Raw genomic sequence first — 143,476 nt, forward strand, 5'->3', positions numbered from 1 at the left:
TATAACCACAAAAAGTTATGGGCAAAAGAGTACAAAATACGCAATTTGGTCAAAAATTTAATAACTCTGAAACGAAAGGAATGGAACTTGAATAACAAAAGGACATGCAAGAAGAACTTACATAACAAAAAGAGATGGAATGAGAACTTACCTTTCTTTTGATGGAGAAAAACCTTCATTTGAATCTAAAAATTCCACCTTGAAGCTTCAAGTCAAAGATGAAAGAAGATGAAAATGGAGAAGAATAAGACCAAAAAAATGAAGAAGAAGAAGTTTTCAAGAGAAGGGAAATGAGAGAGAAACAAATAAGAGGAGAATGGAGAAAGAGAGGGACATATGTCCCCTCCAAGTGATTCTTTTGCCCTTTACTTGTACACAAGCTCAATTATTCTCCTGCCATTTTTGAACATTTATCATTTTTTTCTATTTTCTTTATCAAACCTATTTATACAATTTTTCATTTACCCTTATCTTTTTCACACCCAACATAAAGACCTTAAGCATTTTTTTGATATTTCATAATTAATTACATTTTCATTTAAATATATCTTATCATTTAGTAAATGGGTTCAAAGCCAACCCACTAATCCAATTCATTTAATTAGGACCAACTCACCTTAGGCCTAAAGAGTTTATTTTCCAACTTGGCGTAACACTTAATACCCAACCCATTTCATTTGAAATGTACAATCCACATATGGTTTAGGTCCAATCTATTTAAAATGAGTTTTATTTAACTCTAAGTATCCAATGCCTTAGGTTTTTTACATTAGCCCAAACCTATTCCATTAACTCAACCCATTAATTAAATTTTTAACTTTTAAATTTCTTTATAAACCAATATAAATCAAAATAATTAAAATTTTTAATAATGACGTAGATCCAATAACGGGTCATTACACAATAGGCTTTAGGCTTTGACTAATCTTTGAGCACTCCAAAAGCATTTTATAATCTTCAATTTTGTAGTATTCATTTATAGTTCATACACTAAAGTATTTTTCTTTTTGTAATTTTAATATTCAAACAACGTTTTCTAAATTTTGAAAGCCATTAAAAAAGTGTTTAGTGTGACAAAAACAAAACGTAGTTAGTTCGCTGCACACGTTTGAAAGCTTAAAATATTACAAAGTTGTGGGTTTGATTTTATATTTGTGTGGAAGTGTGTATTAACTATCTATTTGAATGGTCATGCTCTAAATTTCAACCCGCCACTAACTTGTTTGTTCATATAAGATAAAAGCAAATATACTATGAGTTTATAATAGGGGTGGTAATTTGTGTTGGCGGGTGGTAATCGTGTCGTGTCGAGACACACGTACAACACGTATTAAGTTAACCTGAACACAACTCATTTAATAATCGTGTCAAATTCTTTAAACCCGAACACGACACGTTTATTAAACGTGTAATACGACATGACCCGTTTAACCCGTTTAACTAAACGTGTTATGTCGTGTCACCTGTTAACCTGTTTAATTTAAACGGGTCGTATTGTGTCACCTGTTAAACGTGTTATTTAGTTTTAAACGTGTTATTTCGTGTATTATTCTGTTAACGTGTTCAGATCAACTCACTAATCATTTTAATTAAACGTGTCATTTCGTATATAATTGTGTTAATTTGTTCGGGTCAACCCGTTAACACGCTTAATTAATCGTGTCATTTCATGTTTAAACGGATTGGCCCGCCTAAAACACGAAAATAATCGTGTCATAAACGGGTTGATCCGAACTCAATTAATCCCAATTTTAACCCGCTTAACTCCGTGTCGTATAGTATCGTATAATCGGATCATGTCCAAAATTGCTGGCCCTAGTTTATAAAGACGCTAGGATGTTTTGGATCGGAAATTGATTGTACAGTGGGAACTCCTTGATTTTTCATATTAAAAAAATAATAATTTGTGAATTATAATTTCTAGATATTTTGCTAATAATTGGGGTTTTCATTTTCCCATTAATTTTGTGAATTTATATTAGAATTGTCAATTTTTTTTGAAATTATTTATTTAAAATTTATTTCAAGACATAGTTCTTTATGCATAAAGTTTTAATAAAAATAGGGAAAATATAATGAAAAATATTTTTTAATTTAAATTTTTTGATAAATTCAATAAATATCATTTGATATTCTAAAACTATTTTTAGATAATTGATTTGAAAATAAGATTAAATTTAAAAATACTAAAAAAATATTTTGACAAGTCTATAAATCAATATAATATGAAAAAATGGCTACTTCCATCCATTAATGACACTTCCTCACAAATTATTAATTACTTTTTAAAGTATTTATAATATTTTAAAAATAGTTACATTTTAGTCAAAGAGTTAAAAAATTACCTCAACATCTTTTAATTGACAAAAACCATAAAATCAAACATGGGAAGTGCAATCAACACAAAAAGAAATTGAATATGTTAAATTTTAGAAATTTGATATTACAAGTGGTGAATTCAATGATCTGTTTCGGGCTCATAACTTGGCCAAATATCATGAATAATATGGCTAAATTGAAGATCAGGATATCTATTTAATTCTGAAACAACAAGCAGATTGCAAATTGAATAGTGAATCGAACAATTTCTTCAATGGTCAATTTGTATTCCTTTCTTGAGAAAAGTGCTACAACTTTTCTTTGGCTCGCCCTTATATCTAAAGGGACATACTAACTTCGTTCGCTCTCATTTAGTAGCGATTTTTGTGGAGAATTTAGACCAATAGAACGTTATGCTACTTTAATTTTTTCTCTTATCCTTTGATATTTTATGATTTTCGCTCTTGCGCTATCTTTTACCGCTCATGTAATTGATTTCGATAGATGAGATAAATTATAAGTGAAGGCTTTGTCTTATTGTGCAGAGTAAGAAATTGAACCCTATAACTTATTAATGCGAATTTAAATTTATCGTGATTCAACCACTTAATATGTATTCTAAGACTATACTTTGACATCTTATTCCATTGAAATTAGGGCGAGAGTCCTTCTATCAACTCATCCCCATAGACTATGTGCGACCATATCGAATGAAGGTTGCTTGGCCTTAAAGCTTTCTCTTAAAAATTATACCTTATTTAAGAGGAGTAGCTTGATCGAACAAGACAGAGGATCTCTGCAACTCCAAGGAAATCTTAAGAAAAAATACTGTTAGTTTATTTAAAAAACATTGTTAATTTTATAAATATAAAAATTAAGCATCAAAACTGACTATCGCAATACTATTAAAAATTATGATATTGCTTTGTATTGATTATATTTGTATTTTATAGATTGTATTTGTATTTTAATGCTCCGTTGGTCATACTTCTGGATTATATACTTTTTTTTTTTATAAAATATTGGATTGTATTATGTTTCACTAGTTGTTCTCTTATATTATTAATTAAATAAAATACAAATATAAAAATCGTAAAATTGACAATTATGTAATGGGCTGAGGAGGGAGATGTCGAGCCCAAGCCCATTTGTTACTGTTAATGGGTATTTTCGTAGTTTGCCAGAATATCAAGGGTTTTTTACGGCCCACCAAAAACCCTAAAGGTCCCTATAAATAGTCCTCTCCCCCTCCTAATTCCGTTCCTGTCTAGGCGTTCATCTTTGAAAGAAGTCGCAGGATTAGGGTTTCTGCACGCCGGAGAGCTATCAGGCTTGGAATCGCAACAATGGCACCGGTGGAGTCCGTCCAGTGTTTCGGCCGCAAGAAGACGGCTGTGGCCGTCACCTACTGTAAACGCGGCCAGGGCTTGATCAAGATCAACGGCTGCCCAATCGAACTGGTGGAGCCAGAGATTCTCCGCTACAAGGCTTGCGAGCCGATCCTCCTGCTCGGCCGCCACCGCTTCAATGGCGTCGACATGCGCATCCGCGTTAAGGGCGGTGGCCACACGTCCCAGATCTACGCTATCCGGCAGAGCATCGCCAAAGCTCTCGTCGCCTTCTACCAGAAGTACGTGGACGAGCAGTCGAAGAAGGAGATCAAGGACATCCTTGTCAGATATGATCGCACCCTGCTTGTTGCTGATCCCAGGCGCTGCGAGCCCAAGAAGTTCGGTGGTCGCGGTGCTCGTGCCAGGTTCCAGAAGTCCTACCGTTAAGAAGTATCTATATCTTTACTTCGCTTTGATTTACCTATTTCTGTAAGACGTTTCTGCAGATGTTTTTGAAAGTAAGTTTGTTTCCGGATAATAGTTCAAGTTGCATTTCAGGTTTTTGGAACTTGGATGTAGGATTTTAAACTGACTATGAAGTTTTGAGATACTTCGATTGAGTTTATGTGTTGATAGAGCATTGTTATGATTGTTGTTGTTGGGCAGGGTTTTCTTCAAGTATGTGTTTTATATTGAAGTGCGTTGTTGCCTGGTTGCTTACAGGAATCGTATGCTGTTCTTTATTCTTATTTTATGGCGTACTTGGAAAGCCTCTTTCTGATTGTTCAGTAGTTTTTGTGATTGGATTTTATCTTCATTATTATCTTGCAGTGCTTTGATATTTAAGTGTGTTTGACTGTTCAATGGTTGTTGCCTGGTCGTGATTCTTGTTAGCTGTAATTCCGTTCTTTATTATGTTCGCATTTTGTCTTAATGCTGCAAAGGCACGAGAACATTGTATTTTTGTTCCTTGTGGGTAGTTAGTTGGGTGGTTAGTTGTGATTAGATATAGTCTTTATGTACGACTGGAAATGCTCTAGTTTGTTAACACTTGTTGTTCCGCAAGTGCTGTATACGGACAGGATTACATGACTTGACAGGTTGGTTGTTATTTTGCTTTGTTGGCTGGGAGCACCGATTTTCATGAGTTAAGTAGCTTGCCAGGATTATTATTATTAGATTAACGTTTTTGTTTTTAATTTCAGTATTTGTTTGTTGGTGTAGCTGTTTCTAAGTCCCCATGACAAGTTATTTTCTCAGGAGGCAGCAATATATTATCATATCTTTAGGTTACGCCTGGTTTGTTTATGGTTCTGGGATGAGGTCCGATCCGATGGCTGTTGTGTTCAGTTGTAAAGTTCCTTTCAGTGTTTTGAGGTGTGTGAAAAAAAGGTGGATATGCTTTGTATGTCTAATAGGGGTACTAAGGTAGGATTTCAAAATAAATGTCACTGATTATATTAATTTGGTGTTGGGAGATTGTGTGTTGAATTGTATAAGTTAAGTAACAGATTTTGAGATCTTTGGCTTTCCAATGTGCTGCAGATGATCAGTTATTGTTTGGTTAATATTGTAAGTTGTAGTTTTCTAGTGATTGGAATACAAACTACGATAATGGGTTTTAGCCTCCATGGTTCTGCATGGATATGGCATGCATACATCATGGCCTTTTTTTTCTTGTCTTGCTGTCATCAGTGGTGGAGGGTGAAGATAACCCGCCTACAGCCGTCCATCCATCTGTTATTTTAATCATTTAAAGAGACGTTGGTTGTTTGCCACTTCATATTTTAGTTAACTCTCTGGAGGAATTCTTCTGGATGCCATTGACCCTCTATATGAGTGTTTAATGTGTTAACGGTCACTTAGAAAATGGGTTTTTTCCTCTAGCTATTCTAGCAGGTGAATATATTTGAGGTGAATTCTTAACAATATGTCATCATGTAGTTTTTGCCAGCCTTTTGATTTCTATCGTTTAAAGAGAGCCTTTGGATCCTTACCTCATAATATTGGGGTCAACTGTGGTGGATCTTGGCTTTGAATACCGTTAGCCCTCCAGTTGTTTTTAAGTTTGTTCTTGTGTTCCATGTTTTCAACATGTTGATCTGCACTTACTATTTATTTTAATTTTTTGTTGGTAGGAGAGGGATTACTTATTGTCATACATGCTCTTAATATTTCAGAACAGAGGGGTGTAATACATTAATTTATCTTGCTCTCTGCAAAGTTTCTGTGATCGATGATAAGTAGTGCTTTCACAATTTAACAAATTTATTTAGTTAAATGCGTGAACCTTTGTTTTGTAAGTTGGCATATAGAATGAATGCATTTTCCATGCCAATAAAGTCCACGGAATTGTGATAAAAAGTTGGGTTTTTTAGGATGATTGTTTATAGCAACAATAGGCACTTTATTTGCTTGAAATCTTGGATTGCCAAATATGTCAGGCTCGGATTTTTTAGTTTTGTTGTTACATTGTAACATTTTGATAAATTTTTCCTTCTTGTTAGGGATATTTTAGTTTTGATAATTGATCTCTTTGTCTGATCTCATCTCTCTGTTCTATTCTCCATTCTCCGTAATGGTCTTATCTCTCTGTTCACTGACTGCCTTCTTTAAACTCACCGGCATCTATCTGCCGCGGGCGAGCTGTGAAGAAAAAGAAAAGTTAAAACACAACAATGTAAATGGTCTTATATAAAAAATGGGGGCACACTGTTCATGAGTGGATTGAGAATCAACAGTGCCAGTGACTGGTGTATTCTATCTAGTTAGTGATTTTCTACTTCTAGTTCTAGTTCACACTCTAGAAGGGACATTGCTACAGTAATTCGTGGGTTTGGGGTGAGTCATAGTTTTTGATTGGTCTGAATAAATTAAAATATTATTTTTAAATGTTGAAATTTATTAAACTCCAATTAACAAAAAGAAAAAGAAGTTACTAAAGCCTAATATAAGGCTCGAGAATCCAGTGAATTTCTAAACCTTCTCTCTATAAGTTCATTCATTCTGATGAATGATTCCCGTTTATGAATTCGACTGCAGTCTAATTTTAATAGGAAGCCTCAACATCCCAGGTTAAAGTAAGCATGCTTTAGGGTTTCCATCTCGACGTGAATGATTTCTTTGTAGTAGTGTACGTACGTGTCTTCTGGATATTGTCAACTGTAGAGTTTCAGCAGATAGAGGCTTAGGTTTGTCAATGGATCAGAAGAAGCCTAATTCGTAGGGATATTCAAGTTTTGGTCAGGATTAAACGAACTGGTCTGGTTTAAGACCAAATAAATTGTCTAAAAAAATTCTAAACATTGATTTTTGGTCCAGTTTCCATTTTGGACTAAAGACTAAATAAAATCATTACGGATGTATTTGTATGTATATACACACATGTTGTATGCTGTATTGTTGTATATGGCATGTTGTGGTGTATGTACATGAAGATCTAATAGCACGATGTCCAGTCCAAGCCAATCCGGTCTCCCCTTTATTTGATTCGATTTTTAGTTTGAATTTACATTTAATTTCGTTTCCAGTATAGTTTTGGCCTAGAGATGGGGGATTGAACACGCCTACAGCACAGGTCTTGGCTCGGTGTAGGTGCTCTTAAGGATTAGTCCATTTTAGTTTAGACTTGAACCAGATCTATATTTGGTTTAGATTTGTTAAATCTAAATTTTAAATGGATCGAATCTGGATAGGTGGATTTTGGTTAGACTTCCATTTTCTTCTACAGGTCCAAATTTCCAGACTTTAACATCTCCATAGAGATGGGAAATGGGGCTGGCTGGCCTATCTCATAGCCCGGCTCGCCTAGCAAAATGAGGGCCGTGTTGGGCCAGCAATATGTTGCACGTGGCCCGGCCTGGCCCACCAAAATAGCCCGTGGGCCGACCCATCAATTGGCTCGGCCCGGCCCACCAAAAAATAAAAAAAATATTTAAAAAATTATATTTATATTTATATTTAATAATTATAAACATAATAATTAAAAATTATGTTTCTTGTAAGCATAATTTTATTGTAAACATAATTTTATTGTAATTTTTGTAAACATAATATTTATTATGTTTGTAAACATAATTTTAGTATAATTTTTGTAAACACATAATGTTTATTGTAAATATCATAATTTTACAAACATCAAAATTATAAGTAAACATTAATAAATATATTTTAAAAAATATTAATTACATTTGGAAAAAAATAAAAATTATATATTTAAAAAATTATATATAAAAAAATTAAAAATAAATGACTCACGGGTCGGCCCAAATAGCTAGGCCCATGGGCTGGCCCTGCCCAGCAGGCCCACGGGTCGGCCCATGGCCTGGCCCCCTTTGACTCATTTATTAAAGGTCACAAGGCCGTGCCGGGCTTAAATTTCTATTTTCTTGGTAGCTCATCTCTTTCGTGGGCCAAATTTGACTCGACCCACCAAATTGGTGGGCCAAGCGAGATGCGGGCCGGGCTGGGTTGACCTGCCCATTTCCCATCAGCATCAGTCACCTCTCAAGTCTCATCTCTATATCGATTTCTCTCACCTCCACCTGACTTTTATACATATCTAATTGTCGATCATCAATTGTAAGGTTCCTCTTATCTCCTCACTTTGTCTCATAGTACCTTTTAGCATCAGCAATTATTAAGATGATGGCTAAGTAAGGCTCCTTTTCTCTCACACATTTATGAAACCTCATGAATGGAAGTCATCTCTAACTCACATTTTTATCTCACTTCTTATTATATTATAAATAAATTATTCTTTATTTTTAACTTACCTCAAAATTTGTGCGTGCTCTAATCCACTATCTCTATTCTTCTCTTTATTTCACTTCTTATTTTATTTATTTATTTTTATAAATTTTAATTTTATTAATTTTACTTTATTTATAATTTTAATACATACACAAAATTAATAATTAAATATACAAATTAATAACTAAATATACCAAATAATCAAATATATATATATATACACAAAATCAATAATTAAATGCACAAATAAATAAATACACAAATTGATCAATTCCACATAAATCCCTAAAAAATTCCCCAAACAATCAAACAAATCGATTTGACTTGCACATATATAATATACACATCGATCTGGTCCTCGTTTAGTTTGGAGAAGACGACTTATTTCTCGTCGTTGACACTAGATTTGACTGTCGTTTTACTCGTCATTACTGCTAATTGATGCCACCGGTAGTTGCTGCTATTGTTGCTCTTCCTCGTCGTTTTCATCTCTGTTGCTCATCACTGTCGTCGCCGATAGTCAGTGCTGCTCCTGCTCATCACCGATGTCTTCTTCAAATTTTAGGGACAACAACAAAGAGCCGTTGGAGAAATAGAATTTGAGGAGCAAATTTTCACTCCTCAACTGTGAGAAGCTATTTGAAGCTCCATAAAAATTTAGGGAGGAAATCGCTAGATAGGAAGGCCCGTGGAGATGGTTTCCAACGATTTTCTTGTCAAATTTTGGCTTAGGGAGAATTTAGCCCCGCATTGGAGATGGCCTAAGAGTTTAGATCTAAAATCTTATTGATCGATGACAATGGTTTTAGTTTGAATACTAAAGATTGATTGTTAGGGTTCAAATAAAACTTCAGTCAAGACAATCGAGCGCACCAGTTGACATGGCCATCACTAGCTACTGTTAGTAATTTTATTTTTATTTTTATTTTTTTGTTTCTTATTTTGTGAAAGTATTTTCTATTATTATTTTTTTCAAAAATTTATCTCTCTTAATCTTCTTATTTTAAAATTGAGAAAGGTAAAACAATAATACCGTTGAGGTGATGGTTTAGCGATTGAAAATGTATTTGGTGAGGGAGATGTCACATTTTACAAGCCTTCTAACTTGGTATGCCCAATGGTTGGCCTGCATAGGATAAAATGGGTTTACAACCCAAGAAGATGGGCCAAGTAATGGAGATGGGTTGAAAATTAAAGCAGACCAATTGGCCAAGGCAAAAAGGGCTTGGGCATGATCAATTCAAGGTCATTCGATTCTTTAATAGTCACTCTATCACATGAAGGCCATTCTATTCTTTAATGGTCACCCGGTCACATGAAGGTCACTCGATCACACAAAGGGCACACTAGAAAGCCCCATGAAGGCAAGGCACAAGAATTAAAAAGATATAAGCAAGGCAGCAGGCGCATGTGGTTGTGCGGTTGATTAAGAGACACTATCGGTCAAGTTGTCGGGCATGCAACCCCCTTCCTTGCGCTCGCGCGATCGAGAGTTTAGCTTGCGCGCAAGTGACTCTTCCATTCGCACGTATTGAGTGACCCACGCTCATGTCACTCTAGGACTCTCTTGCCACTTCCAAACTATCTTGTCACCCTACATGTTATGTCACTTGGACTCATACCCAACTCGTTGGGTCACTTGGTTCAGAAGACTCAAGACCCAACTCGTTGGGTCACTCACATATCATTCACACTATAAATTTATTGTTGTAATTGACCAATAATAATTTGTGCCATTTATGGCAAGAAATCAAAAGGCTAAGGCAAACTCAATCACAATGGCCTAAACAAAAAACAACCAAAGGACCCTCTTTTGTGATGTTGAGACTCACTTACCTAGGTGGAGAGACCAACTCTCGTACTCATGGAGCTTATTCACCTAGGCGAGAGGCCTCCATCGCACGCAAGCTGCTCACTCACCTAGGTGAGAGACCCTTTCTTGCACCCAAGGCACTTACTAGCGTGAGACTCATCTACCCTCGCGAGACTCTCTATGCATATATGGGACTCATCTACCCTCGCAAGACTCTCTGCACGTATCTGGGACTTATCTACCTTCTTGAGATTCTCAACATCAAACGAGGACTCATCTTCAAGTCTCACTCCTACATGTCTCGTGAGAGAATCTCTTTCATATCCCACAAGAGACCTATCCTTCACCCTGGCTCATCTGAGTAAATTGCGCTCATGGTCCCTCAAGCGGAGTATGAAGCCCTGTAGTAACAACACATTGAAGGGATGCAAGCACTACGATAAATGGTTGGGAGGATGTAAAATATGGTCCCTCACAGTGTATGGCCATCAATCTTGAGGAAGTTTATGCCTGAAACAACTCCACCGCAAGGGGAACTAGAAAGTGTGCCGGAAGATAGTTCTCACCAGGAAGCCATCCCATGGACTCACTTGAGGTCTCCCCCTTGAAAGACGCATTCTTAGGATTCCCTTCCTTACCAAGTTTGAAACCAAGGAAGAGATGAGGATCGACGAAGATTGAGAAATGATCAACGAAGCCTCTGAAAAGGAAAACACCCCAACATTGTGGCAAGTACGAGGAAATATGATGAAATTGATAACCTCTCAGCGTTCGACACCCATGAAACTATCAACATAAGGAGAATGATTGAAGGTGTGATGGAATAGAAAAGACTATTATCTATCTCAAAAGGTTGGACTTGAAGAAGAATCCCATTTGCCTCCACCATAATGGATAGATCCCTGCCAAGGAAATTTAAAATGATGTAGCTATCTTTGCACACGAGCAAGGGCGACCTTCATGATCACAAAGCTACGAGTCCCTGATATTGCTTCATGGATGGGATGATGCAATCATGTGTCGGGCTTTTCCTCTAATCTTGATAAATCATGCCCGCACTTGGTACAATGGTCTTACTGAAGGATCCATATCCTCTTTCGACCAATTGAGGGCATAATTCATCAAGATCTTCATTGTTAACAACCATAGAAAGAAGGATTGTACATATCTTCTCAGTATTTGATAAGGTAGCAAAGAAATCCTCAAATAATATGTTGATCGTTTTAGAAATGCAAAATTGAAGGTACAAGATCTCCAAATTGGTGTGGCAACTGTTGCGATGCTTCAAAGGATGACATTGGCACCATTACAAGAATCCATAACCTTGGATTAGCCTACGACTTTGGTAGATTTGTTTGCTTGAGCCAACAAGTACATGTTAGAGGCTAAAGTCATGCGAATAATAAGAGGAAATGCAAACAGGGACAAGAAGAGAAAAAGAAAAGACTCTAATGAGGAGACAAGCCAGACGAAAGAAAAGGCCAAAAGGCATGACAATACTCCCCAACTCCGATTCGTAGATTATACCCTATTCATAGATTCACGCTATAATATTTTGACAACTAGTGAAGGTTCGAGCCTAATTAAATTCCTTAAGAAAACTAACAAGTCTATGGGGAGGAAAAGGGATCTCTTATGCTAATTTCACTGAACTCGTGGCCATTGTTGAGAAATTTATATTTTGATTTATAAAAAATAATTTGTGAAAATATATTTTTAATAAATTTGGTTTATTAATGATTTTAAAAAAAATTATAATTCTCTTAAGAATGATAATTTCATACTCATATCTTTTTAAAATAGTTGAGTATATTTTTGTATTAGTCGAGTATGCTATAAAACTTGTGAGAAAAATTTTATGAAAATCGACCAAGTATATAAAAAGTTTTTGATTTTATCAATCGAATATATGAATTGGTCCAATTGACTAGCATAAATTCTTATTTGAGTATGTTATGCAAAAACTCTGTTATCTTAAAGCTAAATCGAGTATGATGCTTTTGAAATCGAATAAGGATCTTTCATCACTCAAGTGAGCTTTTTTGAATAATCAAGTATCTCTGAAACTATATAATCTGATCATTTTTTTACTTAAGTAAATCTTATTTTTCAATCAACTAACGTATTTTATAAATCGAATGAATATGTGTTAGTTGAGTGAAGATAGATTTGTTTTTGGCTAAGCCAAAGTTGGTACTCAAGTTCTATATTAGTCGAGTAAAAGTCTTGTAATCGAGTGTATAATGTAAAGTCTCTATGGGTTCTATGTTAGTTGAGTGATGACTTGGTTATACTCGAGTAAGCTTGTCACAAATTGATTACTTGAAAAGTTTAATCGGGTAAGTGTTATAATAGTTGAATGAGTTTATATATTAGTTGAGTAAGTAATTATTGTCTGACTTTGAAAAATATACTCGTTGGACGTATTAAATGCTTGTCAATTTTAACTTTTCAGTTTATTTAATGCATTTCAAACAACATAGGCGTCCTTGCATGAATGAATATATGTTGTTTAATGTTTATAGAGACAAAAAGTGATAGTTGTGAGACAATTGAAATATTTTAATTATATTATGTCATGTCAGCTAACATTCAATGCAAGAAATCTATAAATAGGAGATGAAGCTATCTGAAGAAGGTCAAAAGAACTACACACGAATACAAAACAAACTTCTAGAGCTTAAAGCAATCTTCTTTCAAATATTTCACATACTATCTAGAGTTTACACATACTATCTTTCTTGAGATTTTCTAAGAAAGTGTTATTACATTCATAACCTATAACTTTCTTTTGTTCAAGAGAATACTTGTAATTTTTGTTTTATTTTTTTCTTTTGAGAAATTCTTTCACAAATACTGTGCCTGATCCTGTGAAAAGGTAGTGGTTGTGGCTAAAGCTATTTATGAAAAAGCCAAATTGCAAAGGTTATGCTTGATTTTGTGAAAAAGTAGTGGTTGTGGTTGAACCTATTTGTAAAAATCTGACTATAAATGTTTGTAGTTGAGCTTGTAAAAACTACAAGGTAATAGAATACGCTTTAAGTGTATTTGCAAAATCTTTGGTTGTGAACCAAGGTAGTGGACTAAGGATTTGAGGCTGAATCACTTTACATCCTGTGTTCTGCACTTGTTATTTCTTTTATAACATTTTATTTCAATTATTTTTATTTAAGCTCATATTTTACAAAAATGGTGAAAAAATTTAATTCACTCCTCCATAAGCTTACTTTTGTATCAACCATATTACTGATAAATGCCAAGACTTGATAAATCAAATAGAGGTTATGATCAGTGTAATACCCTAGTTTTTTAAATTAAAAAATAATGTAATACCTGAGATTGTTAAGTTCTAATACTTGAGGAAATATGTCATTTTGAGGAATTGTAGAAGTCTTGAGACAAATGTTCAGTTTCTAAATCAGGGGCAAAATCGTAAATACTGAAGTTTGGATAAAAGTGTAATTTACCAAAAATTTTGGGGTGCTAGCGTAATTCATCCATTTTTTGAGAACCAAAAAGTGTAATTAAAAATGGCTCGAGACCAAGTTGTAAGGGTCTAAGTGCAGTTACGTGAAAAGTTCAGGCCAAAGCGTCATTTCTTGAAATTTTAAAATATCTTTTCAAATTATCTTGGATTTTAAACTCAAATCAAATCGAGCTTTGGATCGTTTTGAAGTCCAAGTCTAAGTTTTACTCTAAGTCTTCTCCAAATCTTCTCTAAGTCTTTGCTTAAAGTCCAAGTCTTCTCAAAGTCTACTCCAAGTCTTTTGCTTAGTCTCCAAAAGTCTCCAAATTTTATCCTGAAGGACACATGGCTATCAACCATTGACCACTTGGAAGATAAGATAAGGTCACATGATGGCTTATAATGACCCCCTGGGGTGGCATCACATGATTGGCCAAGAAAAGTTTACTTAGCCCCTAAGTTTGGTAAAGTCTCCAAGACTTATCCTCAAGAATATGTGGCAAGCATTCACTGGCCACTTGAAGATAGGATTTGAAGACTCATGATGACCTCGCAAGGTGGCGACATGTGATTGGCCCAGGAAATCTATAAATAAAGTCATGGGTTTGTTTACAAATCATTCCAAACATTTCTAAAGAAAATATCTGCCAAATTGAGGAAAGCAAATGGAAGGGTCTTGTTCTTGAAAAAGAGGGGAGAGTTCTTCCAAAAGAAAAAAGAAAAGTCCGCTAAGAATGAGGGAGAAAAGGCCCTATCGAAAAGTTTGGGCTATCACCATAGATTGTGCCAAACGACGGCAAAACCACGAGAAAATCATTCCCGCTCGTCGTAAATAGTGCTTCTTAGGGTAAACCTTCAAGGTGAGTGGTTTATGCATGCTTTTTGATTTCTATTGATCACTCTTGAATTTCATTTGTGGATGGTTTGTTGCTTACGTCTTTGTCTCATTTGTTTCGAGCATATTCTTTCTATTTTGTTGTATCGAGTTTGAACACGATGAATTTCGTGCGTGAAAAATGGCTTGCATATCATATTCCTTCTGCTTTGTCACACAACATCATATAGTTGATGGCTTACATATCATATTGCCTTGCTTTGAGCATATTCTGCCTATATATATATATATATGCATCTCTATGTTGTATTTTGTGGTTAGTTGGTGGACTAGAATTTGAACATGATGATTAGCAGTTTGTTGGTGGAACATCACTATGATCGGGGGGGGGGGGGGATCCCGTGCCCAGAGGTGGGGCGTGAGGGGTTGGACCACGATCACGTGCCTAGAGGTGGGGCTTAGTCTAAAGGTGAGGTTGAGATGTTCTACACAAGTGCTAGCAGGGATGATGGTGACTCAGAGAGGTTTTAAATTGACATGATTTTCAGATATTTGTACTTATTTCTGCATATTTCCTGGTTTAATTGCTTAATGCTCTTGCATGCATGGTTTTCTTTCTTGTACCACTCACTTAGATGTAACAATCTAACTCGGGTGTTTCATACTCCTGGGATATTCAACGTCCCAAGTATATTAGACGTGCCAGGTGATCCAGGTTTCAGTTCGAGCAATGGTAAAGAAGTGGTGCTTGACTAGCTTTGGGTCTTGCAACTAGCTCTGGATTTTATTCCATTATGTACCCTTGTAGTTCAAATTATGTATTTTAAATAGCAGTTAGGATACTCAAGATTGTAAGAGGTGTGTGTGAGTGTCCTACAGTTGTTGTACCTATAGTGACGTATTAGGTTTTTTTTCTAGAGTATTGAAGGTCATATACAGGCTTGTGAAGGAAATCTAGTGGAAACTCTTTTTATTAAGTTTTAGTTAAGTTTGTAGGTTCGATCCAACGCTTCTGTAAATTAAGGGTTTCCAATAACGCCCGAGGTTATTATTAGCATATAACGAATATTTTATTACTTCGTTGTGTATCTGAAAAGTGGGGTGTTACAATTAGAGAAGGGGAACTAGTAGAATTTGTGGACACAAAAGCCTGAAGGGAAGAACAGACTAACTACCCTTGAGGTTAAGGGCATAATTCAAGTTGAGAAGAGTAGTAAAAGAACAAAAGCTTCCTCAAAGAAGCGTGTTATGTCGCTCAAGGCCTAAAATTCACAAAAGAATTATCAAAACTAGGCCCTAATGTATGCTTTAGGGAAGTATCATAAGCAAGTTTAAATGTCTTAACATTTATGTATTTCACTCTATAATGCATGAATAAAATAATTTTTATCTTATTGTAGTTTCCTTTTGTGTATTTTGTTTTCCAAGACAATGAATGGAGTAAAATTGGGAAAAAACTCCAACAAACAAACAAAGTCTAGTATCAAAGAGTGGAACACCTGAGAGCGATCTAGAGTTCATTATTTAACACCTACTATTAAAGAGTAGAATATGCAAGAATGATCTAGGGGTTATTAATCAAAAACCTAGTATCAAAGTGTGGAATGCGCAAGAACAATTTAGGGCTCATTATCTAAAAACCTAAGTGCTAAAATGTGAGAACGTTCTAAAAATTGAAGCGTGAAAGTGCGAGAACAGTTCATGAAAAAAAACAAGCGCAAGAATCACTATAATGATAAAGGAAAAACCTAGCATCAGGGGTGCAGAATTCATGAGATCGGATTATGAACAGAAAATGCTAAAGCACAAAAATGATCTAGGATAACCTATAATCAAAAGCGATAGATGCGCACGAACAATCAAGTATAACCTAAAGTGAAAAAACTCAAAATGCATGAGATTGGATTAAAACTGAAAATACAAAAACGCGAGTGCATCGTCAATAAAGAACTTGAGAACGAGCATAATGCATGTCCCACGTTCATAAAGGACTGGGGAGTAGGCGCGACACCCCATTTCAAGTGAAAATAAAGTGTAAGTGGTAAAAGCTTTGAGCAATTTACGATTCAAAAGCTAAATTATAAAATTTTATATTTTTTTGTGAGCTATTAACATCTTATATAAAGAAACGAACACAAACCTAGAATTAGAAGTGCATGAGGCATGGAACGACATGGGAAATTGAAATGTAAAAACGCAAAATGATCTAAGGAAAGCCCTGCATTTGAAGTGAGAAAATACACAAACAAGACTCGGGGACTATCGTCTAAGATAAAAAGAAGTCAGGAGGATCGATGAATGGAAGAAAACAAAAACTCTTTGAAAGTGCAAAGTTCAAGAACCTATTGACAGAGTGAGGTCATCCCAAGTCACTGAGGAGCAAAACTCGTCTCAAGAAGGGAAGGACGCAAGAAGAAATTAGGGAGAACATTATCTTGCGACATCTGACACAAAAAACCCTAGAGCTTATTCGACTGGGTAAGAAATTCCACAAACAAGATTATCTCTCGGAAAGCAATTAAGGTCAATCGATAAGGATCCACAACACTTAAATTCACTAGTCGCCTCAAGGTTTCCTTAGTCACTTGGGCACAAGAGGAATAGAAAGTCCCTATGATAGAAAAAAACTAAAGTTAAGGAAAAGTCATCAAGAAAAAACCTCCAAGGGAAGGTAGATAAAACCTAGAAAAAAATAGTGGGGGAGTAATTGTTATACCCAATAGTTGGTCTGAATGCTATAAAATGGGTTTACAACCCAAGAAGATGGGTTGAAAATTAAAACAGACCAAGTGGTCGAGGCAAAAAGGGCTTGGACATGACCGATTAAAGGTCACTTGATTCTTTAATAGTCAACCAGCCATATAAAGGTCATTCGATCACACAAAAGGCACACCAGAAAGCCCCATGGAGGCAAGGCACAAGAATTAAGAAGATGCAAGTAGGGTAGCAAGCAAGCAAGGCAATAGGTGCGTGTTGCATGTGCTCGTCGTGGGAGTGATCAAGAGACTCTCGATCACATGGCCATGCATGTGCGATCCCCTTTTGACACGTACGCACGATCGATAGGCCCCTCTTATGTGCTGGTAATCGAGCGATTCTTTCCCCTGTGCGAGGGAAACTGAGTGACTCTTTCTCTCGCGCGCACCAAGTGACCCCTAGGGCACCAAGAGACCCATGTTTGTGATACTGCCATGTAACCTAGTGAGGTGAAAGGCCATGGTTGAATTGATCAAAGATTCCTTTGAGATGTTAGTAGCAAATGGTGGGTCACATGCCACTTGTCAACTATAAATAGGAGGGTCGCTTCTTTATTCAATGTACGCTTACCACAACAGTCAAAACTCTTTTTTTACTCTCAACTTATTTAGAGACTAGTTTAAGCATCAGAGAGTTCGCGGGTAACCTTACTATCACCCCTGACTTGCTTTTTTCTTAATATATCTCTAGTCACTCTAAGACTCTCTCATCGCTTTAAAACTCTTTCTCCACTTCCAAACTCTCTCGTCCCCCAATTTGTCGGGTCAGTCATACTCACACTCAACTTGTTAGGTCATTTTGTTCAAAAGACTCATACCCTACTTGTTAGGTCACTCAGTTCAAAAGACTCAGACCCAACTCATTAGATCACCTGCATCTCACTTGTATTATAAATTTATTGTTATAGCTAAGCAACAATATAATCCATAATGTTAGCTCTCGTTATGACTCATTCAGTCCTCATTATTATTTATCAAGTTTAATGAGCTAATGATACCTATTAGAGATACGATAGCATTGGGTTTTTCTAGATGTTTTATGGTTGTGTATTTCTTGTGAATTAAAAATGATTGCCATCTACAATGCTTAACTCAAAGGGGTGTGATGTGGTTAGGATAGAGCCACACTCAAGCACGAGTTCTTTAATCTTTAGTATTGCTATTTAACAAAGCAAAAAATATAAATAAATAAAAACAAAATGTTTCTAATATATTAGGAATGACAGAGGTTTCATGAGTTGTGCTGTCACTTTCCCTTTACCATGAGTAAGCAATGTTAATTTGTCAGTGTAATTTATGCAAATAGAAACCAAAGGGCCAAAACGTTTTTTTTTTTCTTTTTTGGGTTTTGTTTCTCCACTTTTTCTATTTATAAATTTTTTATTTTAATTTTAATTTTAAAAACACATCAAATGTTAGAATTGTAGAAAATTTATTTATAACCTAAAAATTGAGAACAAAAGCTGAAAAACGAGTTCTAGAAATTATATTTAATGAATATTTTAAGCCCTCTTTAGTTTTCATCTTAAATTTTGCAACTAAATATATCTTTAACATATTTATTTTAAAAAAAATTAGAATAATAATAAATATTCTCTAGGAAAATACTACACGAATCAAGAGTTCAACAACTTGGTGGACAATTCTCTAGTAAAATTACAAATTTGTTTTTACTTCCCCCCCCCCCAAAAAATTTGTTACTTTACTTCTTCTTCCTCATACTCTCTTTCCCCACCATTGTTCGCCGCCGTGGTTGTTTTCACCGCCGCAACCGCTTCTACCGTCTTTCACCATGGACGCAGCCACCTCCGCCGCTGTTCACCTCCCTCCGATGCAGCCTCAGTCGCCATGTGGTTGTGAAAAGCACAATGAGGAAGCCCATATTATCCTTGCAAAAGCACCCACATGGCTAATTCACTAGTTTAATGAAAACTCAGGATCTACGCCTTTAAATTTATACCTAATGTTTGGTTTTCACTTTGATTCAACCTGTGCAGTTTGATCTGTCACATTGCTGCACAAACAATCTAAATTCCTCGAATTTCAGATGAGTTTTAAGATGGGTTCTTAGGGACAAACTTGCTTTGGCCGATGTGTTGCTTTATGGTGATAAGATCCTTCACATCTTCTCATGTCAACAAAATCTGGGAGATGGGCATGGTCATGAATTACTCATAAAAAGCGTAGTGTTGAACGGGCGCCAACACATGCATTTATAGCCATAAATTGAAACAATGGCTATTAACTTTCACAACAAATTTTGGGCGAATAGAGATGATGTGTAATAGCTGATGTTTCATTTGGTTTATGGCAAGGCTCACTCCAGTTCATCTGATCTTTAAGTCACACAGTTGTGCTGAGAAAGATGCAGATGTTCTGTTCATGCCATAAATATATATACATACATATAAATATATACTTAAATATATATTATAGGCACGACAAGTTCAGATATGTAGAGCAAAAGGGCCCAAACTTGAGAGATAAGGTATTGCTATAGTGTCAGAGGGAACAAACCAGGTGTCCCATTATTACTGTCAACACAGAAAGGGAGTTATTTCATGGTTCAATCCCACCAGAAAGCATAATACCAAAGGGACAGAAGAAGTAGAAAACTTAAGAAAATTTCATCTTCCATTGATTTGGATGGGGATTTATATACAAGTTACAGTGTGGTCAATCAAACTTGAAAACAAACTCTTCTCTCAATCGCCGATCAGCTTGTTGTGCTTACCAGGGTGGGTTCAACTTTCGGTAGTAGTATATACAGCTTACTAAATATACACTTGAAAGCAAAACGAGTTTTTTAGGCGTCAGTTTCAGAAAATCTTTCATCGATTCGGTCTTGAACTGCTTTGATAGCGGCAACTCTGGCTGCAGTGGCAGCTTTGTTTGAAGCCATGATTGCCTTGTTTATTTGTTTATCTACTTGTCGGAGGCAAACAGCGACGGAGATGACTGCGTCCATGGCAAAAGACAATGGATGTGGCTGCGACGGCGACTATAATGGCGGTGAGAACAGTCACGGCGGCAAACAATGGTGGAGGAAAAGAGAGAGAGAGAGAGAGAGAGAGAGAAAGAGAGTGTGAGAGTATGAGAAAGAATAAGAGGAAATTTGGTGGGGGGGGGGGGGGGGGAAGAAAAAAGTAAGGACAAACTTATAATTTTACCAAGAGAATTGTTCACCAAGTTGTTGAACTTTCAATTCGTGTAGCATTTTCCATATTCTCTGTCAAATGGACTTGCTTCGTGGTTCTTCCATGCTTAGATAGGCGACAACACAAGGGCAGGACAATAAGATGATGTTGAAAGGAGGGACCCAAACTATTGAATAACGCCAACGTCAAATGGTACCCAAACTTCTCTCAAACACTCATCCTTCCCATTACTTGCTTATTTGGTGCACATAACCTACTTAGTCACGGCGGACCTAAATTTAATTAGGTTTGATTATTAAGATTCCTTTTTATATTTGATATTTTATTAAAGATCCAGGCACGGGTGAGTGAGTCCTTCCGGAACCCAGCAATTTTCACCAGTCACGGCGGAGAATCGGAGCTCTTCGAAAGAGCGAAGCCTTTGGTTTCCCTGTTTTTGATCTTCTTAATGGCACCGCCGGAAGCGGAGAAGGACGAGCCGCTGACGCCGGCCAGCCGGCTGTTCGTGATGCCGGAAATGAACCAAATTATCAACTGCATCATCGGCTTCAAACGCCCCATCGACGTCGCTGCGGTCACGTCGATTATCGAAAACTCCGCCATGGTCAAGCTCCCGAGGTTCTCCAGCCTCATGGTTAGAGACCGCCACGGCCGCGAGTACTGGCGGAAGACCCAATTGGATATCGCTCGCCACATCATCGTCCTCGAGGACCCTATCGGAGACATTGAGGCCGGCGAAGAGGCCGCCAACGACTACGTTGCCGATCTGTCCGTCTCGTCGGAGCTCAGCACGGACAAGCCTCTCTGGGAGATTCACTTCTTGAGGGCTCATAATTGCGCCGTTTTCAGAGCCCATCACGCTCTGGGAGACGGTATATCGCTGATGTCGATGTTCTTGGCGTGCTTCCGGACGGCGGAAGATCCCGAGCGCCGGCAGACGCTGGCTTCTTCGACGGCCAGGAGGGAGAATTGGAGGGCGATTTTGTGGAAGATTATGAAAGCGGCGATCCTGACGGTGGTCTTCGCCGTGGAATTCATGCTGAGGGCTTTGTGGGTGAGGGACCGGAGCACCGCCCTCAGCGGCGGCGCGGGGGTGGAGCTCTGGCCGAGGAAGCTCGCCACGGCGAAGTTTCGGCTGGACGATATGAAATCGGTGAAAAGGGCCGTGGCTGGCGCCGTAAGTTCCTAGTTAAATCCATGTCAATTACCATTCTAACCTTTGATGTCACCACCCACGTGACATTCTCTTGTTCACATTATTTTTTATTTTATCTCTAATTTAGTGTTTAATAATTTACCTACATAAAATTTAATATAAAACTTTGAAGATTTTTTAGAGTTCAATTACCATTCTGACCTTCGCCGTCTACACTATTTGCGTAGACGATCAACGACGTGCTCTTCGGCGTGATTTCTGCCGGGCTGTCGAGATATCTGGACATCCGATCACCGGAAGGTAACATTAATCTCGACCCTCGCCATCATTTTCATCCAAACAAATCAAACATTAGCATCTTCAATTGGATTTCGACTCAATTGCCTGGCCTCAGCTCCGCCGGAAGGGCTTCGGATCACCGGCACAGCCATGGTTAACCTGAGGAAGCATCCTGGAATGCAGGTAAATCCATTTCTTGTTGCGATGTTGTTGCGATGCTGCTGGGATTGAATTTCAAATGATTGTCGGTTCCGATCAGGATCTCTCCGATTTGATGAAACGCGATTCCGGCGTGCGGTGGGGAAACAAATTCGGTATGATTCTTTTGCCGGTTTATTATCACAAAGGCGGCGACGATCCTATGCAGTATGTGAAGAGAGCTAAGGCGATGATTGACCAGAAGAAACTCTCTTTGGAGGCTCACTTTTCATACAGAATTGGGTATTTTGTCATGTCCTTCTTTGGGCCAAAGGTTCAGTTCAAAACTCCATATTAGATTACAGTTCTCCTGTTCTATCTTTGCCACAACTCACAAGCTTTATTATTATTACCTTTGTTTTTGTGCCATTGCTCTTCTGCTAAAATGGGTACTGTTATTGTGTGATAGCTTGCATGGTGGCTTAATTACAGGGTGGTCTGCAACACAACCTTCACGATCTCAAATGTGATTGGGCCACAAGAGGAGATCGTAGTTGCTGGAAATCCTGTAACTTACATGAGGGTTAACACCACTAGCCTACCCCATGTACTCTCTTCTCTCAATTCTTTCTTGCTTTTGCTTCTCCAATCATTTTGCTTAGTTACAGGGATGAGTCTTGATGATAGAAGTTTGGGTACAGGCAATCACAATGCATATGGTGAGCTATGCAGGCAGAGCTGACATGCAAATCCTGGTGGCCAAAGATATCATTGACTCACGAGTCCTGGCCAAGTGCTTTGAAGATGCTTTGCTTGAAATGAGACGAGCTGCCGAGGGTGCAACCTGAAGGCAGGCAGGTGGGGGGAAAGTCTATATCATTCATCATCTTGTAGATTTGATTGTTTACCTTTACTCTGTAATTAGAAAATATCATGTACTGTAGAAATATTAATTGTTTACATCATCCTACAACTACACTACTCACGATTGATTAATCTAGAAGTTTGTGTTTGAATATGCCTCTTACATATGGGTCATGGAACGAACTGTTAGAAAACTACCAACAAGAGATGAAAACTCACAGCAATATTAACAGATACAAGGAATATCCAACCAGCTTGTATACCCCAGCAACAGTATATGTCTACATATCCCAGCAACACAGAAACCGTATGTGTGACTCGAGACAGCAAAGAACGAGTACACTATCACTGATATGACAGCAGAACAGTAAGAAATGAGGTTAAAACTCAAACCCGAACTTGCTGGAGAAGCTGATCCGGGAAACAGCAAAAAACGACAGCGGTCAAAGCACGCCAGGAGGCGTTGTCCTGAAGGCAGATGCGCCCTGTACTGGTTATAACAGGCTATGACGACTGCTTCACAGGATACAACGACCAACCCGGCGTCGGCAACCACGAAGACGGGGCTCTGGCAGAACTCTGAGGAAACGACTCTCCACGACCAAAATAGAGAACAAGAGAAGCACCAGACGAGATGAGATTCGATGATCAGACTCCAAGGGCATTCGACCTTATATAGGGCTTCGGAGGTGCTCCAATCGACGCCGGCATTAAACATCAGTGTAAATGCCCGACGTTTGGAGCAAGCGAATAGTCGGAAGAATTTATGGCCGCGCGTAGGAAACCAGACAGTCGTTGGGAAGAAGACAACCAATAAATAAAAAGAAAATAATTTTGATTTTCTTTATGTAAATATATATATATATACACGTATAACTTGACCCGCTCGACCGGACGGACGACGGTGGCGGCGTGCGCGAGGGCCAAGCCTGGTTTTGCATAATGGACTCTATCTCACTATTAATTTCCTTCTAATACGGAGCATCAAAAGATGCCATAGGCTCACCAAAGGTTTGAGGCTCATCTTCTGCCATGTATGTTAGGAAATCTAGTCCAAAGGAAGTAGCTTTCTTAACTCTTTTGCTTATTCTAGGTTCAACCTCGATCTCCTGACTAACTTGACCCTCAGAAGAGCTCACCTCATACTTCCTCTTGGATCTACCGTCACTGTGTCTCTTTTCCGTAAAAGGAAATATGTTCTCAAAGAACTCAACTTCTATAGATTCCATTATGGTGTTATTGTTAATATTAGAAATTTTTTATTTTATTACCAGGAACCTAAAGGCCGCACTATGCAGAGCATAGCCAATAAAGACACAATCTATCATCTTTGGTCTAAGTTTGGTCATTTTCGGTAAAGGAACTTGCACCTTAGCCAAACAACCCCACACTTTTAGGATTTTGTACAAGGGTTGCTTCCCATTCCACACTTCATAAGGAGACTTATTAGTTTTTTTATGTGGAATTCTATTCAACAAAAGGTTCACTGTAAGCAAAGCCTCCCCCCACAAGTTGTGAGGTAAACCTAAACTGTTGAGCATGTAATTAACCATGTCCTTCAATATTTGATTTTTCCTTTCGGATACACCGTTTTGCTGTGGTGTATAAGGTGTCGTGGTTTGATGGATTATGCAATTAATCTCACAGAACTCAGAGAGAGACAATAATTCATACTCACCACATTTATCCGATCTCAACACTTTTACCTTCTTCCTAAGTTGATTTTTAATTTTTGCCTTATATGTCTTGAAGACATCTAAGGTCTCATCTTTACTGTGTAATAGATACACATAGCAATATTTGCTACAATTATCAATGAATGTGACAAAGTATTTTTTCCTACCTCTAGTAGGAGTACTTTTCATGTCACATAAATCACTGTGAATTAAATCAAGTAACTCATTGTTTCTTTCCACAGATGGAAACGACTTCTTTGTAAACTTTGACTCGACACAAACTTCACATTTATGCCCTTTGTCAATACTGAAATTAGGCAACAGCCCTAAATTTACCATTTTCTAGAGCAAACGATAATTGACGTGTCGTAACTGAGAGTGCCACACATCACATAACTCAACAGTATAAGCGGAAACCTTATTCTTATTATCATTATTTTTGGGAACCTGAGCTAGTACATTAAGATTAAACATGCCACCAAGTAAATAGCCCCATCCCACGTACATACCCCCTTAGTTAAAGTGAACTTGTCTGACTCAAATACAAGTTTGAACTCATTCTTATTCACAGGGTTCCAGACACCAAGTTCTTTCAGATTTTCGGCACATGGCACACGTCATTGAGAGTGAATATCTTTCCAGATGTCCACTTCAGCAGGATTTTGCCTTTTCAAACCACAGGAGATGTAGAAGCATTCCCCATAGACAGTTTTTCGGAGCTGTTAGCCTTCTCATAGTGGTGAACAGAGCCCTGTCACCGCATATGTGTTTCGTAGCTCCAATGTCTATCCACCAGCCCTTGGCATTCGACACCATGCAAACATCTGTGATAACTATAATTAGGTCGACATTCTCTTCCATCATGTTGGTCTAACTGTTCTTGCGCTGGTTGTTGCCAGAGTTTTGTCTCTTCTTGTGACGGCAGTCAATGGCTTGATGACCCGTCTTTCCACACACCCAGCATGCTTGAGATAGTTCTTGAAGTCTTTTCACGAAGGTGGTAACTTCTCAATCACAACGACAACCTAGAATAGCTCGTTAATGACCAATCTTTCACTCAGCAAGTCACTAAAAAGTACTTGCAGTTTTTTCAATTGGCTAACCACGTCTTGGTATCGACTATCTTATAGTTGAGGAACTTCCCGACCAAGAACTTCTTGGTACTCGCGTCTTCTAGCTTATACTTCTTGTCCAATGCCTCTCAGAGCTGCTTGGATGTTGGGTAAGCCGTGCAGTAGACATTGTAGAGTGAATCTGCCAGCCCGCTCAGTATATAGTTCCGACAGAGGAAATCCGAGTGTTGCCATGCCTCTTTAGTGGCCTGTGTTTCCACCGTCACGTCTTCTTCAAGAGTGATTGGACAATCCTCCTTGAGGATATGGGCCAGATTTAGGGTGGTCAGATAGAAGACCATCTTCTGCTACCACCTCTTAAAACCCTCAACATTGAACTGTTGCGGCTTTTTCACGTGAAGAGTTGCTTTGACAGCTACTAATCCGACAATGACAGTGGAGACGAAGGTCGAAACAATGGCCTGATTATTGGCCGAGGCAGTAATAATATTGTTGGTGTTGTCGGCAACCATATCTAATTTCAAAGAATACTTTTTGTTTTGTTTTACCCCTTGTTTTTTTCCTCTTTAATCTGCCTTCAGATTGTTAGAAAACTACCAACAAGAGATGAAAACTCACAACAATATTAACAGATACAAGAAATATCCAACCAGCTTGTATACCCTAATAACAGTATATGTCTACATATCCTAGCAACACAGAAATCGTATGTGTGACTCGAGACGGCAAAGAACGAGTACACTATCACTGATATGACAGCATAACAGTAAGAAATAAGGTTAGAACTCAAACTCGAACTCGCTGGAGAAGCTAATCCGGGAAAACAGTAAGAAATGACTGCGATCGAAGCACGCCAAGAGGCGTTGTCCTGAAGGTAGATGCGCCCTGTACTAGTTACAACAGGCTATGGCGACTACTTCACAGGATACGGCGATCAGCCCAGAGTCAGCAACCACGAAGACAGGCTCTGGTAGAACTCTGAGGAAACGACTTTCTACGACCAAAACAAATAACAAGAAAAGCACCAGACGAGATAAGATTCGATGATTAGACTCCAAGGGAAATCAACCTCATATAGGGCTTCAGAGGTACTCCAATTGACACCGGCATTAAACATCGGTGTAAATGCCCAACGTTTTGAGCAACCGAACAGCCGGAAGAATTTATGGCCGCACATAGAAAACCAGACAGTCGCTGGGAAGAAGACAACCAATAAATAAAAAGAAAATAATTTTGATTTTCTTTATGTAAATATATATATATATACGTATGACTCGACCTACCGGACGAACGGCAACGACGCGAGCAAGGGTCAAAGGGTTCACTCGCTCACAAAATTTGGGTGCCCCTTAGAACTCAAACCCAAATAAGATGGAAGAGTATATATACCCACTTCTACCTCTTTACCCTACCAATGTGGGACACCAAGTCACACTTACACTCAGACACTAGAGCACTCAACACGAATAAGACAAGAGTTGGAATGTGTCTTTTAACACTCTCAGAGACTACTACTTATGTCGTTTGCTAAGCCCAACTGAACTATGAAAAGCAATGATTAAACTAACAAGCAACAACACATGAAGGATAAACCCAGCTCCAAGACCCAACAAAAGGATCCGACCCAAATGTAAAGCCCATTTGGGTCTCTAAAAAAAAAAAAAGAAGAAGAAAAAAGTTACAAAAACCCTTAGTACTACCTAGCCAGCCCCGAATCTCTGTAGCGGCATTAAGACAAGGGTAGTGTGAAAAATACAAGGGTGATAAATACAATTTAGTCAAACTTTTAAGGGTTAGTGTGAAAAATTTACCCTAATGCATAATTTTAGTGATGATTCATTTCCTATGATGATGCTTGATTAAATGCAAAATCATTTATCTTATAAAAGCATGGTAGGTATATAAATGGCAATAAGATTTAAGGCTTGTCATTCTCATTCATCTCCACCAAATCCAAACTCTCATATTCATCCAAGGGCTCCTCGAGTTCAAGGTCCCTACAAGGCACTGTTCCACCTCATCCTCTTCAAACAACTCATCTAAGATTTAAACGACGAAGAGGCCATCAACGGCTACGTCGCCGTTTGGAATGGACCGGCCGCTCTCCTCTTGAGAGCTCATAGGTGCGCTGTTTGGCGAGTCTATCACTCTTTAGGGGACGGAGCCTCCTCGTGTCAATGTTGGCGGAAACTGGTGACGGCTGTCGGTGTGGCTGGCAGTCAATTTATGGTGGAGGTCCCGCTGAGAGCCACCCGAGCGAGCGAGGGACTCGAGGACCGTTGAAACAAATACGATCAACTTTTTGGGATATCAATGTATTATTGCATATCACGTCACAGGCATCACTTAATGCATCTCTAATCCCCCTCTCAATCTCACCCTCTATAATATTATAAATAAATTATTTTTTATTTTTAATTTATCTAAAAAATTACGCCTGTTCCAACTCACATTCTCTATTTTACTCTCTATTTCACTTCCTATCTCATTTATTTATTTTTATAAACTTTAATTTTATTTATTTTACTTTATTTATAATTTTAATACATACACAAAACCAATAATTAAATATACAAATTAATAACTAAATATACAAAATAATCAAATACACACATAAATAAAATTAATAATTAATTAAACATATAAAATAATCAAATATACACATATAAAATTAATAATTAAATACACAAATAAATAAATATACAAAAAAATTTCCCAAACAATTCCACAAAAATTCTCCAAACAATTTCTAGTCCTCGTTCAAATATACACATACACAAATCGATCTGGTTCTCGTTTAGCTCGAAGAAAATGATATGTTCCTCGTCACTGACACTAGATTTGGTCATCGTTCTACTCATTGTCATTGTTGGTCGTCGTTGATAGTCGCCACCGCTAGTAGCCACTACTGCTCCTTGTCGCCGGAGTCTTCTTCAAATTTCGGAGCTGCAAGAGAGAGTCGTTGGAGAAATAGAATTGAGAAGCAAATTTTCACTCCTCAACTGTAGGGAGTCATTTGAAGCTCCATAAAAATTTGGGGAGAAAATCACTTGATATGGAAACTCGTTGGAGATGGTTTCCAGTGATTTCTTCCTCAAATTTTATCTTAGCGAGGATTTGGCCCCCGCGTTGGAGATGGCTTTAGGTTTATTAGTGTTGTATTATAGTGAAAAGTTTATTAAAAAAATAAAAAAAAAGTTTTAAGAGCCTAAAATAATTTTTTAGGTTAAAAGGTAAAAATTTTCTCATAATCGGGGAGTCCCGCACAACGCTCAAACTAGATAATTTTGACATTCAATTTTTTTTTAAATATTCCAACAAAATGATAGACAATAATCCATAAAGAATTCTAATTCTAAAATGATTTCAAAATATTGAAATAAATATCATCTATAAAAATCTTAATATTAACAAGTTTTAAAATGTCAAATATAGACGTCAGCTATAAGAATCCTAATTCTGAACTAATTACGATTATTCCATGTCTCTCTATAAATAAGGAGATAATCATTACAAAAAATGTATGTTTTTAATACTAGTTTCAATATGGCCTCTATTATTTACAGTGTTTAATTTAAGTATCAGAGTATTTGCGTGGGGAGGTCTGATTGTTTTCTTTCTTGTTGCCTCAAGTGGCTTGATAACAACATTTTCAGTCAAATAAATTTTTTATTGTATTTCGACAATAACAATTAGTAATCATTCTAAATCAAAAACTAACTATACAAAATTATGTATTTTAACTTAGCCATCCAATAATGTTGCGCTATTTATCTATTTTCTATTCTTAACACTCAACTAATATACATCTACACAAATTTTTGTGTGTATATTTTGAGATTTTTCTTAGCAAACAATTGATATTTTTATAAATAAAACATATATCCAAACATAAACTTAATAGAAAACTTAAAATTAGTTTGAACTATAGCTGAAGGTGTACTTTGGACTGATCAAAATAATGTCGTTTTAACCCCTAGTTTGCAGAAGACGGAAGAGAAAGGAGAAAAGGGAAGAGGAGAAGAGAAGAAAGCAAGAGGAGGGGAAGTGCAAGTCTAGGCAAATCGGGGATCAAAATAACGCCATTTTGATCTAAACAACACTATTTTGATCCGTCTGACTGAAATCCAAATTGATTTCAAGTTTTTTGTAAACTTAATAGATATAGTCGCTTTCATCATAATTGTTGTCTTACATATTAATTAGAAAACTTTAGTTATTTGACTAAAATATATGTCAATACCTAGGGCTCGAACGAGAAATTAAAAGAATTTGAAGGAGAATTAGACATAAATGGAGACAAAACAACTAGAATAGAGGAAGCACGGAGGAGGGAGAACAAAGAATTGAGAACGAAATTAGAGACAAAGATTCAATTATCGTTCCATAATATATAATTCTCTAGATTACGGCTTATCTATAGAATTTCTAGGTTAAGGTTTAGACCAACAAAATAACAAGTACGCAAATAAAAATATACAGATAATCTATTATTACTAATATGCGGTTTTAGTGACAATATGTTAATCCAAAAGATAAAAAGACAAGAAGCCGCCTCCATTGAATTCATAACTACATCACTTCGTTTTCACTGTTTACTATTCACGATGTTAGCATAATTAGGGAGGCAACATGTTAAGCATATTCACACCATTTATAGCATGTCAAAGAATTCCCGTAAATCATCATAGTTAATATGAGAAAACAGCTAGAATTACATGTGAGGTTAATTTCATTTTCATTTCTTATTATTATTTATTTTCGTATTAGTTTTTGTGTTTTTATTTTCGCTCGATAAATAAGATTATACAAGTGAAATTCACCAGACCCAAATTTGAGATTTTAAACTCACAAACACTACTTGCGAGCCATTCAACTCTAACGGTGTGATTTGAACATCTTTCTTTTCTTTTTTTTTTATTAGATGCTTTCAAAGTTGAAGAAGGACATGGGAGATAGTCCTCACGGGCGTAGCATGGTTGGTTCTCAGGTAATAAATTACACCCAAAGATACAGATTCGAGTCATGACAGTCGCGGTGTGAGAATTTCACCATCTTATGGGGGTGGCTCCTTGTGGGTAACATGCACTGTGTCTGTTACCTGGTGTGTTGTCGTGTACCGTGATTAATCCCTCTTACATACATGAGGTAGTGTGTGGGAGACCCTTAAAAGTGAATGATTTCACCTTTTGCACCCGAGCGTATGAGAGATGGAAACAGAGAAGATGGAGAATAAAATATAATGTTTATTGGACCTGTTGTGAAGGTGAGTGTCACTATTTTATGGGCAGTCCCATTTGAGTGACGGATGATCAATTTGTTTGGAGCATTGAGAGTTGAGAGAGTTTAGGGTCTATTCTATTCATTCAAAAATTGTATCTTGTGAGGCTTTATAATTTTGTTTAGGATTTATAATTTTGTGTGATTGTGTACCTAAGTATGTAATTATTTTTTTTTTTGAAAATGTTATTTTAACAAAACTAAGAAAAAAATGCTTATAACAAAGGAATTTGCAATATATTCAAACCGAGTGAATAATGGAGTGTACAAATTTCATGTTCAATTTCTAAGTCTTCTTTATCTATTTTTTTTTTTTTTTTATGTTCTCTTACACAAGCAAATATCTCATTTTGGTGTGACGGTTTGTCAATAAAATGATTTTCAAAATACCTTTTATGACCTCTAACCTATAATAAACTTTGAAAAAAACTTTACGTTTTCACTAAGACTAATCTTCATCTAAACTTTGCGTAAAAGCATAATAAAATCGAAAAATTAATCACCAAACACTAACCACCCAATGAGTCTTTATTAAAAGGGTAAATATTAAAAAAAAAACTCAAAACACGAATTTGTAAATTTATTCAAATGTTTTAATTTTGACAATTATATTTCAATTGAGTGTAATTTTATTTAATACCTGAAATCAATTTGATAGGCGTGTGTTATTGCTGACGTAGCAAGCCACCTCTAATAAAAAAAAATATAAGAGTGGAACTCACATATACATATAAGTAAAATTCACATGTATAATTTTATTTTTATTTTTTTTTATGTGTACATGTAACTCTCACTTATATTTTTTTTATAACATATGACGAGTCACATCAACAATAACCTATGAAGCATGAAAACAGCTCGGAAGCATCGTTTCGGCGTTTTCGAACCGTTTCCCGTTTCGAAAACGCGAAGACAGCCCGAAACGGCCTTCAGAACGTTTCTGTAAATTGCGAAACGTTCTGGGGGACGATTTCGCAATTTACAGAAAATGTGGGAAAACGCGTTTCCAGCGACCACAGGTCACTCACCTACAACGAGGAAGACAATGGTCACCGAGAGGTGAGGCAAGATATGGAGTGTGCAGTGACGATCGAGGCGAGAGATGGTGTATGGCGGTGGGCGGCGACGAGGGTGAGAGGCGAGAGACGGTGGCAGAAATGTTTCGATTGTGAGAGAGGCGAGATCGAACGCGATGGTGAGGGCAAGAGACTCGTTGATGGCAAGAGAGGCAAACGATGGTAGCAGAGACTCTTCGACTGTGAGAGAGGCGAGACGAAGGCGAGGGTGAGGGCAAAAGACTCGTCGATGGCGAGAGAGGCAGCAATAATGGCAAAAATCGACTGTGAGAGAAGCGAGATCGACGGCGAGGACGAGGGCAACAGACGCGTTGACGGCAAGAGAGGCGGCGAGTGGGCGACGGTGGCAAACAAAGGAAGCGGCGGCAGTCAATCATTGACAGTAAGCAGCGTGAGTCTCTCTCAGGGCAAAGAAAAGCAAATCTAGGATTTGCAAAATTATAACTTAATATTATTTATAGTATATAAATTATATATTAATTTTACATACACCCTTATATTTTTTAAATTACAGTTTATCTCGCGTTTCCGTTTCCGCGTTTCTCGTTTCCGTGCAACATAGGCAATAACACATATCTCTTAATTTAATTTCCGTTGTTAGATAAAATTACACCTAATTAAACCAATTGAGATAAAATTAAAATGCTTAGATAAATTTATAAATTCACGAAAAGATTTAATTTTTTTTTTTACTATATGCCCTTATTTAAAAATACTTACCGCTCTAGTTTATCACATTACAGGACTCTCTCCTAGAATATACATAATAGATGATTTGGTTGCTAAAACAAATAGACAAAACAATATCAATTCTGACAAATCCTGCTGCCAACATAAAGGTGAATAACCCTAACCTACCCCATGATGTATGAATTGCTTTCTTTTAAACTCAACCAATCTTTGTCTCTATTTTTTAATAGAATTTTTACACAGAAAGATATTGATTTGTCACATAAAGTAGACCCTCTTTCAGAAGTTGAAGCAGTTTGGGAAGCCTTAGATTGAATTACAGAGACTGCTTTTAAGTAAGCCATGGCAAAAGTCATAAAAAACAAAAAAAACATATTTCCTCTTCTTGCTTGCTCATAGACAACACAAAACATGTTCACAAGCAGAGTACCTATGTACAGCAGCAGCACCGGGCACAGCCATCCATATTCATAGCAGAACTTGCAAAAGCATACAACTTTCTGTTTATTCAAGCTAAAGGCAGGGTGACCAAAAGGCAAGAACTGAGATAATTGAAAACCGGGTTCCCTCCAATGCAGCCGGTTTTCAATTTTCTATCTGCATATGCTTAGGTGGTGAGAAATCGAGATGCCTTCTTGCTGCTCCCTCTCTTCCTTCTTGATAGTAGCTTCCTCAGCAAACCAAACCCTTTTCCTCGTTTCTTGCTTGCTACAATTGCCAGAGACCCGAATGCTGCTGCATGAGTGTCGCGTTCCAAACCGAGGTATGCTTCTGGACGTGTAATGAGGACACTAGGCGCAAACAAAGGATTTTGATTGCCAGAGAGATGAATTGGTGGTGTCTTTGCTTTGACGGTGCTGATAATTTCTTTTGTGTTTGGGGACTCCTGGTCCTCTGCTTCAGCATCATCCTCGGCTAGCATCCGGTCACGCAGAGAAGACCGCTGGCTCAACTTCTTCTTCTTGTTGGTGGTGCTTGTGGTAGTAATGACCTTGTCAAATACAGATGTTTCCCTCGGACAAGCCAGTGCGTTCAACTGTTTCCCCAGATTTAGAATTGTTTCTTGGCACTCAGCCAGTTTTGCAGAAGCAGCTGTGATCTCCCAGCCCTGCATGTTACAACGCCAACTTCATTAAATGTGGAAGTAGTTTGCTTCTTCATTAAGTTTTTAGGTTGTTAATTACAAGATATCTGATCCATTGGAAGAAAAAATCAGAGTTAGGTAGCCCTAGCTTGATTTATCTGTCCGCATATCACAGCATCAACGATATACATAGATTTTAGGTTGCCAATCATTTGTATCTATGACCACATATTTCACCAAGAAACATATTTAATATTGTAGCAACTTTTCATTGTTTGCTATGGCGTTTTGTTGTTAATGAGATCAAGACTTCTGTCATTGATGTTTCCAGCTAGCTTTTCTTAAAAGCATTTTCACTCTTCTAAATCTCTTAAAACAGGGTTAAGGAATTTTTGTGCCCAAAGACATTTGGTACTACAGAAACCTCAGAAGTTAAGTAGGTGTCTTTTAGTCTTACCATGCTCACACGCTAGGGTTATTAATGTTAATGGGCGTTACTAAGAGACAAAGAGAGCAATTCAGCTCCTATTGAATGTCTAAACATATTACATATCACATGTACCTTCTATCATGAGAATGTCAAAAATAAAATTCAATATACTAGTATGACATATTTCATGCCCCCATAATCCTCATAGATAACATTCAGGAGCCTAAAGTAGGGAGGATTTGGATTGCAAATTGCACAATTCTTTCTCTATTCCTTCTTTCTTTTTCTCTTCTTTTTTTCTTTTAAGGAGAAGCTAACTGCTAAAAAACAGATAATTTAATTTTATAGACAAGTGTTGGCGCTTTTTTTTTTTCCCTTTTTTGTCATTAGAAGAGGATCTTACACTTTGGAGAAGCTTCCCCTCCTGGTCTGTGCTGTCTCTTGGAACTTCCCTGTTGGCAACACTGTATGAATTATATATTCAGGATCAGGCATATTTTTCTTATTACCCTACTGTGATTCCCTTGGGAAATAAGAGATCGAGAAAATAGCAGGTACCTTTCAAGCTGGAGTTGAAGCTCAAGGCATGTACCTTCTAATTCTTCACAACAACGATTTTTATCTTCTAGTTCTACTTCAAGAGAGGATAACTTTTGAAGAACCTCATTCAGTTTAACTTTAGTAACAGATAGTTGGGTATCAAGATCTTCATTGATAAGTTTCTGATTTTCAATCTGATCCTCAGTAAGTCCTTTGGATTCTTTCAATGTGTTTAGTTCTTTCTGAAAGTATCCAATATTTTGTTCAGCTTCCTGGAGTTCACTCATTGCAGCCTCGTTCTTGTCATTGGAAGACTTTAGCCTCACCTCTAACTCTATTTTTGAAGATTCCATACTCTTCAACTCATCTTTTAGTCCCCTGATTTCTTCTTGCAAAGCAGACTGGATCTTCTCCATTGCAAATGCAACATTTTGGCCATTTGAAGAAGTAAGCAAACATGTCAACTGCTCTTCAGACAAGTGGCTATCTTCAACCCTCGTACTAGAAACATCTTGAGAGATAACGCAGTTGTCTACAATCCAATCTAATGCAGATGCCAATTCAGCAGCAAAGTTCTCAAAATTAGCCTTGCCATCCAACAGATCATCACAAACATGGATAAATTGTTGTAGAACGCTGCTTAGTTCAGAACTTTTGCACTGGAAAATGCAAATCATGTAGTCTGATGGTTTTGTCAATAGCTTGCACTGTAAGGTGACCCCATCTCTTTCTGAAACATTATCAGGAATATAACCAATATTTGAGCATGCAGGATCAATTCTTCTGATAACCTCAATGGTCTTATGAATTGACCTACTCAGACTAGATTGACCATGCTGGTTGCTTTCTTCTGCTGAGGAGTCAGTATAAGGAGTTCTACATAATGGACCAACCCTTGGAGATGTATTTGGAGATTTCCAGGTGATGTAGCCACTAATAGGGACAGGGTCAGATGCCTTACAGTCCTTTGAGCCCTGTTCCTTGTCACCTTCAGTAGCACAAGAATGTTTCATATGAGTCAAAGCTATTCTAACATCCTCAAGAAGATCCTCAAAACTTCTTTTTGATATTCGGTTTTGATCTAAGATCAATTTCAGGACATTTTCAAGCCAATTATAGCTTTTTCTAGTTGAATCACAATTTGTGTGAATTTCAGAGTCAATGTCATTGTACTGTTGCACCACTGCCACTAGTTCTTTTCCTCTTGCATCTAAATGATATCCACTTGACTCCTCTGAGTAAATTGCTAACGCATTACTACCATCTGAAGAAGCACAAGAAGCTGCTGTTGGGGTATGAATACTAGCTGTTGCTAATTTTTCCATCTCAACAAAGTCATCCATTAAGCTCATGTCTGAAACTCCAAAAGGTTTTAGTTTGTTGGGTGTCTTGGGTTTTTGATTTCTGAAATAATCCAGTTCTGAAATTAAAGCACAAGCCCACGATTCAGAATGAGTAATTTCATCATTGCTGGTGCCAAAACTTGGAGTTGGAGAGAGCTCTTTTGACATAGGACTGCACATAGCCAATTCCATAGACTTTTGACCTTTTGCGAGTTCTCCACACTGAGTTTCAACCATTGATAATTTAGAACTGGTTTGGGTGCACACTAATTGCGAAGAATGGAGCTCAACATCTTTCTTTGCCAAAATTGCTTTCAGAGTCTTGTTTTCTTCTTCTATATCACACAACCGCTCAATCAAGAAATTGATCTTCTTATTGGGAATTTCAGAAGTTTGTAGAGTGTGATCGCTCACAACCAAACTTCCCGTTACAGGATTCAACTTTCTCCTCCTAATCTCAGAGTGATTCCTTCCCAGGATTTCGACCTCACTCTTCATCTTTGCCAGAGCAGCAGGACCTGGTAATCGCTTCCGCACTAAAACTCGTAATCTCTGACATTCTGCTTCCAGCTTTGCAATCTTCTTAACACCCTCCAGGTGTTGCTTGTATGCCACATCAGCAGATTGACGATTAAATTCAATCTCCTCATTTCGAATCTGAAACTCCTTTTCAAGCATGCGAAACTCATACTTTAGAAAAGCATTTTCTTTTTCTACAGAGTCTAGTCTGGACATAAGGGTGTTGAATTCTGCTTCTGTCTGAGACTTGTCTTTGCTGAGATCTTCAATCAGTTTCTCTTTCATTAGGAGAGCCTTACTCAGACGAGTGCTCTCAGCAGTCAAGTTAGCAAGCCTTCTACTCTTCTCAGTTAACTTTTCCTCTAGTTTTTTCTGTGCCTTCTCAAATTCTCTGGAGGTCTTCATAACAGCATCATGTACCCTTTGTTCTTGATTTTCTCTAACAGCATTCAGTTGCTGCATGGATTCTTTCAATGCAGCATTTAGCTCAGTTAATCTTTCATTTGAAGCCATTTTCTCCTGTGATACTTTCCCAAGTTGTTGTTTTAAAGAAACTACTTCTGCCTCTGCCTTCTCCCAGCCTAAAAGGGAATATCAACAGATAAGATCATTGAAAAACTAAAACCAATTGAGTATAATTGTTGAGAGTACAAATAATAATGCAAAAGATAAAGTTAACTCTCGATCTACAAGCTTAACCTTTTAGATGAGATAGTGTTAAATTGTTAACATGGTATCAAAGCAAGCAAAAGAATTGAGTTCAAACCTCACTGCTAACTCAAATTTAAATAGTTGCATGTGTTCGGACCAATCATGCAGTGAATTTTGGCCACGTGTGAGGGGAAGTGTTTAAGAGTAAAATAATATAAAAGATAAAATTAACCTTCTACCTACAAGCTTAAGCTTTTAGATAAGATGGTGCTTAACAATAATAAAGTTCAAATACATTGTTAGAAATATGATATGCAATATATCAGAACCATGATATGAAACCATTGTTCATGGAGAGAAAGATATCAGCAAATTCACCTGCAGTGGTTTCTTCTACCATTTTTGCATGTCTAGCTAGAAGTTCATCTTTGGTTTCACTCTCACGGAGAACTGATTCTAACTTCTCATTTAGATTTGCCAATCTCTCCAAATAGACCTCCTTCTCAGATGGAGTCATCTGTAGTTCATACATAAAACTATTCAATTGTGGTGGATCCACAAAACAAAATATTGGCAATGTCACAACTCAGATCTATGCCTTGGTACATAATGAAAGCTTGAAGAATTTTTTATATGTATCAAAACCTACACAGAGCAGGAGAACTTCCTTATGCATCTAATATGCTATGAAGATCCAACAGAGAAGAAATTCCTTTACCTCTTCTTCATTTCCTTTTGAAGCAATGTCCTGTGCATTCTTTGCAACAATTGTCTTCTCTGATGATCTCTTCCTCCAAAGCCATGCCTTGTGGTCCATGGTTCCTCTCTATTCTCTGGAAAATTATCAACATCTTAACTTCTTTAGGACAAGCTCAATGAAAATAATCTAATACACACACACACACATGAATATAGCATTTCAAAAAGAAGAATCATTCTGCACTAATCCAGCTTCAGCAGAAAACTTGGTAAAGATGATCCACATAACATACTTCACTTAATACCTGCTTTAAGAAGACAGTTAACTAAGATGCTCTCCATGATAATGGAATTTATAAATAGTTGAACTTCTCCAACTGAAGCAATATCTATGTTCTTATCTGTTGGATAAGTGCAGGTGTTTCATCGAGGTTTTCTGCCATGGTAATGCAACTTTTTGATATTTTGGTCAATTAATTGTTGTCATTGAACCTTATGGACCTAACAGTCATGTGAGAAGGAGAATGGCAAATTTAATATAGGTTATCCTAATCAAGGCTTGTGTAATTGACATCCTTGAAATTATGCATGTGTCTAGCTCAAAGATTGAGTTCAATCTAATGAGATCTTACATCTTAATCCATGTGCACATCCACTCTGGAGGGCTTTAGAGTGGGTGCGCGTAAATTACCAAAAACAATTTCTTTCTACTTCAAAGGAAAAAAAAAACTAGTAAGTTGTTGAAGTTGTTGCTTATCTAACTATGAAATACATCAGTCTATGAATAGTGCAAGGAGTTTGGCAAAGTATATTTTCTCCAGAAAATAGAGATTAACAGAGTAAAACACTGTTAAGAAAGTCAAGTAACATCTGGGAAGTGTAGTCCCCCCCTCATTTATCAATGACAAATGAACTACTAAGGACCTTTGCATTCTAGTGAAATGCAACATCAACTACACCATCCTACTGTGATTTCCCTTGGGCTACGCTTGTTACTATGATTTGTGAGGGCCAAAAATAGAAAAACATAAAATGAATGTTCCTATATACATAAAACAACACATATACATAATTTATATCATTTTCTTTTCATTTCCTTTTCATCTAATAATCCTTCTTTTTTTTTTTCAAATATAGCCTTAGTACAATTGGTGTGCATGGAAGATGGGCCAAACAGAGGATTGGGTTCTTTTTCTGGTCCAGTATGTTGATTTGTGATTCAAAATCAATTGATAAATGGTCATTTGGATTTCATTTCAATTGCATGTGGGTTTCATGTTGCATTTGGGTTATTAATATGTAAATTGGCTGGTTAAATGTGGGCTGTTGATCATCATCTAAAACCCTCCATCTACGGGCTGCCATCAAAAGCCCCTTTGTATATAAGCCTTCTATGGCATTCCAATCAGCACTTTTCACAAACGAACAGAAGGAGAACAAACACACACAAACAGAAGAAAACACGCAAGAGAGAGCGAGAAGCTGTAGCGGAATGAAGGGAGATCAGAACCCTAATCCAACAATCAGGTATTGATCTTTCACTGTTTTCATGTATTGAGTGTGAGAGATGTATAGAAGATTGTCGTGAGAGTGTTGTAATCGCTTGGTTGATTAAACATTGTATTCATTGTTTCTTCTTGCTTCGGTTGTTGGTTCTGATTTCACTGTAATCACTGTAAATCTCTGTAAATCCATTGTTTATTATTAGTGGATTTACTAGGATGAAGCCCTACCGTGAGTAGGATCGTTTTGATCCGAACATGTAACGTTGTGTTCATTGTTTTTGTGTGCGTTGTGTGTTTGTATTTTCGTTCAGTCAATTCTGTTCGGATATTCTTGGATCTTGGTATTGCCGTGGTTTGGTTGTGTGTTTTATTTCACAGATATTAACACAGTACGCATTGAAATTTGGGGATGACCAGTTCAACTAAAAGTTAAAAAGGTAAATTGAACATTTGCATTCCATCCAATTTCTATACTCAATATGAAGTGCAAGATGAAGAAGTTGAGAATATCTCCACACCATAAAACAAAATAAATAAATAAAACTAATCTGACCTACTCTATGACAGTAACATGCCAACTTGAGCCACCATGATTGTCTTAAAAATATACGTAGATTTACTTCTATATATAGAAGAGAACTATCAATAAATCAAGAAAGAATGCAAAAGAAGTCAGTGGTTCTACAATAAGTACAAACAACAAGCTACACTTTTTCCAGATTACAAGCGTTATAGTGGAAGCTCAGTTACTCTTCTGCTAATGCTGTATCGCAATATCAGCTTCCACATAAACACATAAAAGAAAAAGAACCCTTAATTTAGACAATGGAGAGAAATTAGCAGGGAAAGAAAAATACAGTTCAAAGGCATCAGAGTTACTAAGTAAAAGAAGCAGCTAACTAGACTAATTTGTTTCATATAATGAACTTCAAATTGCAGGCAAAAAACTGAACAGTATATCACCAACTCCACTTTACCAACCTAATCTCGCCGATTGTGACAGAAAGATTAACTAGTTGGATTGAAACTAGCATATGTTGTTTACATGCCCTGCATGCCAAAATTGCCAAAAGCGCCATAGGAAACTCCGTCAAAGAGGAAAAGACTAATTGGACGATATGAATGCGAGATACCATGAACATTAAGCAAGAATATGTGAAATAGAAGGTGGCTAATAAGCAGAAGCTGCTACAGAGCTCACTCGCCTGGTTTAGCGCAGATGAAGTGAAGCTGCCCTAACAGTGTTCACGCCATTCTCGCTCTGCTTCTCTGGACTGGAATTCGCCTCCAACTTCGCTTCTCAAGCCTTAAAGAGCGTGAAAGAAGGGAAGAAATTACCGCAGAAGCCAGAAGCCAGAAGCAAGAAGCAAGAAGAAACCTCATCACCGCTGGCAATGAAGATGAGTCCACCGACAAAAACCTACTGTACAGTTGAAATCAAAGCGAAGAAAGATCAAAGATGAAAGTCATAAAGTGGACACAGAATTGATGATAATGAAGAGAGAGAGAGAGAGAGAGAGAGAGAGAGGAGACATATTGACAGTGGGACGCTGCCATATGATGAGGCGGATGGTACGGTGGAAACTGTGTCACTCGCGGAGCAGGTTCGTGTTCATCGCGTGCCGGAATCGAGTCGAGAGCATGAAAATGATTTAACTTCCACTTTGGATTTTTTCTTTTCCTTTGGACCCTTGCCGTTAAAAGAATCATCCTGTCTTCACCTTAGTCTGAAAACAACACTAATTTTCCTGGAAAGCTTTTTCCGGGAAAGAATCCGATGGCAACGCTAAACTGCCCTCCCGTTTCTTTTCTTTTCTCTTTTTTTTCTTTTCCTTTCTTTCCGGGAAAAGTGGGCCGAGAAAATTTGAAAGCAATGGAACCACAATGCCAGCGAGTTGTCAAAGAGGGCCCCGATGATTTAATGCGCTATAACCGTGATTCCATGTTAAATCAGGTTAAAGCTCCTTTGATTTATATTAATTAATATAAATAATAAAATATTAATGTAAAATATCAAATTTACTTATCTAAACAATATATAAAGAAATTAAAATACTATTTTATATTAATTTTAAGTATAAAATTATTGTTAATAATTATTTTAATAGTATTTAATTTAATGGTCGTATGTATGATTCCACCGCCAAAATAGCGCGTGCAAATTCACTCACCTACATGAACTGCAGACATGGGCCCGGGATCCATTTGGGCCCGTAATGAGTCTGGTTCTCAAGCCCAGCCCAACAGCTAATAAAACTAAAATTAAAATCAAAATTCGTTCTCTTTTTATTTCAAAAATTAAGGCTCTAGTTTGTAAAATATTTTAAGTTATATTTTATTTCTAGGTATATTAATTTTTTTAAATGAAATTTCAAAAGGGGCAATATTAAATAATTTTAATATTTCTATGTAATAATTTTAAATATTATTATAACTTAAATGTTATAATCTTATTTTTTAACTTTTTTTTTACTTCTTTAATAATTTGACCTATCTTCAATGTGGTAATTAATTATTAGGAGAAATATATAAAGTTGAATAATCAATTTTGAAAATTTGATTGTTATTATTTATATAATTAATTGATTATTTAAATTATCTTTATTTTACATACAATTTAATTAATTTAAATTTATTTTTTATAATTTTAAATGTCATAATTTTATTTTTCAACTTAATTGATTATTGTCATTTATTTAATTCTCCTTTTTTCCATTGGTCTACTCCGAAGATGTGCTATATGTTGGACTTGGAGAAATTAAATACAAATTAAATTTGTGTTTTGAAAATTATGTTAAGTAAGATTCAAATTGTGTGGCAAAGCGTGGGAAAAAAAGAGAAACTTAATGGTGACATGTGATTTGATAAATTAAGAGAAATTGAAGAATTTGAAGAAAAAAAAATTAATAGAATAAAACAAATATCTCTCTCTCTTCTTCCTCTTCATTCCCGTTCAACACTTTCATTTCCTCTCTTCTCCTTTCTCAATTATTCTTCTTAAATTTTCTCTTCTTCTTTACTTTTATTTAGTAAATTTTAACCGTATTTTTTTATCCAGTTTGGTCTTTTGGTGTAACATAGCACCACTATTCTATGAAGTGAGTGATATGAATACAACTAGAAAAAATTAGGCATTGAGGGTTCGTATGGCACGCACATATGAGACAAATACATGTGAAAATTAAAAAAAAAAAATGTCTACCATTGAATGCATATTTTAGAATAAAGAGGTTGGTTATCTTTTATTTATTTTTTTTCCTGTTATCGTGTAATTTTTGTATTTTTTTACGCATTGCTTATTGTATTACATGTTAATTTAGGTTTATTTTCTATATGGTTTCGAGATAGAGTTATGTACTTTTTATTATTTGTCTACCCTTGAATGTATATAAGGAAATCTTTCAAAATTTATAATCATTTTGTTGTATTCTCATGATTGTAACACGATTATTTTGTTTATTTTTTACTTATTTATTGTGATTTTCATTTATTGTAATTACTAAATTATACAACTTTCGCTTTAACGATTTATTTATTTTTTTACGATATCCATGCATCACATGGGTAATCCACTAGTTATTTTAATAGTATTTAATTTAATGGTCGTATGTATGATTCCACCGCCAAAATAGCGCGTGCAAATTCACTCACCTACATGAACTGCAGACATGGGCCCGGGATCCATTTGGGCCCGTAATGAGTCTGGTTCTCAAGCCCAGCCCAACAGCTAATAAAACTAAAATTAAAATCAAAATTCGTTCTCTTTTTATTTCAAAAATTAAGGCTCTAGTTTGTAAAATATTTTAAGTTATATTTTATTTCTAGGTATATTTATTTTTTAAAATGAAATTTCAAAAGGGGCAATATTAAATAATTTTAATATTTCTATGTAATAATTTACTAATTTTACTATTCTATTAATTGCTTTTTAAATTTCTATATAATTATGAATTGATTGTCAAAAGTTAGGTCTAAATGCAGTCATCTTCCATGGTAACAAAAGTTTTAAGTAAGAATCGCTTACAACGTTGCAGCGTAAGCTTGAGTTGGAAGTGAGTGTGTGTGTATGAATTTCCTTCCTTGCTAAGTCTTTCCAAATCTTTCCTTCTTTACTAAATCTTGCTAAGTCATTCCAAATCTTTCATTAATCTCCAAGTTTTCCTTATTGTTAAGTTGGTGGGGTGCGTATATATAGAGGTGTTGATGGTTTTCCTTATATACGAAGTTTTAAGTTTTTCCTCCCCCAACTTGCTTCTTCTCCTCGAGTTTTACGTCACTAAGAGCAAGTCCACGTCCTGAATTCTACTAACTCTAGTTATTCGTGGCTATTATTCACCGAATATGTCATTTCATCCTGTTGAGACAACCATCAAAATCTACTTGTCGCTTGTGCATGGAGCTAACTATCTTCAAGATAGCGTAAAGCACGACTTGACCTGCTTATGTTCCTGTCTTCTCCACGTTTCAGTCGTGAGCGTTGCTGTTCAACCGTCTTTTTCGCTTTACTGTTTTGGTTTGGTAACATCTATTATTATTCATTTTCTGTTATAACTGTGTTAATCTGTAGTGAGTTAGTTGAAACTGACATTTTGTATCGGGTGGGTTATTTTTGTATAATCTTTTATGTATACACTTTGTATCTCTAACAATTAGATGCATAAATAATTCTTAATTATATATATATAACAGGTACAATTTATAAAACAAGAAACTCAGGTGAGGCAGAGCAAAGCAAGAAACAAGGGGCTCGATCTGCACATCGGGAGACAAGTGATCAGTGCGAAGTGAGTCGTCCGAGGGAATGGCACTCTCCCGGGGAATATCTTTCTGCCTGGTTCTCCCAGGAGAGCTTTTTCATTTAAACTGTAACATTATAGAAAAATGTCTTTGAAACGTCTTTTTGGTGTGTTGGTGGGTTGAATGTTTTGGCTTATCGTTCTTCTCTTGAGTGTCTTGTTATGTCATTTGGGCCGTTGATATATGGTTTTGTTTCCTGTTGCTGTTCTTATGTCATGCAATTATAAAATTGGATTTCGGAAAATTGTTTTGATTGGCTATTATCTTTTGTCTTTGGGTATTTTTGTTTAATAGTTATTCGTGATTATCGGTAGGCTTAATACATACGATACATCTTCAATAATTAAAAAATGACTTATTAGTATGAAAAAATTAAATCTATTCACGTTTTTACAATTTTATCTAAAAGTTTCAATTTTAATAATAAAGTTTCAATTTAATCAATTGATTATAATTTTATCTAAAATTCGAATCCGATTCAAGAGGCGTCCACAATCTGCTGACATGGCATGCCACCTAATATTTTAAAACATTTTTAATGGACCTCACATGTACACATGTAAAAAATAAAAAATAAAATAATGTTAAATATATATATTTAACATTTATATATATAAATGCACAAAGAGAATGAAGCAAGCGGGCGGAGAATGGTGACGAAGAAGGATGACGATGACAATGGCAAACATCGACGATGACAACCAATCTGAAAGTTAGAAACAACGATCAATCTGGGCTTTCTCTTGCTCACAACGACGACAACCAATTTAAAAGTTGGACCAACTACTAATTTGGATTTCCTCTCGCTCAAGGCCACCTCATAGAAAACGACCGACAATCTTCTGCTTTTCTTGACAAGTGACGTCCTCTGTCGACTGCCTTGCCCTCGCCATCGATTGCTTAAGCCAGCCCCATCGACTTCAATGATCGGCCATCAAGTTTTCAAATTCTAATTTTTTCTAGATCGGCATCTATTAGGCCTGAGCATAAAATCGATTTAATCGTTTCAATTGGTTATTCATTGTGGGTGATTCAGATTTGATTAGTAATTTACAAATACTTCGAGTAGTGGGTTCAATTCAGGTACTTGGGCAAAAATACTCACAAACCAAACTGACTTGTGCTACCCAATACCTTCAGCTCCAAGTCCATGTTCTGTCCATTCATTCATTTCTTCTTTCTTCTTCTTACGCAGCACATCCAATAGCCCGAGCCGAGAGACTACCTCACTCAGGTCGCCCCCCCACTTGTCGTCAACTTTACCTCGACGCCATCAGAACTGAACGAATTCGTCGTCGGCTTCTTCCCCACCCAATACCCAACCCCTTACCCGTCGTCGAAACATCGACCCTAGCCCTAGGTCACCGGCTAACCCTCATTAGGTATGTGAGGAACAGAACGCTGGCGAAAATGCCTTCCTTGGTAGAGTTCCAGCTGCAGTGCAACCAGAAGCCGCCGATCAAGTTGTGGCACAACACCTTCATCTGGTCGCACCACCACCCCTTTCTCTCCCCACACATCTCGGATTCTCGAAGCATCGGCCTCTCCCGCGCCACCTAGCCACCTAGAAGAACCTGACGCAGCTGCCGGCGATTTCGGTGATGATTTTATCCATCTGAGCTTTGGAAACAGAGAGGAAGCTTCCCTGTGAAATGTAAAGAACAAAGGCTCTAGGCTGAGAGTTAAGCCACTGCACATTGCCACGGCTAATTTCGCTCTCTGTAAGGCTAAAGTAAGGAATCACCTGGCCGATGGGGTGAATGGGGAGGAGGATTGCTTCCTTAAGAACATAAATGGTGTGGGATTCGATCTTGTAGGTGGAAACAAAAAGGAGAAACTGCGTCTTTCGCACCCGTGACGTAGCTTCCATAGCTATATGGAAAACCTTTCGTCCGTCGTCGTGGAAGAATGTTGGAAGATTTGCTAAGCGGGTTAGCGGAAGTCTAGGTATGTAATCGACCACCTCTTTTCCTCGCTCTGTAACATGTTGAAACCAAATTGATGCACAAACAAGCAAGAACATTAAATTAACGAAATCAATATTCTATACAGAATTTATATACATAAATAAATATTTGTCACTACATTTGGATCATTTTTGAAATACAGCTTTTATTTCTACTGGGTTTGATGGTTAATTTGCTCATACCATGACAGATTATTAATTTCTGGAGTTTTAAGTCCACTTGGAAGGTATAAGCTTGGCTTCTATAATTTTGCTCCTTAAGTGTTCGATAAAATGCTTACGACAATCCGGTCCTAGAATACTGTGAAGCTGCAAGCTCTTGACATTAAAATGCCTATATAAAGACTGCTTCATCAAATAAAGAATTAGAGTTTCAACAGCCCATTTTTTTTGCATATCACGTGTTCGATAGAATTCCTCTTTAAGCAATTTTATCCTTTGCCCTTTGTTATTGTCCCACTAAATCGAATAGTTTATTTAGAGATCATGCCATGTTAAAAATTCTAGACAACCTAACAATGTTAATCCTTGTGTACTTTCTTCTCTTTTTTTGTGGGAATTGTGTTTGATTCAATTCTGAGAACAGAGTAAACAAGAAGTTTTCTGATATTTCCATCCTCTCCTCTTAACATTATGGAAACTAAATGTTTTCAGTGTTTGACATCAATAACCCAAAACAAGTTAGGAGAAAAAAAAGCAATAATTGATCAACTGAATGGGGAAAACAAGAAGGCATCTGTGGGCATTGAACAAACTATTTTCGGTTCGATTCGGTTAGTTCAAAGTTTAAATCGGTTAATTCGGTTTGGTTATTTCGGTATTGCATCAAGTCGGTTCGGTTATATCCATAAGGCCGATTCAGTTCGGTTATAACTGAATGCACACCCCTAGCATCCATCACCACCTCCAGCTTTTAGGTCAGTCGTCGCCTCCAGCCCAACATCGTCGTTGTCCTCGTCTTCCGTCATTGTTGTCCCCATCCTCTGCTTGCCTTCTTTTGTAAATATATCTATAACACACGCACGTGTATATATATAACATATATTTAACATTATTTTATTTTTTATTTTTTTTACATGTGTGCATGTAGGGCCCACTCAAAATGTTTTAAAATGTCAAGTGGCATGCCACATTAGCGGGTCTTGGACGCCTCTAGAATCAGATTCGAGTCATGAATAAAATTGCAACAAATTGATTAAATCGGGACCATATTGTCAAAATTAAAACTTTTGTATAAAATCACAAAAACGCGAAAAGATTTGGATTTTTCGTGCTAATAGCCTTTAAAAAATATAGCGTTTAATTCTTGATGTGCAAAACGTCAAAATTCAGTATCTCAATTATTTTAAATTCTTATCGTAACAGAACGTCAGCACATGTATGAACGCGCCCGTTTCCGTAAATAATACGCCGCGTGAATAATTGATCGACATTATTTGAATAGGTTGACTAATTTGTTGTGCTCACTCAACATTTAAAAATATGACGTTTAGTTTATAATATACAAAATGTTAAAATTTTGTATCTCAACTATTAAAAATTATTATTTTAAATTCTTACCCTAAGACACAAAATATGATATAAACAAGAGAGTGAGAGAGCAATGGAATCAAGTTCAATAAAGAGAAATGATGGAGATTAGTTCTATTATATCTTGTGATTGAAAATAAAAGAATGTAGCGTTTTTTGAGTTAGTGATTAGAAATTTAGATGTTTGCATTTAGAGGTTTTTTTTTTTAAGCTATGGATAATTTGATTTTTTTCTCATTAAGGTAAATTTTAATCTGATATGGTAAATTTTAATCTAATATGTCTCGCTGACGTAACTTTTTTATAACATGACACTTTCTCTTTTCTACATGTATGTTCTATATGATGTAGATAACAATTTTGTATAGTCTTAATTAAGATAAGAACTTAAAGTAATAATTTTTAATAATTCAGATACAGAATCTTGATGTTTTTGTACATTAAGAATCAAATATTATTTTTTTTTAAGTGTTGAGAGAGCATGACAAACTAGTCAACTTATTTAATTACTACCAACTTGTGTTCACATAATATGTCACTTGAGAGATATCATATTAAACTTAATAAACTTAGAAGTGCAACAACAGAGATGATACAGTAGAGGTGCAACACAAAAACCTATTTTAATAAACTTAATGAACGTTTCATCTCAAAGAAGAACGCAATGTGTATCTTCTAGAGTTTGAGAGCTCAGAAGAACAAGAACAAGATAAGATGGGATCTGAAGAACAAGATGTGGTCCAAGTGAAAGATAAAGAGTTATACAGGGAAGATATTTTTTTGTCACCCTTTTCCCATTAAAAAATACTATAGTCAAATGATTTATGTTGTTATTTGGATCCAACAAAGAATTTAATTGATTGAAAACATCATCATCAAATTGCCTGAATCTGCAAAAATAAGAAAATAATCAGAGAGCGCATGGAGGTTTCTGCGCAAACACTCTGATACTTAAATCAAACACTGAAGATAATGAAAACTGTATTGAAATCAGTATTAGAGACATTGTACATTTTCAGAGACGAGTGTCTTCTTATTTATAGAGGAATATGAAATAATCTATATTAATTTAGGATTAGGGTTATTATAGATAACGCCTATCTCAATTATCCCTAGTCTGATGGAGACTAGGATTATTATGGATAGCGTCTATCTCTTATGGATGATGTTTATTCAAATATTCTGAAATCATTTTAGAATTAGAATTCTTTATAAATGATTATCTATCATTTTCTTAGAATATTTGGAGAGATTTTCAAATGTTGAAATTATCTAGATTACGCGTTTGCATGAGACCCCCTCTATGGAAAATTTATGCCTTTTAGTCGAAAATATCGTTTTGGGCTATTAGGCTTTCAATAGTTTTTGCTTATGACACAACAATTCTTTACTTCTTAGTGATCAGGAAATACAGAACTTTAGGCCATGTTCACTTTGTTATTTTCAACCCATTTTTAGTTTTTCAAAACAGTGAAAAGGTGTTTACTTTTATATTTTCAGAAATCATTTTCGAAAACAAAGAAAAATTTTATAAGAAAAATTCAAAACAACAAAAAGTCATTGTGGCTGTTTTCATTACAAACACACTCAAAATTTTCAAAATGCGTAAAACACTATAGACAAAAAGAATGTGTTTTCAACAATCTCAAAACAGACACTCCAAGCATAAAACTAAAAATGAATTTAAAACTCAAAATCGAAACATAAAAAGAACAAGTCCTACACTTTGGGAGATTGAAACCATTATAAAAAAAAAAATGTGGAAAGAGCTTAGAAGAATTCAGTGGCATGCAATTACTTGAATTCAAGTCTCGATGGGTAGTAGACTGATTAGTGAGAAGTTGAGCTATGATAAGGATGCTTTCAAAATTAAATAATGGCCAAAAGTGTATATATGGAGCAATTTTACAATATATGGAACATAAAACAAAATTATTTTTTGTTTGTGGAAATGGATGTGCATGAAAAAATTTCTTATAGAGGACAGTGGTGGTAAAATGAATTAAGGTCGGAAGGCAAAATTGTGCTAATAGTAGCTAGTTCTGGAATTGTAGTTATATTATTAGATGGAGGCCGAACAACACATTCGAGGTTTCACATACCTTTGAATGTATCAAAGGACGATACATGTGGGATTAAACAGAACACACATGCGGTAGAGTAGATTAAGCATACAAGTTTAATAATTTGGGATGAAGTGTCAATTGCTAATTAATAGGTATTGTTTTGAAGTAGCTGATAGATCTTTGAGAGACATATTGAAAAGTGTCATGCTTGGTGCTATTCATAAACCTTTTGGGGGGATGATCATGACTATGGTTCTTGGAGGTGATTTTAGATAGGTATTGTCAGTTATTTCAAGAAGAGGCAGATGTGAAACAATTGCAACTTCAATTAAAAGCTCTGTTTTATGGGAGCATTTTAAAATTGTTAAGCAAATCGTGAACATAAGGCTGAAAAATGAAGGTTTAACACAAGTTGAGAAACTTTGAATAGAAGAATTTGCAAACTGGATTTTGGACGTGAGTGAGGGAAGAGGATGTGGCAATGAGGGAGAGTCGTGGGTAAAGATTCCTTTTGATTTGGTTTTGACAGATAACGATAATCCTTTTTGGGCTATTGTGAAGGGTACTTTTCTATATTTGTTTAATAATTTTCACAATTCTTAGTATCTTTAAAGTAGATCAGCCTAACAAATGAGAGATTTGAACAGATCAATGATTATGTCATATCATATATTTAGGGCTAGGAGTGGATATGTCTTTAGCGGATTTAGTGTCAAAAGTAGATTGCCAAGTATAAGATGGGGAGCTCTTATATCCCAAAGAGGTTTCAAATAGTCTCAAATTTCCTGGATTGGCAAATCATGTTCTACATTTCATAAAATTAATTATAATAAGGGTTAAAATATTTTTTATTTTTATAATTTAATTCGAACGTTTCAATTTTGGTAATAGTGTTCTGATTTGATCAATTTGGTGCTATTTTGTCTAAGACCCAAATTCAATTAAAGAGGTGTGTGCCTTTGCTAACGTTGTACACCACCTGATATTTCAAAATATTTGAGTAGACTTCACATATGCACGTGTAAAAAAATAAAAAAATAATATGTTATAGTATATATATATATAGAGAGAGAGAGAGAGAGAGAAGGAAAGACAAGGATGGATAGCGACAAATGAGGGCTAGAGGCAGAGGCCAATCTGGAAGGAGGAGAAGGAAGCCTAGCAATTGTCATCTTTGCCTGATTGCATGATAGTCAGCCTTTCTTGTTTCTGATATGGACTTCCTCCTGTTCATGGTCACCTCAAGGAAATTGATTGACAACCCTTTGCTTTTGTTAGCCAATGACATCCTTTATTGGCCACCTCGCCCTCGTCGTCTATCACTTAAGTTGACCTCATCAACGTCAACAATTGGCTATCAAGCTTCTAGATCAGCTTCCATCGTCGCCTCTAGTATCCAGATCGACCACTGCCTCCAACCCTCCTTCGTCATCGTCGCCGTCTATCCCTGCCCTTTATTCTCTCTCTCTCTCTTTATATATATATATATATATAACATATCATTTTATTTTTTTAATTTTTTTTTACATATGTACATGTGGGGCCCACTCAAATGTTTTAAAATGTTAGGTGGCGTGCCACATCAACAAAGACACACGCCTCTTCAGTTGGATTCGGGTATTAGATAAAATTACACTCAATTAATTAAATCGGGACATTATTGTCAAAATTAAAATGTTTTGATTAGATTCCAAGAACGCGAAAAGATTCGACTTTTTATTGCTATTAGCCTTTATAATAATGTTGTTGTGAAATATATATCAGAGTGCAAAACTTCCCAATGTACGAGATTAGTTGTGTTGAGCCAACTTACTCATATTAATTAAATTTTGATGATTAACAAAAATATTTTTATAATATAAATGTATTTCTTTTTCATATAAAAAAAATTATTTTGAATTAAAAGTGGGTACAAAAAGTAAATTTATTTTGAATTAAAGGTGAATTGTCTTTAAACATGTTTCCTTCTTTTGATCATTTATGTCTCAAAAGTTTATATTTGAATTTTCATTTATGGATAAATGTTTTTATTACTTATACAAAAGGTATATTTATTTTGAATTAAAGGATAATTACTTTTAGACATGTTTTCTCTTTCTCATACAAAAAGTAAATTTATTTTGAATTAAAGAGAATTGGTTTTAGACATATTTTCTCTTACTCGTGCAAAAAGTAAATTTATTATGAATTAAAGGAAATTGATTTTAGACATGTTTTATTGTTTTAATCATTTATGTCTCAAAAGTTTATATTTGAATTTTCAAATCTCGATTAATCATACAAAAAGTAAATTTATTTTGAATTAAATGTGAGACATGTTTTCTTATTGTTTGAGAAAATCTAAACATTTTTTGAATTTCAAACTTCATATTAACCCTTTCTTTAGTGGCTAAAATATTTATAACCAAACTCATTTTTTGAGTATCCATTGCACATATTGCATATCCAAAACTCCAAAAGCTCTCAAGCTAATTTCTAAGCATTCCAAGGCTCTCAAAGATTCATTGTTCATCCACTGAAGAGCCACAAGGCAAAAGGAGAAAAGTTCTTTAAGTCTTCTATGACAAATTCGAATTTTTTCATTTAAGGTTATAAATTTATTTATTTATTTAAATATTATTGTCTTGTATAATTTGTTCTTAATTGCTTATTTGTGTCCAAATGTGGACAAATTATTTGTAAATATTTAAATTATTATTGAAAATTGTATAGGTTTTCTAGATCCGTTAAAATCTAGGTGAATCTAGTTTCCAAGGTAAACTTGGGAGAAAACCTTGGTATAATAGTTGCCTAAAACCCATTGTAATCTATGTGTGTATCTAGTTTTCAAGGTGAGCTAGTGTGAAAACTTGATAATTTTGATTTAGTGGAACCCTAATGGTGGTTAGACTTTGGGAGAGTGGACTAGGTGTATGTGAAGACACCGAACCACTATAAATTGTCTTGTGCCTCATTGTATTTATTTTTGTTATATCTCGTGGCTTACATTTATTATTAATCTCAAATATAATTTATTGTATTTATCAAATATATATTTTTCAATAAAATCATTAATCAAGAATATTTATTAAAATTGAGAAAAATTTTAATCACTCAATTCACCCCTTCTTGAGTGGCCATACCGTAAGGGACCAATAAGTTGTAACATAGTGAGAAAATGGTATGTTGAAGATAGAATTATTACCAAATTTAACATTGGAGATAAAGTTATTATACCTAGGACAATGATGTCTAATTCGGATACCAAATGGCATTTCACTTTAAATCATAAATAATTTTCTATTATGTTTTGTTTCAGAATGGTCATCAATAAGAGCTAGTGGCGGATCTAAGGAGGGGCTGGCACGGACTTCAGCTCATGCTAGCCTCAACCAATATATATATATATATATATACACACTCACAGACCCTGAAATTGAAGCTCTAGCCCTCCCCTTAGATCTTTCTTGGATCCGCCCTGATAAGAGCCACGGACAATCTTTGGGGAATGCTAGCTTATTTTTACCTACACAAATATTCATACATGGATAATTATATGTAGCCCTATTAAAGTTACATCTAGAGATGTTTTGTAGGTTTTTGTCATGACAAAGAGTCGCATGATCAAAACACCATAAAAAATATTGTTTATCATGAAGTTCTTGAAGATTTAGAAAAAAAAAAAAGATTCTATGGTATTTAACATATTATTTTAAAAGTTTTGTGTCCACACTTCGAATCATTTTTTAAAAGAATTACAAGATATTTCATTTTTTAAAAACACAAAAAGAGTCTCTTTTTGGAGCTACAAAAACATTAAGGGCTTGTTTAATTGCATTTATTTTCTATGAAAAATGAGTATTTTTCACTTAAATTATAACTTTTGTAGTGTTTGATTGCACTTATTTTCTAGAAAAATTAAGTTCTCATTTTCGATCATGTGATTCTCTTTTCTCGCTTTTGCGAGAAATGATTTTCCTAGGGGGGCTTGTTTTCCATTTCCAGGGAATTCAATCATCGCTGCGCACAGCATCTCTCGCTTCTGTCCACCTCAATTTCTCTAGGGTTTCCTCTCCCATTCGAGCCGGCTTCGTTCCCTTCCTCTTCGTCGCCATCCTCCGCCGAAGTCGAGCCCCTACTTGGGCTTCGTTGCCATCTCCGACTTCTTGTGAGTCGCCATCCATTGCCGAAGAAGACCATCTCCGACTTCCTGTGACTTGCCATCCCTCACCATCGATCTTCGACTTGGGCTTCGTCGCCATCTCCACAAAAGACCAGCTCTGACTTCGTTTTCATTGCCATCTCTGACCATCTTCGGTTTCGAGTTTCACACCACCAACGCATCTTCATCTTCTTCTATGGTAAGGTTTTCGTCCTCGTTCTGTTCTTATTTCTGTAGATCCAGCGAGCGATCTTGGTCTTTGTCCACCGATCTTGGTTTTTCTCTCTGTTTCAGTGAACGATCTTGGTCTTCAACCATCGATCTGGAGTCTTTGTCCACCGGAAGAAATCTTGGTCTTTGTTTCAGCGAGTGATCTTGGCCTCTATTTAGTGCCTTGTTAGTTGTTACTTGTACTCAAGGTGCAACTAATTGAAAAAATCCATCAGAATTCCTAGGATGGTCCACCGGTAGGATCTTATGCCACTCAAGCTTGGTCCAGACTATATAACTTCAAGGGTCGTATAAGGTTCCTCTCTATGTTTTCTAATGGGATCAGGTCAATCTTTTATGTTGTGATTGTAGGATTGCACAAATCTACATTGTTATTTAGACAATCATGGGAACCTTCCTCATATGTTTTATAAATCAAAATGCTTATTGAACTAGTAGTTTATTTTTTAAAATCTTATCTTCCTCCACAGAACCTTTAAATTGTCGTCCTTATGAATGCCATAGAATAAGTAGCTTTGTAATGTACCTTGCACACTTATGTTTATTATAGATCTATCTCAATTGTTGATCCGTAAATTGAGTTTCTTGTTAATTTTTGATTTTCTGTATGTATGTTGCGTATTTTTTAATTACAAATAGGGGTTTGGTTTTGGTTGTTTTCTTTTACTTAAAAGTTTCTCTACTCATTTTATGGGTGACTCTGGTAGCATTTATTGTCACTTACGGAGAGAAATTTCTGCATTTCTTCTCATCTGTTTTCCATCCTTATTTATGCTAGTTATGTCAATACAAGTACCTGTTAATCTGCTAACCAATTTTTATCTTCTTATATTTTTATTAATGCATCATGCAGTGAATAGTTCAGAATTTGGTCTGGATATTGAAGATTATCTTATTGGTGAGCAGTTTAAAACTCTTTAATACTTTTATTGCAATGGATCAGCATTGATAAATTTATACTGGTCTTGATGTGTATAGGGGATGAAAATAATACAAGTAGTTTGCTTTTGTTGTCTCTAGTGGACCAGAAGTATTAGTTTTTTTTTTTGTGTGTGTGTGTAACTTATCACTCCATAATATAAGAGGTTTCTGCCCCTTTATGGCACTTATAATGTGTTTATTTTCATCGTGGCATGAATACTTCCACATCCTCAATGATCGTTAAGGCCAGGTTCTTTTTCAGGACACTTGTTTTGATAGATGTGTTGACAGAAAATATTTTCTTGCTGTGCAGGAATTTGTTTTATGTCCAATGAACTGGTAAGGATCCATTTTCCCAACTCCTCAGAGAGTGCTTTATTTTTGGTTTTTTGTTTTGAGTCTGACACATAGTTTACTTCCATGATTTGATATCAACTAGTTTAGAGGTTTTTGTGGCATGAATTTTCTTTGACAAAGTATATTGAATTATGGGTTTATAAGTCTTTCCCTGGTCATGATGAAGGAGTGCTAAAATTCTGAACTTGTGTGCTTCATATTATTGAGAACCTATAGGATTTTTAGATGAAGCTCATTATTAACTTTCAATAATATTAACAATTGGTTGATGGTGGAGTTTGAGCATAAAATTGTCTTTGCAGCCAAGGTATGTGGTGAACCAAGTAACAGCTGGGGATTATGATTGTCCAAGAAATGTGTTGAAGTTCTTAACAATAACAGATCTTCATGCATGTATTATTCACGGATGGATCACGTCAGATTAGAAGATAGTGTGCATTATTATACACATATATTAGGCTTTGTAATTTTATTACCAACTTTGAATCCGAGGAATTGCTTTGGTGATGTGGTCATCTAACTTTTTGCTAGTGCTTCCAATTGATGTGTGGTCATCTAATTTTATTATGTATGGTCTTGCTAGAATTATAGGTGTGTTATATGTTTATGGTTTTATGACTTTACAGGTGTCTACTTGACAGTTGTATTATGTTTATGGCTTTATGTTGATTTTTCTGATTCTCATTATTGTTATTGTTTGCATTACAAGTGTATTATGTTGGTTTTTATGGATTTCTTGTTAAATGTTGAGAATTACAGCAATAATGGTCTTCTATCCATGTTGTTTGATTGAGTAGCTTTCACATTCGTCGCCTTCTTTTCTGAAAAAGAAATTTGTAAAATTGGTCGGTTCATTTCAATAGGAACTGCAAAATTGAATTTTGACTTTGAATTTGCTTTCATATTCATAATGGTGACTTTGAATTTGTTTTGACTTTCAAGGTAAAAAATGTATTTTTTTCACGGAAAATGTTCATTTTTTAGGGAAAATAATGGTAATCAAATACCAAAAGTTAGGAAAAATGACTATTTCAATAGAAAATAATGGCAATCAAATACTAAAAGTTGGAAAAATAAAACAATTTTTAAGTGAAAAATTAAGTCAATCAAACACCTTTAATTGACATTTTCCTTAGAATTTAATTCTAAGTAATTTAATTACCTAGAAAATATTTTATTTCTACCTAAATTTCATGCTTGCAATCAAACACACCCTAATAGGCATGTCATTTCTATCATGTTATTGTTTTCTATGATATGGTTTATTAGTTTGTTTTGATAGTTTTTTCACTCTTAACATTAACATGTCATTGGTTCTAGAACAACCTAATGGAGAAAACTTGTTTGAGCGATTTGCATAATGGAAGACATGATCGGTGTGTCCATGTTAGACTCATATATGCATTATCACCTTTCTCAGCCAATGTTTACATAATGTCATCTATTCTTGACTTATTTATTAAAAATCTTTTAAAAATAAAATCTAAGGTTTGAGAGCTATAAATGATCAAAATCCAACGGGAGAGATAAGAACTTTTGCTACATACTAACAAAAAAGTTGAGCAAAATCATGCAACACACACTATGAGAGTGTTTGGTGTTAGAGTTGGGAGACACGTTGAATGAAGTTTGACTTCAACTCTAAAATTGAGGGTTCAGTAATACTCTAAATTTTTCAACATGTCTTGGTTCCTTAGAACCCTTCGACTTCCAACAACACTAGTTTATTAGAATCCATCAGTTTCCAATAAATTCATATGATGGGTTTACCTATCGTCAATAGGTGAATTTTATTGTCGATGGGTGAATTCTAGATCTAAAACCAATGTGTAGGAGGATAGAGAGAGACTAAGAAAAAAAGAAGAAGAAGAAGAAGAAAGTAGAAAAATGAAGATGACGATTCCAAATTTGAGAGGAGGATGATGGTTTCAAATTTGAAAGAAAAAAATTACAATTTTAGGTCTGAAAAAAGAAGAAACAAAAGATAATAAGAGATCTAATGTTATCAATCATTGGGTGAACAATTACCATCCTTACTTTTCTATTAAATCTCGTGTCTCACCGACTTCTACAATACTAGTTATAAAGATTTTGTTCTGTTGTCTGACGCGGACAAAATGAGATGAGGGCATAAGTCCCATGAAAGGAGTGTGGGACCTGCACACCTACCCCCCTTGCAAGCCTGCATCAAGCAACACTTATGTTGCCCCATGCAAGTAATATAACTGGCCATCTAGTTATAATTATTCATGTGCGTGTTTGTTTTTATTTTACTTTTAGTTTCCTAATCTATTTTGTTTGTTTTAATTTGTTGCTTCCATTAAGAGTTTTAAGAAGATCGAGATTATAAAAATTTGATTAATGAAAGAATATATCTATTTAGTTGCTAATATAAAGTAACATCGCCCCCAAGGCAGGAGAGTGATTTTGTTCATCCCTTTAACGGAGTGACCATCACCCTCATTATTTTTGTGAGGGTGAAAAGTAACGAAACGGCAATCAAAAATTATCTCATGCCGTTCCATTATTTTTCACCCTTACAAAAACAGCGAGGGTGATAGTCACTCCGTTAAAGGGAGTGAACAAAATCGCTCTCCCAAGGCACAAGCTACGCGGTTCCAAATGCGTACTCTGCATGCCTGTGTCGTCAAGTAGTGTGAGTTCGTGGTGGTTCAAAGACGGGTTGACGGGGGACGCTCGTCATGATGCGTAATCTAAAAAATATAAAGTAACATCGAGTAACATAAGCCCAACGCGGGCCCACGAAAGGGGGTCGAGTGCAAGGAGGGTGCGGCGATGCACGCAGTCAGAGAGGAAGGAGAGTGTTGGGTTCGGGGGGGGGGGGGGCGAGGAGGGTGCGCAACAACATAAAATATTTAAGCCGTAAGCGAAGATTGATCGATCGTGGCTGACCGACGAAGAGGTTCATCGGGAATATCAAATTGTATTTCGGCTGATAAGGCAGGGTTAAAAGCGACAAATCAAAATCTTTCGCGTTCTCTCTCATTTCTTCGCCTCTCAACCTATCCACCTCAAAGTCTCTCTCCTTCACCGCGATTCCGATTCGCCTCTCAATCCAAGGTCCGCCGACGAAGAAGAGAAAGAGAAAGTCGCCGGATTCTCAATCTCCGATCGGCCTAAATGGAGATCGCGCCGGAGGTCCCGGCGGCACGTGGAGGCGGCGGCGGGGAGGCTATCGCCGCCTCCCTTGACCCCGTCCTCGAGCCCTCCTCTTCTTCATCGTCGACTCCTGCTTCGCCTGAGAAGGACGCTGAAAAGAGCCCGCTGAACAAGTACGACGTCGACGAGGATGAGGGGGACGTGTGTAGGATTTGCCGGAATCCCGGGGACAACGAGAATCCTCTCCGGTACCCGTGCGCGTGCAGCGGGAGTATAAAGTTCGTTCACCAAGACTGCCTCTTACAGTGGCTTAATCACAGCAACGCTCGCCAATGTGAGGTCCGTTTTTTCTTTCTCTCTCCTCTTTCATTTGGTGGACGTTCTTTGAGATTAGATGTTGCCTTGATGTGTCAATTGGCCTCTCTTTTCTGCCCATATCATGATTTTGTTTTCTGGTTCGAGTCGATCTTGGTAGTTCGTGTTGTGTTTACCAGAAATATTATCAATTGCTTCGACTGCTGTCGATTAGGGTTTCCTTTTTTTTTAATCATTAGGGCTCGTAATGCATTTTGGTACGTATGAACTGAATTCATGAAATAAATATTTGTTTCAACAAATTTGAGCCAGTTCGGCATGATAGTTTGATTAGCGCTAGCGTTAACATAGCTTTATCTTTATATTTTATGGTCTCTGTGCATCCCTGTTTCAAGGACAATAACATGGCAAATTAGAAGCGCAACAACAGTGAAGAGATTATCAGATCAAATAATAGCCTATATAGAAGAAAGAAAAGACGGTTCATTGTCTTTCTTTCTTGATTCCTCCACCCTTCTCTGTTTTATTATTATTTTTGGTGGGGAGGGGGTGGCGGGGTCTTTGGTAGGGCGTGTGGCCTGAAGCACGGTGACGAGTGCCTGGCAAGTCCATGTATTCTGATGATGAAGTTAAGTAGAAACATTTGCACAGGGGAGTGCATCTTTTTAACTAACATCTTGGTTGACGTCAATTGTACATTTTTAGCTCGCCTAGATCTTCTCCTGTCTTGATAAAGCACTACACCATTAGCTCCCTTGCCTATTTCGTCTAGCAAAACAATAAATAAACAAGTAAAAATTAAATGAAAAGGCAGGTATTATGGTTTTTAATTTCTTTCAACAAAGTAGGAAATCCCGATTTGCTGTTCAACCATCTCCAACTGTCTATGTTGGATGATTGCTTAAGAAGGCACATTTTCACATGGCAGTATGAGTCATTTTTTGGACCATAGTTACCTGGTTCATGGAATGGTTGGCACGTGGAGCGCATAGGGGATGTACGCCACTTTTCCCAGAATGTGGTACAAGTGGGGTAGGCTTTGTCGGCTTGCCAATTTGGGTCACGGTACATTTAAGAAGAAAATACTTAACTCCAAGCTTAAGAAGTGGAAAAATATATTAATTAATAAAAGTAAGAAAAATATGTTAATGGTAATAATGCAAAGAGTTAGAAGCCAGTGAATATGAATACAACTATTACAGCAGAACACAAGATTGTACTGTAGCTATGTTTGAGTCCCAGTGAAAATCTGTCCAGCCATTTAACTGCTCAGTCTTTTCTTCTACCATAATTATTAGTTCCACCTTTTTAGTTTTTCTCTATGCAGCATATCAAGAAATTATACAACTAATTAAAAGTATTTACATATATACATTAAAATATCTTCCCAAAAAACTCGTTGCAATCTCTATCCTTCGTCCCCTTGCAGTCTTCTTCATCAACTTATATTAGATCCCATCCTCTGTTCATCACTGCTTGTCGTTCTTGATGAAGTTTAGCCAGCCATGGGCTGTTGCAGAAAGGAAGATGACCACCATCAGAGATCTGGTTCTTCAAACTATGCGAACTGGGGCATGTTCCAAGATACCAACGCACCATGTCTAGTGCGCGTGCATTGGAACGTGGTTCCAGGTGGGAGGGCCGAATTTGGTAACTATGTTCTGGACTAAAATACTATCTTGTTAAAGTATGTTGCACTGGATGCTACCCAACATCCATTGGTTCGGAGAGACAATGATCTTTAAAATTAGGTTGGAACCAAGGTTTTGATGATTGGGCCTGCTTTGCAAGTTTAAACATATAATAGTTGAAATGCTTGATATGCACTGAGCAATACGAGGAGTCATTCTTTGAACCGAACAGCTTGATGTGACTCACTCCTCTATGACTGGTATAAGCACATGTCTTGACACAGAGTATTTTTTGTTAAGTTTTATTTTGTTGGCATTGAATTGACTTTGTAATTTAAATCCAAGGATTCCAAGCTCTTTCCTTCCTTCACTATTATACCTCCTAATCTGCCAGAAGTTTAACCAAATTCTGTGCTAATTTCACTACTAGTTCATTCTTTTATGTTGAATAATCCAGGCCAATGAAATGGTTGCAATTGGCTCATGGTCTGTTGAATCTAGGACCGATTTCCTCACAAGAATAATCACTCTCTCACACCCAACCCTTACCCGATAGGAATAGAAACAAAGTAATGTAAAACAGAACAAATTAATATAGTAACAGAAAGTAAAAGGAGTCAGGTTCAGGCATGAAAATACCCTACATCCAGACTGCCGAAGCCTTTAAGAAATCCACTAGAAAGCGATCAAGATTACAACACTCCCTCTCTCTTACACCTAGCTATGAATCAATAGCCTTATCTCTCGAGAATACAAGGACCGAGCCTTTGCTCTCTCTCAACTCTCCAGAACCCGTGCAAGATAGGAAACAAATGAATGAATGCTAAGATCTGTCTCTCCCGAGAACCTATTCGCCTCTATTTATAAGATATAGAGGCGGTTACAACTTAAACACTTAAATGTAAATATGATGGAATAAAAGACCTATCGAAAATAACTTTAAGCTAGTTATTTTCGTTATATTCTAAACACATAAAATATAAACATTTAATTATTTCCTAACTATATACAAAGCCCTTACCGAGACTTAACAGCTAGACTAATACAAATTCTAACAATTTCTCCACCAATTTGATTAGTTTAGCTTTCAGTCTTCAATCTTCTAGGTTCTACTTCTGCTTCCTTCTAAGCTTAATTGCTTAGACTCCCTTAAGCTACGTTAAGTAGCTTCATGCAGTGCTTCATTTTGGCTGCTGGAATGGCCTTGTTGAACATATCTGCTTCATTGTCTTCTCCTGCCACCTTTTTCAGCTTCAGCTCTTTCCTGTCAAGAATTTCCCCAATAAAATGCAACCAAACATCAATATATTTTGTGCGTTCATGGTGTGCCTAGTTTTTAGCTAGGTGAATAGCACTTTGGCTATCACATCTTAGGGTTGTATCTATCTCCCTACCTAGCAATTATCCTAGAACCCCTTTCAACCACATAGCCTCCTTTATTGCCTCTGCTAAGGCAATATATTCTACCTCAGTAATGGATAAAGCTACAACATGTTGTAAACCTGCCTTCCAACTCACTGTGGCATCCCAAATCTTGAAGGCATAGCCTGTAGTTGACCTTCTCCTATCCTGATTTGCTGCATAGTCTGCATCAGAGTATCCTAGGATCTTAGCTTCTATTACTTTTCCTGCTCCACCATAAACTAAACCAGTACCTAATGATCCTCTTAGGTATTTAAACATCCACTTGACAGCGCTCCAATGAGCCTTCCCTGGGTTTGCCATAAATCGGCTAACCACACTCATGGCATGGGCAAGATCTGGCCGAGTACAGACCATGTTGTACATCAAGCTCCCTACTGCACTAGACTATGGAACATTCCTCATTTCTGCCTTATCATCCTCATTTATTGGAGATTGACTTGCTGATAGCTTAAAGTGCTAAGCAAATGGAGTGTTGACAGTCTTTGTTTCAGCCATACCAAATCTTTTAATTAATTTCCTTAAGTAGTTCTCTTGGGACAGTCCTAGGGTTTTTATCTTTCTATCCCTCTTAATTTCAATTCCCAATATCTTCCTTGCTTCTCATAAATCTTTCATTTCAAATGCTGACTTTAAGTCCAGCTTTAACTACTGGATTTCCTCCCTTGATTGGCTTGCAATCAACATATCGTCAACATACAATAGGAGATACAAGAATATGTTGTTTGATACTTGTTTAAAATATACACAACAATCATATGAACTTCTAGCAAATCCATGTCCAATCATAAAAGTGTCAAATCTTTTATACCATTGGCGTGGGGATTGTTTTATCCCATATAGGGATTTTCTAAGAAGGCATACTTGCTCTATTTTTCTTTTAGATTTGAACCCCTTTGGCTGCCCGATGAGAATCTTCTCATCTAATTCTCCATGTAAGAAGACAATTGTGACATTCATTTGTTCTAAAAACAAATCCATGTAGGTTGTCATTGCTAGAAGCATTCTTATTGAGGTGTGCCTTACAACAGGGGAAAACACCTCGTTATAATCGACTCCCTCAACCTGGGTAAATCCTCTTGTGACTAGCCTAGCTTTATATCTGGGGTTAGAATCCTTTCCAACTCCTTCCTTTATTTTATAGAGCCATTTACAACCTACTATTCTCTGCTTCTTAGGCCTTTCAACTAAGGTCCAAGTTTCATTTTTCCTTAGAGAGTTTATTTCTGATTTCATAGCCTCAATCCACTTACTTGATTCCTTTGAGGCTATTGCTTCCTCATACATTTGAGGTTCATCACCCACAACCTCTGATGCACTTGTAAGTGCATAGGAAATCAGGTCTACAAAACCATATCTCTTAGGGGGTTTGAATTGCCTTTTCTGCCTATCCCTAACAACATTATACCTATGCTAGTCAGACTCATCTTCTGCATCCAATCCCTCTTTTCTTTCTTCATGAGGGTCAAAGTCTTGGTTAGCTATGGGTTCCTCTAAATCTACCTGATGATCCAAGTCCTGGTTTTGAAAGCCAGATGTTTCTGCACTAGTAGAATCCTCCTGCCATTCTATCTCTACATTTTCTATTGTAGATGATGGCTCATTTCTACCATTATCATGCAGACCCTTAGCTATGGATTTCTCATCAAAGATGACATCTCTTGTAACTAAAATCCTTTGGTTTTCAGGTTCTAGACTCCATAGTTTATACCCTTTTACCCCAGCTAGATACCCTCTAAAAATGCATTTTTGAGCTCTAGGTTCTAGCTTTCCTTGTTTTACATGGACATATGCAATACACCCAAATACCCTTAGATGTTTTAGGCTAGGTTTATGACTTGTCCATTTCTCATAGGGGGTTTTAAATTCTATGGTAGCTGAGGGAGATCGATTTAGCACATAGGTTGCAGTGTTCACTGCTTCTCCCCAAAATGTCTTTGAGAGGTTTGCATGGAATAGCATACACCTAACTCTCTCTAAGAGAGTCCTATTCATCCTCTCGACAAGGCCATTTTGTCTAGGATTTCCTGGTGCAATCAAATGCCTTACTATCCCACTCTCTTTACATAGGTCTGTGAACTCCTTGTTGCAGAATTCAAGACCATTGTTAGTCCTTACGGTCTTTATCTTCCTCCCCTTTTGATTTCTATCATGGTTTTTCATGTTTTGAATGCCTCAAAAGTATGTTCTTTTGTTTTCAAAACATAAATCCATACCATTCTAGAGAAATCATCTATTATGGACAAAAAATACCTAGCTCCACCATAAGTGACAGTTTGGGCAGCCCCCCATAAATCGCTATGGATGTAATCTAGGGGTCCCTTAGATGAGTGTATAGCGGTTTTATTGAATTTTACCTTAGTGGACTTCCTGTATATGCAGGATTCACACTTATCTAGGCCTTCCACTTGGTTTCCTTTTAACATCCCTTGATTTGCTAATTCTTTAAGGCCAAGCTCACTAATGTGAGCCATCCTAAGGTGCCATAATCTAGAGTTTGAGGCTGCCTTAGCACCAACAACTGCTGCTTCTCCATTTAATGCAGCAGCTTGCAGAATATATATCCCATTCTGCTGGTTAGCCTTCATACACACTAAGGATCCTTTGGATACCTTAAGTGTATCTCCCTCTCCCTTAAAACTATAACCAGTTTTGGTTAATGCTCCTAGAGAGATTAAGTTCCTTTTTAGTTCCGGGATGTGTCTTACCCCATGAAGAGTCCTGTAGGAATTGTCATGCATTTTGAGCCTTGCATCTCCTACTCCTAGGACCTTACACTCATGATCATTTCCTAGAAGAACCTTGCCCTCATCAGATTCTTGGTAATTTGCAAACCAGTGTCTATTGGGTATCATGTGGAAAGAACAGCCTGAGTCTAAGATCCACATTTCCTTCACCGAGTTCTGACACACTGTTAGTGCATCAGAACTGTCATACCCAAACTCACACACTGAAACTCCACCATCTGAGACATTTTTCTCTTTGAAGTCTTTCTTCCTCTTTGGACAATCTCTCTTAAAGTGCCATTCTTCTTGGCAGTGATAACACTTAACCGGGCCCCTCTCATTTCTTGACTTAGATCTAGATTTATTTTTCCCTTTGAAATCCTTTTTGGTACTCCTAGATCTTGCAGTTAGAACATCACCACTGTAGGATTTTTCTTCCTGGTTATGTCTCAAGTCTTTTGAATTTAGAGCTCCTATTACATCTTCTAAAGACAACTTGTCTCTGCCATGTTATAGAATATCAACAAAGTGCTGATATGACTGAGGCAAAGAATGTAATAAAACTAATGCCCTATCTTCATCATCATATTTAACATTGATGTTTTCTAGGTCTAGGCAAAGTTTATTAAATTCGTCTATATGTTCTTGCAACTTTTGCTTTTCTCTTTCATCTTAAATGTAAAGAATTTAGTCTTTAGATATAACCGACTTGACAAGGTTTTTGTTAAGTAAAAATTGTCCAATCTCTTCCAAATTTCTAAGGTTGTGGTCATCTTTGACACTTCCCTTAATACCTTATCTCCTAAACTAAGAATTAGGGTATTAAATGTCTTTTCTTCTATGTCTGCTCTCTGCTCTGCCGAGAGGGTTTCAGCACCATCCCCTACTTTATCTTTATCCCTTGATTCCTCTTTTAGCGCCTCCTTTAATCCAAGATTACCTAGGAGGGCCTGCATCTTTATTTTCCATAAAGAAAAATCGTTTGAGCCATTAAATTTTTCTATATCATACCTAGATGTTGATTCGGACATAGCCATTTCCGAGGGTTTCTAAGACTGTTCTAAGGGTTCTTGGATGAATCTTGAAAGAAATTATGTGAAATCCTAGGCTCTAATACCAAATTGTTGAATCTAGGACCAATTTCCTCACAAGAATAATCACTCTTTCACACCCAACCCTTACCCGATAGGAATAGAAACAAAGTAATGTAAAACAGAACAAATTAATACAGTAACAGAAAGTAAAAGGAGTCAGGTTCAAGCATGAAAATACCCTACATCCAGACTGTCGAAGCCTTTAAGAAATCCACTAGAAAGCGATCAAGATTACAACACTCCCTCTCTCTTACACCTAGTTATGAATCAATAGCCTTATCTCTCGAGAATACAAGGACCGAGCCTTTGCTCTCTCTCAACTCTCCAGAACCCTGTGCAAGATAGGAAACAAATGAATGAATGCTAAGATCTCCCTCTTCCAAGAACCTATCCGCCTCTATTTATAAGATATAGAGGCGGTTACAACTTAAGGACTTAAATGTAAATATGATGGAATAAAAGACCTATCAAAAATAACTTTAAGCTAGTTATTTCCATTATATTCTAAACACATAAAATATAAACATTTAATTATTTCTTAACTATATACAAAGCCCTTCATCAAGACTTAACAGCTAGACTAATACACATTCTAACATGGTCCTCTAATTTTTTTTGTTATGCTGTCTAAATGGATGAGAACTAAGTTTATTAATATATACCTTTATGTGTACTATCCTACTCCTATCCTGTTGGATTACAAGCATTTTGTTCATAGTAAACCAAACTTATTACCAAGTACCCCAGCTCACGCATCTTAATTTGTCCAAATCATTTTGATCATATAGATTTGGCAAGTTAGAATCCGTGTACCCTGCGCACCTAATGGAATTAAGGCTTGGTAACTGTAACTGTAGTTGATTATTGTTATGCTAAACTAGTTTTTACCATCTGGACATAAAGACTATTACAGAAGAGCTGCCTATTTTTTTCATCATGGGGCAATCTAAATTTAATTGGAACGATTCATTAATTTCTATGTCGAATGCCAAATTATCATCTTTTACCAGAGTTGCTTTTGTTTCTCTCTTACTGTGCTTTAATATGCTTACTAACACAGTGATTGGTGTTTCTCAATTATCCCACTTGATATTCAAATCCAGGTCTGCAAGCATGCATTTTCATTCTCCCCTGTTTATGCTGAGAATGCTCCAACGACGCTTCCTCTTCAAGAGTTTGTTGTGGGGATGGCTACGAAAGCATGCCATGTTCTGCAATTCTTCTTGCGTCTGAGTTTTGTACTTTCCGTTTGGCTCCTTATCATACCTTTTATTACCTTTTGGATATGGAGATTGGCATTTGTGAGAAGTTTTGGTGAAGCCCAAAGACTTTTCTTGAGTCACTTATCAACTACAGTTATTCTTACCGATTGTTTGCATGGGTTCCTACTTTCAGCGAGTATTGTGTTTATTTTTCTTGGAGCCACTTCTTTGAGGGATTACTTTAGGCATTTAAGAGAAATTGGAGGGCAGGATGGTGACAGAGAAGAAGGAGACAGAAATGGTGCTCGAGCTGCAAGAGGACCTCCTGATCAAGCTAATAGGAACTTCGCTGGAGATGGAAATGGGGATGATGCTGGTGGAGTTCCAGGAATTGCTGGAGCTGGTCAAATAATAAGAAGAAATGCTGAAAATGTTGCTGCACGGTGGGAAATGCAAGCAGCTCGTATTGAGGCTCAAGTTGAACAAATGTTTGATGGTTTGGATGATGCTGACGGTGCAGAGGATGTACCCTTTGATGAGCTAGTTGGCATGCAGGGACCTGTTTTCCATTTGGTGGAAAATGCTTTCACTGTAAGTGTGTCACATCTTAGTAGTGTTATCGTCTTGTTTCTCATGTATTAGTAGTCCATATTCATATTCTTCATTTTCACTGTTCTTCATTTTGTTTAAACTTGAAACCTTGAGAGGGGGGGGGCTGGCATATCTTCAATACTATGAGTTATCTGTTGATTTATGTGATATCAATCATGACTTATGTGCTGCATTAGTAGGTCTGCATTTGATCAAATTTATGTAATAGCAGTTTATGATCATCCATTAAGATTCTCATATGGGCTCAGAATTTTTGTATTCCATCTGCAGCATCTATGACAACTAGATAATTGGACAATGCCTACAAATTATCATCAACTCATGATGGGAATTATATCATGTGTTTTCTTTGCTTGGTCTAGAAGGTTCAGTACTTGTAGATTTTGTATAACATGTTATGCTCATAACACTAATACATGCCAGTATTTTACTTCTTGAGAACAACAATTCTTTGATTTAAATCAATACTTAGTGATATTAGATTGACTTTTTCTTCTTATATTAGATGGAGCTTCCATTTGTAAATATTGGAAAAGAATAAAAAGGAAGCCCCTAATAAATATGGTAATCTGTCCATTAATGATGCGGTCGCCAATCAAGACCCAGCCCAAGGTCGACCCAACCAAATCGAAACAGTATCACCGGAATAGTAGCACTAGAACAATATTTTAATACTTCATATGTTTTAGGATTCTACTTGATTTACGATTCTATTTTATGTTTGATTATGATTTATTTCTATTAGGATTCTAGTTGAATTTTGTTTACAAATATTAGATGGATTTGGATTAGCCAATTACTATAAATATGTCTAGGATCTAGAGTTTGTAATCAAGTTTTTCTCAATCAAATTTCAGCAACCTATTTGGGTTTTCTTAGCAAAACAGTCTTGTTTTTGCTGTCTTCTTAAAAGCCAAGCTTCGGCCATTGAAGCTTGCTCTTTCAAGGGTTTATTTTGGTGTATTTTTTCACACGCGTGCTACACGCTGCGTCAGGTGGTATCTAAGCGGTTCATCAACCAATCAAATGGCCAATCTTGAAGGTAATGGTAGCAACCAACCTCGTGACGGTGATTGGGGGCTGCCTGCGGTTTGGAGAGCAATCGAAGAACAATGAGAAATAACTCGTATAATGGAGCAGCAATTGGAGCGAATTCGCAACCAATTGGGCATTTTACAACGAGTTAAGGATAATCGGAACCGGACTAATGGCATGAGTCAAATTGGCTATGTTAAACCGGGAAGACCAGCCATTAATCCTGTCCTCATTAATCCTAGAAGACCAATGATGGATGATAGCGACGATGAGAATGATCTTAGTCGTATGATAGCCAACCCTAGTGGTAGAGGGGTTAGGAGGAATGCGTAACAACACAACCATTGGGGAAACGATGGGTATAAACTAAAGAATGGATTTTCGGTGAGTTTGGAGCTTAATCTCAAACATTATGTTGTCCCAGCAACCTCAACGTTTGCAAACTCAGGTTTGATTTATGCTGCTAACATGACAGAAACTCCAGTGCTTCGCAACACAAAGATGGTGGCGTTTCTTCTGATCGGGTTGCGATTGTAAAGGAGATAGAGGTCGTGGTAGCAAATTCTTCTACAGTTTATTCAAGATCTAGCATGGTTGAATTGAAGGCAATAGGAACATATTCACCTTCGCGATTGCAAAAGCAAGATGGTCGCATGGGTCTCTTTGTGAATAGGAGTGTTGGGTCTCCCAAGCTAGTTAACTCGAGTAGCGCAACTGCTTTTGATATTAATTTGGAATTAAATTCCGAAACTAAGAATGTTGTAGTAGCTACCACTATAGCTGATCAAGTGCCTGGACTAAAGGATGATACAAGCATCAATATTTTAAGTGATGGAGAGACGCTGGTAGTTATGGAATAAGCCTCTATTCGAAACAATTGCAAAAGAATACTTCTCCAGGAAAGAAAAATTTACAGATGAATTCGAAAGTTGTTGAGGAGTCAAAATCAAGAAAGTTGATGAGAGGAGAAGGACCTATGATAAGATCTAACATATTAGAGAAGCGCTCAAGATGGAAGGTTCAACGTCCTCAATCTAACAATAATAATATAATGGAGGCAGAGGGCAACAAACATGGCAATGGTTGGACCCATGCCAACGCAGATATGGCTAAGAAGGGGTGGAATGTTTTTGCTCATGTTCCCTTAGCAGAAAAGTTCAAGCGGCTTAAGAAGATGTCAAGCAAAAGTTGCACAAATAAGAAGTACAAAGCGACTGCTGGCAAGCATAGGAAGCACAAGGTATTTGAGGTTGGAGATGAAGTCATGATATTCTTAAAGAAGGAACGGATTTCAGCAGGAAAGTAGAATAAGTTCAAGCCAAAGAAATATGATCCTTACAAGATTCCAAAGAAGACCAATGATAATACTTATGTTGTGGATTTGTCTAATTATATGGGTATTTCTAAATATTTAATGTGGCCAATCTCTCTTTGTACTTGTCTAACGTAGATTTGTCCTACTCGGATCAAAATTCGAGGTCAAATTTTTTCTCAAGTGGAGGTGAATGATGCAGTTGCCAATCAAGACCCAGCCCAAGGCCTACCTGACCAAATCGGAACAGTATTACCGAAATAGTAGTACCAAAACAATATTTTAATACTTCATATCAGTGTTCGAAAACTCGGCCTAAGCGGCGCCGAGGCGCTAGGCGAACACAAACCGCCGCGATTATGGCCTAATCGGCCCCCTTAGGCGCCGACCCAGCTAATCGGTACCGAGTGGCGCCTAGTCGGCCGCCTAACCGCGTGAACCGCCTGGCTGATTAGGGTTTTTATTTCCCCTTACCTTGTCGATTTCCCCTTCTCTCTCTTGCACACCACCGTCGACTGTCTCTTGTCGAGTCGCCGTCACCGCTTGCCCTTTCTGTCAAAGCCTCTCTCGTCGCACGTCGCTGCCGTCTCTTGCGGAGTCGCCGTCGCCGCTTTCCATTTCTGTTAGCCTTTTCGTCTCACGCTGCCGCCGCCGCCGACCTTCATTGCTCTTTGCCTTCTAGCTCTCTCTCTCGTCTTCCGCTTACCTTTTTTTTCTTTTTGTTAGTTAATTTATTATTTATGTTAATATTTATTAATGTGTGGATTTGTTATTTAAATATTTATTATTGTTTTAAATATTTTAATATTTGTAACTTGTGAGCAAACAAGTTAAATGTTATTTATATTTTAATATTTGTTAATGTTATTTAATATTTATAACAACTTCTTGTTGCAGCATCTTGCTATTGTTGGTTCTTGGCAAACAACAATTTATTTTCTCAAGCTTAATTTCATTATTTCACTTGTTTCAACTTTAATTTACTTAAAAATAACATCAAAATGTTTAAAATAAATAAATAAATAAAAATTTCTAGGCCCCACCTAGGCGCCCTAGACGCTAGACCCTAGTCGGGCGCCCAACTAACGCCTAGCGCATTTTAGAACATTGCTTCATATGTTTTAGGATTCTACTTGATTTAGGATTTTATTTCATGTTTGATTAGGATTTATTTCTATTAGGATTCTAGTTGGATTTTGTTTACAAATATTAGATGGATTTGGATTAGCCAAATACTATAAATATGTCTAGGATTTAGAGTTTGTAATCAAGTTTTTCTCAATCAAATTTCAGCAACCTATTTGGGTTTTCTTAGCAAAACAGTCTTGTTTTTACGTTTTCTTGAAAGCCAATCTTCGGCCATTGAAGTTTGCTCTTTCAAGGGTTTATTTTGGTGTGTTTTTTCACACACGCGCTACACGCTGCGTTAATTAAGATATTTTGCTATTTTTTATACCCCTTTCTAATTGATGAGCAAATCTCTTAACTCCATTTATCCATACATTTAGCAATTAAGATAACTTGGCATGCATAAACCCTTTGCCACTTTTTCCATGTGAATCTGTCTTCTGAGGTCTTCCCACCATGTGAATCATTTGCTAGGATTCAACATAGGCTTGTTTTCTTGAAGAATATATTGTAGTCTTTTTTCTCATTTAAAGTTGATCCAAATTCACAGTTTAGTTTCGCAAGTTCATTTCTTGTATTCTGGGAGTCAGTACATTGATATGCTGATACTTCCACAGGTTCTTGCAAGCAATATGATATTCCTTGGAGTCGTAATCTTTCTGCCCTTCTCTCTGGGACGGATTATATTGCACTATTTATCATGGTTGTTGTCCTCTGCTACTAGTCCAGTACTGTCAACAGTGATGCCACTTACAGAGTCAGCCCTCTCCTTGGCCAATATCACATTGAAGAATGCATTAACTGCTGTTGCAAATTTGACATCAGATGGCCGAGATGCTAGTGTACTTGGTGAGGTTGCAGAAATGTTGAAGGAAGATGCTGTTGGACCACATGAAGTATCAAACAATCTTAGCACAGCACTCACAGCTGATATTTTAAAAGGAGCATCTGCTGGAACATCACGTCTTTCTGATGTTACAACTCTTGCTGTGGGCTACATGTTTATATTCTCTCTAATCTTTCTCTACCTTGGAATTGTTGCATTGATACGGTACACTAAAGGCGAGCCTTTGACTATGGGAAGATACTGTGGTATTGGTTCAATAGGAGACACAATTCCTTCCCTCCTCAGACAGTTTGTGGCTGCAATGAGACACTTAATGACCATGATTAAGGTTGCTTTCCTTCTTGTCATTGAACTTGGCGTTTTCCCTCTGATGTGTGGATGGTGGCTGGATATTTGTACCATAAGACTGTTTGGCAAGTCAATTGTTCAAAGGGTTGAGTTCTTCTCAATCTCTCCATTAGCAAGCTCATTGGTTCATTGGGTGGTAGGAATTGTGTATATGCTACAAATTAGTATCTTTGTCAGCCTTCTTCGAGGGGTAAGTATTATGGACTCCTCTTGTTTTTCATATGTTATTTTTCAAATGTCTATTCTTCTATGTTTTAATCAATCCTTGTATGCTTCATGTAGGTCTTGCGTAATGGGGTTCTTTACTTTCTTCGAGATCCAGCTGATCCAAACTACAATCCGTTCCGTGATTTAATTGATGATCCTGTGCATAAACATGCTCGTCGGGTTCTGTTGTCTGTTGCTGTCTATGGGAGTTTGATTGTGATGCTGGTATTTTTACCAGTTAAACTAGCAATGCGAATGGCACCCTCCATTTTCCCACTTGATATTTCGTAAGATTTCTTTCCACATCTGGCAACATTAAATATTTCTGTTGACTATTCCTTTTGAATGTGTTATTACTGTATGCTAACTTTTTGTGCTGGTGGATTGCAGTGTCTCAGACCCATTCACAGAAATCCCTGCTGACATGCTTCTCTTTCAAATCTGCATTCCATTTGCTATTGAGCACTTCAAATTGCGCACAACTATTAAGTCCCTACTGCGCTATTGGTTTACAGCAGTTGGATGGGCACTTGGTTTAACAGATTTCTTACTCCCTGGACCTGAGGACAATAGTGGCCAGGAAAATGGAAATGCTGAGCCAGCACGCCAGGATAGACTGCATGTACAACTGGGTGGACAAGATCGGGCAGTGGGGAGACTTGTGGCTGCTGATGATTTGAACAGGGGCAGGCATGCGACGGCAGACAATGTTGTTGCTGAAGAGTATGATGGTGATGAACAATCTGACTCAGAGTAAGTTGTTATAATTTATAATGGCTTTGTGTGATAGCACATATGAATTACTTGTTTGCAGGAACTTCATGAAATTCTGATTCTTACAAGTAATATTTATTCATTATTATTCATTATAAGGAAAGTTCTTTTTGCATGCTTACCTGCTTCAATTAATGCACTTGATCTTATGCCTCAAATTTACAATTGGGTTACTCATAAGTTACCAAATTGTCAATAGAGAATAAGATAAGTTTTTGTAGTACCCAGTTTGTGTTTAATCATTGGAGTAAGCGAATATCCTACTTCAATTGTTATCTGGATGAACATTAGTTCATATCCATGGAGAGGTGAGTCTCTTTCTATGTGAATGTGATTAATTGTGTGTAAATAAAGATAGAATCTGAGTCACTGAAGACTGCTATAGGTATAATGGGGACAGAGTAATGAGTATTTTACCTGCAGACAAAGAAAGAGTTACTTGTAACTTGAAAAAGTAATTTTTTATTAGGTTTATGGCAACCCGTACTAAATGAAATTTGAAGAGTGCCATAATGCATCCGTGCTTTGAATTAGATTGATATTGTGCAATAGTATCAATGTCACTTTCTTGCAGCTCCAACTCAAAAATTTTATTTGCAAGTATATGATAACACCTCTTCCCCCAAAGTTCTCTCTCCTCAAGTAAATTTTGTCTGACACTGATGAAATGTGGATTGTTTTCTTTGATCCTGAAAACATAATAGCTGTGATCTGATAGTGTTTGATACTCTCCTTTAGAAGGTTCGGGTTCGTGCTTCGCATTGTATTACTGCTGGTGGTGGCTTGGATGACTCTGCTTATGTTTAATTCTGCCTTAGTAGTTGTACCTATCTCACTTGGACGAGCACTGTTCAATGCCATTCCGTTGCTCCCTATAACTCATGGCATCAAGTGCAATGGTAGAATGATTGACTTGAAATGGTTCTATATTATTATTTACTTATTTTGTTATCCAAGAAGTTCATTGTTTGCTGCTATTTTCATCAGATCTGTATGCTTTTGTTATTGGAAGCTATGTCATCTGGACTGCACTGGCTGGAATCAGGTATTCCATTGAGCTCATTAAAACAAGGAAGGCTACAGTTCTGCTTGGCCAAATTTGGAAATGGTGTGGCATTGTATTGAAGAGTTCTGCATTGTTATCAATATGGGTATGAAAATGTCATCCTCATTGCGTTTTATGGTGGTTGCTTTCCAGTATTTGACTGTTGCATCACTTTTGTATTCCAGATTTTTGTCATCCCAGTTTTAATTGGTCTGCTGTTCGAACTTCTGGTAATTGTACCAATGCGGGTGCCTGTGGATGAGAGCCCAGTTTTCCTCCTGTATCAGGATTGGGCTTTGGGACTCATCTTCCTTAAGATCTGGACCAGACTGGTTAGTGTAACTTCCCAACTGTTGTGTATTCCTTAACTGCCATGCCTGCTTCATCCAATATTCTGTTTGGACTGTGAGTTTCCCTTTAATTGGGTTTCGTGGTGGGTGGGTTGTACTCTTGGGATTTGAAGACAATCTTGTTCTAGTTACAAAAAGAAAGGAGTATAAATATGTTGTAGATGCGTTATAATCTCAAGCAGATGAATGAATATTCCATTTCCAAGGAACTAAAGCATCAATGATGATCTGCCATTTGTTTCAGGTTATGTTGGACCACATGGTGCCTCTGGTGGATGAGAGTTGGCGAATAAAGTTTGAAAGAGTGAGAGAAGACGGTTTCTCCAGGTTGCAGGGATTTTGGGTGCTGCAGGAAATTGTTTTGCCAATCATTATGAAGCTGCTCACTGCATTGTGCGTTCCCTACGTTCTGGCCCGAGGAGTGTTTCCAGTATTTGGATACCCATTAGTAGTGAACTCAGCTGTCTACCGGTTTGCCTGGTTGGGATGCCTCGGATTCAGCCTGCTCTGCTTCTGTGCCAAGAGATTCCATATTTGGTTCACCAACCTTCACAACTCCATACGCGACGACCGCTATCTGATTGGCCGTAGGCTTCATAACTTTGGGGAGGACACGGGGGCAGGGGATAGGCGGCCAAATGCCTCGGAGATGCAAAATGAAAATGCAAGGGAGAATGGTTTAATCCAGCATGATCATGAGGCCGACGTAGGATTGAGGCTGAGGCGAGGTAATAATAGGCAAGATGCCTGATAGCCAATTTTTGGCCCCCTCCTCCCTCTCCTGCATTTAACATGTTAAAGATAATTGTATACAATTTGTTAACTTGTTGCATCGTCTCATAGGGATGTTGTGTGTGCGCATCAGTGTTTAGTGTTATTTTTGTTTTGGCTTGGCAATGTTTAGTTATGTAGTTTGTGAATATTATATATTATAATTTGTGAAAGCATTTGAGACTCCAGAAAACAGTGATAGAAGTGGCATGATATAAAAGCATGAAAGTGCATGCTCTTAGTAACGCCTGTTAGGTTTGTTTTTGAGTCTACACTAAGCAGGAAACGGGAAATCAATCAAAAGTGGATGTGAAGTTAGAAGGGGAGAGATTAAATCCGAGCTTTTTGTGGTATGGTTGGGTCTATTTACATTGTCAGGGCGAGTTGGAACCCCTTTTTAAATAGAATCCTGCAAGAGAGGAGGAAATCGCTTTGCCTCGCCCTTCTCTTTTAGGTACATTTTCACTTAATCGTGTAAACATTGGTTATGCTTTGATTAACATGACGGTGCTCAGAGTCTAATTTGTATTTGTGGCTACTAACTAAATGAGGCGTTTGCTGATGTTCGATTAACCCGATGTTGTCCAAATTGTATTTTGCGAAGTCACCAACGAACCGAGATGAGATGGAAGAACATTTTGTATCCGAGTACAGACGCCTTTTGCATTATTAATACACGACGGGAAATAGTTTTCTTTTATCTCTCGTCCTGAACGTTGTTCCGGCTGACAGGGCCGAAGGCTCATAAATGCTGGGCCGAATGGAGCCCCATGTAATAAACCCAGTTATCTTCAAAGAAAGAAACAGGCCCCCTAATTGAGCCACCGTGGGCGATATATGCATACGCACGCCCCCCAAGCACTTCACAGTACAAAGCCAATACCGAACAAGCAACGAGAAAAAAGGCTCCTCAACGCAAACAATCAAAGTATAATAGCATCAGCCAATTCCGCCACCATCCCCTAACCAGAAATATTAACTGAAACCAAAGTGCCAAGCAAAAAGCAAACATAATAAACTAGAATTCAACCTGTTTTTAAGTGTCAAAACCCCAAACAAATAAAACGGCAGCAAGACAGCATAAATGTTGCTAGTCTCCAGAGCAACTATAAAAAAGAACAAAGATGACGAGCAAGCAAAAACATAGAGCGTACCCTCAAAAAGAGGAAACTCTTAAGAACCACACCCAAACCCACACAGTACTAGTTGTTAAGAGCCATAGCGCGCACACTCAAATGTGAGAATCCCGCTTAAATTAAGAAACAAGGCCATCATTCAAAGACAAGGACGCCAACTGATCTGCTGTATTGGCAGCCTGCTGCTGCTGAACATTCCTCAGGACATCCATTGCCTCTGCAACTTTCGCTTTCAAAGCATCTGGCGACTCCAGCAAATGCAAAACCTCAGTCTGGTCCATTTCTAGAAGCATGCCAGTGACCTTAGCTGCCATCTCAGGCTCCAACTGTTCCACCAGTGGATAGAGATTTTCACCCAGCATCTGTAATTGTTCATTAAAGACAAAATTCAGTTTATCCTCTTGAATTCTTTAGAAAACCTTTACCTACCATCGAATAATAGGGCTTGCAGAAGCACCATAATATTTCATATTATTAATCATTGTGCCAAAACCCATAGCTGTCAATTCAATAACAGGAAACATGAGTTTTATTGCTTGGGCATACACTAGTATCAGCTGGTCATTCCAAATTTATCACGTTAAAATTACTAATAGAATTTAACGCAGTCTATTTATGTCCACGCTCATATACATATAAGAGGGTCAAACCTCCACTTAGAGAGTTAGAAAGAGAGACATAAAAAAGGCTAATCTAGAAAACAAGCCAGAGAACCTAGAGAATGTTAAGGGAAATGAATGGAATGCTCTACCCCATGACAAGGCTGAAATATTCCTCTCCCTCCACAAACACCACATAACTGCAAAAAGAACAAGAAGTTGCCAGTGTTCCCCTTTCCATCCCCATCCAAACACAAATCCACCACACCGAGCTTGTCAAGACCCAGAAAATGAATGAAATGCACCAAATGTCTCTGGCCACCAGCCAATGACGTAGCAAATTGGCTGGGGAATACTAGTCTTCAACATTAAATTATTGACTGAGAACTGACTTGTCTTCCTCGAATTATCAACCACAAAAGTCACCAAAGAGCTTTCCCGGAAAAAGTAATGAAGAATACCATAGAAGGAAATCGTATGGAAAGAACCACCTGCTGAAGGCTGCTAACCCAACTATGCTTAACTAACAAAAAGACACACTTAGCATGCTGAAAAGAGTTATGATTTCCAATTCCCAATCTTCAAAATTCCTCATAAAAGAACTAGACTAAACACTGCCAAAGGGGTCAAATGAAATGGCTATTTAGTAATATTCCTATTACTCGCTATTCGTAAAGATCTGAAAAGATAAGAGAGAGGAGTTCGCCACAATGCCAATTATTAACAAAGCCAAATCCTAGAACCATTGCCTACCTGAATCAAAACAAACCTAGAGCACAACCTCTCCCATCTAAAGAGTGATGGAAATGACTCCTGTCAACTAATCACCCACAAAAGACACCAATATTCTCCAACAGTCAAACTCCAAACAAAAACTATTCGCACAACAAAACTTCTGAAGTCAACTACCTACAAGAGCTTTGTGAAGGCCTAATACTTCTAATTCCTAACCTACCTTCTGCTAAATAAATACAAACTTTTTTTTAAACATAAAGGTGCTACATAAACTCATCACTAAGACCTCCCCACAAATTCCTCTCAAATCACCTAATCTTTTTGCAACGGAGGTCAAGATACAAACTAACATAATCTTCGAGGAATGAGGCATATATTACTCTTAACAAGGTACCTAACAAAATAAATATGCAACCCTATCCAACTTCTGAATCAGCAAGCTTAAACCCCCTAAAGTACTTAAGAAGCATTTTGAAAACCACTAATCAAAACAGAACACCAAATAGGAGACATACAAAAGTAAACCCAACTTATCCAAGTTTTCCCAATAAATCTTAAAATCCTTCAAAGAAACTTCCAAATCGTATCAATTTTTCTCAGTATCTAGTTCACAGACCAAGGTTGGCAAGAGACCCATGAATATGGTATTAACATTCATTAGTTATTAAAGCCCCATCAAAAATCCCCGAGGCCTCCAACAAAAGCACTTTGGAAAGACGACACAATACCACCCACAACCTCTTCAAACCTAAAAGCAAGACCTTCAAGATAATTTTGTAAATACTGTCCACAAACTAATAGGTATAACATTTTAAAAATTAATCCCCCATGGTAAAAAAAAAATGAAAAGAGCAAAAAAGAAAAAAAACAAAAAGCCCAAAACCCACATTAGGATGAGGGCAATAAAAGATGCATGAAGATTTCTATCAAAGTGACTCGCCCCATAAAAATCATCAAGAGCATATAAAACCTCCAAGGTAACCACATGCCAAAATGTTGGAAGAAGCCAAAGGAAAATCCATCAGGCCCCGGAATCACCCCTAAAGCTCCTATATTCACAATTGCCCACTTCAGTACCAAATTTATGTAGTCAGGATGTTTGGAGCCCACAGGATAACAAATGGTCATTAGTTTTATGCCATCAGGAGTCTCTAATTATGTTAATATATATAATACAAGTTAGGCTGTTTAATAAATTAAAACAGAATTTAAGTGAGATTAAATTAACATGGTAGCTGAATTAGTTTCCTTAGAGAGAATTAATTTTCATAAAGTTCTAGGTGTTTACGGAGTCTTTCAAACCTACATATACATCTTATTCATGTAAAATAAGATAATAAATTTTGGAGATACATTAAAATAATATACTTCGAAAAGCTTTGAGTGTGTGCTCCTCTCCCCCACCCCCAAAAAAAATATATATATATATATTTATATATATACACACTTGGAAAAGCTTTGAGCGTGCTCTCTCTCTCTCTCTCTCAGAGATAAGCGTGACATGGGTCCCTCCCCAGAATCGAATATCTTCTCTTCTATCTATTTTTAACATCATCTTGACTTGTTTGTAGACCTCACCAACTGCAACTCTGTTCCTTTGCCAAAGATAAAGGATAAGGCAATTGGTGTTAACACAATACAGAAAATATTAGTGCATAAAGATTCCATGCTCCTGCAAACTCCAAAAGCAAATAATAAATAATACAAGCATCTACAAAATATAAAAAAAATACAAGCTAAATGCATACCGTCCTCTGGTCTGCAGGAGAAGCATTTGCAAGGGCAGAGGCCAAAGCCCCAATTGGAATTGGTTGAGACATTCCCGCATCACGCAAAGGCATGCCACCCATATCATAAGGAACAGAGAGCATGCCTCCAACTCCAGCCATAGAAACATCAGGCAGACCACGCCCAGGAGGATAACGATAGACCCGTCCCCTTGGAAGCATCTATTATCCAAACGAGTAACAAGGTAAAGCAAAAGAAATATACATATGAAACATAAAACAACTGGATCAGAAGCATTAAGTGTCACCTGCTGCTGCATGAGTGGAACTGGCTGTTGGCCCTGCTGCACAGGAACACCTCCTCCTCGCCTGCCACCAGGACGTTGACCTTGCTGACCCTGTTGAACAAGTGGCACAAAGAAATTCGGCATGGGAGCCCCACCAGGCCTCATTCCTGGAACAAGTTGCTGCTGATACCCAAAACCAGGCTACAAATTTATGCACAAGCAAACATAAGTAACCAACATGCATGTGGAAAAGCATATATCCACATTCAGGGCATCAAAAGGAATAAAAGAGAACGCTGAACTTGTAATTTCTTTACAGCAGATAAAAGAAACCACTGGAGCATCCTTTACATGGGCAACTTCAACACTACTTCGTAACACATGGATGAATGTCAAGTTTCATGAAACAGATCCACCAAAAAATACATGCAGACAACTGTGTTAGTACATAGGAGTAGCTCCGTCTGATTACACCAAAAGAAACTGAGTCCCTTTTTCAAGAGACAAGATTTTTAGCACCCTTGCACAAACTTACAAACTTAAGCAATAATACAAAGGATAGAGTATGGGGCTTATTTCTGAAACCACAACTTCTCTCAAAATGGCCAGAGAAGAATTCAGCTATTGTGACAAATATCATAAAATTAAGTGTGCATTGGGGTTGTAAGCTGAGGAAGACAGGAAAAACTGGCATTGGTATTACAATTTTCAAACTTCTACCGTAAATGCTAAATGCCTCTAGCTTTGCATGTTAAGCAACAATGGCAGCATTTGAAATACCAGATGGAGGTGGTCTTAGAAATTTCACCTGTAATGACCTTGGCATTTCAGGTGCAGGTATACTAATGAGTGGTACATGTATGGAGACAGTAAAATGGACAAGCTGATATTTTGAACTTGTCAACTGCAACAATGCCTCATTAACCAGGGATAATCATATACAAGCAGGGGAATACTGCCTAGAATGTATGGTAATTTAGCAAATTAATCTGACTTCATAACTGAGTGGAATCTTGCACTAGATTACACCAACAATGGCATGCTTTGAGAAAGTAAAGTTAATAGGATATAATTTGCTATTTCCAATAAGAAGGTACAACTCTATGACTTTTTCACCGTCAATAAAAATAAATAATGTGAGAAGGCAAGACAGCCTACGATAATCTCGTTTATCCTCATTCTGTTATCATAACCTGATATCGCCAGGAAAAATCTCTACTCAAAAGCAATGCATGTAACCACCACAATGCACTGCACTAGTCCAGAGAAGAAATTCCAGACAAGTTTTGACACCTAAGATCATCAAGTTAGAATCACCAGGAATTTCTATGAAAACAGAAATTTTCAACTTTCATTTCACTCTCTCACCTCTTCTTGGTTTGCATGTGAGTGCAAAAGACAAGTAATAAGGAATATTCATCCCCAGTATATAACACATTGTGTAACAGGGAGCAATTATATTCATCTCCACTCTTGTTGCATGTGTACCCCCTTCCCCATCTTACTTCCCAAAACAAAAGAAAGAAAGAAAGAAATCACAGAAATATACTATTCAGTTGACTGCAACAATACCTATTCAATCTAACATAATGCAAATATGCAAAAGAAAAGCAATCATGAAGAACAGGATTACTTGAGGCGGCATCATGGCTGGCGGAGCCTGTCCATAGAATATTTGTTGTCCAAGAGCAGGACCACCAGGTGGATACATGGGCATACGAGGAGCAACAGAAGGTGGCATTGCAACTGGACGCATTTGAGAAAACTGAGCCTGCACATGAACCAGAATTACCATCCATGTGTTTCCATTAATACACAAAACCACGGCATCCCAAGAGAATTTAATCCAAAAAGAATTGATCCATTTATATTGCATCATTTCAAGTAGAAAAGCTCAGATCAGAACATAATAAACAGATCTTTTTTTTTTGCACAAAAAGTGGCAACAATTGACAGTAAGGCAGCATACCCAATATTTGTTAACACAATATAGGCAATTTTTTCACAACAGGGGGTTCCCAGGCATTTTGCACATAACACAGGCATTAAATGCAGGTTTTTATCTGCCTTTCAAAGTTCATCCACAGTTGGAAGCTGAAACAAACACCTATTAAATGTACCTGCAATCTTGCTCTTCTATCTTCTTTTCTTTGTGCATGAGCAACATATAGAGGTTTGCTGACAATCATTTTGCCATTCATCTCCGCTAGCTACCCTCCGAAGGACAACAGCAGCAAGAAATGAGTGAAAAGAGGAGGAGACGATATACAAATAAAGAAGCTAATAAACTTTTGGAAATGCACAAAATGTTTATCATTACAGAAGTAATAATAGTAGTTATTTTATGATGAATTTAGATTTCCTTAAGTCATCAACTCACAGCTCTAGAAGCCTCTTCAGAAGTAGAAAATGCAACAAAGCCTGACCCCTTACTAATTCCACTAGGGTCTCGCATAACCTGTTCATATATCATAATCAATAGAACTTTAGTCAACATTCTCAAAAAATACACCAATGACATCAATGATTTCAGTGATTATCCAACAAATATAAGCCAAACATACCTTGCAAGAAGTAATGGTACCAAATGGAGAGAACAGCTCCCTAAGCTTATCATCACCAATGCTGTCATCTAGATTTTTAATGTACAAGTTTAGCCCTTGAGATTTATCAGCTGCCTCCTTTGCACTCTGCTCAAATCGAAGTTTTAATTCGAGTTCCCTCTCAGATTTCTTTTGGGCTTTTCCAACATACCACTCTTTGTTGTCAACCTTTTGTCCATTAAGAGAATCAACAGATCGAGCAGCATCGTCTGCATTTTCAAAGTTGACAAAACCAAAGCACTTAGAGTTACCGTCAGAATCCCTCATCACCACAGCACTAGTGATTGTTCCAAATTCACCAAATATTTTCTTCAGATCCTCATCTGTCGTTGATTCTGATAGATTCTTCACAAAAACATTGGTAAATTTTGTTTTGTCCACAGCCATTTCTCTTTCCTGCTTCCGAAGGAAGGGTCCCACATAAACTTGCTTATCATTCAACAACATACCATTAAGCTTCTCAATAGCTTTTTGGGCAGCTTCCTCACTATCATATTGCACAAACCCATATCCTTTTGACTGACCAGCAGAGTCTGTAGCTACCTTGCAAGAGAGAATATTTCCAAATGAAGAAAATGTATCATGTAGTGCTTTGTGGTCAATGGCCTTGTCCAAATTCTGCCAAGACAAAATGCATATGATAAACTTGTTAGTGCTAGAAACAAATTCAAAATCCAAAAGGGTTTTTAATATCAGATTAAAATAAAAAGGCTTAAAAAAATAAAAATACCTTAATAAAAATGTTTCCACTTCCACTTTTGCGTAAGCTAGGGTCACGATGGGAGTACATTATCCTAATTGGCTTTCCATTCAAAGAAGTGAAGTTCAGCATATCCAATGCCCTTGCAGCTGTCAGTAACATAAATCAAGATGAAATCACAAGGGAAGAAAATAGTTTCAAGACTTTACCTCCTTTAATTTCAGCAAGGAACATGGCCTTGTGCATAAGCACATATGGAACATAATATCAATTAAGAAAAACGTAAGAAATATCATAAGCCGATAATTCCTTATATGATGGATTCCAGATAACTACAGAATAAGAAACAGAAAGAGCCATTAGTTCACCTACAAAGTTGTGTGGCTTGCTAATTACGTCTTTCCACTTAAGGTGTAGTAGGATTAGTTCTTTTCACATTAAGAACAATATAGTTCACTATGTTTATATGGGCCAAATTACTTCCAAGTAAAATCATCAAAATCTAATCTCATCACAAAGGACAGGAGCCTTTACTAACAAAAAACCAGTGAAAGTTTTCAGAGGTCGCTTTCAAGACCTTGACATAAAGTGTTCATGAATGTTATAAAAGCTTTCTTTAGATAATTCAATGCCATAGAACCAGTTACTCAGGTGGCCTCTCTTTAGCTTCCCTTCAGTCAGTGTGCCATCATTCATGTTACCACCAAAAAAAAGAACCGCAGTCACAGCAATTCAAATTTAAATTTAATATGACAATGCTTGTTCCTTAAACATAATCCTGTCAAGTACCTTGAGCTAGCAGCCTTTGCATCCCAAGCAAACAGCTCATTGAGCACATGTCAATGACAAGAAAACATGGAAAAACCAGGAATTGCATGAAAACACTACAGACGCACAGGATACAAGCAGCCCCATCCCACCCACCCACTCACAACACAGGATGGAATGCATCTGAATAAAAGAAATCATGAGTTCTGATTCAATAGAAGAGAAATCAACTTCAAAATCCAAAATGTTTTATCCAACTTATTGGCATAGACCCCTCAAATGTGCCTCATTCAAGTCATGCCTCATAACAAACTTCGCTGAAACAACAGGTACAAGCAAGGAACCAACAATGCTAAAGAAGCATGGACATCCATTCAGCATGTCCAACTTGTTAAGGGCAAGGATAATTATCCAACACTTTGGTATTCGTGTAAAACACAACAAATGCCATATATTATTTTCTTTATTACAACTTCCCACAACACTTAGTGTTTTAAGTTATTTCTATTATAGTTGATCCAAAGCCCAGATGAAGAACGATTTTAGGTAGCCGACAGTCAGTGTAAACTCATCAGATCAAAACATCTTAAGAGTTATGAATATACCCCACATGGTAGGATTAAGGTTTGTGATTGTTATTGTTGTAATAGAGATTTTAATTTTTTTTTCTTTTTTTGGATATAATCTGATGCAAGAAGTTTATGGAAAAGCTAATAAAGGGCATAAAAAATCTTTTTTTTTTTCAAATGTCTTATTGTATCCATATCCTTGTATTTTTCAAATCACTATATCCCATATATTTTCCTGTATCCACTCTATGTCTGTATCACATTGATGCTTCTTAGTTTCTCATATTAGAGTTCAACTAAAAAAGTAAAATAACCATTTTTCTTAGGCGGACAATTTCTTTTTTTTTTTTTTTGGCTAGGATATTACTATTTATGATTGTGCAACAGCGTGGATCCAATTATGAAAAAAAAAAAAAATAATGTGTAGTGTGTACAATATGTTGATTGTGCAGAAGAACCACACACACTTTTAATAAGATCCCAGGTCGTGTAAAAAACAAACAGTATTTGAATACTTTCAAAGATGCATCAAAGAGCAACAATCATATAAACACATCTTACTGTAAATTTTTCAGAATTTAGATGCCTTGGCACACAATATCTATGATAATATACCAGCATTACAAGTAATATATATGAAAATAAACCTGCAAAATAAAAATAAAAAATGTAAATTACATCAAATAATCTTTCATCTAGATTCTTAATAGAATTGTTAATCTTAAGTGATCAAGATGCCAAGTTGGAAAGCCAGCTATATCATAAAACTTACTCAACTTAACTCAACTCCAGTAGACACTGGACTCTATTCAATGTCCTTTTAGTTCCTAAGGTTTGATGTCAAATGTTAAAGTAATATACAAGCTTTCCTAAGCATGCAATAGAAGAATTTGCAAAGTTTCCTTAGTAGATGTTGCACTTCATTGTCAAACTTTTAGCACCATCTATAATCATCTAGCTACCATTACATTATCTAGCCTTATTCTCATGATTTTGAAAGTACAACATCAAGCAAGCAGATCCTAGGTTCCCTAATCATTTCTGTTGATTTCTAAAGAAAATATCCTCCACCAAAGGAACCCAGCAATCGTTTATAAATAACACTACAAAGGGCAATGAATTAATGAACTACCCAGACAGATTTATTTCCTTGGTCAAAAGTAAATAACAAGACATCAAACAAATATAAAGGACCTTAAAATTGAATCAAATTAAAGATATACAAGTAATTCAATTGAGTTTTTCCTTTTTTCTTGTTACCTTTGTGTTTGACTTGGTTATACACACATTTTCGTTATTTTCCAATCAAGTAATATAGATTTGAAATGCAACAAGATGCAACACCAATTCCAAATAATTCTCTAATCGTTCCAAATTTCAATGGCCTTACAAAAGATACAGCCACAGATAAAGATTATTGGCAAGCTAAAATCCTTGTAAATGACCCCACCTAGTGGGATTAAAGCTTGGTATGCTATTGCTGTTCTCAAATTCAAGCTACATAATCACCTCTCAGCCCTTGATAAGTATAAACACTCAGGGATGGAATCAGCTGTCAGCTACCAAAACATGTTGCACGTTAGGAAGAAATTGAAAAATATATATATTCATTTAAAGCATGACGAGGAACTTGGACAGTTTCAATAAACCATTCAATACTAACTATATTTAGAATGTCATCTTCATCCACTACCCTGGAAAATCTGCATTACATCAAGCAAAAGTTGTTCTTGAGCAAACTAATGAGCGCTTTGCAGTTACTTTTACTCCAACAACAAGCCAACTTAAACAGTTGCCATTAAGTAAGCAGTATTTAAACATTATCCAGCAAAAGAGGTAATGGCTTTATGAAACTGTAAGTTAAATTAAACAACAAAATAGCCCAAACAATTAGACCTTATATGAAAGTATTTGACAAACAACAAGAATCATCGCACTTCAATTTATACAAAGAGAAATGCATGTTCGAGCAAAACACTAACCATCTTGTGGGTTTGCATAGTTAACGTAACCATAACCTAACGATCGCCGGGTTGTCAAGTCCCTACAAACTCGAACAGAGACCACCTGACCCAGCTGGTTGAACAGATCGTAGAGCTGCGAATCAGTCGCATTCGGCTCCAGGTCTCCGACATACAGCGACGTCGACACGATCTGGTTCCCAGCCGCATTCGCAGACTGAAGCTGAACTTGAACCTGCGCCATACCAACAAACCCTAAACTTCTTTTTCCGCGATTTTTCAAATTTTTTGAGTTTTTTCAAAATTTCTTCCCTCTCCTCTTCCTTATTTACAGAAACCGAACCCTAAGTAGCATCAAACAACACCAGCAACTGCAAGACGAAATGAAAGAGAAATCAAAGCCCTAGAAGAACCGAAGCAAGAGTTTCTTTTCTTTTCTTTTTCGATGGATGGATGGATAGATAGAGGAGCGGAGAGGAGAGGGAAGGGGTAGACTGGTCGGAGATCCGACGGAAGGCGGATGGAAAGCTCCGACTGCGGCGGCGCCGGGACGAAGGGGGAGAGAGAGAGAGAGAGAGAGAGAGAGAGAGAAAAGAGAGAGTAGAGAGAGAGGGTGGAAGGGCAGCTTTGTAACTGCACACTACAAAAATAGGGGTTTGGGAGCGATTTTCGTTTTATAGTCGGTGTCACGCTCATTTAGAAACCCTATGATTATATTATATAGAGAGAGATCGATTTTACGCCGTTGGATTCGGAGAGGACTTTTGGATAAGACTCCCCCTCGCCGCGCGGCCTCACCCGCCGGTTCGTCCCACGTTCAACTCCGCCGGTTCACTAAACCATGCCGGTTCCACCGTTTTTATTTTTCACACACACCAATCCCGATGTACACGTGGTTGACAACACGTTAATGAGGATGTTCATTCGGTTCGAATAGAATCAAATTAGGCATACATAGAAGTGAACTTTATAGAAATTTCGAACTCAAAACTAAATTAATAAGTTCGGGTCGAACAAGTATTATCCAAACTTTATTTTTTTATTTCTAATATAAAAAAATTTCAAATATGTGACTCACTTGTATTGGTGCATTATATTATATGTTTAATCGATATAAAAGTGTCCAACTAACATTTATATTTTTTAAAAAATAGCTAATAGCCTAATTTATTATCAACTTAGGGTCATTTTTCAATTTTATGTTGTTTTGAAAACTATTTTAATTTGGTTCTCATACTTTAAGATTAATGTTAATTTTATTCTCAATTAACCTGATACGTGGCCCAACTAATGTGGCATGTTGTCCAATAATTGACATATTAGTAAAATGACGTTATTTTGTCTTGATATTGCTACAAAAAACCAAATTGGATATGTCTGTTAAATCTGGCCTAATGATCTACTCTAGCTGAACAAATTTGAAGTGGGTCTAGGTGGGTAAATTGGGTCAGGTTGGATCTGAGTCAAATCTGGGCAAGATTTGGGAGTGTTTGGAATAACTATTTCAATGACAAGTAGAGGCATGGATGGACAGTGATAGGAAGCTGGAAACAACATCGGTGGCATGAGAAATCGACGATGATGGTGAATAGGTTGATCGGTAGCCACGAATAAGAGGAAAACCTCAATCACTGGTGATGGATATGGGTGTCATCAATGGTCACATTGCATGGAATGTGATGAAGAAAACAACCAAAACATAGTGGCTGATGTAGATAAAAGGTCGATTTGTGGCAGTTGGCCAAGAAGACAACCAATAAATCGAAAAGTCATGAAGCTTCGACGAAGGCAACGGTCGTCGAATGTTTGCATAAGGGCTGGTTTGAAAAGACATGTCAATGGAGGCCTACTCGATCGACAACAATGGTGAACAAACGCAATACAAAGGTCAACCATTGGTGGCAAATGTGAAGACGAATGCAGCAAAAAATGATGATGGTAGATAATGGCGACTGGATCTGAGCTGCTATCAATAATTGAGTTGCAGGAGTGCGATAAAAAATATGACTGGAATATCCAAATGGAAAATGGAGGTTACGCAAACAAGGGAACATAAATAAGACAAAACGACATCATTTTACTTTATAGTTAACATTAATAGCATGGTAAAATGATGTCATTTTATTAATATGTTAATTACTTGACACATCAGCACACTATCTCAATCATCGCATTATTTGGGTCACACATCAAATCGATTGAAAATAAAATTAACATCAATCTTAAAATACGATGACCAAATTGAAACAACCTATTAGTCTTAAAAAATAACTCTAAGTTAAAGATAAATCAACTTATTAGTCATTTTAAAAATGCTAGTGGCTAACTTTAAAGTTGGCTAGCCTAGCGAAACACCCTCATGCTTATGTTTTCATTCTTATTGAGTCGTGGGTGTTTATAAATTAAAAGTTAATTAATATTACTCAATCTATTCATATGAAATAATTTAAAATATTTAATGTAATATTTTATAATCTTTATAAAAATTTCATATAAAATTTTAAACACGAGACATATGATGTCATCATTAATAGATATAATTAGAGATTTATGATTCATATTTAGCAAGATTAAGGATTATAATTGTTATTATTTTTAAAAATTAAATTCTTATTAAGGTTTAGCAAAGAATAATAATCCCAAGGGGCATTCACCATGTTTACCTTATTTGGAGGAAAACAAAATAAATTATAAGTGAACAAGTATGACCAATGTATAAAATTTCCCAAGCAATGAATCATATAGCTTATTATTATTTCAATAGCATATGGCTAAATACATTTTATGTCGATTTACATTTTAAATTACTTTAATACATTACATAATAAAATATCACGTTATTTTTTTTAAATTTTGGAGGTGATCATCACTCCACCAATCTAATAATTGTGCTCATAATTAATTTTTCTTGGCCCAAATATGTACCTAGTGATATTTTGGCATGATATTGTTCATGACTTATTCGGTTTACAAAAATTTAGCGAAATTGGATTTTTGATAGATCATTTAACGTTCAACTTAATCACTATATTTCATACTGAATGATATAATAAAAGCACAATTAATAAGATATATGAATATTAAAAAGTTACGACCTTATATAGAAGCACGAATGATCAATAAATGATCATGATTGGGCCACTTGGCCAATCATGGGCTGGCCCAGTGTGTGGCTGGTGAATGCCCTAAATTATGCCATGAAAAGGTAAATTCTGGCCCATAGGTGTCTTTAAGTGCAAAGCCGGTCTTAGGCCTAGTTTTAAGTCCAAAACCAACCATTCAGAATAGATCATTACAGACTTAATGGGCCTCTAAATTAAATGTAAGCCACCACTTGATCATTATGGGCTTAATGGGCCTCAAAATAAAATGTGAGCTTTCGGCTGGGTCATCCCAATAAGGGGCATTTTTATATTTTTCTCTCAAGTTGGGATGTCTATCATTAAGTGGCAATGGTCAGAATCAAGAGAGATAATAACGAAGTTATATTTTAGTTTTGTAAGATTAAACTTGATTTGTTTGTCTATATCTGAATTATAGTATATAATTAAATAAAATAATATATATATTATTATATTAGAGCAAATCATGAATAGGAGACCATATTCTTGACACTTTCTCCACATTCGTCTTACTTGTATTCTCCCAACAAGTACTTATTTTACATAAAAACTATTTCTATTAGAGGAACGTTGTGACTGAGAATCATATGTTAGGATACCACTTATTACATAATAAAAGAAGAAACTCAAATATCTCATAATTACTAATGTTATTACCTATTTGTTGTACCCTTCTTTTCTCTTCAAGAGAGTTCTCTTAGAGATAAGGCTATAGAGGCCTTTCAACGACTTTCGGTAAACTTTTTTGGGAAGCCTTTTGGAGTAGCCTCTTCGAGAGACTAGCAAAGCATTGTACACGTGTCCCAATGACCATATGGAGAACTTGAATCTATTGAAGCTTGGAGCTGCCGTGTTCGACAGAAATTATCAATGAGTAAATGGAGAATTAGATTACTACTTTGTGAATTCTGTAATAATGTTGTACTTCTTAAGTATTCTATGATTGCCTTTTTCAATGTGGTGTAATCTTGGATATGTGATATTGTAACTTTATGTATTTCCAGTTTATGCTTTCTTTTAGTTCAGTTTGCAAAAAAAAAAAAAAAAAAACTCCACAATGACCATATGGATCTTTTCTGCATTGAAGATCATCAGGTATTCCTAATCTCAACCTTTTATTGTGTCTCAAGCCATCACACCATTCAGGTACTCGTAATTTTCATGTTTTATTGTGTTTGAGGACAATACACAGTTTGATTCATGCTCAATTATGGTTTAATTAAAAATTAATTCATGCTTAATTATGCAAACTGTTTGTGCGTTTTAGTTTTGATAGATTTGTAAGTGGTTGTATGGTTCTTGATATTACTAATGCATCTAAAAAAAAAAAAAGTTTTAAACATAATTTTCTTGTATGGATATCCGGATGCCAAGTTGCACATATGAATGAAAATTCCACACATCCGAATAGAAAAACCTCTTATTCACATGCAACGAGAATCCATCCGGATGTATTTCCTTCACATCTGGATATCAAACTCTCATATCCGGATGCATTTACCTATATCCGGATACTTGTAGCCTCTATTTAAAGACATCCGAATGTCCAACCTTCATATTCCAACATCCTCTTATCCTTGCTTCTCGACCGATCTGAATACCTTCAAAACTCCACTCAAATCCTTTGCCACTACAAGAAAAATCGGTTTTAGTGACGAAAAAATCCGTCACTAAAAACATAAAATCCGTCACTAAATTTTTCTGTGACGGGTTTAGTGACGGGGTAAAATCCGTCACTAAAGAGGGCGTGACAGAATTTTAGTGACGGGGTGAGTGGTACCCGTCGCAGATCTGTGACGGGATAACAGTTCCTTCACAGATTTGTGACAGGTGTCCCGTCACAGATCTGTGACGGGGGAAGTTCATCCCGTCACAAATCTGTGACGGGCTCTACCCGTCACAAAAATTCTTAAAATAAAAAAATAAAAACGAACAATCTGTGACGGGTTACTACCCGTCACAGATCTACGACGGGAGTACCCGTCACAAATATTTTTAAATATAAAAAAATAATATTAAATAAATAATTAATATTTTATAAAATTAATATAAATAAAAAATTATTTTGAAAAAAAATTAAATTAATATTAATATTTTAAATCAATAATATATTTTTAATTTCAAAAAATATATTTTTAATTTTTAAATTTATAAAATTAAAATTTATATTTATTAAAATTAAAATTAATATTTTCTTTTATAAGAATAAAAAAATTTAAAATAACAACAATTTTTTTAAAAATTTAAATAAAATATTAAAAATAACATTAAATAAAATTAATATTACTCACATTCACATTAAAAATAAAAGAAATTTAACATTAAAAATAAAATTAATATTATTTTAAATCAATAATATATTTTTATGAAATTAATATATTTTTAATTTCAAAAAATATATTTTTAATTTTTAAATTTATAAAATTAAAATTTATATTTATTAAAATTAAAATTTATATTTTCTTTTATAAGAATAAAAAAATTGAAAATAACAACAATTTTTTTAAAAATTTAAATAAAATATTAAAAATAACATTAAATAAAATTAATATTACCCACATTTACATTAAAAATATAACAAATTTAACATTAAAAAGAAAATTAAAATTTAATATTAATATTAAGATTACCCAAGTTTACTTCAATATTTACAACATTCCACTACAATCAATCGTCATTATTATTAGTATTTTCATATTCATCATTGTCACTCTCATCTTGATCAGCTACCGGGTCAGATCCACCTGGAACAGTCGACGGTCCAGCATCTGCAGTAGATTGTTTTATCAATTTACTTATTATTATATTCATTTCTGACTGCCACGTTGTCACTTGTTCTTGCCACTGTCGTAATTGCCGATTCTCAGCCTGGGATTCAAGCAACTCATCAGTTAATTGGGTGACTTTAAGTTTCATTTGTTCAAACTCTGGTGACATATGTGAAGATGATTGGCTAGAACGATTGGTGGTAGATGGATATAACAAATTAGCTTGGGAGCCCAGCCCGTATATTCGACCCTTTCTATTTCGACCACTAATAGCTTGATAGAAGATGTCGTGTTCATTAACTGTAGGCGATGAGGACTCTCCGGTACTTGTGGATGATGAAGATGCCTCCGCACTCAATCTTTCATATTTTTCCTATAAAATTAAAACATTCATGTAAATGAATTAAAAAATTATTTTAAAATAAAAATTTTAATTTAATTTATAAAACACACTTACAACGACGGCCCTAGATCTGTCATCAACCCACACTTCTTCTCCTTGATTATCTTTCCTGGTGTGGGTTCTCCTGAAGAATTCAAACTCATTGGGCTCACGATTCAATTTAGTTGCCTGTATAAGAAATTAATAAATAATATAGTAAATAATATAGTAAACTTATAATTTAAATAAATTAAAAAATATATATAACTTAGCATAAGTAATTACCAGCCTTTTTCGAGTCAAGGAGAATGGAATGGACCCGCCAGTGTGGAGCGACCCACCGGTCTCGGAAGCACGATTTTTTTTATTTTGTGTGGCAATTTTTTTGTTGCTTTCTTTTGCTCACTTTGCATCAAGTGCCTTACGCACGTCGGGATCCATCCACATTGCTTCGTCTTCCCCATTTCTAATTCGATGCAAATGGCTCATAAAACTTCGTCTACCAGACTTATTCCATGTGAGCCATATGCGATCATTCTTCTCGGATTGCCAGAAATACGTCTTCTACATTAAGTTAAGAAACATATATATATATATAAGAATTTAAATACAAACTTATATTAATAAAGAATTATAAATTAACTTACGTTAAATTCTTCAAGCCACATCCTTCGTATTATTTCTGGCACTTCATCCCAATGAATCCACGGTTCGGTGTATCGTGCCCTCCAAATCTTTCCCAATTTGCTTGGTGGGCCACTCTCAGGGATAAAATTGTCAAACACAATATATATATATATTCATTTACAAGTGATAAGTTTAAAATAATAAATACGATACTCACTAATTACACTGTTCATCGCAAGATAAGTATTTTCAACCGTCTCCTCGGCTGATGCCAACCGGGTCAGTTGGAATGGGCTCAGAGTGTTGTGCAGAAGCAGATGATGAATTGAGTCCTTGCGGTGTCGGCATGAATGTGTATGGGGAATGTCTGTCTGGCATATGAGAAGTTCCCCTAACATATTGGCCACTCGGTGGTACAACATCTGGTGGGTAGAAAGTAGATGGAACACCATAATAACCCCATGGCGGCATCGTGGTTCCAGGATATGGAAATTGATGAGGCATGGGAGCAAAAGGTTGTGAGGGTGGTGGTGGGGGTGGTGACTGGAGATTGAATTGTGTGGATTGAACAACAGGTGTGGAGTCAGGAGAAGAATATTGCGAACCAGAATTGGCATCTGGAGAAGGTGTGGTCCTATAAGATGTTCTACTTCTACCTCTTCCCCTACCCGAAGGTGTTGAATGTTCTGACATCTATTTCGATAATTATATATATATGAAAAAAAATTACATTAACATCAAAGTCATCATACTAAAAGTATAGGTACACAAATTATAAATATTCATATTTTAAAAATATAAAGGTTATTAATTAGCATGCACAAAAAAAAAAAAAAAACCATAAAACTATCAGTCATCTTCTTCTATATATTCATCAATGTCTTCCTGGTCACTATCTCTGTCATCAGATAATATATCTTCCTTGTTTTCTTCTGAAACAGATTCTTAATACATATCATTTTCTTCTTCCTCAACAATATTGGAGACATCAACTTCCTCTACTAGCCCATTATCATCTTGTAAAGTGCCTCCAAGGTCAATATTTACATCAATTACAGGCCGTTGCAATATTTCATCCTCTTGAAAAGGCTCTTCCATGTTAGCTTCAGGAGCATTTATTGTACCTTGTGCCTTTGTTTTAATTACAACCATCCAACCATTTTTTTCACGACAGTAATCAGGGTAAGGCGCGTAATACACTTGTTCAGCTTGTTGGGCAAATATGAATGGATCATATTTCCTATATCTTCTTGATGATCGAATGTCTACAATTCCATATTTATCATGAATTTTAGTTTCTCGTGGACTTGGATCATACCATTCACATTTGAACAAAATTACTCTTTTTATTGGTAAGCCTGCATATTCTAACTCAAGTATGTCTATAAGTTTTCCATAATAATTCATATGTGAAGCTCCACCTCCTGACGCAGACACCCAAACACCATAATTTTCTGTCGACCTACTCTGACTCCATTCAACAGTATGAAATTTGTATCCATTAACGAAATACATTGGCCAATGTTTCACGTTGGGAGTTAGCCCTCACCCTATGCTCTGAATTAGTGGGTCTGCAATAACTTCGCCACTCAAATTCACCTAACCAAATATTTTCATCAATTTATGTATACATAATTAATATTAAATTAAGAAATATCTTAAACTTTACAAACTTACATGATTATGGAACCAAACACAAAAATGCTCCTCGATTTGTTTGTTTAATTCTTCGTCACTGATTACTGGCGATAATTCACGTAACATGTTTGTGTACATGCTGAAACATTAAAATATATATATCAACATAATATGAACAAAATTATTAATATGAAGTCATAAATATATTAATATAATTAAGTTTGGGTTCTTACTCAATATAAGGTTCGACCTCTGGCGTATTTAGCAAGACATATAACTTTGCTGTTTGGAACTCATTCACATCCAACCATCTTTTTTTCACTGGACCAGCTGCACGACCCGGATAATTGAAGATAGAAATTTGTGGATGCGAAGATTCTCCCCCATCATCATTTCGAGGGGCTCTCGTCCTCCTTGATTGAATATTTGATTCAAAATAATATGAACCAAATGTGGCTGTCTCCTCAATTAAATATGCCTCACAAATAGATCCTTCTATGCGAGCCTTATTCCGAACTTTCTTCTTTAAAGTATTGAGAAACCTAAATCATTTTAAAGTTATCTTAATTTATGAAAAAGAACATAATAAACTATACGACAAAATCAATAAATTATATGAATATAAAATTTATTACCGTTCAAATGGATACATCCATCTGTATTGGATTGGCCCTCCGACCTTTGCTTCGTAAACCAAATGTACCGGGAGATGTTCCATTGAGTTAAACCATCTAGGCGGAAATACACGCTCTATTTTGCATAGAATGATTGGGATGTTCTGTTCCATAACTTCCAAATGTTCAGTTCTTAACATTGTTGAGCATATTTCTTTGAAAAACTGGCATAATTCAGTTATTGGACTCCAAATTCGATCTGGTAATCTTGAAAATACCGTTGGAAGTAACCGCTCCATAAGAACATGACAATCATGACTCTTCAAGCTAAACAATTTTCCATTCTTCATATCAACACATCTGCCCAATCTAGATGCATACCCGTCAGGGAGTTTAAGTTCTTTTATCCATTTCAAAATACTTAACTTTTGTTTTCTTGTGAAAGTATATTGAGCTTTAGGTTTCCAATATTTACCCCCACCACGTTCTACTAATTCCAACTCCTTCCACCTGCAATATTCTTTCAGGTCCATTCTAGCTTTGCTATTATCTTTAGTTTTACCTTTCACATCCATGATTGTATTGAAAAGATTATCAAAAATATTCTTCTCGATGTGCATGACATCTAAATTGTGTCGGATAAGATTATCTTTCCAATATGGCAAATCCCAAAAAATACTTCTTTTTGTCCAATTGTGTTGCACACCATATCCAATCATAACACAATTTTGTTGTTCTAAGATAGACGGGACATTACATACTCTACCAAATACGTTTTCTCCACTTAAACGAGGAGGTGGACAAGAATTATCAACTTTATTTTTTCGAAATGCAGTTATATTCCTTCGAAAAAGGTGATCCATTGGCAAAAATTGTCGGTGACAATCAAAATATGATGTTTTCCCACCGTACTTGAGATTAAAAGCTTTTGTGTTTTCCATACAATACGGGCATGCTAATCTACCTGATGTCATCCAACCAGATAACATTCCATATGCAGGAAAATCATTGACAGTCCACAACAAAGCTGCTTTCATCATAAAATTTTGCTTTGTAGATATGTCATAAGTCAACACTCCTTCGTGCCAAAGCAATTTCAATTCATCAATTAAAGGCTGTAAAAATACGTCTATCTTACTTTTGGGATTTGAAGGACCCGGAATAATAACCGTTAAAAACATAAACTCTCTTTTCAAAAATAATCCAGGAGACAAATTATATGGAGTCACAATTACTGGCCAACAAGAGTACGGGCGACCCGATTGACCATATAGAGTGAACCCATCTGCACACAAATCAAGCCTTACATTTCTAGGATCAGCAGAGAAGTCAGGATGTGACCGATCAAAATATTTTCATGCTTCACCGTCAGACGGGTGTGACAATACCCCAAACTCTCTCCGATTTTCATAGTGCCACCTCATGTTCGAAGCAGTAATGGTTGAAGCATAGATTCTTTGCAATCTTGGTATGAGGGGTAAATACCACATTCTCTTAAAAGAAATTTCTTTAAATTTTCCTGTGCCACTTCTTGCAGACTTAAAATGGGGATGACTACAAAACTTACAACTCCTCTCAAATTGATCATCCTTATAATATAACATACAACTATTTGGACAACAATCAATCTTCTGACAACCAAGTCCAAGCTTAGAAACCAACTTTTTAGTATGATAAAAGTCATCGGGCACACGATTACCAGTTGACATTGTATGTTGCATAAACTGCATGATTTCATTATAACAACCTTCTGGCATGTTGTAATCAGATTTAATGCTCAACATCCTAACTGCAGCAAAAAGTTCACTCTCTGCATCACAACCCGAGTATAATGGGGATTGTGCAGCAGATAACATCTCATAAAATGCTTTTGCATTTCTTTAGGTGGTTCCTCAATATTGTACGACTGATGACCACTTTCGCTAAACGCTCCTTGTATTGTAGCAGGCGCATGTGACGGTCCTGCTGCATCCATTACCATTTGCTCATACGGATTAAACTGATCTCTAAAATTATTTTCTCTATAATATTCATTTACAATAACATTTTGAGGCATTATTGGCATTTCTTCCCCATGGTTCGTCCAATAATAATACCTTTTCATAAACCCATGCTTACAAAGATCCATTTTCACCTCATTAACTGGTTTAAACTTCAAACACTCACATTTTATACAAGGACATTTCAACACTCCTAGCCTTATGAAACTTTCTTGAGAAGATGCAAGTTGAATAAATTCATCAACACCAACATAAAATTCAGGAGTGATCCCACCCCTTCTTGGCATACACCGATTATCAATCCATCGACGATGCAACGGAGCTTCCATTTTCAATTCAAAAAATTGTATAACAAGTACGATTCCTAATAGATATTTTATCCTGAAAACTAACCAAATTATATTTCATCATTTCAGACTGTCATAAGTAATTGATAAATATGAATAAAAAATAAATATAATAATAAATAATTTATTGAGATAAATTTTGCATCTTTTTTATAAATTAAGATAATAAATAATTAAGATAAATTTTAATATTTTTACTTAACTCTACATGTTTGAATTGAATTTTTTTTAAATACTTATTTAAATTTGTATTTCCTTTAATACTTAAACAATTATTATAATTTTTAATTGTTATATTTTTTATTTTATTTTGATTTGAGTAATTAAGAACAATATGGTTAAAATAATGTATCTAATATATTTTCTAAGTTAGCTATAAATGTCTCACTTTGAAATTTAAAATCCATTAGTGTACTTATTTTATTTTATAACAACAAATTATATTACTCATTAATAGTATTTTATTTTTAATGTTGTAATAAATAAATATTTCAATTTAAATATTTATCTAATTTATTTCTCATGTAATTTTTAATTTTTAGTGTTTAATTTAAATAAAAAATTAAATTGTATACCTTTTTAAATTCATTTTAATTTTTAAAATAATTATCTAATTTATTTCGTACATTATTTTAAATATTCTAATTTTACTTTTATTTATTATTTTTAACGTTTTAAACAAAAAAAAATTAATTTTTAATGTCTATACTTAATCTTATGGCAACAAAATATATGTTTTCATAAATATTGTATTTACTTTTAGTATTTTATTTTTAACGTATTTTATTTAAAATTATAATATTTTAAATTAAAAATCTGTTTTAAATTAAAAACAAAAAAAAAATATTATTAATATAATTACATAATAAAATAACTACAGAAATAATTTATAAACAATTAATAAAATTCACATTTTAATTTCTAAACATTACAAATAATATAAACAATTAAAATAAAACCTAAACTAATTTAAATAAAATAATCATTAAACTCAACATACATACTAAACACAAAAATAAATTAACTATTAAATAAAACTAACGCAATTTAAACTTTTATTTTCTTTACTACTTAAACAATTATTCAAATTTTGATTTGTTATATTTTTTATTTTATTTTCGTTGAGTTATTAAAAATATTAAGGTTCAATTTATTGTTATAAAAACTAATAATTTTTCATGGTAAAATTTTATTTTGTATTTTTAGTGTTTACTTTTTTATTGTATTTTATTTTTAATATTGTATTTCTTATATATTTTAATTTAAATATTTATCTAATTAATTTCTCATATTATTTTTCAATTTTAGTGTTTTATTTTAAATAATAATCTTAATCTATACCTTTTTAATTTTAAAAATAATTATCTAATTTATTTCATATGTTAGTTTTAAAATTTTTAATTAAAAATTTATTTTTTATTTTTTATTTTTTATATTTTAAATAGAATTCTTTTATATTTTTAATAGAATTTTTTTAATTTTTTAATGTATACACTTAAATATTTTCTTATGACAATAAAATATATGCTTTCTCAAATAGTAAATTTATTTTTAGTATATAATTTTTTATGTATTTTATTTAAAATTACAATATTTTTCATTAAAAATATATCTAAACTTAAAAATAAAAAAATAAACATTATTTACACATGCACGGGACAATAACATTATTGCTGTAGTTTAATTATTGCTAGTCCAATAAACATTATTTAAACATTATTGCTAGTCCAATAACATATCAAAATAATTAAATAATTAATTAGTTGTAGTTTAATTATTTAATTATAGTTATTTACATTTTAATTTTTAAGCATTACAAATAATATAAACAATTAAACTACAACTAAACTGACATAAAAATAAAATAATTACAACTAAATTAACACAAATAAATTATAATTAAACTAACATAATATAATTAAAACTAAAACAAAATAAAAAAACATAAAATACTTACTTGAGAGCACCGAAATTAACTGAAGAAGAAGAAGAACCAAGGAATGTGAAGAAGATGAAAATCGGACAGTGAGAGAATGGGAGGGAGGGGGGGCGAGACAGTGAGAGAATGGGAGGGGGGCGTTAAGTGTGGAGAGTGGGGAAGGGGAAGGAGAAGGAGGGGGGATTTTTAAAGGTGAGATTGCGACGGGACGTGTCAGTCCCGTCGCAGTTCTACGACGGGACATCTCGCTCCCGTCACTAATTTGCGACGGGAGATTATTTTCCGTCACTATTTTGTGACGGGATACACCATCCCATCACTGATTTGAGACGGAAATAGATATCCCGTCACAAAATTGTGACGGTAATCTCTGACCGTCACTAAACCACTTTAGTGACGGCTTTCCATCACTAAACCCGTCACAAATTAGTGACGGGAGCATCCTCGTCAGAAAACCCGTCACTAAAACTGATTTTTCTTGTAGTGTGCCAAATCTCCATTAATCATCGGTGTTCAAGCTAAGACCATCTTAGCATCATCTGAAGGATCAAGCCAATCAAAGAAAACCAAGCATCACCGATTAATCGTGCAAACTACTTTAGGGCAAGTGGCCATTCGGGTATCACAAAAAGGTAAAGCCTAGATCATCTCTTTTAAGTTCCGAGTTGGTGGTTGTAGAGGGAGAATAGATTGTAGAAGAAGGAGAATCTATTTTTGAGATTTGTAAAGGGGGTTATTTTCAGATGAGTTGTTGAAGAAGAAGAAAGAACACAATAGTGCACACCACCTGTTTGACAAAAAATCAAGGCTAGTTTCCAAGCATAAAAGTCCCACAAATTGCAACCATTTGGCCATGGCACCTAAGATCAGATTTTCACAACACCAAGGGGAGAGTTCCAATCCATCAAAGAGACCAAGAGATCAAGAAGAACCCCATTCGAATGAACCAAATGCTCCATATTCAAACCCTAGGTTCATTAGCCCTGAAGCCTAACAAAAATACATTGAGGGTTATGCCAAGAGGTCAGTTTTATGTGAGATGGGGACAAAATTATCTGATTATGCTGACCCTCCCTATGAGTTACAATCATTGATGACAAGTTGGGGATGACAGATTTGGGTAAACTTCCAATACAAGGCTATAGTGCCATTAGTGAAGGAATTTTATTCAAACATTACAGGAAACAAAGATGACTCGGGGCAAAGATGTATGAAAAATGTGGTTAGGAAAATTGAGTTGCAGCTCACACCATTTGTCATTGTTGAGATGTTCGAGTTGCCTAGAGAAGCATCTATTCGAATGCTGGAAGAACAAGATCCTAGTTTAGAAAAAACAGACCTAGCAAAATTATTGGTTGATAAGAAGGAAACAATGTGGCTAGGACTGAGATTCCCTAAGTGTAATACCCCGTATTACATGGTGATGAAAAATATATAATTTTTGATTATTTTGAAAGGACCTCAAGGGAGGGAGAGGGGTCCGCGAAGCCCGGAAGTCGATATCGAGCAATTAATTAATAAAAATTATCGAATCGACGGCAGGGAATGTCCCGGGACTTGGATGTTCAGAGAAAATGGCATGAGATTGGTGAACGTCTTGTGGTGAGGATAATAATGCTGGAAGTAGTCCGACCGAAAATAAGTTTCGGAATAAATTCTGTATAAACCCGAATGAGTGCCAATACCGAATGGTTGCAGGGGACCTTTGGGAAGCTAATGGGACCCTAGGAGTGGCCTGATTTTGAAGTGAGGCAATCCTGAAGTGTCTTCGGATGGAATAATGGTCCCGTGCAGCGCAGGGACGAAATAAGCATTTTTGAGTAAAGATCGATTATTAATTTTGGAGAATTAAGGATTTTGGTGGTTTGAGGGTAATTAATTTAAGACCTTGGAGGGTTTAAGAGTAATTATAAAAAATATTCTAAGTGAAATTAAAGGAAATAGTGAGGGGCAAATGTGTAATTAAGATATTAGCTTGTTGCCCAAGTGTGCTATAGTGGCACTGGGATTCAAAATCTGCTATCTTATTTGAGAGCTTGGCCGAAGCAGGGGGAAGGAGAGAGAGAGAGCTCGTGAGCCATGGCCAGGAGGCGAGAGAGAGAGAGAGCTGATCAAGGAGAGATTGGGAGAAGAAATGGCTGGAGGTAGCGCCAACGGCAGCGGAGGCCGCTAGGAGAAGTGGCCATGGCTAACTTGGAGCAGCAGCCTGGCTGGCAGTAGCAGCGAGGAAGGCGCCGGTGGTGGCTGCAAATGCGTGGTGGCATGCAAAGGCGACTAGAGGCCAAGTCAAGCGACTGTCGGAGGCGCTAGAGCAGCTGGTTGCGACAGCCATGGCGGTTGGCAATGCTGCGCGTGCACGGGGACTTCAGTTGCTGTGGCTGCTCGCGGCTATGCCAATGGCCTGAGGTGGTGGCCGTTAGGGGTGGCAGCGGCGCCGGAAGGCCAAGCGACGACCAACGGGTGGCGCACGTAGGTCGGTCGTGTGAAGAAGAATGAGATGTGAAGAAGGGAGGATGAAGAACAGTGGAGAAGAAAAAGAAAATAGAAAAGAAAAATAAAGGAGAAAAATAGGGGAAATGGAGAAAAATGACGAAAAATAGGAAAATGTTTGGAAATTAATTTGGGGCTTGAGGAGGGTGCCGGAGGCTCGAAATGGGAATTCGAGCGCATTATGGCAGTCCAATAGGTGATGCCAGTGTGGGCGATTAGCCGATTTTCTCTTCCAGATTGACTTAGGTAAGTTAATTAATTCTTTTCAAAATATTTCCATTATGTAGTGTTGTTGGATTGAACTCTCAGGTGGGGTTGTTTGGAAATTTGTTGATGACTGGTTTATGCTGTGGTGGGTGTTGTTTGGATGTAATGTTGATGAATGGTTTTGCAATGTGTGGCAAAATCATAGGCTTTTGATTAATGCCTGATGTGAATGGGTTTGTGTGGCATCTATGTTTGACCAGGAAGGCAGTGATCTGAGAAGAATTCGAGGTTCAGGCTGGAGTTCGTGCCAAGGAAAGAGAGGCTTTAAGCCAGGTAAGGGATAACCCAAGTGGTAGGGGTCTTACTTGCATTTGTAAGTGCTTCTTTAGGAGTTACATGTAGTGGTAAACATTTGCACGGTATGTGTTCTAGTGTACCTATGGCTATATGGAGGACTAGTGGTGGGAAATGTTGGTCGATGCCTTAACTTATGGAGATTATGAGGGTATGGAAGACTACGCATTTGCATTTCATTTTGCATTACATGCTCTCTCTCATGCTTCATTTACTTATGCATTGCACCCTTACTGAGTCTTTAGGACTCATGAGGTTTTACCTCATGTTGTAGATGATTCAAGTCCAAATGCAAGTAGGGATAGTGCCAGGAGGTTGTTGTGGCAACTAGCGGTGTTGCCCAAGTTTGTGTATTTATTTCTTTTGTATGTATTTATGTGCTGGTATGTATATATACCCTTATGTGTGAATGTAAATGTTGTTGAGCGCTTGAAGTAATTAGTTGCTGTAATTGCCATAGTGTGAAAGGTGTTGTGAGATGGCTTGTTGTATATGGCTTGTGTAACATCCCGTATCGAGCGATGGGAAGAACCGAAACAATTTACCCTGATGGGCCTACACGAACTTCCCAGGGGGGTCACCCATCCCTGGATTACCCCAGGTCAAGCACGCTTAACTTGGGAGTTCTTTGCCAACATTCAGCCCAAAAGGTATCCAGCTGGTGTTGTTTCCTTTCTTACACTATCCTTGATATATACTAACTTCTCTGGGCTCTCGGGGTATTACAGCTTTAATTAGTGGAGCCAAGTTTTGGATCGAAAAGGTATGTTCCTATAAATCCCCAATACTCAGTGGATGTTTGTTGTGCTAGCTTTGTGCCTGGGGCACCTTTGGCTTGTCGTGAGACGAGCGAAAGAAATGTAAAGCTCACTCGGGTTTCGGGTCCCTGGTCTGCTGTGTTTCCTTGTTTGTTTTGGGACCGATTCCTCAAGTAGAGCGAAGGGAAGAACGAAACCTAATGCCCATTTAGGACGCTTCATAATGAAGCATAGTCCAACCTTTAAGTTATTGGTTTGTCAGGTGAGTAAACCGGTCGATTATTCATCGATAGCACCCATAAGTGGGTGGCTGCACTCTCACCCTGCAATTAAAACATAAAATAAAACACAATAAAAATTATATATATATATTTTTTCTTTATTTAGGTGAGATGTTTATACTCGTCAGTGTACGAGTGCAGTTGTAGTTCAAATTTAAATTTATACTTTCTGGATGAGTCCATGTCGTCCACTGAAAGATTTATTTATAGCAAAAGGAAAAGAATGTCACACACACGCACACGCATTTAGATGGATTGATAACAAGATTTTTTTTATAACAGATACTAGAAAATAAAGCAAGATAGAAGTTGAAATAAATGCTTAATGTGAGGATATAAAATTGGATAGTACTTGAGTTAAGACAATTTTAGCACTAACCCATTGATTCCCAAATTTTAGCAGACAGGGTTAGTAACATTAATTTAATTTCAGATATGAGGGTTTGTTACTAAATGCAATTAGAGATAATGATAGTTCTAGTTTAAGCAATCCCCATATATGATATGCGGGATTCTAATTTAAGCAATTACCATAAATCCAATTACAATTAATATACAAAACAACTAAATTAATCATCCGAGTTTGGGTATGATAGCGTTTTCAGTTCTAGTAACTCTCATGCGTGACATGAAAACTCTAAGTTAGGCTTACGCTTTAATCCAAACCTAGTGATTTTCCAATAATTAAAACTCACTCATACTGAAATTTAAATTAATGTTACTCATTTAAAGTGCAGCTTTTTTTGGGAATCATTGGCGTTGGACACTGTCCTTGCCTTAATCCAAGATTAAATTTAGCTACTCATTTCCATTTAAAAGTTAATTGACAAGAATTTAAATGGCGTAATTTAAATAACAGAATTTAAATGACAAGAATTAAAATAGCAGAAACTAACCCGCCATTTAGGCTGTGGATAATTAAAAGACACGAATTAAAATTGCAGAAATTTAAAGGCAGAAATTAACCGGCCATTTAGGCGATGGATAATAAAGTAACAATAAATAACATAGGAATTTAAAAGAAGAAAGAAAGTAAGTACGATTACAAGAGAAAACAAGAGAGAGAATAAGAGCAATTCTCTAAGAGAAACTCTAAGAACAAAACAAAACTTTGATTCAAGTAATAACAACCTCCTAACAAATGCATCCAAGTGAGCTACTTATACCCCTCAAGATGCAATACAAGCCACACAATTATTCAACTAAACATAATTATATCTAATGGGCACTCACAAAACATTCACCTAACTAATGGGAGAAAATTAGGTAAAAGACAAAAAATACAAAAGACTTTAGGTGGTGGAATACTCATAAGAATACAAAAGACTTTAGGTAGTAAATCACTCATAAAAAAAATACAAAACAAAGAAAAGTCTTCTATAAATTGGGCTTTGTTGGGCCTTTGATTGGTCTTGGGCCTTTCTTATGTTGGATTTTATTTGATAGTTGGGCTAAGTGCACTTGAAATATCCTCTAGACTCCATAGTTGGCTCATGAATTTGAGCAACAATAATGGGTAATCCAACGTCTTTGATTTATGCCCCTTAATTAATTGTAGAAGTCAATTTCCTTGCTTCATCCTGTAATAATATGTAATGCAAATAATTATTTATTTTAAGCATAATTATAAAGCTAAAATGAGGATATAATTCATTAAGATTTAGAAAATATTGACCCCTCACCAGTGGGAGCAGGCCGTTACACTAAGGCTAGCTTGTCTTCTAAATATAATGTCTTGCATAGGCTAGTCTGTTCTCAATTTCTACCTCAAGCATATGTGTCATCAGTATCTATTGATCATGTCGTGTTTATTGGGAATCTCTTGAAGGGGGTGCATGTGGACTTGGTCGAACATCTTTTTGATATCATTGATTTAGTTGGTCGGACCTCATCTAGGAGGAGTGAGTTACCTTTCGATGGGCTTATCACATGGTTCTTAGTAAAGAATGGAGTTAAGGAGAAGAGAGAGGTTAAAACAATTAATCCAATGCCACAGATATGTTTAGCCTTAGCACATAAGAGTGTGTGGCAGTTGAAAATGAGTGAAGCCTTGGTGCAAAAAAAGGGTGACTCGTCAGAAGGACTAGAAACTTATCCTCAGGCAGCCACGAGCGAGAGAGATGGACAGTCTATTGAGGGGTTGTGCAAACTAATGAAAGAAATGCAAAGCAGGTAAGAAATGTATTCGCATCCAGTGTTCTAAAAGGCGCCAAGCGCTAGTCGGGTGCCAAGCCGGGGCTTAGCACCTTGGCGGTGTATAAAAAAATTATTTAAATAAAATTTATATTATCTCAAATATACAAACATACATATATGTTCATATATATATAAACAAATCATATATATATATATATATAAAGTTATTATCAAATTAGGGTGATCACTACCATTGCCACTACAGTGCAACCACAACCCAAACCGACCCATGCCAATTGGCTATCGTCGCCACAGCTTCGCTATTGTTCCACCATCGTCTCCTTCCTGTAGCATCGTCAGATCCGGCTATTCCATCATCGTCGCTCAGATCCATCCATCTGATCTGGGATGGAGATGGAGTTGAGCAACCGACGAGCCTAAACCACGGTCACGAGATGAGAGGATATAAAAGGGAGGGGAAAATTGGGCACAAAAAACACGCTTGGGAGGCGTCGCCTTGGCCGTATCGGCCGCCTAGGCTCTGCTCGGGCTCGATTAATCAGGCACGACGCCTAAAGGGGCTATTTAAAGGAAATCGTGGCGGCCAGGGGCTACCTAGGCTGCCTTTTAGAACATTGTTTGCATCTACTACAGGGGCAGGACATGATAGCTTCAGAGCTACAAGAAGTCAAAAAAGAACAAAAGAGACTACGTGAATTAGTTAACAATTGAGCCAACAATTAATCCGATGACTTCGTGTCACTCCGTTGCAAGAACCAATAGTTTCCCCTCTCATTTTCCTAGCTCCAGTGCCCAGTGCCTCGTGATTCTGTGCTGATAATTCTGGACCTTTTAATTATATTTTGTAATGGATTAATTCTGGCTTGTTTACAACTTTGATGCATTTTTGTTTATTACAACAGGAATTTTGTGCTCACCTTTGTGTTAAATTTTTATGATGTTAATTAAGTCACAAGCTCAAGTATGATTGTCTCCAATTCTTATTTAAAAACAAAAATGTGTAAGCTGTGGAATTAACATTTTGCATGCTGTGAGTAACCCACAATTGCTCATTTGTCTTAGTGGCATAAAATCAAAAGATGATTGAGTTAACAGAATTTTTAGATTACATGCCGACTAGCAACTTCCGAATAAGTAAGTTTCCTTGTATGGGTAAAATTACGTATCATATCATCTTTGTGCTCCATAGTGGAAATTTCATCACCAATGTAAGTTTGTGGTTAAGTATAGCCCAGGAAAGAATTTAAATTGCTAAGGGTGCAATACTCAAGTTGGGGGGGGAGGGGGTGTGATTAGTGGTTAAATATATCAAATATTATATGTTTTCATCCATTTCCTATCAAATAAATGAGATAATTTGACATTTATATTTATTTTGCAATGATTTATCAAAATTGAGCGTAAGGCATGTAAATGGCGAAATAAGTAAGAGGTATCCGAATGTATGAAGACACATCGAGATGACCGTCTAAGGCCATTCAGATATGAAGATGTCGCATCCGAATGTTACTTAGCACATCTGGATACGAAAGAAGAAGCATCCAAGAAAGATATCCGGATACCCCACAACGTATCTGGATATGAAAAAAATATATCTGAATGTCTCTCAACACATCTAGATACAAGAGAGAAGATTCAAAAGATGCATCCGGATATTGTCCAAGGCTATTTGGATATTAATCAAACCATATTTGGATGTCACATTATGCATTCGGATACAAGAAGTTAAAGAAGCCAGATCCAGATATTGCCTCTCGCATCCGGATACTTGTCAATATGTAGTAGCATGCGAAACATGGGTAAAGGCACTTTTACAGAAGCATGGGCAAAGGCACTTTTACAGAAGGATGGGCGCAAGCACGAGGGGAATATGCAGAGAGATGTTTCAGAAAAGAAATGTTGTCGGAGATTTAAAAATTGAGAGTTTCGTTGGTAGAAAAATATAAAGGGACTGGGGCTCCTTGGAGAGAAAAGAACATTTTTTTCCAAATCATTGATGTCATCAATTTTTTTACCAGTTATTTCAGAGCAGAGACACAATTATTATCATTACTTCCTTGTTGTATCTCTTCACTTACACTGTTTTTCTTTCTTCCATTCTTCAATTAAACAGGTTCATCTTGTTTATTCTTTTAGAAGCTTCATTTCAAGCATTTTTAGTTACGTAAGTTCATTCTTGCATTTGAGTTCAAAGTTAAGTTCTGGGCAGTTTAAACTCTACGAATTAAACATCGCAAATTTCCATTTTGTAATTTTCTTTCTCTTTCATGCGCTGTAATTTCTTGTATGTAATAATAAAGATGTGTGGTTAAACCAATACTTGGGTTAGGGTAATGATAGTGTCTAGTGCCATAGATTGCCTAGAATAGTTGAACTTCATATGCATGAACAGAAATCTGATTAATTTGAGTGTTGTGCGTGCATTGAATCTTTGGATTTAGATTATAGCATAAGCCTAGCTCAGACTCTCTATATCATGTATGGAGGTTATTAGAACTGGAGATGCTATTAGTCCTTGATCTAAATGAATTATTTGTTATCCATTTTTCATATTGACTGTATCTTAATTTATTGCAGTTGCTTAATTTAGAATTTCTTATATCATGTATGGAGATTGCTAAACCTAGAACTACCATAATCTTGGAATACATTTTAATAGCAGAACCTTAAAATTTGTCCAGATTTGTGCTTCAATTATTTAGCTATTGGGAAGTTATGAGATTGGTACTGAAATTGTTTTGACTCAAGATTCTCTACACTTAGTTACATTTTACTTCATTTTGCAAACCTTAGCTTAGTCCAGCACACTACTTTTCAAAAATTGAAAATTCCAAAAATTCTAGTATAATTATTTACCTCCATAGACAATCTCCCAATGAATCAACCTGGATTCATCCAGAAATTAAATTTGTGCTACACGTTCACTCGTACACTGAAGAGTATAAACACTTCACTCTTATTTTTTTGATAAATAGCGTACTAATTGTTGAATGAATGTTGCAATCACTAGCCTAGGTAGAGATCCGCCATGCATTTGCCTAAAAATGCACCAGGACTCGTTGAAATTCAAATAAACCGGTGGGCGAGAAACCCACAAATTTAAACTTTGAACACCAAATCTCCCAAAACTGCTGATAAAACCACCAAGAGGCAAGAGGGGACAAACAATTTGATTAAAATAACTAGAACCTAGGAATGATAATGAAGAAGTGCCCGGGACCCTTAGTCCACCAGCCGCCTCAACCTTCGAATCTGAGACCGCCATGAACCAGAGAAAACCCACCACGAGATGTCGCGTAATGCTCCAATCGACTGAAAAGCTGAATAACCAGTGTAAAGAAAGCTTACCAGTGAAGTTCAAAACCTTATAGGTGTAAGAAATATTCAGCAACACTAGCTCCTAAGCAGCCGCCATCGAAAAATCCTTGCCCACGGATAGGGGTGTCAAAGGTTCGTATTGGTCCGGTTCTATAAGAATCCAATAACCGAACCATTTTTAACGGTTCTAAAAAAATAAGAATCGTAATCGAACCATTACATATATAAAACCAAATCATAACCAATCCGTCACACCGGACCGGTTTCGGTTCTATCCAATTAATATTTAGCTTCTAAATATTTTTGCAAAATATAAAATTACAAATAAATTTGTTAATTAAAATAAACTCATAACTTCATTAATACTTAAGTCTTGAAGTAAAAGTAGAACAAAATAATTCATAAACTACCTCATCAAATGAGATTACATCGATTATTTAGTATAGCAATAGCGCATAAAAGTCTAGAAATAAAAGAGTTCATGAATCTCGCTAGTTTCCTAAGAAGTGATACTATTTATGCGTATGTATATATATACCCCAAAAATTATAATATATATAAGTATAATATCAGTTCTTGTTCGATTCGAACCACGGTTTGAAAAAAAAAAATCAGTAACCAAACCAAATATATCGGTTCTTAATTTTTTAAAACCAGAATCTAATCATTGAACAAATCCAAAAGGCACGGTTCGGTCTAGTTCATCGATTTTTGGGTATTTTTTGACACCCCTACCCACAGATGAGAGTTTCTCTCTCTAACTTGAGTTTCCCTTTTCCATATTAACTTGATCATCGGAGGGTTTTTACGGGAGATCCTTCCCATAAGCCTTCTCATATTTGTCTCATGTTGCAGTTATTCCCGAAGCTGAGACTAGATTGTCATTATATTGTTGTCTTTTCGAGATAATCACCGTTTTTTTTTAAGTCCAGGAAGCACTTTTTCGAAAAGAGACTCATCATCTTTTCAGAAGTCGATCGATTCCTCTTCGAAAGGTGTTTCAGACCCCTCTGAGAGTCCTCCATCGAAACTGGGCGCTAGTCATATCTTTTTAAGGGATGCTACCTCTCGGAGAGATTGAGCTTACTTTGAGAGACATTTTTCTCTCCGAAAAAGCCTCCATCCGTAAGACTCTCTCGGCCCTTCTGTAGTTTTCTTCTCTTGGGAGGTCTTCTCTTCGAGAAAATCCTTTCAGCGATCAAACTTTCGGAGATCAGCATCTCACTTGGTTTCAGACACGATTTCTCTCTTTAAAATAAATTTTTATTATTATATTTTAACAATAACACTATTATTAATAGACTACAAACTCATCGACAAAACTTAAACAAACTATCTTAGTGCATAAACCATCCCTTAACATTTCAAGTTGGCGGGCAGATGCCCCACGGGTGTAGCACGGATGGTTCATAGGGTAGAAAATTGCACCCAATGATGCAGGTTCGAGTCATGGCAGTCGCAGTGTGGGAATTTCATCCTCTTGTAGGGGTGGCTTCTTGTGGGCACTATGCACTATGCCTCCTACTTTGAGGACCGTCGTGTACCGTGATTAACCCCTCCTACGTGCGTGGAGCCATGTGTGGGGGCCCTTAAGGTGAGGGATTTCACCTTTTAGGGATTTCACCTTTTGCACCCAAGTTGGCAGATGAAAAAATGTGGAAGATTTGAGACCATTAAAAAATATAACGTTTAAATATTAAATATTAATATTTTATATATTAAAAATTAAATATTATATTTTTAATTATTAACACCACTTATTTTTCATTTTTTGAGAAAAGAAAACATTATACTTTTATCATCATTCGCCGTCGCAAAGACAACCTAACAGGCGGAGCCACAAAGTCGACACTCAAGCCCCAATTCGAATCCCAACTACACACGAGCCTCGCCTTCGAATCCGGCCAGATCTCTCGTCAGATTTCCTCTACAGCAGAAGAAACCCTTCTCCGGCCGGCTTCTGGCAGCCATGGATTCCGATGATTACACAGTCGAGATGTTCTTCTTTCCCTATCTGGGTGGAGGCCACTTCATCCCAATGGTAGACCTGGCCAGGCTATTCGCATCTCACGGCGTCCGCACCACCGTCGTCATCGCGCCGAGCCACGAGGCTGTCCTCCAAAAAGCCATCAGCCGGGACCAGCAAGCCGGCCTCGACGTCCATATCCATACCCTCGAATTTCCCTCCGGCGAGTCCGACATCCCGGCGGCCATAACCTCCGCTGACATGTCCGCGCCGCCGTTTATCGACACCTCCGCTCTCCAGCAACCCCTCACCGAGCTCTTACTCCGCCGGCGCCCCGACTGCATCGTCACCGACACGTTCCATCGGTGGGCCGCCGACGCCATTGACGCCGTCGAGATCCCCAGAATCATCTTCAATGGCAACTGCTGTTTCCCGCGCTGCTGCGAGGAGAGCATCCGCCGCCACTCGCCGCACGAAAAGGTCCGCTCCGACTACGAGCCCTTTTTATTACCGGGTCTCCCCGACCCGATCCAAACCATGAGGTCTCAGCTATCAGTCTACGTCCGAACCCGAACCGAGTTTCCGGGCAAGGCATTGAACGCCGAGAAAAACTGTTTCGGCCAAGTGGTGAATAGTTTCTACGATCTAGAACCTTCTTATGTCGAATACTACAGAAACGAAATGGGAAAGAAGCCATGGCTTATCGGCCCTGTTTCGCTCTGCAATAGAAACATTGCGGATAGGGCCGAGCGAGGCCAGAAGGCCGCCATTGACGAACAAACCATCTTGAATTGGCTCGATTCCAAGACACCCAGATCCGTTTTGTACATTAGTTTCGGGAGCTTAGTTCGCTTAAATTCCACGCAGCTTCTTGAATTGGCGAACGGTCTCGAAGCTTCGGATTGCTCGTTCATATGGGCTGTCGGGAAAATTCTAGATTCTGACAATTGGGTTCCAGATGGGTTCGAAGGTAGGGTGAAGGCAAGCGGCAGAGGGTTGATGATCAGAGGCTGGGCGCCGCAGTTGCTGATATTGGGACACGTGGCTGTGGGTGGGTTCTTGACGCACTGCGGGTGGAACTCGGCGCTGGAGGGCATATGCGCCGGCGTGCCGATGGTGACGTGGCCGCTGTCGGCGGAGCAGTTTTATAACGAGAAGCTGGTGACGGATGTCTTGAAGGTTGGGGTTAAGGTGGGGAGCGAGGAGTGGGCGTTGTGGAACGAGGAGAGGAAGACAGTGGTGGGGCGGGAGAAGGTGGAGGCGGCGGTGCGGCGGCTGATGGGTGGCGGAAAGGAGGCGGAGATGATGGCGAGGAGGGCGGCGGAGTTGGCGGAGAAGGCGAAGAGGGCGGTGGAGGAAGGTGGGTCGTCGTACGGGGATGCGGAGAGTTTGATTCAGGAGCTCAAGCATCGCCGGAGAACATAAAGGGACTCAAGGATCGCCGGAAAAGGGAAGTGATTCGTGCTTTGTCACCGCCGGAAAAGCCAGTCGATGCGTGGTTTACCTTTATCTTTTGTTAATAATCTGTGTTTCTGATGATGGGCTGGAGATTGGTCATTGTGAGTGGGCTTGGGCCCGTGTCATGGCCTAATGGGCGTTGCAATCAATTAAGTGTTTGTAAGATTATATTATTAATCATTAAATTTTATATTCTGTAACGAACCAATTAGTGTAGTTTAAATGATATTAAAAATCAATGCAAGTATGTTAATTCAGTGACAATGATATAATTTTTGAGAATTAGAATAGTTTTTCGAACGTTAAGAGTATATTAAAATCAGAGTATTTAAAAAGCCAACAAAATTGACGATCAGAACGAGGCTTATTTGATTATTTCATCCGTAAGATTGACTCGTCCTGGAAAAGGTCATCGAAATCTATGTCTCCAGAGAGCGGAGTACGAAATCAAATGCCTCTTCGGCCGCACCGAATTATCATGACCACGCGTTCCGTTATGGAACGGGAACGGGAACGGCGGATGGGGAAGCTTACAGGGAATGATCCAATACGATACGAAGTAAGGACAGAACCTGGGCAGAGCAAAGAACACCGCACATTCAAACCGTGATCTCTGATCAGGAAGGCCGCGAATGCAATTCTTCCTCAGATCAAGGGCCCCACTCTTGATCAGATTCCGGCAAATGGGCCCCACGTGCGTGAAATAATTATACGATAGAGAGAAGTTCACCAAAGTCTTCAGTGCAGCACACGCCACCTCCGGCACCGCCCCGAACAGGAGGTTTCCGGTGAAGTTCAGCTGCTCGATGTTCTCAAGGCACGCCAGCGAGCACGGCAGCGGCCCCGTCAGGAGGTTGTTTCCGGCGTCTATGACCGTCGCTTTCCTTAGAAACCCTAGTTCGTATGGAATGCAACCGGTGAGCCGGTTGTTCAAGAACAGAACCTCCCGCAACGTCGACGACGCCTTTCCGATGCTGCGGGGGATGGGACCAGTGAACCTGTTGTTGGCGAGAGTCAGGTAACTCACCGGGGTGGAGCCGAGATTCTCCGGTAGTTTCGACAGGAAATTGTTGTTGTTGATGAAGAGAAAGTCGAGGCTCTGTGTGAAGACCTGAGGGGGGACGGTGCCGGCGAAGAAATTAAACCGGATATCCAGGAACCCCAGGCCGGTGACGCCGAGCAAAACAGCCGGAAACGCACCGAAGAACTTGTTGTTGCTTATGTCTAGCTCGAATAGAAATTGGAGCTTGGAAACGCCCGGCGGAATGGTTCCGGAGAAGTTGTTGGTGTTGGCGTGGAAGATGGCGAGATCAGGGAGCTGGTCAATGAAACCTGCTAAAAGAAATGAAAGGAAAATAGTTAAAAAGAGAAAACATCGAAATGTATACATTTGGGACTACGTACAGAAAATAATTTCAAAATAATCAAACAAGACAAAACCTTCGAGCGTGGGAGCGGCGAGCTGGAAGCCATTGAAGTTAATGGAGGCGAGGGCGAGGGCGGAGGCGTTGTCAGGCGGCTCGCCGCAGAAGAACCCTGTGTAGTTGCAGATGTCGGGGCCGACCCAAGATTGGGTGATTCCGAGGGGGTCGGCGGTGATGGTGGACTTGAATAGTTGGATGACGGGATAGACCAGAGCCAGCCTCTTGTCGAGGAAGGTTAAGTTCTCTGGTTGAGGCGGCGCCGGCGGCGACGGTGGTTCGCATTCACATATAGCGGCAACTACGGCGGTGAAGCAATGGGAGAGGGTAATGGTGACAAGGATGATTATGGTTTTGATGCATTGCGAGAGGCTTCCCATCACAGAGGGAGAGGGAGAGGGAGAGAGAGAGAGAGAGAGAGAGAGAGAGAGAGAGAGAGAGAGAGAGAGAGAGTTGGAGACAATTGAAATGCACGCTGATCTCTGTTATAATATAATGGATGACGCTGAACAGTAATTTGTTATCATTATAATAATTAAAAAAAAAGAAAAGTAAGAAACGAAACGTGAAAAAATAGGTAAATAAAAAAATACTTCTTTTATATATTAAAAGTTAATGTATAATATATAATATAAATCTTTTCTCTATATTTTTAAATCAAAAATTCTTTTTTAATAATTAACTAATATTACAAAATAATTTTAAAATATTTTTAAAATTATAAAAACTGACCAGAAACTTTTTTTAGATGTTTATCGATGTTTTAATACAGGAAACGTCGAAACGATACTCACGAGACGTTTTCGTATATCATATCCAATAGATCTACTATCATATCCATATATTTTAAAATTCATATCTTTAAATTCAAAAAAATAAATAAATTTTAATAAAAAATCATGTATTAAAATTCCACATTATTATTATTAGCACTTTCCCCACCCAAATCTGTGGTTTAAAATGGGTGGCTATTAGAGAATGAAACCGACCCTTTAGAATGATTTGAAGGCCCATACTAGGTTTAATGGGATTTCACGCTTCAAAAGGCAATAATCACCAATGGATCAACAAGTCCACGAATTGGGGCACTAACCATTGAACAACTAAGTGGTGGCCTAACAAAATTGTCATAAAAGTAATGAGACATACACAGTGACTCTTCTCATATTTATGGTCTCTTAGTGGCCATATATCTGAGTCTGAGGGCCTCGTGATTGTGAAAATGGGAAATCCCCCAAATGCAGAACTAATTCTAGTAATCATGACATCACTTCATGTTTAAGATTACGTATGTATTATTTGAGCATGATGAGTTTTTACATTATCTTCTAATGTGAAATTATTATATTATTATCTTCTAATGTATTACATTTTTACTCTAAACTCTAAACCATTCACCTCAAACCCTATCCCATTTTCGATTTAATACCTTAGTTTATGTTTTTTTCTTTTAATTATTCTAAGCAATAAGGAACTAATTAGGGTAATTGAGTTTTACTATAATTAAGCTCGGCCCATGAGTCAGTTTATAGACTTGAGCTTAATTTATATAAATTAAACTCAAATTTAACTTGTCAAAAAGTTGACAAGTAAAATTTGGGCTTTCACTCGAGTTCTTTAGTAAGATCAGTTTTGTTAGTACATGTTATTTTTTATTTTATTTTATTATATTATATATATTATATTATGTTAGAAGATTAAATTAATATATATAATAATTTTAAACATATTTAATTTAATTATATTATTAAATATGCCATAAACAATCACGAGGCCCAAGAGGCTAAAAAGCCCGTTAATAATCACAACCGGTGACGTACAAGAGCTTCAAAAGATCGCAGTGAAGCACCTTGGGCCGTCAATCTACGATCGGACTGCTCCTCTGAATTGGGCCTGCAGGGGACCCATTTAAATGACTTCGGGTCAGGGCAGTTATTGGGCTTGGAGAAGAAGGCCTCACATTGGGCCTTTGATCTCTGCATTGGAAGGCCCAAAATACAGTTCATCCTCACATCAAGCACTTTCCTCTCAATAAGCTTCATACATATTGGGCCCACTTGAGTGAAATAGTTGTACGATAACGACAGGTTCGCCAGATGGGCCAGCTGGCAGATCGTTTCGGGCACAGGCCCATAAAGCTGGTTCTGGGCCAAGTTCAGAACCTCCATATGGGCCAAACACCCGAAAGAGTGTGGGATGGGGCCCGTTAACCAGTTGCAGCTCACATCGAACACTCTGGCTCGGCCCAACAGTCCAATCTCGCAGGGCAAGCAGCCGGAGAGCCGGTTGTTCAGAAGCAACACCTCGAGGAGCGTCCTCGAAGCTTTTCCGATGCTCCGGGGAATCTTGCCGGTGAACTTGTTGTTCGCCAGCGTCAGGAACATCGCCGGCGTCGCTCCGATCTCGTCGGGAAGTGTCTGCATTAGGCCGTTGTTGTTGATGAAGAGGACGTCGAGGTCCAGGTTGAAAACACGGGGCGGCACCGCGCCGGAAAACGAGTTGAAACGGAGGTCCAGGAAGGTGAGCTTGGTGGCGCCGAGGACTTCGACGGGGAATTCTCCGTAGAGCTTGTTGTTGCTGAGGTCGAGTTCGAACAAGTAGCGGAGATTGGCGAGGGTTCCAGGGACGGTGCCGGTGAATTGGTTGGAGTTGGCGTGGAAGAGTGTGACGTCCGGCAGCTGGTCAAGGAAGCCGTGGAGGGAGAGGTCGGGGCCGGCGAGGTTGAATCCGTTGAAGTTGACGCCGGCGAGGGCTTTGACTTTGTAGTCGGGGACAATTGCGCATAAGAAGCCCTTGTACTCGTGGCAGATGTCGGGGCCGACCCAGGTGTTGGTGACGCCGAGCGGGTCGGATCGGATTCTTCGTTTGAGGTTTTGGATCACCGGGTAGACGAGCTCGATGCGCTTACTTTCGAAGGGGGACAACGGCGGAGGGCAGGGTGGTGGCGGAGGAGGCGGGCAGTCTGTCGAAGGAGACGGCGGAGAGTTGCTTCCGCCGCCAATGATGATTTCTATGGTTTCTCTAGCTGGGCCTGGGTGGTTGGCGGCATGAGAAACAGTTGCGAGGAAGAAGAAGAAGAAGAAGATGATGAAAGTGAAGAAAGAGATGGTGATGGAGGGCATGGCGGCGATGGGCGAAACGATGATGAATCTGGATATGGACATGGACGCATTGATCTCTCTCTCTCTGTCGGTCAATGTATGTTTCTGATCTGTTTATAGAAATCAAATCATTGAGGAGAATGATTGATTGGATCAGAAGGATGGTCACGGGCCAAACCCAAGCCCCTTCTTTCTCAATAATTAACGTTAAAAGAATCAGCAGCACTGCCACCGCTGCCACTGGCATCAGGCGGCTGTAAGCTGTTGCCCTCTCACTTTCAGAGCCACACGCCTTTGGATGGCTTCTGCCTGTTTGTTTGTTGCTTATTCCTTGCAAATTTATATTATTTTAAGAGATTAGACTATTTTTTAGTTAGTTCCAACGTAGAAGGGTTTGTTAATTTTTGATTAATATATCAATCATGATAAAGATGTTAAAGTGAGAGCAGTTGAGTATGTGGTGTGGAGAGTGAGTTTACCAATTCACCCTCCATGCACCCCACACGTACGATACAATTTGTTTGACACATGCCTTGGGCTTTAGGCTCTCTCTAGCCGTCATGGGTTTTCTAAGATTCAGGATAAATTTTGTTAAGTGTACCTTTTTATATAAATTAAATAAAAATTATTAATTAATTTTATGACGAGGTTCATTAATATTTTTATTTTTCTCAAAAAAAGATTCATCAATATTTTCATTTTCATCTAGATTACCAATTTCTTCATTCACTTCATTCTCATTTTCTACTAATTATTCCAATTGAATTAGTTGTTCACATTCATTTAGTAAATCTTTATCTAAATTTTTAAATAAAGTGTGGATTTGTTTAACAAAATATTTATTTAAAGATCCTCTTAAATTTTGAGCAATTTCTTATTTTTTTTTCTTTCTTTGTCTCTTGAGATTTCCAGAAAATTATTTCTTAGGAAATATTTTTTAATTTTTATAATAAACACAACACAATATAAAAAATAAAATTAATTAACAAAGAACAATAAAACTTAGATTTTGAACATATTTTCTTTCACTTGAAACTTCCAATTATAAAGAACAAGAATCTCAATCAAGTTTTATGTTGAATCAAATAATAAAGAATAAAAAGTTAATAAAGATATGTATTACAATTTACAAATTTTCAAGGCAGAAAATTTTTAAAACAAAAAAAAAATTACAAATTTCCTAATTTGGTATAAGAGTGTAATTTGAGCAGAATCCATTATACCTCACTGATTTAGCAATAAATATTGTTTCTTATGTAATTAACGTTCCTAACAATCAAATATAACAGTACATAACTAAAACTTGAAATATATATCATGGATTTGTATTAAAAACTAAAAATAATTACTAAAAATTTTAAAAGACTTAATTTCTTATAAATCGAGAACACTTTCACAGTAAAAATACGATCAAACGGTTAGATTTTACAAAATCAATGATTTATTGATATACTGTTGAGAGAAAATTAAAGAAAGAGAAATAGAGAGAATGACGTTAGATTTCATATTTTTGCCCAAGGGGGAAGGAGATTGGGGGTGCCAGAGAAGAGAGAATAGTGGGGGAATAAAGAGATTAATTTTGTAGAAGTGGAAGAGGTAGTTGGAGACAAAATGTAAAGTATAGGGGACAATTTTTCTAGATTGACCCGATGAGGTTGAGTGGAGAGGGAGAGAGAAAATAGGGGGAAAAAATAAATATAATATATATTTTATTAAATTTTTTGAATAATTGGGCCCTCAGTTGTGGGCCCTGAACTGTAGTGCTGGGCCAAGGCCGGCTCTGCTAGCCACTGCCCCACCTCAAGGCTAGTTTGGATTATTTGGTCTTTTGGGCCATCTCTAATTTGACACGTAGTCTTAGATTTGGATTATTTTAAACATTTCTTCATAAATCAGAGTGCCCCATCATATCAGTAACGATTTTATAAATTATTTTTGTCAGAAAATTAATTGTTTAGGGTAAAAAGAGAGAGAAGAGTTTAAGAAATAATGATATATTGAATTGTTTAGGGTGTATATTTGTATTGATAGTATTTATAATGTAGTTTACGAATAAAAATTCTGCAAGAAAATAAATTTCCAAAATGAAAAAAAATCGAAAGTGTGGATTTGCAATGGAATGAGGTTCATTTCACACATGCTCCCACGGATGGCTCTGGAGCTCCGCCATGGATTTAGGCCTTTCACTATAATAGGCCAGGGCCCACGATGGAACAACCCAGCCCACCACAGATGATGGGCCTCTGCAAATGAGGCCCGTTTGAGAACAAACACGATCCATATCCATACAATCTGACAAGCTTTGCTTTGTTTTATTTCTACCACATAATAATTGGAAAGAAAAGTTTTGTTTAATCTATAGCTGTAGCAGGAAATCTAGACATCATCCATCCATATCCATACAATCTGGCTTGAGATAGTGATTCGAGACCTCCCTCCCGCAATCTTATCCCAGCCATTCTCCCTTTCATTATCTTCATTTCAGCTGTTATTCAACCCAAACAGATGAGTTCACAATCTGACAAGCTTCACATCTACCTCTTCCCAATGTTTGAATATGGACACACGATCCCAATGGTAGTAGACATGGGATATGGACCTAGACATGGACGCCTCTCTCTCTCTCTCTCTCTCTCGGTCGATGTTTCTAATCTGTTTATAGAAATCAAATCATGGAGGAGAATGATTGATTGGATCAGAAGGATGGTCACGGGCCAAACCCAAGCCCCTTCTTTCACAATAATTAACGTTAAAAGAATCAGCACCGCCACCGCTGCCACTGTCATCAGGCGTCGGCTATATATCTGTTGCCCTCTCACTTTCTGATCAGCCACATGCCTTTGGATGGCTTCTGCCTGTTTGTTGCTTATTCCTTGCAAATTTATATTATTTTAAGAGATTAGACTATTTTTTAGTTAGTTCCAACGTAGAAGGGTTTGTTATGTTTTGATTAATATATCAATCATGATAAAGATGTTAAGTGAGAGCAGTTGAATATGTGGTGTGGAGAGTGAGTTTGCCCAATTCACCCTCCATGCACCCCACACGTACGATACAATTTGTTGGACAGCTTTGTCATTTTTCTTACATTCAAAAATAATTACATCATTCGGTCTTGACGTGACAACAAATGCTGCACAGTCTGGCTTGTGATAGAGATTCAAGACCTCCATCCCGCAACCTTATCCCAGCCATTCTCTCTTTCATCATCTTCATTTCAGTTGTTATTCAACCCAAACAGAAGCCAAGATGAGCTCACAATCTGACAAGCTTCACATCTACTTCTTCCCAATGTTTGAATATGGACACATGATCCCAATGGTAGACATGGCCAGGCTATTTGCAGGCCATGCTGTGAAGGCAACCATTGTTTTGACACCTCTGAATGCAGATCTCTTCTCCAAAACAATCCTAAGGGAGAGAGAACTTGGCCTCGAGATCAGTATTCGTCGCATTAACTTCCCATTTGCAGAAGCTGGGTTGCCTGAAGGATGCGAGAATGTCAGTTCCATTACTTCTCCAGAAATGTCCTCTAAAATTCACAGGGCCACTGAGCTGCTTCAACAACCATTTGAAGAGCTATTAGAGGAGGATCGCCCTGACTGCCTTGTGGCCGATGTGTTCTACCCTTGGGCTACCGAAGTTGCAGGGAAGATTGGGATTCCAAGCCTGCTTTTCTTTGGAACCAGTGCCTATGCACTTTGTGTCACTGATGTTGTTCACCGACGAGAATCTTACCAGAACGTTGAATCAGAGCCAGAAGCCCTTCTTGTGACTGATCTTCCACACACAATCAAGCTGACAAAACGACAGATATTAAATCAGATAGGAGTTGCAAGCCAAAACCAAGTAGCTCAGTTCATTGAAAAAACAAGGGAAGCAGAGTTGAGAAGCTACGGAGTAATCATAAACAGCTTTCACGAGCTAGAACCGGCATATTCAGAGTACTACAGGATGGTGATGGGAAGAAGGGCATGGCATATTGGTCCTGTCTCACTTTGCAACAGAGACAATGAGGACAAACTTTGCAGAGGAAATAGATCCAGCATTGATGAAGACAAATGTTTGAGTTGGCTTGCGGCAAAGAAGCCAAGCTCAGTTCTATACGTGTGTTTTGGGAGCCTTTCCCGTTTTTCAACTGCTCAGCTGCTTGAACTGGCAAGGGGGTTAGAAGCTTCTGGGCAGCAATTTATTTGGGTAGTGAGGAAGGAGGGAACAAAGGAAGAAGAAAAGGAAGAGTGGCTGCCGGAGGGGTTTGAGAGCAGGTTGGAGGGCAGGGGCTTAATAATAAGGGGTTGGGCGCCACAAGTACTGATATTGGAGCATGAAGCAGTCGGAGGGTTTATGACTCACTGTGGATGGAACTCAGTCCTGGAGGGGGTCACGGCTGGAGTGCCGATGATCACATGGCCACTCTCTGGCGAACAATTTTACAATGAAAAGCTGGTGACAGAAGTTATAAGGGTAGGAGTAAGAGTAGGGGATCCGGAATGGTGCACATGGCCAGATGACAGTAAGGTAGATGTAAAGAAGGAAGACATAGAAAGGGCAGTGGAACAAATATTACTGGCAGGGAAAGAAGCTGAGGAGATGAGAAGCCGAGCAAAGGCATTAGGAGAAGCGGCAAAGAAGGCTGTTGAAAAGGGTGGATCATCTTACTCTAACTTGAAGGCTTTACTAGAAGAATTGAAGTTGAATTGGCACTGAGACAGTGAGTAGATATTGTCATTCCTGAAGATTGTTGTTATCTGTTGCATTCTTGAATGAACTAAACTCTTTTAAGTTTTTCAGAAAATTTTCCCTACTTTTCTAAAACATTAAATATTTTTTTGTTCAATTATTGCTAATGCTATTATATGCGTGCATGATTAGAATATAAAACCAGAGCAAACAAGTGGTTTAAAATGGCTGAGGTCCAGGATGTCATATAAACCAAAATTACTAATAACTAGTGTGAGTTCGGTCTACAAAAAAGAGTGCTCCATGCTCGGCCCCAAGAAGAATGGTCCATTGTAAAATATGAAAATGATTTAATGGAAGAATGACCTGTCTGAAAATTGGGCAGATTATTCGACAGATTCCACACTCATCGATGAATTTACCAGGATGGTAAGTGATGTGACACTACTTAAAACTATCAAAATATCCCTACGCGCCAACAGTCTTACCCATCGTGTGGATCGCTCGAGAAACTGATACGTGGCAAGTCAACAATCTGGAGCGGAGCCCGAGAAATACGAGCCGGGCCGCAAGACCCGTTCCACCTTGACCGAGATTCTCGGGAGTCGTGCCCCCGCTCATCACGGGTTTATCTCGGGTACCCCATAACGGGTCTACATATAAAGGACAAGAATCTTCATCAGGTAGGCCAAGTTCTACAACTCTTACATTTATTACGACTTGCATTTATTCTACTGATTTGAGCGTCAGAGTCCACCCCGGGATACCCTAGCCCCACCACTCCGTTGTCTTGCAGGTCCTATCACCGAGGTCCGACATCGCCAAGTCCGAGGTCCATTCGCAGAGGTGGCACGTGGTGGTCGGTCCCAAAAATCATCATCATTTAGCGCCCACCGTGGGGTCGACGTCCAGACTCGCTAGCCTCTTCTTTCTCTACCTCGTACTTCGGACTTCAACTCCTCACCTCGGACCTCGGTCTTTCCGCAGGTATCACACGACTTTCGCTCCTGACCATAACTACCCACATGGCTCCCCGAAGGGATGTGACTCGAAGCCAGGCTAGAGCTAATTTAGAGGTCCCACCGCAAGGGGAGAATCCACCCCCTCCAGCTAATCCAGTACCGGAGGATCGACTCACCAGGCTAGAGAATTAGGTCCAACAGTTAACAGAGTTGTTAACTGGCTATTTGCACCAGAATGAACAACATCGTCAGCACGTGCCCTCTCAACGGGCGGAGCACCAGTCGCCTCCTCTTACTCGGGAGCCTCGTCAATCCCGCCAGTTGGGTCAGGACATCCACCCCTCTGAGGCGGCAGGTTCTACCTCTTCCCCCTCACGAGAAGGAGGGACTGCTCAGGAGAGGCGACTGCGTTTCCTAGAGAGGCAAGTCCAAGAACTCAAAAAAGGAAAGGAAGAGCTGCCTTACCTCGACTCAAATCAACCCTTGAGCAAGGGCATCATGTCAGAGGTTCCACCAGAAAGGTTTCGTATCCCATCCATCAAGCTCTATGATGGAAACACCGACCCCTATGATCACGTAGAACTTTTCTCCTCCCACATGCTGGTGCAATCGGGGTCTGACGCGATGTGGTGTCGGGCATTTTCGGCTACTTTGGGAGGTCATGCCTGAACGTGGTACTCCTGCCTTCCCCATCGTTCCATCAACAGTTGGGAAGAGCTGAAGACTTGTTTCCTAGCCCATTACGCTCCCTTGAAGCGCCACCGGAAGTCTTCCATGGCTCTGGTGAACATCAAGCAAAATCAGGGTGAATCCCTAAGGGATTTCGTGGCTAGGTTCAATAAGGAGGCGTTGAGCATTGACGAGTTTGATCAGCGGATCGCAATGGTGGCTCTCTAGAATGGCCTGAGGGCTGGACCATTCGCTCATTCCTTGGCTATGACTCCATCTCGTACTTTCACAGAAGCCCTTACACGGGCTAATAAGTACATCAATGCGGAAGAGGTGATGAAGGTAAAGAGGGCTGAACAGCCTGACAAGAAAGAAAGAGAGAAGGAGAAGAAAAAGCCGATGGTGGAACAGAAGACGGACTACCGCCCCTCCCGAGCTCCAGATCGCCTGGGTTTAGGGGGTGCACGGGGAAGCCCGGTGAGTTACACTCCCCTCAATGCTAGTCGAGCAGAGATACTCTTGGCACTGGAGGACAAGAATTATTTGCGACGTCCTCCCCCACTGAAGTCTCCACCCAACACTAGAAGCAAAAAGAAGTATTGTCGTTTCCACCGCGACCACGGCCATGAAACAGAGGACTGCATCCAATTGAAAGAAGAGATACAGGAGCTTATCAACAGGGGTTACCTCCGGGATTTCGTTAGTCGAGGAGGTGTGAACTTGAGCAGGGTAGAATCCCAACCGGAGCACAGAAGGAGGTCCCCTACTCGTGATCGCATTCGAGAACGAAGTCGAACACCGCCCTAGAGAGAAGGAAAACAGTCCGCTGAGGAGGGAGGATAGAAGTTTATCTTATACACATTGGCAGTGGGAACAGTTCCAGGGCCTCACTCAACTGCTCCCAAGAGCGTGGTAAAGGAGAAGGTAGTCATCACATTTTCCGAAGAGGATCTTCCGAGCTACCCCAACTATTCAGATCCGTTGGTGATCACTGCTCAAGTAGGAGAGTGGGAGATGAGGCGAATCCTCGTGGACCCGGGTAGCTCTTCGGAGATTCTTTACAAGAGGGCATTCCTAGGGATAGGGTTCACTCTCGAACAGCTGAGGCCAGTTCGTGTCCCTTTGGTTGGTTTTGATGGAATGGTGATTCATTCCAAGGGGTTGATCCGGTTACCCCTAACAGTCGGTAGTGGCTCTCATAAATCCCAGGTGACGTTGGATTTTTTGGTCGCTGATGTGCCCTCGACATACAATATGATTCTTGGTAGGTCCGGGCTTAGTGCCCTGAGGGTGGTACCAAGCACATATCACATGGTGTTGAAATTCTTTACTCCGGGAGGGATTGGCAAGGTAAGAGGGGACCAACGGCAGGCTAGGGAATGCTACATAGCCTCTTTGAGTGCCACTATAGCCAAGGGGTCAGAGTCAGACTCAAGGCTGAACCAGGATGCTATCCCTCAAGACGGTCAGGGCCTGATGCAAACGAAACAGGGAAAAGCCTTAAGTATAGGAGCAGGTCAGAGATCGGCAAGGGGGGAGGGACAGAGTTCTGCCGCTCCTCCCATGGTGGTTACCAGTTTTATTTTGGAAGGTCCGGAGAAGCCCAAGACCTCGTAGCCGGTGGACGAGCTCGAGGAAGTCTTGCTAGGGGAAGAGCCCGATCGGACAATGCAGATCAGTTCTCAGTTACAGGAGCCCTTGTGGTCCGAGGTCCTTTCACTCTTGCGCCGGTATCAAGACGTGTTTGCTTGGTCTACACTGGATATGCCGGGGATAGACCCGGCTGTCATGACCCATCGCTTGGGACTCTACCCTGATTACGTGCCGGTGAGGCAAAGGAAGAGAAAGTTTGCCCTGGAGCGAGCTAAAGCTATAGAGGCTGAGATGGAAAAGCTTATGGAGGCTAATCATATTCAGGAGGTCGACTATCCAGAGTGGTTAGCCAACGTGGTCCTTGTTTCTAAGGGGTTGGGAAAATGGAAGCTTTGTATTGATTTTAAAGATCTTAATAAGGCCTGCCCGAAAGACAGTTACCCTCTGCCCAGGATTGACACGTTGATTGACGGAACAGCGGGATGTCAACTGATGAGTTTCTTGGATGCGTTCCAAGGGTACCACCAAATCCCATTACACCCTGAGGATCAGGAAAAGACAGCCTTCATCACAGATAAGGCCACCTATTGTTATCGAGTCATGCCCTTTGGGTTGAAGCACGCCGGAGCCACATATCAGAGGTTAGTCAACAAGTTGTTCAAAGCTCAACTCGGTCGAAACATGGAGGCTTACGTCGATGATATGTTGGTTAAGAGTCTCTTGGCCTAGCAGCATCCAAACGACTTGGAGGAGTGCGTCAAAACCTTGCGCCAGTATCAAATGAAGCTCAACCCGGCTAAGTATGCATTCGGGGTGACAGCTGGTAAATTATTGGGGTTCATGGTGCATTATCGGGGTATTGAGGCTAACCTCTCGAAGATAAAAGCCATTCTCTAGATGCCTTCTTCTCGTAGTATCAAGAAGGTGCAGAGACTAACCGGGAGGATAGCGGCATTAGGGAAGTTCTTGGCAAGATCTGCGGAGAGGCAATTGCCATTTTTTAAGGCCTTGACTCGGGTCCAGAATTTTGCATGGACAGAGGAATGCCAAGAGGCATTTGAGCAACTGAAACAATGTCTAGTCACCCCCCAGTCCTAGCTAAGCCATAGCCCGGAGAGTCCCTATACACTTATCTAGCTGCCTCGGATGAGGCCGTCAGTTCGGTTTTAGTACGGGAGGAGGATAAAGTTCAAAAGCCGATTTATTATGTGAGCAAGAGATTGTCCGGAGCTGAGATTCGGTATACTCCAATAGAAAAGTTGGCTTATGCCCTAGTCATCTCCACTCGAAAGTTGAGGCCTTACTTCGAGGCACATCATATTATCGTCCTATCAAGTCAACCATTGAGGCACGTATTGGGAAAGTTGGACTTATCGGGGAGGATACTCAAGTGGGCAGTGGAGCTAAGTGCTTTCAACATCGACTATCGACCTCGGCCAGCTATCAAGGCACAGGCTCTTGCTGACTTTATCGTGGAGGGCACCCTGCCAGTGGAAGCAGACGAAGGGGTTTCTCAGACTTGGACTCTTTCTGTGGATGGCAGCTCCAGTGTCAGAGGCAGCAGTGCGGGATTACTACTCCAGGGCCCCAATGGCCAGGCTTGGCCATATGCCCTCCACTTCTAATTCAATGCCTCTAATAATGAGGGTGAGTACGAGGCGCTCATTGCCGGGCTCAAACTAGCGGAACAGATAGGAGTCAGGGATTTGGAGGTATATTCTAACTCGAATTTAATTGTGCAACAGGTCACAGGGGAGTTTGAAGCCCGGGAAGACGTCATGGCCCAATACTTGGCGATAGCCAAGGATCTTATGGCACGGTTTCAAGCAGCAAAAATCAATCATGTTCCACGTGCTTAGAACGCAGTGGCGGATGCTCTCTCGAGGATAGCTGTTTCTTCCTTCCCCAAGACTTCCCGAGTTGTCTACATGGAATCGTTGCCCCAGATGAGCATAGAGACAGAAGCGGAGCAACTATGCGTGGAAGGGGCAGAAAGTTGGATGGATCCCATAATAGCATATCTAATCAAGGGATGGCTACCAGAGGAGGAACAAGAGAGTCGGAAACTCAAGTGCCAGGCTGCCAAGTTTCTACTGGTCGGATCAGACCTTTACAAGAAATCCTTCACTCAACCGCTGTTAAAGTGCGTTGGGCCTGTCGAGGCTGACTACATCCTAAGGGAGATTCACGAGGGGATTTGCAGCAGTCACATCGGAGCTCGGTCTCTTTCCCAGAAGGCACTTCGGCAGGGGTATTATTGGCCAACAATGATGAGCGACGCTGTGCAGGTGGTCCGGACCTGCGAGAGATGCCAAAGAACTTCCAACCTAGTTCATACCCTGGCAGCTGAACTCACCCACCTGGCCTCGCCTTGTCCATTTGCCAGGTGGGGAGTAGATATCCTCGGGCCCTTCCAGCTAGCGGCTGGACAAAACAAGTACCTGATAGCGGCCATCGACTACTTTACTAAGTGGGTGGAGGCTGAACCTTTGGCAACTATTACAGGCCGGAGGGTAAAGCAATTCCTCTGGAAATCCATCATTTGTCGGTTCGGTATTCCAAGGGTGATAATAACGGATAATGGCACCCAATTCGAGGACCGGTCGGTGCAAGAATGGTGCCGCGAGTTGGGAATCAAGCAGCATTTTACCTCGGTGGCCCATCCCCAAGCTAATGGGCAGGTGGAGCTGACGAACAGAACCATTCTATAAGGACTCTGGGCTCGGGTTGACAAGGCGGACGGCCGGTGGGTAGATGAGCTCCCCAACATACTATAGTCCTACCGAACTACGCCGCGAACGACTACGGGAGAATGTCCTTTCACGTTGTGCTATGGCTCGGAGGCTCTTATCTCGGTCGAGATTGGGGTGATGAGCTACCGAGTGGAGCATTTTGATCTGGAGGTTAACGAGCAAAGGCTAAGGTGCAACTTGGATATGATGGATGAGCTCCGAGACCTGGCACGAATTCGACAAGCCGCTTATAACCAGCGCATTGCTAGGTACTACAATCAACGAGTCCACGCTAGGAGTTTCATGCCGGGAGATCTTGTGTTGCGACGGTTCGACGTGAGTCATCCTCAGGATACGAATAAACTAACTTCGAATTGGGAAAGACCTTACCGAGTGGTGGAATCCTTAAGTCCGGGGGCATATCGACTAGAAGACATGGAAGGCAAGCCCTTGAAGCATACTTGGAATGTGCAAAACTTAAGGAAGTTTTATCAATGAGCAAGGGAATTCCCCGAACCTCTTTGTACTTCTTTTCTTTATGACTAATGACAATATTTCGAATTCTCTCCATCTATGAGCAATTTCACAAAAGACAACACTTCGCCAAAGAGAAATCCAAGGGTCACAAGCCCTAGGCCGTCCTCAAAGGTGGATTAATGGCCACGAAAAATCTCTAGCCCAACACCCTCCTCCGCGAGGGAGTGGCTAAAAACCAAGGGTCATGAGCCCTAGGCCGTCCTGAAAGGTGGACTAAGGGCCACGAAAAAACTCTAGCCCAACACCTTCCTCCGCGAGGGAGTGGCTAAAATCCAAGGGTTACAAGCCCTAGGCCGTCCTCAAAGGTGGATTAATGGCCACGGAAAATCTCTAGCCCAACACCCTCCTCCGCGAGGAAGTGGCTAAAATCAAGGGTCACAAGCCCTAGGCCGTCCTGAAAGGTGGACTAATGGCCATGGAAAAACTCTAGCCAACGCCCTCCTTCGCGAGGGAGTGGCTAAAATCTAGGGGTCACGAGCCTTAGGCTGTTCCCAAAGGCGGACTAATGGCCAAGAAAAAGTTATAGCATAACACCTGCCTGTTTGTCGACATCGAGAGAGCCGGGGGTCGAAGAAGCCCCCCTCAACTATGCAATGGATCGGGGTTCAACTAGTGTCTTGACCCATATGTCCACAATCAAGAAATGAGGAGTCAAAATGAAATGGCATTGTATAAAAGTACGATGGTCCAATACATGCTGATAAATGGAGTACAAAAAACCCTAGCTAGAAAAAAGAAGAAAAAAAAACTCAAGCATGAGGCAGAGCATCGTCACCGTCAGCCATCTCCGAGTCCTCCATCTCGGCCACGATTTCTTCAACAGACCGGACATTAGACATATCCAAGTCCGGATATACGTGAAGCACCTCAGTCGCATGAGTTTGAAATCCCTTAGTCCAAGCTTCCTGCAAATTCTGTTGGATGAACTCCTCCACCTCAGGAAGTTTGATGGGTTCAGCATACTTGCGCTCGTACCCATGAATGACTGAGTTCGCCCGGGACAACTTTGAGCTCGCCCGGGATAGCTCCGCCTCAAGCTCCTGAATGCGTTGGTCCAAGGATTGCCGCTCGGAGGACAACTCATCCAAGTTCTTCCTTTGGCTCTCTAATAAGTCGTCCCTCTCCTGCAACTGGGTGTCCAGCTCCAAGGTCTTCCAGGGAAGTTTGGGAAAAACGTCCAGAAAAGTTTGAGACTAGCGTGACCACCCGTAATGAATAAGACAAGTAAGGACAACACAGCTAGGGCGGAAAAGTGTCGATAAAGCAGAGAGAATTATCTGAGCCAAATGCTTGCACAAGGCGGCCTCCACTGCCTCCGAGGACTGTTCCGCTAGCATTTGACGGTCGGTGGGGGTGGCGAAGTGGTGAATCATGCGTCTCGCCACCTGACTATGCCGACTGAGGTCTTTTTCCTTCACACCCCAATCAGGAATATAGTCTGGATAGTGTGGGGGGAACTCGGGGGCTAGCATGGGCTGTCTTGGAGGCTGAGAGGTCCTCTTCCTCCTAATGCGGCTAGGCTCCCCTTCCTCAGCTAGGGGGGATCCAAGGCGGCCTTTTCCCTCGTAGGAGCAGGGGCGCCCTCATCCTCAGCGGGTTTTCTTTTGTTCTTCCCCCAGATAAAAGCGGTACTCACCATTTCAGTTGCAAAGGCAAAGACAAGACATCAGTGGCAAGAAAAACAACAAGTCAAAACGTATGAAAATAGGGGGAAATAACTACCCAAAGTGACATCGGGCTCGGAGCAAGTGTAAGTGGATAAACCCCCCAAGTACAAGGTACGGTCACATATCAAGGCCCGAGTGCTGATGGGGTTCAACTCCTTCAAGATCTGAATATTATGAAGCTCGTCCTGCGTGATCCCTCGACTACGAACTTTTGAGGGCTGGAAAGCCCACTCTACTCTTCCATCGTTTTACCGAGGTGGGGTTATCAGCTATGAACTGACGCTGATTGAGGGGAGAGAAGGCGAACCGAGGTTCGACTTTACTAATAGGGATTACCTTGAACATCAGAAAGAAGAGTTGCGCGGTAGGCTCAATGTCTCGAGCTCGACAATAGAGAACACAAAGAACGAAGGTAACTAAGCACCTCTAGCCATTGGGAGTCAGCTGAGAGGGACATAACCCCACGACAAAGAATACCTCAACTAAGGGGGCCGCTAGGGGAAACCTGAGGCCGGCAACGAGGGCTTGCTCGTACACGGTGATACAACCATATGGGGCCTGGTGAACCCTTAGACCTCGGGGTTTATTGTACCAATACTCATCATGAATAAGGTGATATTTTCTAAGGAGAGGAAACAACTCTCTCTCGGTTATAGTAGAGTGGTCCATGGTCAGATCCTCGGGTAAGTTTTCTAGGTTGGGATCACTACTCACATGGGACTCCGAAGGGGGATGGGGTGAAACTCTTTCGGGTCTCTTAAGTTTTTCAGGCCTACAAAAGGGGCCATGAGAGGGACTGGATAACTCGATATTCGATTCCTCGTTACTAGAGCTAGTTTTAAAGGCTTTAGACTCAGAGGAATAAGAGGAGGAAGACATGCTAAAATTACGAATAAAAATAGCCAAGAAAAAATCACTGACCAGGAGAATTAAGGCAGAAATCAGGGAAGAAAAACCACAACTGGGCTCGAGTCTAAGAGAGCTCAGCAAGCACGGTTTAGCCCGAAAAATCTCGAACTACGCCTGCAATAAAGAAAGGCCAAAGAAACGAATCAGTCAAACTAAGCCTTATTTTAAAGCCTACTTTGTTATTATTATTAGCAAAATATAATAATAATAATAATAATAATAATAATAAACAATAATAATGGGAGGGGGGAAAGCCCAAGGGTCGGCCATGGCCGACCCAATGCTCACCCATATGTATATATATTATTTATATAAAATATAAAAAAAGAAAAAAGGCCAAAGGAGGGGAGGTCGGCCATGGCCCTGGCCCATATATATATAAATATATATATCATATATATATAGATATATATAAATATAAATATAAAAAAAAAGGCATAGGAATGGGAGGTCGGCCTGGCCCATATATATAGATATATATTAAAAAAAGGGGAGGGGGCCAAGGGGCTCCCTAGGGGAGCTCGGCCTTGGCCGAGGCTGCCTGGCCAGGCAGTGGAGAAGAAGTTTAAAAAAAAAAAAAAAATTACGCAAAGGAAAAAGCAAGCGAGCAGTAAAAGTGATGAAAAAACAAAAGAGCATGGGAAAGACTAACCTCGGGAAGTTGGATGTTTGTCTTGAAATGATAATTGTGGGGTGGGGCCTTAAGGCTTATATAGAGGGGACCTAAGGGGATGAAAATTCAAAATGATGAATCTTTCCTTCAAAGTGAATTTTTCCTTCCAACCAAGGACCCCCTATAATTTCAAGGTAGTAAACGAGGTTGTTAGGCATTAATCTCAAGTTTAAAAACACTCTCATGCGTCTTGAGAAAAATCAACAGTCAAGTAATCTTAAAAATTAAGCTACTCATCGACCCAGCAAGATTCTCAGCTCAGCTCAAGGAGTGAGGGGCAAGTGATGTGGCACTACCTAAAATTACCAAAATACCCCTACGCGCCAACGGTCTTACCCGCCGTGTGGATCGCTTGAGAAACTGACACATGACAAGTCAACAATCCGGAGCGGAGCCCGAGAAATGCGGGCCGGGCCGCAAGACCTGTTCCACCTTGACCGAGATTCTCGGGAGTCGTGCCCCCGCTCATCACGGGTTTATCCCGGGTACCCCATAACAGGTCTGCATATAAAGGACAAGAATCCTCACCAGGTAGGTCAAGTTCGACAGCTCTTACATTTATTACGACTTGCATTTATTCTACTGATTTGAGCGTCGGAGTCCATCCCGGGGGACCCTAGCCCCGCCACTCCATTGTCTTGCAGGTCCTATCACCGAGGTCCAACATCACCAAGTTCGAGGTCCGATTCCCGAGTTCCATTCGCAGAGGTGGCACGTGGTGGTCGATCCCAAAAACAATCATCAGCAAGTAATTAGAAGAAGCTCCAAATGGTTCAATCTAGAAGAACGTGACCAAATTATATCAATCAAACACGAGACTAGTAAAAAGAGAAGAAACAATAAATCAATATCGAGTATCTTTTGTCCTGGTTTAGAAAGTCATTGCAAGAGTATCACAGCAAGGGACTTTCCAGTGTTAGAAATGGACAACATACACAACAGGCAAGATAGAAGTGTAACATTTCTTGTGTTTCAATCTGTAAGTCTGCCAGCAGAATTGAAAGTAGAAGAAACTCACAGGAACCAAAAAATCAATATCACCTTATAGCTTGTTCTCCAAGTCTAAATAAGGAGAAGAAAGAAACCATGAAGTCATTACAAGGTTTTGTTTTTACTGAGTGTGTTTTGTTACCATGCTTAACGAGGGAAAATATTGAAGGCTTAAGGAAGCTAAGAAGAAAATGCAAAGTTAGTTGGATGTTGACCAAAGGAGTGATCGGGATCTAAGCGACAAGGCGCGGGATCTGGCAACGGATTTGTTTGGTGGACGGTTAGTATCTGTAAGCATTCTAACGCTCGAGTGAGTAAAAAAGTAAGGAAAAGACAGTATATCAGTAGGTCAGAGAACAAAACATACCTTGACTCTGAAAAGAGCTGGTTGATATAAGAAGAAGAGACGTCCTCCTGAATGCATGCGTCGTGCACAAAGTCGGTCCTGGGTTTTTTAAGGCCTAGGGTAAATTTTCTCAACTATGCCCCTTTATACAAATTAAATAAAAAAAATAAAAAGTTATCAATTAATTAATTTTATTAAAATTATAAAAAAATACAAAAAAAAAGAAAAAATACTTTGGGGCCTAAAACCTTATTTAGGGAAAACCCAATGGGACAAAACCTCAAAGGAAGGAAAAAGAGTACTCCGCATTGCAAACATTGTATTAAAAAACGAAAACTACATATTTGAGTCTACATATTTCGCTAATAAGAAAGTCTGTTTTGATTTCCTATATTTTGTTTATTTATTTTATATTATATTATATAATTAATAAGAGACTTTTTTTCCTAATTACATTTCTTCTTGAGATTAAGAATTGATTGATTGGCTTTCCTTTTCATTGATAGGATAAAGGCAACAACTTCTTTTCTTTTTTTTTTTAAATTTTTTATACACATATACATAGGCTTAAAAAAAAAATTTGGGCCTCCCTCAGTTGCGGCCCCCGGGTTGTAGCCCTGGCCCAAGACTGACTCTGGTCGTGTGTTTACAGGTGATGAGATTGAGTATTCAGCGCCAATAGAGATTCTCAGGTGGCGGTATGGTGGCAGCGGGACCCCATTAATGTGGATGGGATGCGCCATTAATGAAAATAAGATCTGAGATGGACGTACGGATACCCAATAGAGATTGCAATGATATTGCGACAGGCTACTATAGAATCAGGATGGGATCGAAAGAGATGGGCCGAGAAAGATGGGACAGGTTGGGTAAGGACGATCCAATTACCATCTCTCCGTTTAACTTGCTAGTGTAGTTAAATCCCAAATCCCAAACAATCTTTCAGCTGATCCAATTGTGACTAGTTATTAGATTTTTGGCCCTCAATTTATAAAATCCAATGTTTTAAAATTTATTTTGCAGATCATTATCTTATCAACCTTACCATGTAATGCGGATATAATTTGTCTATAAAATCCAATTCAAACAAACTAGGATTTATTAAACTCAATCTATTTCCAAATTCATATTTATCAAATAGGGTTTTAAAACTAAATTTGTAAATCATAAACATGTTTAATATAATATAAACTGCCGTTAAAGAAATATGCAACAAATAAAGTTAATAATTACATATATTGTATGAATATAAAAAAGAAAATTAGTTTTATAAAAAAAAATATGATAAAGATAATTCAAAGGTGATTCAAGCCAAATTCCACACTCATCAATAAATTTACCAGGTGGTCCAGGAAGGTGGCTAATTATAAAAGACATTTCTTATGGTTCAGAAGAATGTGACAAAATTAAAATAATCAAACATGAGACCCATGAAAAAGAGAAAGAAATAATAAACCAACATCAAAGTATCTTTTGTCCTGACGAAGAAGTAATTGCAAGGGTATCACAATCAGGGGACTTTCAATGTTAAAAAGGGCACACATGCACAAAGGGCTCCCAAGGTAGAATTATAAGAGTCCAAGTATGATGGTGAACTGCAAAAATGAATCAGATTCTACACCCCAAGACACTTCTTGCATTCCAATTTGTACATTTTCCAAGAGGATTTATGTAATCGAACACAAGACAGAGGAAACTCACAGGAAAGAAGAAGATCAATATCACATAACTGCTTGTTCTCCAAGTTTAAATAAACAAAAGAAAGAAATCCAGTAAGTCATTTCAAAGTTTTGACCAGACGTGTTGTGTTACCATGTTAAAAACCGTGTGTGTGTGTGTTGGGGTGGCGTGGGGGTGGGGACATTGAAGGCGCCAGGAAGATAAAAAGAAAAAACGAAGTTAGTGCCAATTACCATCCCTACCTTGAACTTGCCAGTGCAGTTGCATCCCAAATCCAAACCACCTTTCACCTGGTCTATCATATCCTCCCAAGTTCTCATTCTACTGCAAGGCAAATGGCTTTGAAATCCCATCACCTTCACGTTTATTTCTTCCCAGCAGTGATGGGTCACGGCCACATGATACCACTTGTAGACATGGCCAGAGTAGTTGCTCAACATGGAGAGAAGGTAAACCATAGTGCTGTCACCTGCCAATGCAGAAATCTTTTCTAAAACAATTGGTATTCGTCTAATTAACTTCCATTATACAGAAGTTGGACTTATGTGACAAGTTCTCATGCTCAATTACTTCTCCAGAAATTTTGCACAAAATGCTGAGGCCATTGAGTTGCTTCAACTACCATTTGAACAACTCGTAGAAGAAGACCACCCTGATTGCCTGGTGACTGATGTGTTCTTTTTATGGGCTTCTGAAGTAGCAAGCAAGCTTGTGATTCCAAGGCTTGTTTTTCATGATACTAATGCATATGCTTTATGTGTTTGCCAACATCACCAAGAGCATCACCGAAAACCATAACCTGAGTCAGATGCCTTTAGTGTGCCTGACCTTCCAGACACAATCAAGTTGACAAAACCACTTACTCCCCGGTCGCATGAGAGAAGAAACTCAAAACCACTTAACATAGTTGATTAAGAAAGCAATCAAGGTAGGGTTGGAAAACTATGGAGTAGTAATAAACAGCTTCAATGAGCTGGAACCCGCATATTCAGAACACTACAGGAATGTCATGGGAAGAAGGGAATGGCATATTGGTCCACTACTCCACTTTCACTCTGCAACAGAGATTATGAAGATAAAGCTTGTAAAGGACATAAAACCTCCATAGATGAAAAGAAGCCAAACTCAGTGCTATATGTGTGCTTTGGAAGTGTGTCCTACTTTTCAACTGCTCAGCTACTTGAGATAGCAGCAGGTCTAGAAGGTTCTGGGTAACAATTTGTTTGGGTGGTAAATGTTGTATGTAAGTGTATATGGTAAGTGTGTTTCTTGTCCCACATTATTTGGTGAGGAGATTCTAAGTAAGTATAAATAGTTTAAATTATGATATTAGATTTGGGCTTTAAGGGGCACCCAAATTTTGTGAACGGGTGAACCCATATTCACGCGTGTGCTGCCGTTTGATCAGATAGGATAAATAAAATAATATATTTTTAAGTAAAATTTTATTTAATATATATTATTGTTATTTTCTTTTATCCAAAACACCTTTCTGAAAATTGCTCTACGCGTGTTTCTCTCGACAACTTTCCGATTTTTGTGCTGCTGCTTTCCACATTTCATGCGTGGCTGCCTCGATCTTCCTGCGATTGTGTCGGGCTGTCCAATGCTATGTATATAATCGAGCTTCCAGTTCCTGTGGGAAAGAGATTACCAGCTCCAATCCCTCATTCTCGCTGTAGTACGAAAATCAGAGAGGTTATTCTCTGCTTTTCTTCCTTCTCCCAGCCAAAATCAAAGGTCCATTTTGTGCGTGTTCCTTTCTTTATCATTTTACTGTTAACTAGAGAGCAAATACCGTCCGAGTTATGCCAACTCTGGTCGTTCTTAGATGTTGTTCTGTCGGTCAGATCGTTATCATCTTGCTAAGACTATCGCCGTAGTCTGCAAGCTATCGGTGCAGGGCGATTTTATCTTCAGGACAGCATGTTTGTGCGACTCGATCCGTAAAATTTTCCTGTCTGCTGTGATCGTGCCGTTTTCATAGGCTATTAATTACAACTTTCTTGTACCAATTTTATATATAATTATTGTTGTTTGAGAAAGCAAAGGAAAATGTGTAAGGAAGAGTTGTTGCCGGATTTGAGAAGAGATTGGAACAGAAGGGCTTAATTATTACAGGGTACCCAGCTTCTAATACTCGACTATGAAGCAGTTGGAGCGTGTATGACTCACTGCGGATAGAACTCGGTCTCGGTGATGGAAGGTTAGACTGCTGGAGTGCCAAAGATCACATGGCCTCTCTTCGCTGAACAGTTTTACAATGAAAAGCTGGTGACAGATATTCTACACATAGGAGTGGGAGCAGGGTCTCAGAAATGGTGCAGATGGCCAGATGACAATAAGATCTACACGTAGAGGGATGCAATAGAGAAGGCAGTGACTCAAACTAATGCTTGGTAAAGAATCCAAGGACATGAGGAGCCAAGCAAAGGCAATGGGAGATATGGCAAAGAAGGCTGTTGAAAAGGAAGGATCATCTTACTCCAATTTATGTGCTTTACTAGAAGAATTAAAAGCTTAATTGCCATATCTCCCAAAAAATAAAACTTAACTGCCATTGTAACGAGCCTTAGATTTTCCCATTAGCTTGAATCCTAATAATATGAAGTCCCTTAAGCTGCCCATAATAAAGAGACTCAAGCTCAAAAGGAAAGGGACTTGTACACATGAATAAAGCAGGGAAGTTGAAGTTTGGTTCCATTATCATGTACAATGATGCAATATGTATGTTTTAGAGAAACCAAAGAGTGAGCAAATACTTATTACGAAGCCGCAGGTTATGTGTCAAAATCCCTAGCTAGCTAGCTATCACCTGACTAAATTATTACTCTTCTTCATAGCAATCCAAAGCAGATTACAAGGGATGTGAAACTGCTTGCTATTGCGATTATCTATTCACAAACAATTAGCACGCAATAGAAGTGTGGAGCGCAGCAAAACCTACCAACAGAACCGGAACGTACAGCAGCCGCCGCATTAAATTGTAAGATCACTCGCTGCACGCAACTCGTACAAGCATTTCATCGAACAACATCGATCCACATACAGAAGCCTAATTTGCATGCTTCCACTCCACGTACAGACCAAAGGCTCAAAAAGATTTAAACATTCCAACCTCACCCCCAAATAAATGCATAACCTGAAAGTAAACACTGGGCGGTAGCCCAACTGCACCGTCGAGTTGATATCCGGTGATAAGTTCTCGTGCTCGATGTTTCTATTATGTTTTTTTTTTTTTTTTATCAAAATGCTAAGAAATATTAAAAAAATATTTTTAGACCGTTTTTACAAATTAAAAAATGTTTTGAAATGGTTTCGTAAACTATTAAAAATAATATTTATAAAAAGATATCTATTTTTTATTTATGTTCCTTATTTTTTTGAAACATGTCATTTTTTATTTTTTGTTTCGTATATGTTATTACCAATATATAACTATGAATTTTATGAATTTTTTAGATTGGCAAGGTTGTCATCAAATCGCATGATCCTGCAAGAAAAAAAATAATTAGATGGTTCGGAAAAATTCTCGTACACACACTCCGATTATAAGTCAAACATTGAAAATGATAAGTTCGTATTAAAACTAATATCAAATATATATCTTTTTTAGAATGAATATTTACTTATTTATAAAGAGTCATGAAGTATTTCGAAATAGTTATAGATTAACATTCTTATAAATAATATTTATTTTAATTTTTTCTAATCTTATTAATATTACAATTCTTAAAGATAATGTCCATCTTAATTTTTTTTAACTCTATTAGGATTAAAATTCTTTTGGATAACGATTATCTTTTATAAATGAAATTTATCTTCTTAATTTTTTTTTCAAATGTTGAAATTATCTAATTTTTGCATTGTGTGGTATTTCGCATAAATTTTTTTTACACATTTTATCCAAAAAAAAAAAAAAAGTTATTTTGAGATTTGAGTTTTTTTGGTCTTTTAATAGTTTTTGTCTATAATACAACTTTATCTATTTTATGTTTCAACCTAACTTGCAAATTGTTTTAAAGTATAGTAACTAAATTATCTTAAATTTAAAAATATAATAATTTATTTGACTTTATTAATCAAATTAACCTTAAGATTAAAATTAAATGATCCATTCAAAGTTTATAATTTAGGATATTTAACCTTCTTACGATTTTATTTTTAATTTAGAACCTCTTTTTGATATTTTTTTGGGCCAAAAAACAGATTTACATTTTAAAAATGGAAAATAATTGAAATACCTTAATTAATTAATAATATATACTAATTAATCACACACAATTTTATTGTTATAAATTAATTAAAAATAAAAATACTAAATATACACTTAATGTGACGGAAATTGATCACAATTGATGATTTGAGAAGAAACATAAAGAAATATAAAAAATTTAAATATCTCAAATTATAAATTTTGTGGAAATTGTGCGAATTTTAGGGTATAATAAATCACGATTACCGATCTGTAAATGTACGTTAACCAAGATTGGGGGTCAAGAATCCAGTGCAACGATCTCCACTAATTTCAAGGGACATAAGCATCATATACGTACACGTGGGCTTCATTTTGTTCTCCTTGAAATCCTAGCAGGTTACAGATTGTGACCGCCTTAGATAATAATAGCCCGACTCTTCCGTTGGTGGGTTGCCGGTTTGTCCGCCGCGGGCGAATCCGACTTCTTCGACCAGTCTATCGATTTTCCATATCGTCTCCGCTATATCTTCGTATCTCTCCGCCAGAAAACGTCCATAGCTCAAGTCCTATCAATGGCGACTCTCACAATCTCTGCTATGGCGTGGTTTATCCCGCTCTGTTTCATCCTCTCCTCCGTCGCCGCCGCCGCCGCCGCCGCCGCCGACATGTCCATTATCGCCTACGACCAGACGCACCCTCCGATCCGGTCCGACGCCGACGTTGCGGCCATCTACGAGAAGTGGCTCGTGAAGCACCGTAAGGCCTACAATGCCCTCGGCGAGAAGGAGAGACGCTTCGAGATCTTCAAGGACAACCTCAGGTTCGTCGACGAGCACAATGCCGTGAACCGGAGCTACAAGGTTGGGCTGAACCGCTTCGCCGACATGACCAATGAGGAGTACCGCTCGAAGTTTCTCGGCGTTAGGATGGAGACGAAGAAGATGCTGTCCAGTGCGAAGAACGATAGGTACTCGTTTCGCGCCGGTGACCGGTTGCCGGAATCCGTCGATTGGAGAGAGAAGGGCGCCGTGTCTCCCGTTAAGGATCAAGGACAATGCGGTAAGTCCATAAACAAAAAAAAACAAAAAAAAAAAGGTTGAAAAACCGAAAATATACTTTTAAAATTTGATGAAAACATCGTGTTTTAATGTTCATGATATCTTTGGATTGAAAGAGAAATTGCAGGAGAAAACGCGAGGAAGATTTGTAAAAACTGTGGGAAAAAAGTTATTTTGAAACAGTGTGTAAAGTTTAATCAAAGTTTCTATGTAAGCATCATACAAATGTGCATTATAATTCCTTAAATTATTATGTATATTTCCTGAATTCTCATATTGTATGACTGTCTGATCGCATTATTTTCTTTAGTTTTCCTTTTCTGCGGGTTCTCGTTCGTACTTAGTTAAGAATCGAGTTCTCCCTTTGCTAATTTAATGAACACGAAAACTGAAGGGAGTTGCTGGGCATTCTCAACAATCGGTGCCGTGGAGGGGATAAATAAGATCGTAACGGGAGAATTGATCTCTTTGTCAGAGCAGGAGCTGGTGGATTGTGACAAATCTTATAACATGGGTTGCAATGGAGGTCTCATGGACTACGGTTTTCAGTTCATCATCAACAATGGTGGAATTGATACTGAGGAAGATTACCCTTATCGAGCTAATGACGGAGTTTGTGATCAGATTCGGGTTTGTTCCCACCAAACCCTAAGAAAGAACTTCTTTGTGAATGGTTAAATCAGACTTTATGTTTGACTGATCTTTGCCCTCTTTCAGAAAAATGCACAAGTTGTTAGCATTGATGGCTATGAAGATGTTCCAGAAAACGACGAGAATTCATTGAAGAAGGCTGTGGCTAATCAACCAGTTAGTGTTGCTATCGAAGCTGGGGGCAGAGCATTCCAACTTTATGAATCAGTAATGACTTCATCTTGGAAACTTTTTATTCTACTGGCTGAATAGTTCTCTTCTTAAACCATGGTCTTAGTTTCCATCTTGAGAAATACTAACATTATGTGTAATAATACAGAATTATAGATATCCAAAATTTAGAGAATTATCATTTAAGACCCGAACCTTTTATGATGGCCCAATAAACTAGATGAGTTGGAACCCTAAATAATCTTCATCTTGTGAAACAGCTTGATGGAAAAGCTGCCTGCCAAATAGTCATCTCGCATATGAAGAGAGAAAACTAAGAACATCTTGGCTATTAGACAGTAGAAAAATATTGCCAACCTTTTCCTTAACTTCCAGACAGGTTTATCTATCAGCGTTAAATGTCTTGAAACACGTTTTGACATATTCTCTCAACCTTTTTTCAGGGCGTATTCACGGGACAATGTGGAAGAGACCTCGACCATGGAGTTGTTGCTGTTGGGTACGGTAGAGAAGGGGTTGTAGATTATTGGATTGTGAGGAACTCTTGGGGTCCGGATTGGGGAGAGAATGGTTACATCAGGATGGAGCGCAATATCAATGACAAAAGCGGCAAGTGTGGCATTGCACAAATGGCCTCGTACCCCATCAAGAGCAGACCGAACCCTCCCAAGCCGAGCCCATCCCCACCATCCCCGGTCAAACCCCCCACTGTTTGTGACGATTACTACAGCTGCCCAGAAGGCAGCACCTGCTGCTGTGTCTATAAATTCGGCGAGTTCTGCTTTGGCTGGGGTTGCTGCCCCCTGGCAGGTGCTACCTGCTGCGACGACTCCTCCAGCTGCTGCCCACAAGAGTATCCCATCTGTGACCTTGATGCCGGCACCTGCCTAATGGTAATGTAGCCCCCTTTCTCCTACATTTTTGAGATAGAACTTTGTTTCCCAGTTCTGATGTTTTTGTTTTATGAACAGAGCAAGGACAACCCATTGGGAGTAAAAGCTTTCAAGCGAGTTCCTGCTAAGCTAAACTGGGGTGGCCTATACGCTGCTGGCACAGCTTGAGAAGCTGGTGGCTTATCTGGTGAGATTACCTTGAGGATTTGGATTATAACTTAATTAAAAGCCCAGCTGTGAGGAAATTGAGGGGGAATTGGAAAAGATCTGATCTCGAGGGCTGCTGCTTTTATTTATTTATTTTCTTGGATAACCCTGTAAATATTACTTAGTTTCTATTTTCTCTCAAACAAACAAATAAGGGGGATAGGGTTTGGGGCTAATGTCATCAAGTTACACTGGGAATTAAAAGAAGAGTCGTTTATTATGCCGTTGTATTTATAGACAATTCAGATCAATGGTAAAGTATCTTTCAGCCATATAAGCATTATCAAATTTGGTTGCTTAACAGATCATGTTGGCTTTCTCGTCATAATGCCCCCAGACATGATGATGATTCTCATTGCTGCTTCCATGAAAAAAGTATCTTGTGTCTCTCTGTGTCCTAAACTAATCTCCTGTATAAAATTATCTTAGTTGCCACATGTATTTAAGATCTAAGGACCAGCAAGGTAATTATTAGATTTTTTAAATGTAAAATAATGTTATTGTAATAATAATAATATATTTTTCTTTTTTAGATTATAAATTTAATTTATCTAATAAATTTATATTTTAGTTCCATCTTGGTTTGACCATTTATATGTGACCATATTCAATACACTCAATCCAAGCTTTAAATTATTAATTGTTGATAAGCAGTGCTAAAACCTAATTAGCTAAACCTTAAGAACATAAATTTGATATAAATTATAATTTCTTTAAAAAATAAACACAACTCTAGATTATTATAAAAATCCTCAAGTCCGCCATTTTATGTAGGAGTGAAGGTGAAGGTGCTTTTGGGTCAGGTGATAATTTAGTGCTAAGAGGGTTTAGAAATATTTTTTTAATAAAATTACATCTCTTAAAATTTATTAAGAGAGCAATCAAGACTTAAAATACTCAATCTCGAGATCTTAAATTTACTTACAATTTATAATTAGACTATAATTTTAGTGGTAGGGTTTAAAAGTGTTGTTGCGTACATATAATAATAAATTTATTTGACTATAAATATCGTCCTCAATTTAAATCTGCAATAAAAGAAAACAATAAGGGGTAATGAAGACCTCGTGTCCCGCTAAAAATTATGAAAACTGTATTGAAACCAGTATTAGAAATATATCTTATCTTATCTTAACTTTTTCTAATCTTGTTAGAATTATGATTATTATGGATAATATTTATCCTGATTTTTCTTAATACGGTTGGGATTATAATTATTATAGATGATGTTTATCTCTTTTAAATACGTTTATCTTGCCATTTTTGGGGATATAATTTCTTATAAATGATTGTTTATCTCAATATTTCAAAATCCTCGTAGAATTAGAATTCTTTATGGATAATTGTTTGTTCTATTTTTAAAATATTCGAAAAAAATTTTAAATGTCTAAGTTATTTAGTTTGTGTATTCGTGTGGGACCCCCCAACATATAAAAAATTTACACA

At 37.8% G+C, this 143,476-nt stretch overlaps 10 protein-coding genes, 1 long non-coding RNA gene and 1 pseudogene across 21 annotated transcripts; 8 read left to right on the forward strand and 4 right to left on the reverse strand.

Annotated features, from left to right (window-relative positions):
* The first annotated feature begins 3,573 nt into the window (after nucleotides 1–3,573).
* LOC127801061 (40S ribosomal protein S16-like) lies at nucleotides 3,574–4,270 on the forward strand. Its single transcript, XM_052335876.1, has one exon. The coding sequence runs from the start codon at nucleotides 3,666–3,668 to the stop codon at nucleotides 4,095–4,097; it is 432 nt and encodes a 143-aa protein (XP_052191836.1). The 5' UTR covers nucleotides 3,574–3,665; the 3' UTR covers nucleotides 4,098–4,270.
* A 16,362-nt stretch (nucleotides 4,271–20,632) lies between these two features.
* Nucleotides 20,633–23,021, forward strand: LOC127802881 (wax ester synthase/diacylglycerol acyltransferase 11-like). 6 transcript variants are annotated; one of them, XM_052338961.1, is made up of 6 exons: nucleotides 20,633–21,607; nucleotides 21,814–21,886; nucleotides 21,981–22,048; nucleotides 22,125–22,337; nucleotides 22,496–22,610; nucleotides 22,694–22,840. In XM_052338961.1, the coding sequence occupies exons 1-5, from the start codon at nucleotides 20,879–20,881 to the stop codon at nucleotides 22,589–22,591; spliced, it is 1,179 nt and encodes a 392-aa protein (XP_052194921.1). In that variant the 5' UTR covers nucleotides 20,633–20,878; the 3' UTR covers nucleotides 22,592–22,610; nucleotides 22,694–22,840. The 6 variants fall into 6 exon arrangements, with proteins under 6 accessions (XP_052194921.1, XP_052194920.1, XP_052194919.1 ...); XM_052338960.1 differs by having other exon boundaries at nucleotides 22,691–22,837; XM_052338959.1 differs by having other exon boundaries at nucleotides 20,635–21,607; nucleotides 22,705–22,853.
* Nucleotides 23,022–32,939: 9,918 nt separating this feature from the next.
* Nucleotides 32,940–41,270, reverse strand: LOC127802010 (filament-like plant protein 7). Of its 4 annotated transcripts, none has more exons than XM_052337627.1 (7): nucleotides 40,967–41,270; nucleotides 40,639–40,856; nucleotides 37,948–38,062; nucleotides 37,608–37,746; nucleotides 34,735–37,159; nucleotides 34,580–34,640; nucleotides 32,940–33,770 (listed from the first exon to the last, which is right to left on the reverse strand). In XM_052337627.1, the coding sequence occupies exons 3-7, from the start codon at nucleotides 38,044–38,046 to the stop codon at nucleotides 33,270–33,272; spliced, it is 3,225 nt and encodes a 1,074-aa protein (XP_052193587.1). In that variant the 5' UTR covers nucleotides 38,047–38,062; nucleotides 40,639–40,856; nucleotides 40,967–41,270; the 3' UTR covers nucleotides 32,940–33,269. The 4 variants fall into 4 exon arrangements, with proteins under 4 accessions (XP_052193587.1, XP_052193588.1, XP_052193589.1 ...); XM_052337628.1 differs by lacking the exon at nucleotides 40,967–41,270 and adding an exon at nucleotides 40,415–40,483 and having other exon boundaries at nucleotides 40,639–40,956; XM_052337629.1 differs by lacking the exon at nucleotides 40,967–41,270 and having other exon boundaries at nucleotides 34,580–34,628; nucleotides 40,639–40,956.
* A 4,058-nt stretch (nucleotides 41,271–45,328) lies between these two features.
* LOC127802719 (uncharacterized) lies at nucleotides 45,329–56,063 on the forward strand. The gene is made up of 4 exons (XR_008023337.1): nucleotides 45,329–46,177; nucleotides 55,018–55,062; nucleotides 55,399–55,424; nucleotides 55,745–56,063. It is a non-coding gene; the product is annotated as an uncharacterized LOC127802719 (long non-coding RNA).
* A 2,243-nt stretch (nucleotides 56,064–58,306) lies between these two features.
* Nucleotides 58,307–75,574, forward strand: LOC127801943 (probable E3 ubiquitin ligase SUD1). Of its 2 annotated transcripts, none has more exons than XM_052337489.1 (9): nucleotides 58,307–58,901; nucleotides 66,854–67,543; nucleotides 71,657–72,424; nucleotides 72,517–72,728; nucleotides 72,832–73,194; nucleotides 73,957–74,114; nucleotides 74,203–74,366; nucleotides 74,446–74,592; nucleotides 74,855–75,574. In XM_052337489.1, the coding sequence occupies exons 1-9, from the start codon at nucleotides 58,584–58,586 to the stop codon at nucleotides 75,359–75,361; spliced, it is 3,327 nt and encodes a 1,108-aa protein (XP_052193449.1). In that variant the 5' UTR covers nucleotides 58,307–58,583; the 3' UTR covers nucleotides 75,362–75,574. The 2 variants fall into 2 exon arrangements, with proteins under 2 accessions (XP_052193449.1, XP_052193448.1); XM_052337488.1 differs by having other exon boundaries at nucleotides 58,311–58,901; nucleotides 73,954–74,114.
* Nucleotides 75,575–76,372: 798 nt separating this feature from the next.
* LOC127801944 (polyadenylate-binding protein 8-like) lies at nucleotides 76,373–87,122 on the reverse strand. The gene is made up of 9 exons (XM_052337490.1): nucleotides 86,488–87,122; nucleotides 83,199–83,317; nucleotides 82,430–83,086; nucleotides 82,246–82,323; nucleotides 81,986–82,075; nucleotides 81,499–81,636; nucleotides 79,887–80,066; nucleotides 79,600–79,800; nucleotides 76,373–76,879 (listed from the first exon to the last, which is right to left on the reverse strand). Exons 1-9 carry the CDS (start codon nucleotides 86,708–86,710, stop codon nucleotides 76,637–76,639), a joined length of 1,929 nt encoding a protein of 642 aa, XP_052193450.1. The 5' UTR covers nucleotides 86,711–87,122; the 3' UTR covers nucleotides 76,373–76,636.
* A 24,148-nt stretch (nucleotides 87,123–111,270) lies between these two features.
* On the forward strand, nucleotides 111,271–122,251 carry LOC127802249 (uncharacterized). The gene is made up of 9 exons (XM_052337962.1): nucleotides 111,271–112,857; nucleotides 113,640–113,910; nucleotides 115,496–115,568; nucleotides 116,401–116,454; nucleotides 116,566–116,665; nucleotides 116,759–117,058; nucleotides 117,122–117,511; nucleotides 119,900–119,991; nucleotides 120,571–122,251. Exons 1-9 carry the CDS (start codon nucleotides 111,438–111,440, stop codon nucleotides 122,119–122,121), a joined length of 4,251 nt encoding a protein of 1,416 aa, XP_052193922.1. The 5' UTR covers nucleotides 111,271–111,437; the 3' UTR covers nucleotides 122,122–122,251.
* On the reverse strand, nucleotides 113,238–114,743 carry LOC127801560 (uncharacterized protein At4g06744-like). Of its 2 annotated transcripts, none has more exons than XM_052336803.1 (2): nucleotides 114,333–114,743; nucleotides 113,238–114,224 (listed from the first exon to the last, which is right to left on the reverse strand). In XM_052336803.1, the coding sequence occupies exons 1-2, from the start codon at nucleotides 114,691–114,693 to the stop codon at nucleotides 113,302–113,304; spliced, it is 1,284 nt and encodes a 427-aa protein (XP_052192763.1). In that variant the 5' UTR covers nucleotides 114,694–114,743; the 3' UTR covers nucleotides 113,238–113,301. The 2 variants fall into 2 exon arrangements, with proteins under 2 accessions (XP_052192763.1, XP_052192761.1); XM_052336801.1 differs by having other exon boundaries at nucleotides 113,238–114,227.
* On the reverse strand, nucleotides 116,075–117,578 carry LOC127801559 (uncharacterized protein At4g06744-like). The gene has a single exon (XM_052336800.1). It carries the CDS (start codon nucleotides 117,475–117,477, stop codon nucleotides 116,116–116,118), a length of 1,362 nt encoding a protein of 453 aa, XP_052192760.1. The 5' UTR covers nucleotides 117,478–117,578; the 3' UTR covers nucleotides 116,075–116,115.
* Nucleotides 122,252–123,992: 1,741 nt separating the features above from the next.
* LOC127802250 (uncharacterized) lies at nucleotides 123,993–125,342 on the forward strand. Its single transcript, XM_052337963.1, has 2 exons — nucleotides 123,993–124,494; nucleotides 124,594–125,342. Exons 1-2 carry the CDS (start codon nucleotides 123,993–123,995, stop codon nucleotides 125,340–125,342), a joined length of 1,251 nt encoding a protein of 416 aa, XP_052193923.1.
* Nucleotides 125,343–135,035: 9,693 nt separating this feature from the next.
* On the forward strand, nucleotides 135,036–137,633 carry LOC127802251 (scopoletin glucosyltransferase-like; annotated as a pseudogene).
* Nucleotides 137,634–139,470: 1,837 nt separating this feature from the next.
* On the forward strand, nucleotides 139,471–142,293 carry LOC127802355 (cysteine proteinase mucunain-like). Its single transcript, XM_052338112.1, has 5 exons — nucleotides 139,471–140,109; nucleotides 140,503–140,738; nucleotides 140,826–140,966; nucleotides 141,374–141,823; nucleotides 141,902–142,293. Exons 1-5 carry the CDS (start codon nucleotides 139,623–139,625, stop codon nucleotides 141,989–141,991), a joined length of 1,404 nt encoding a protein of 467 aa, XP_052194072.1. The 5' UTR covers nucleotides 139,471–139,622; the 3' UTR covers nucleotides 141,992–142,293.
* Nucleotides 142,294–143,476: the final 1,183 nt, after the last annotated feature.

The sequence above is a fragment of the Diospyros lotus genome, chromosome 5, assembly GCF_014633365.1.
Source record: "Diospyros lotus cultivar Yz01 chromosome 5, ASM1463336v1, whole genome shotgun sequence".
Lineage (NCBI taxonomy): Eukaryota > Viridiplantae > Streptophyta > Magnoliopsida > Ericales > Ebenaceae > Diospyros > Diospyros lotus.

Coding starts and splice junctions, on each gene's coding strand:
- LOC127801061 (XM_052335876.1), top strand. CDS start 3,666: ATGGCACCGGTGGAGTCCGTCCAGTGTTTCGGCCGCAAGAAGACGGCT.
- LOC127802881 (XM_052338956.1), top strand. CDS start 20,879: ATGGCACCGCCGGAAGCGGAGAAGGACGAGCCGCTGACGCCGGCCAGC. Junction 21,887..21,980: donor GGACATCCGATCACCGGAAG/GTAACATTAATC, acceptor GCCTGGCCTCAG/CTCCGCCGGAAGGGCTTCGG. Junction 22,338..22,472: donor TGTCCTTCTTTGGGCCAAAG/GTTCAGTTCAAA, acceptor ATTGTGTGATAG/CTTGCATGGTGGCTTAATTA.
- LOC127802010 (XM_052337627.1), bottom strand. CDS start 38,046: ATGGACCACAAGGCATGGCTTTGGAGGAAGAGATCATCAGAGAAGACA. Junction 34,641..34,734: donor CTTCAACTCCAGCTTGAAAG/GTACCTGCTATT, acceptor TAATTCATACAG/TGTTGCCAACAGGGAAGTTC. Junction 33,771..34,579: donor AGGGGAAGCTTCTCCAAAGT/GTAAGATCCTCT, acceptor TGTAACATGCAG/GGCTGGGAGATCACAGCTGC.
- LOC127801943 (XM_052337488.1), top strand. CDS start 58,584: ATGGAGATCGCGCCGGAGGTCCCGGCGGCACGTGGAGGCGGCGGCGGG. Junction 58,902..66,853: donor GCAACGCTCGCCAATGTGAG/GTCCGTTTTTTC, acceptor ATTCAAATCCAG/GTCTGCAAGCATGCATTTTC. Junction 74,593..74,854: donor TTAAGATCTGGACCAGACTG/GTTAGTGTAACT, acceptor CATTTGTTTCAG/GTTATGTTGGACCACATGGT.
- LOC127801944 (XM_052337490.1), bottom strand. CDS start 86,710: ATGGCGCAGGTTCAAGTTCAGCTTCAGTCTGCGAATGCGGCTGGGAAC. Junction 83,087..83,198: donor GTGGAAACATTTTTATTAAG/GTATTTTTATTT, acceptor TTGTCTTGGCAG/AATTTGGACAAGGCCATTGA. Junction 82,076..82,245: donor CTGAAGAGGCTTCTAGAGCT/GTGAGTTGATGA, acceptor TTCGGAGGGTAG/CTAGCGGAGATGAATGGCAA.
- LOC127802249 (XM_052337962.1), top strand. CDS start 111,438: ATGGATTCCGATGATTACACAGTCGAGATGTTCTTCTTTCCCTATCTG. Junction 112,858..113,639: donor CAAGCATCGCCGGAGAACAT/AAAGGGACTCAA, acceptor TCTTCAGTGCAG/CACACGCCACCTCCGGCACC. Junction 116,666..116,758: donor TGCTCCGGGGAATCTTGCCG/GTGAACTTGTTG, acceptor TTGTTGATGAAG/AGGACGTCGAGGTCCAGGTT.
- LOC127801560 (XM_052336801.1), bottom strand. CDS start 114,693: ATGGGAAGCCTCTCGCAATGCATCAAAACCATAATCATCCTTGTCACC. Junction 114,228..114,332: donor CGCCGCTCCCACGCTCGAAG/GTTTTGTCTTGT, acceptor CATTTCTTTTAG/CAGGTTTCATTGACCAGCTC.
- LOC127801559 (XM_052336800.1), bottom strand. CDS start 117,477: ATGTCCATATCCAGATTCATCATCGTTTCGCCCATCGCCGCCATGCCC.
- LOC127802250 (XM_052337963.1), top strand. CDS start 123,993: ATGACTCCATCTCGTACTTTCACAGAAGCCCTTACACGGGCTAATAAG. Junction 124,495..124,593: donor CAGAAGGAGGTCCCCTACTC/GTGATCGCATTC, acceptor ACACATTGGCAG/TGGGAACAGTTCCAGGGCCT.
- LOC127802355 (XM_052338112.1), top strand. CDS start 139,623: ATGGCGACTCTCACAATCTCTGCTATGGCGTGGTTTATCCCGCTCTGT. Junction 140,739..140,825: donor GAGTTTGTGATCAGATTCGG/GTTTGTTCCCAC, acceptor GCCCTCTTTCAG/AAAAATGCACAAGTTGTTAG. Junction 140,967..141,373: donor CATTCCAACTTTATGAATCA/GTAATGACTTCA, acceptor ACCTTTTTTCAG/GGCGTATTCACGGGACAATG.